This window comes from Rhinolophus sinicus, linkage group LG06 (genome assembly GCF_036562045.2).
Source record: "Rhinolophus sinicus isolate RSC01 linkage group LG06, ASM3656204v1, whole genome shotgun sequence".
NCBI classification, from domain to species: domain Eukaryota; kingdom Metazoa; phylum Chordata; class Mammalia; order Chiroptera; family Rhinolophidae; genus Rhinolophus; species Rhinolophus sinicus.
In genome coordinates this window covers 67,964,872-68,109,050 of record NC_133756.1, presented here as the reverse complement: position 1 = coordinate 68,109,050, position 144,179 = coordinate 67,964,872, and the positions used below count along the sequence as shown (strand labels likewise).

At 39.5% G+C, this 144,179-nt stretch overlaps 5 protein-coding genes and 1 pseudogene across 12 annotated transcripts; 3 read left to right on the top strand and 3 right to left on the bottom strand.

Moving 5' to 3' along the window:
• Positions 1-10,968: 10,968 nt before the first annotated feature.
• Positions 10,969-23,973, bottom strand: LG06H6orf52 (linkage group 06 C6orf52 homolog). 2 transcript variants are annotated; one of them, XM_074335238.1, is made up of 5 exons: positions 23,509-23,973; positions 19,238-19,320; positions 18,830-19,007; positions 14,983-15,028; positions 10,969-11,766 (listed from the first exon to the last, which is right to left on the bottom strand). In XM_074335238.1, exons 2-5 carry the CDS (start codon positions 19,306-19,308, stop codon positions 11,609-11,611), a joined length of 453 nt encoding a protein of 150 aa, XP_074191339.1. In that variant the 5' UTR covers positions 19,309-19,320; positions 23,509-23,973; the 3' UTR covers positions 10,969-11,608. The 2 variants fall into 2 exon arrangements, with proteins under 2 accessions (XP_074191339.1, XP_074191338.1); XM_074335237.1 differs by having other exon boundaries at positions 23,840-23,972.
• A 221-nt stretch (positions 23,974-24,194) lies between these two features.
• PAK1IP1 (PAK1 interacting protein 1) lies at positions 24,195-34,292 on the top strand. Of its 2 annotated transcripts, none has more exons than XM_019752345.2 (10): positions 24,195-24,359; positions 26,412-26,574; positions 28,853-28,973; positions 29,049-29,123; positions 29,653-29,705; positions 30,143-30,288; positions 30,385-30,482; positions 32,502-32,601; positions 33,497-33,617; positions 33,772-34,292. In XM_019752345.2, exons 1-10 carry the CDS (start codon positions 24,276-24,278, stop codon positions 33,990-33,992), a joined length of 1,182 nt encoding a protein of 393 aa, XP_019607904.2. In that variant the 5' UTR covers positions 24,195-24,275; the 3' UTR covers positions 33,993-34,292. The 2 variants fall into 2 exon arrangements, with proteins under 2 accessions (XP_019607904.2, XP_019607903.2); XM_019752344.2 differs by having other exon boundaries at positions 24,196-24,359; positions 26,409-26,574.
• An 8,128-nt stretch (positions 34,293-42,420) lies between these two features.
• Positions 42,421-49,412, top strand: TMEM14C (transmembrane protein 14C). Its single transcript, XM_074335236.1, has 6 exons — positions 42,421-42,554; positions 43,582-43,660; positions 43,995-44,071; positions 45,067-45,168; positions 47,830-47,917; positions 48,835-49,412. The coding sequence occupies exons 2-6, from the start codon at positions 43,638-43,640 to the stop codon at positions 48,890-48,892; spliced, it is 348 nt and encodes a 115-aa protein (XP_074191337.1). The 5' UTR covers positions 42,421-42,554; positions 43,582-43,637; the 3' UTR covers positions 48,893-49,412.
• Positions 49,413-54,063: 4,651 nt separating this feature from the next.
• On the bottom strand, positions 54,064-107,012 carry MAK (male germ cell associated kinase). Of its 6 annotated transcripts, none has more exons than XM_019752347.2 (15): positions 106,916-107,012; positions 100,395-100,713; positions 94,027-94,081; positions 93,235-93,356; positions 89,942-90,021; positions 87,174-87,306; positions 82,641-82,812; positions 80,604-80,771; positions 75,972-76,283; positions 71,643-71,815; positions 68,633-68,781; positions 63,985-64,116; positions 62,217-62,288; positions 59,295-59,414; positions 54,064-55,562 (listed from the first exon to the last, which is right to left on the bottom strand). In XM_019752347.2, exons 2-15 carry the CDS (start codon positions 100,493-100,495, stop codon positions 55,408-55,410), a joined length of 1,944 nt encoding a protein of 647 aa, XP_019607906.2. In that variant the 5' UTR covers positions 100,496-100,713; positions 106,916-107,012; the 3' UTR covers positions 54,064-55,407. The 6 variants fall into 6 exon arrangements, with proteins under 6 accessions (XP_019607906.2, XP_019607907.2, XP_019607908.2 ...); XM_019752348.2 differs by lacking the exon at positions 106,916-107,012 and adding an exon at positions 106,758-106,909; XM_019752349.2 differs by lacking the exon at positions 62,217-62,288.
• LOC109458553 (large ribosomal subunit protein uL18) lies at positions 104,200-105,007 on the top strand (annotated as a pseudogene).
• Positions 107,013-133,513: 26,501 nt separating the features above from the next.
• GCM2 (glial cells missing transcription factor 2) lies at positions 133,514-140,981 on the bottom strand. Its single transcript, XM_019752334.2, has 5 exons — positions 140,892-140,981; positions 137,020-137,272; positions 136,775-136,887; positions 135,408-135,533; positions 133,514-134,446 (listed from the first exon to the last, which is right to left on the bottom strand). The coding sequence occupies exons 1-5, from the start codon at positions 140,979-140,981 to the stop codon at positions 133,514-133,516; spliced, it is 1,515 nt and encodes a 504-aa protein (XP_019607893.2).
• Positions 140,982-144,179: the final 3,198 nt, after the last annotated feature.

The following is a 144,179-nucleotide window of genomic DNA, read 5'->3' as shown; positions in this document are numbered from 1 at the left end:
TGTCCTTTCAGTCTTACTTGTGGGGGGCGCAGCTCAGCTCCAGGTCCAGTTGCTGTTGCTAGTTGCAGGGGGCACAGCCCACCATCCCTTGTGGGAGTCAAACCGGCAACCTGGTGGTTGAGAGGACGCACTTCAACAAACTGAGCCATCCAGGAGCTCAATGGCAGCTCAGCTCAAGGTACCGTGTTCAATCTTAGTTGCAGGGGGTGCTGCCCACCATCCCTTGCGGGACTCGAGGAATTGAACCGGCAACCTTGTGGTTGAGAGCCCACTGGCCCACGTGGAAATTGAACCGGCAGCCTTCGGAGTTAGGAGCATGGAGCTCTAACCGCCTGAGCCACTGGGCCGGCCCCCAGAGATGTTTTTTTGTCATAGGTAGAAATTATGGCAGGAGGGAGAATATCTCTACCTCTACTCTGCAGGAAAATTTTTTCACTATTATGAGCCTCAAAGCAATGTAATCAACAACTATTTAGACTTAATTATGAGTTTAACTTATTTCTGTTTGCTATTTTTTCCCTTGTATTCCATTTCTCTTTTAGATTAATATTTTATTGAGTTGGAGTACACCTTTGAGTCATTATTTAATAAATGTTCTGAAAGCGGTATAAACTATTTGAGTCCTTGCATTTGATTTCACTCTTGAATGATAGGTTAATTTGATAGATAATTCTGTATTTAAAATAATTTCTCTTGAAACTTTGCTTGGACCACTTTCAAAGTCAAGTGTCACTTATGAGAAATCTGTTACCAAGAGCTTTTTCCTTTATAGGTAATCTGTTCTCTTTCTCTGTATAGAAATTTTTAAAGGTTTTATCTTTGATTTTAAAGACATGAAATTTCATCAAGGAGTGACTTAATTTTTTCAATAATGTGAGGTAGTGATCTGAATTCATTCTTTTCCATGCAGTCAATTATTCTAGTATCATTTGTTGAAAAGATCATTCTTTCCCCACAAAATTGTCATGGCAACCTTATTGAAAAATCAATTGACCATAATTATAAGGGTTTATTTCTGGACTGGTAATTCTTTTCTATTGATCCAAATGTCTAGCCTTGTGCTAGTACCAAACAATCTTTTTTTTAAGGCAAAATTCAATTTTAATTATTTTGGTAATACATAACACATGTACACAGTACAACACTCAAAGTTTCTAAAATAAAGGTTAGCAGTTTATCATCTGTGACACTTTCCACCCCACCTCCAGCCATTCAGTTTCCTTCCTCGATCCAAACAGTCTTGATTGCTGTCACTTTGTAGTAAATTTTCAAATCAGGAAGTGTGAGTCCTCTAGTTTTGTTCTTTTTAGAAGTTGTTTTGGCTATTCTGGAGTCATTAGCTTTTGAAACTTACTGTATTCTTTACTATTTTTTTCTTTCCTTATACTGAACATAACTGAAGAAGGCCTTTCTGTTTTCCTTCGAATTTCTGCAAGCTTTAGCTCATTCAGGACCTTAATGTCTTTCTTAATATTCACATGGGTTTACACAACTTATTTTTATTTATATCCCCTTCTATAGCTATCATTTTAGAACCAAGATTATCAAATAGCTCTTCTGCATAAGTTTCATGAGCTACTTCCCACTTTCTTGACTGAAATCACTTGTGACTATCGTCTGGTTCCTGTTCTTTAGAGCGTCCCATCCCCCTCCCCCCCTTTTTTTTTTTTAAAGATTTTATTGGGGAAGGGGAACAGGACTTTATTGGGGAACAGTGTGTACTTCCAGGACTTTTTTTTCCCCCAAGTCAAGTTGTTGTCCTTTCAATCTTAGTTGTGGAGGGTGCCATTCAGCTTCAAGTTGTTGTCCTTTCAGTCTTAGTTGTGGAGGGCGCAGCTCAGCTCCTGGTCCAGTTGCCGTTAATAGTTGCAGGGAGCAGAGCCCACATCCCTTGTGGGAGTCGAACCGGCAACCTTGTGGTTGAGAGGATGCGCTCCAACCAACTGAGCCATCTGGGAGCTCAGCGGCAGCTCAGCTCAAGGTACCGTGTTCAATCTTAGTTGCAGGGGGTGCAGCCCACCATCCCTTGCGGGAGTCGAGGAATCAAACTGGGAACCTTGTGGTTGAGAGCCCACTGGCCCATGTGGGAATCGAACCAGCAGCCTTCGGAGTTAGTAGCACGGAGCTCCAACCACCTGAGCCCCTGGGCCGGCCTGCGTCCCATCCCTTTTGAATCATCTTTTCTTTGAGATCTTCTGGTCATAAAATTAGATGTTTCTATTTTTTTTCCTGAACTTCCTAAAATTTTGTTTTCTAAAGTCATGCTCCAGGGTCCATCCTCATTGTTATGGGCAGTTGTTTGCTAAAAGGCTCCTGATTCTGCAAGTAACTGGTGGTGGTGGTGGTACCTGGGGAGAGGCATCAGGACCGCCAGCAGCAGCAGCAGCAGCAGCAGCAGCATTATCTAGGAAATTTTTAGAATTGAAAGTCTTCAGGTCCCACCCAGACCTATGTAGTCACTGAGGTTTCTAGTAACTCAGTGATTGCTCAGTCCTCTGACCAGCAATAAGACAACCATTTGTCAGCATAGCTTGGAGGGAGATAGGAGCAGAGGTAGGGAGTGCGGTAAGGAAAATTGCAGCTGCTCTGGAAGACAGGCTGCGGGTTTCTCCAAGGGCAGTAGCTGTGTATCTTGAGAGAAGTGGAGAAATCTGAGGTACATATATTGTGACATAAAGGTGACATATTGTGATTTGTATAATTCCATTGCTATGAAATGCCCAGAATAGGGAAATCCATAGAGACAGAAAGTGGAATGGTGGTTGCCAGAGGCTAGGAGGAGAGAGAAATGGGGAGTTACTGTTCAGTGGACACAAACTGTCAGTTTTGCAAGATGAAAAGAGTTCTGTGGATGGATGGTGGCAATGGTTGCACAACAATGTGAATGTACTTAATGTCACTGAACTGTACTCTTAAAGTGGTTAAGATAGTAAAATTTTATATTATATTATTTATTTTAGCACACGTACAATCTTTTTAAAACCCTGCTTTAAAACTGTTCTGCTCTGGGCATCTATGAGGGCAGCCAAAGCAAGAAAATAAGCCTCTGCCACCCCACCTGGGTGGGATCTTCGTTAGAGTGGGCGGGTGCTCCACCACCCTACAGCCTCCATACCCACCTTTCCCCAGAGTCAAAAGCAAAACTTACCCTCTAGTAACAGCAGTAAATTCATAAAGTTGTCCATCGCCTCGCTCTGAGATCCAAATCCCTCCATATTAAAGGCAGGGGTATCCACAAGTATTTACCATTGGGTGATAAGAATATGACATTTATTGACATAGATTAAAAAACACGAAGACCGATCCATTACAAATGTGGTAATATTGCAATTCCTACTTGATAGCCAAGATAATGAGTCAAGTAAGCAGTAGGACACACTTAATGTGGAGCTCCAAAGGCCTGTGCTGCAAAAATAAATGTGGGCTACTTGAACAGAATGCATAGAGAAGAATGGAATAGGAATGGACGAGCAAGCCCTAGGAAAAATGTAGATAGAAGAACATGCAGCCTAGGAGGGAATGAACTAGAGGAATGAAAATGAAGAACATCACCCAAGTATTTCTAACTTGTTCACATATATAAACATCTAACCACTATGCTGTACACCTGAAATTAATATAAAATAATATTGAATATCAACTGTAATTGAAAAATTTAAAAGGGGAGGGAGAAAGGTAAAGGGTTTAAATTTCCAGGTTTAAAACAAATAAGTCATGGGGATGTGTGGGGGCAGAGCCCCAGAAAGTAGTTTCCAGGCTCTCAGCCTCACTCAGGTAGTAAATGGCCATCAACTGTGATTGCATGGCCATCAGCTGTGGCTAGTTGACCGCCAGCTGTAACCAGTGAGCCATTGGCCACTAATATAACTGCTGTGGCTAGGCTAGAAGAAGAGAAGAATGGGGGCTAGCAAGAAGATGGTGGCTGGGCTAGAAAGAGCGGATTGCAGAAAGGCAGATGCCGCCAGCGAGAATATAGTGGTATGACTCCCCCATCTATGGCTCCGTGGGTGTTCCTTTTTGGCCTCACCATATGCTGCGTTCTTGTGTGGGGAGCGGGAGCAGAGACCCCGGAGGTCGCCCCGCATGACAGGATGTAATGTACAGCATAGGGAATATAGTCAATAATATTGTGATAGCATGGAATGCTATCAAATGGTTGCTGAACTTACCATGGTGATCACTTCTTTAGGTACATACCATAAATGTTGAATAACCACGGTGTACATCTGAAACTAATATGATGTTGTACGTTAGCTATACTTGAATAAAAATCTTAATAAAAAAGAAAATGGAGAACATCACCCAAGTTTTTCTAACTTGTTCACATAGGAAGGCCAAATGAAGAACTTGATTAAATTAGGACACTTTGGGTTCCAGTGAGGGAACTTGAACCCAAAAGGGAATTGGAAGCTTTGTGATTCCTAAAAAGAGCAAAGGTGCAGAAAATGAAACACTATAGCATAAAACACCACATGATTCTCTCCCTCTAGCATTTCTGTCTGCTTCTCTTTGTAAATTACTTCATCCGCCACAGTAGGAAACATTGGTGCAGCTGCTCCTGGGTCCCATGGCTCCCAGCTTCACCACCAGAGGACTGAGTTTCTTCAGAAATTCCAGGAAAGAACTGATAGATTCAGCTTCGGTCAGGAGATCTTTCCTACCAATCTGCTAAGGCAGATACTATGTCTTCACCTGGGTTGGAGCCCACCCCTCCACCAGTCATCAGCTGTGACCAGTGAGGATGGGTCAGTAAGGATAGGAAAGGCCTCATCAGAATCTCAAGATAAGAGGCAGAAAAGCATTTTCTAGAAAAGGTAGGCTGGACAGACGAAACCAAGTGTCCACTACACAACATCCAGACTCTGGAGGCAGAAGCCTGTTTATTGAAGGTACAGTGGATAAAGTGATGCCAGCCACACTCCCTTTAGATTCCTCTCCTTGTTTCCAAGACAGGTCACATCTCAATAACTATAGGACACCTGCTGGCCTGTGGACTGCTGCTGAAACCCGGACTGCAATTCATTTGGGGGAAGCTGAAGCATACCATTAAGTTTCAAAGCATCAGTGTAGGACAATCAGCATACACTACCACAGGCTCACCCGGGAGGAGGGGGGCGGTGAGGGTGGGGTTGGCATTTCCTCCCGCTTTCATCACAAGGAAAAGCCTAATCCTTCAGTCCCATGTCCCTGCAGTTTACTCAATCAGAAGAAAGGGCTCATTGACATTGGACCATCAATCCTAATTGCCTCACCAGAGGCTGGGGATTCCATTCCACTGGCCCCGTGGTTTTCTCTTTCTTAATACAGCACAAAGTAGCAGCGCCAGAAATTAAGACATTTTTCCAAGCAGCGGTCATCAGGCAGCGATGAGCACAAGGCCTTTCTTATCTCTCCAGCTCTCGGCTGCTCATCTCCATGGACGAGATCGTCACAAACAGAACTACCAAGTCCACTGGTGATTACCTATGACTCACACTGCTCCACAAAATAGGCCTCATGGGTTTTGATCACAATCAATTAGGTCACTTACTATTAACTGTTTGCAGAAGGACTGGAGTAGTCTAAGGACTCGGTGGGGCCTCAACTATCAGTGATTGATAATATTGCTGTTACCCTGAATGTTAGTTAGAGGCCTCTCCTTATCTGTACCAACCCACAATAATTACAAACAAAGTTAACATTGTGTAAACATTTGTGTTTTTGTTAACCTCTTTTTTAGAATCTTACAGCACCCAGCCCTTTTTGCAGCTGTAATTCATTCCAATTGGCTCTAACCAAGGCTTTGCATACTCAGTTTGCGGAGAGGGAGCTTCTCTGCTCACACTAGACTGTCGGTCCCTATCACTGCTAGCACAGAAAATTCTGAAAGAATCATCGTTCTCCAACAATCAGCGATACCAGGCATTCTTGCTCCCTCTGTCCCACGATCTAGCATTTGCCGTCTCTCAAGTTACCTCACCCCATGAGGTAATGGAGAATGTAAAGACAACCGTCATGCTTAAAAGCTGGATGTTAACCATTTCACAGGACTAATGGTGATAAGCAGAATGATACCAGAGGCAGTGTGGGCTATTCCAGCAAAAGAGTAGGAGACTTTAAAACATATGAATTCATGCTGTTGGCTTTCATTTTATCCTTCACTGAGTTATCTTACTCTAAATCTAGAACTTCTTAATGAAGCTTCATCAAATTTTGCATGTCATATATATTTCTCCACCAAACAGTTTCAATTACAATGCTGCCCTAAACTTTGAAACATGACCACTCACTTGCTAAAGTCTGGCTATTCATCCCAGTCACATTATGTGATACCACATTCCTTGCACATTTATAGAGCAATACACTGTATTTCATTGGATCCAAACACCATTGATTACAAGACCCATAATTATTTGTATCACTGAGAAATACAAACCATGCCAATTACACTATGACCGTGCTTTCTTATCATTTAAAATATTTACTTAAAACTATTTAAAGAAGTTCTTCTAGAACAGAGGTGGGCAAACCATGGTCCTTGGGCCAAATCTGGCCTGACCTTGTTCTTATAAGTAAAGTTTGATTGGAACACAGCCTGGTTCATTCATTTACTTACAGTCTGCGGCTGCTTTTACATTACAATGTAGGTGGGATAAAGACATACGTCCTACAAAGCCAAAAATATTTGTTATCCACCCCACCTGTGTTCTCGCTTCATTTAGACCCATTTTAAAAATCATATTTTCCTCTTTATTTATACACAAGAGCAACATAAATGAAATAGTTCCTTTATAACAAATATGCAAGAAAACATGTATTTGTGGTCATTTCTCTAACAAATATTTGCTTCACTGAATTCAAATTTTTGCCGTGCTGATTTGTCTGTGCCCTGTTCCTTTCACTGCCAAATCAAGCTGGACTGCCTTGGCAGCTCCCATGCAGGTCTCACCTGGGGTTATTCATGGGATCATAGTCATCAGGCAGTTGCAAGATGGCCTCACTCACACGTCTGCCAGGTGCTGCTGGCTTTCTACGGGGGGCACCCCAGTTCTCCTCCACACGGCCTCTCATCCTTCAGGCTTAAGTGGGCTTCTTCACATGATGGTGGAAATGTTCCAAAAGACCAAAACCCCAATGTGGAAGTGCTCATCAAAGCCACTGTTTGCACCACATTTGCTGAGGGTCGATTGGCTAAAGCAAGACAACATGGTCAAGTCCAGCATTCACGTGAGATGGAAGTGCACAGGACATAGCTACTCACTTGGGGACAGTAAGGGAACAGTCTACCATAAGAGCACTAGAAAAAACACATCCCATCCCTTCTTCAGGTAGGGCAAATAGAAACAGAAACCCCAGCAAGGGAGCTTAAGTATTATAAAAGCCTTATTGGGAAAAACAGAGCATGCAACTGGGACCTAATTCTTGGTACATCCACTGAGGTGTTTTTTTTTTCATTAATATTTAAAAAATCTTTGGGAGAGGGGTGGGGATGGGGAGAAGGTGAGAGGATTATAAAGCACAAATTGGTAACCACAATACTGCCACGGGGATATGAAAGACAGTTTGGGGAATATAATCAATAATGTAAAGATTTTGTAGGGGGTCAGATGGGCACTTGTCTTATTAGGGAGACAACTTCATGGATGATGTAGATGCCTGACCATGGCAGCGCACACCTGAAGCTGAAGATGAATAATACTGAATGTCAACTATAGTGTGTGTGTGTGTGTGTGTGTGTGTGTGTGTGTGTGTGTGTATGCATAATCACAGGATGTGGAGTACAGCATAAGGAATAGAATCAATGGAAATGGAACAGCTACATATGATGTCAGAGGGATAGCAGATTGGGGGATGGGGTTATCTCTTTGTGAGGGCTGTAAATGTCTAATTATTACATTGTTTTGTACACCTGAAACTAATAAAAAAATCTCCATCATTTTGGTACTTTGAATTTAAAGAATAAAGGCACAAAGCCCATCCTGCCACTTGTTCAATTTCTGCAGAAGTTCTTTCTTTAGTCTATTTCCTCCTATTAGAGGCTACTCTGGTTAAACAAAACATGCATATACCAACTTTCTTTCTCAGTAGGTCCACCAATACAAATATCTCAATAATGGTCCACATTTGGCTGAAGAGGCAGAAAGGGATAGATTCCTTACTCCTGCAGGCTTCAAGCAGGAGTGGAATCAAGAACACTGGTGGAGTAGATGCATCTCAAAAGGTTCAAGCAGTCCCTGCACAATGTCTAACAGGCATCTCATTTCTAACATGTCCATCACTGAAGTTTTTATAAACTACCACCTTCCTCTTCCCTCCCTACTGCTCTCCCAGTTTTCTCCATTTCAGTAATTGGAACCACTCTCTATGCAATTACTGAAGCCAAAATCTGAAGGCTAATTCTGGATTCCTTCCATCTCCCTCATTACTATCAACAAGAGCTGTCATTTCATCTCCAAAATGTACCACACGTTTCTCCACGTCTCTCCCGATACACAGCCTCTTCTCCAGGGCAGCTGCAAGTTTCCTTACTGCGCTCCCCATCTCTGCTCCTATCCCCCTCCAAGCTGTGCTCCATAAAGCAGCCCGAGTGATATGCTAAAGACAGAAATCAGACCTTGTGAGGCCCCTCCTTAAAATCCTGTAGTCACTTTCCAATAGTTTTAATAAAATCCAAATTCTTTGTGGTGACCTAAAATCCCTGCCTGAACTAATTCACGAGTAGCATGGTAACCCATGCATTCTCATTAGGGGAGAATATGGCACCCAAAGAGGTAAAAATTGGTTCTTGAGAATGGAGGAGGGGAATGAAACAAATCTTAATCTTTGCAATGAATAAAACACAGATATACAGTATATATAATATCTATGGAACTAAAATTTCATGGGGGGGATGATTAGGAAAAAAATGTCTAAAAGGTCTCCTGAAGGGACTGTAATGAAAAAATGGTTGAAAAACACTGCTCTAACCCCATGTGAGACCCCCTCACCCCCTTATCTAGTAGACCAGCATTATACAATAAAACTTGTGCAGTGATAGAAATGTTCTGTAACCTGCACTGCCGACTATAGTAACCCCCAGCCACACGTGACTACCGAATACTTGAAATGTGGTTACTGCAACAGAGGAACTGAATTTAATTTGCACTAGTTGGAATTTAAATTCCAATAGCCACATGGGGCTATTGTATTAGACAGTGCAACTCTGTCTTCTATTGTGGACAACCTGACTGGTCTTTTTTTTTTTTTTTAATTCTGAAGAGCTTTATTTTTTTTTTTTAAACTAAAATGTGTGCAAATGTCTATACTTTCATTATGAATATTGAAACATATTTCACCATTATTTATAACACAGTTGACCAATGCAGCTGGAAAGGTGTTTTTCTTCCTTCTAGAACTCTCTAGCCATCTTAAAACCTTTATACAAAAGTGAAACTACGAGACCCTGAAAAACCTGTATAGAAAGAAAAGTTTTATTTGGTGGCAAAAGTAGTTATCTTTGGCTTATTAGCATTTTTCTGTTTTCTTTCCCTTCAGAGCTAGTTCCTATGCTCACAAGCAATTTTAATTTCTTTTCTCAATTCACACAGAACTTTCCTTTTTTATCTCTCAGGAGTCTTAAACACTTTAGAAGAGCCCTGATGATCTCCTTTTGACTCAAGGACACCAGGCTGTTTGCACAAGCTAGCTGTATCTGTTAGAATGCTTTTGCTACAGTAACAAAAATTCAGAATGGATTAAAGAGGAAGAAAACATGTTATTGTAAATAATAAGTCCAGATGTACAGAGATTCCATGGTTGGCTAACTCAACAGCTCAATGCCACTGTCATGGATCCAGATTCTTCGCATCTTCTTTTCTGTCATTCCCTGTCAGCCCTGCCTTCAGGTGGTTACCCTAATGGTCACAAAATGGCTGCAACAGTGCCAGGCATCACACCTAAACTAATGCCCAGAGAAAGAGAAGGCATCTGTCTTTTCTTGTTTCCCCATTTAAGTGAGGAAAACTTCTCACATCTCATTAGCCAGAATTTTATCAGGTCTCTATTTAAACCAACTACTAACAGCAGGAATGGTACCACTACATATAGCTCAGGTCATGCAAGAATCATTCCCTGTGGCCAGACATGGGTCCCCAAAACACATGGCTTTAGGAGGAGAGTGGATACCTAAACAGGTGAGGGCTCTGTAGGAAAGTGGGGACTTGCCCACCTTTGTGTTGGGGTGGGGAAGATGAAAGGAGAACCTCACCCTCTTTCTTGGGTAGAACTAGACTGAATTAGTTAGGAATTTCCCAATGCCAGTGGTTCTCACAGTGTGGTACCTATGCCAGCAGCACCAGAATTCTCTAGGAACTTTTTAGAATTGAAAGTTTTCAGGTCCTACCCAGACCTGTGGAATCAAACTCTGCAGGTAGTAGCCAGGAATCAATGTTTTAACAAGCCTTCCAGGCAATTCTGATGCACCCTGAAGTTTAAGAACCACTGCCCTATTTCAGTGCTTCTCCACTGGGGGCAATTTTGTCCCAAGGAGACATCTGGCAACACCTGAAGACATTTTGGTTGTCACAACTGGAGTGTGGAGTGCTACTAGTATGTAGTGGTGGAGATCAGAAGAATGTACAGACAGCCCCCACAACAAAGAAGTGTCCTGCCCAAAATGTCACTAGTGCCAAGGTTGAGAAACGCTGGCCTAAGCTACGAGGTAGAGCAAGCTCCTTTCCTGTGGCTGCAGCCGACCTGGCTCTCCATGTTGGATTTGGCGGTTTGAGCCTGGTTGGGACAGGATTAACATGTCTTCTCCACTCTCAGAGCAGAAGAGACTGATGAGCTCTTCTAAGCAACAAGTTTTCAGGCCTTCAAGTCACCCGGCTCAGTCCCAGGGGTCTCACTTCAGTATCCATCTATGGCCAAGCAATAAACAGGACACAGTGTCTATCTTCAGGCCAAAAAAAGAACACATTTAAACACAAATAAACAGAACACAGTGTTTATCTTCAGGACAAAAAAAGAATGCATTTTTTAAGGGGCACAGTTGATATATGCATTGAAGTTTCAGAACTGGCTTTTATGGGAGCCCAATTCCTCTCTTAGAAGCCTGACAGGCAAAATTTTTCCATGCTTAGGAATTTTTCTGTTTAATTGAGAAGAGTCCCTCTCCCCTGTCTATACTGCCTAGCTCTCCCACAAGAGCCTGAGGGTCAGGAAATGGAGATCAAACATCTAGTTCCAATCTCCATTTCCTGTGCAAGATGTAGGTGAGAAACTGCATCTCTGTGGATAGGATTTCTCTCCATGAGAGTTTAACATTAGGGGCAATTCCTAATGTTACTGTAGCTAAGACCACAATCAGTTCAGGTCAGAACCATCTCATATTAAACCTATTTGCCAATGTCTTACGGTGCCGCTTGTTCTACCATGACCTCTTCTGGCACTCATCTAACATAACACACTTCTAGAAACAGATGTGCTGGTAAAGTTTATTTACATTATGCTCTGTCATATCAATCATATTTAAGTCCCGGAAATTTGTATTTACATGCAGAAGCCAGTACATTCCTGGGGGAAAAAATTTTTTTTGTTTTTGGAAAAGCAAAAACAAAACAGGATACAATTAACATGATAATCGGATAGCTTAATGAACATCTGGCTTCTGTGGGGTCTCATCTGGGATTTTAGAGTCAACTGTATCCAGAGGCTGCCAGTGGCAATTCATGAGAGAGTCATAGAGTTCTTCACTTTTCACCATAAACTCTTTGTTTAATTCCTCAGTATTCATACGAAGGTTTGGATCTGCAGAAACCAATAATGTGTATTGGATTAATAATGCAAAAAAAAAAAAAAAGGTTTGACAGGACATATATTACAAATGGCATACAGTTTTTTTTAAAAAAAACATTAGTAGGAAACATTGCAGACAATTAGTGTTAAAAAATTTAAATTGTGTCTTTCCTTTCAATAAAACTTGAAAATAGAAAGTAAAGATTTTAAAAAAAAAAGAAAGAAAGAAAGAAAGAGTAGTGCTACCAGACTCAGTCTCTGGCTGGTGAATGAGGAGAAAATAGATGGAATCAAGAGAGGTTTTGGAGATGAATGGACAATATTTGGAGATGGAGTCAACCTGGGGTAAGAGAGAAGGGGAGGGCTGAGCATGACTCCTGCCTGGGTTTCTGGCATCAGCACCTGGGTGTATATGGTGCCAAACCGTGAGCCGGGACCAAGTCCATGACAGGGCTTTGAAAAACTAACCATGCTGCTTTATCTGTTTAGTTAACAGATTGATGTAAGTGAATAAACTGTATATAGCAACTAATTCAGAAACAGAGAGGCACCTGGCCTTCCTTCTCTGAAACCTGGAATCCTGGGATGAGGAGGTGGTGTTATGTTATTAAGAAAGCATCAAACCTAGATATTCATTTTCTGTTGCCAGGTTTCCAAGGTCACCTACTTCTTAAATGTAGTCCATTTCTTTTCTCCCTATGCTGAATGTAACTGAAGCCGTTTCTGTTTTCCTTTATAAGTTTTGCAAGCCTTAGCTCATTTAGGGCCATAATTTGCTTCCTAATACTCACATGTGTTGACACTATTCACTGGCATTTTTATGCTTGTTGTAGACGCTTGGTACCCCTCCAAAATTCACATGTGGAAACTAACTTCCAGTGTGATGGTATTTGGAGACAGGGCCACTGGGAGATAGAGTGAGATGAGATCACGAGGGCAGGGCTGTATAGTCTGATGTGATTTCTGCCCTTATAAAAAGGACACGAGAGCTCAGGAGCTCTCTCCCCTCACCACGTGAGGGTATGAAAAGGTGGCCATCTGCAAGTCAGGAAAAGAGCCCTCACCAGAAACCAAGTCAGCTGGCATGGCACTTGCCTGATCTGGGACTTGCCAGTGTCCACAATTACGAGAAATAAATTTCTGTTGTTCGAGCCACCCAATCTGTATATTTTGCTATAGCAGCCTGAGTAATACAATGTCCTTCTGTATTTATCATTTTAGAACCAAGATGACCAAATAGCCCCTGACCATCATATGTTTCATGAGCTATACTTCTCATTTTCCTTCACTGGAGTCATTTGTGACTGTGGTCTGATTCTTGTTCTTTAGAGCTTCCCATCCCTTTTGAATCATCTTTCCTTTGAAAGCTTCTGGTCATAAAATTAGATGTTTGTATTTTTTTCCCTGGACTTCCTGAAATTTGCTTTCGTAAAGTCATGCCCCAGGGTGCTTTCCTTCCTTGCCATGGGCAGTTGTTTGCAAAAAGGCTCCTCCTGACTCTGCATGCTCCTGGTAAGGGGAGAGGTGTCAGGACCACATGCTATGAGTACTTTCTCTCTGTAACCTGTGGCCTAGAAAACAAACAGTGTGGTCAGCTAGGAACCCCAGGTGAATGATGCAGGCCCTTCCAGTGATGTTGGCTATAGGGGTAACAGAAGCCTATAAAAGACAAACTAATTCCATCGTCCCTAAATCTGTGGGCCCTCTGTACCTGTGCTGTCCGATACAGAAGCCACCAGGAACATGTGGCTTCTGAGCACTTGAAATGTGGCTAATCCCAGTTGAGATGTGATGTAAATATACACTGCATTTTGAAAACCTGGTATTAAAATTATTTTATCTCATTAAGTTTTTATATTGAATACATGTTGAAACAATATTTTGGATATATTAGGTTAAATTTAAAGTATTAAATTTAATTTCCCCTGTCTACTTTTATTTTTTTTTAATGTAGTTACTAGAAAATTTAAAACTACCTATGTGGGTGGATCTGTGTTTTGTATTACATCTCTACTGGACAGAGATGCTCCAGATAGATGATTAGCTAACACTTGAGTGGTTATTACGTGCCAGACCCTGTGAAAGCACTTAAGAATACTTTAGAGCTTCTGTCATCACACTTCCTAGGAGGTAGGTTTTAACATCCCATTTTATAGCTGGGGACGCCAATGCACTAGAGATTAATTTGTGTGGAATTACAGAGCTAGGAAGAGATGTGAATCCTGGCAGTCTGGACCCAGAAAGCGCATTTCTTATTGCACGTCTTTCTCTGTTATTTTTATAGACTGTCTGCGGAACTGATGAAAGCAGGGAGAACAGACTCACACTTTAACCAAAATGAAATACCCCTGAAAGCTGGAATGACCATCCTTTATTCACATTTCAATCAAAGTACTAAAAACTAGAATTGCCCTGTGGCATTTGAAGATTTCTTTTAAACATCAATTTCATTCCACTTAAACACTGAGCATCAACTACCATGCAGACTTTGCATCAGTCACAGGGACTACAAAGACAGAAGCTCCCATCTTTGATAAAATCACATAGGCAGTAGGCGGGTTTGTCTTACAGGGGTGGGGTGAGATTAGGGGAAGAGGCCAGGGGGACATGTGATAAGACAGACATGTGATAAGAAACAGGCAAAAGTGTTCTCTGCATTTCTCTTCTATTTCTCTTTCCCATAACTTAAATAAAAGAAGCCAAATGTTTTCCTCCCTTCCTCAAATAAGGCATATTCAGAAACAGGATTCTTCTCTGGGCAGACACATTTTGTTCTTTTCAAAACAGATGAAAAACGACGGGAAGCACCACATGACACTCCACAGGAGGCCTGCCAGGTCCTGCAGAACCAGTAACACTGAGGAAGGGAGGAAGCCAAGGGCACAGCGACTGCCTCATGTTTTTCTCCTTAAAGATAAAACAGAAGTAATCCCAGAGTCTAAACTTAGGGAGGAAACAGATCTTAACATCAGCTTATCGGCTTCTTACTGTTTGCAAACGTCCCCACTTCCCAGTCCTTCAGAAAGACCCAGAGAGGAGGCTCAGCTAAAGCTGTTCTCACAGAAGCAATTTCCCAAAATCAGAGGAACTGCTGAAGAGAATGGCTTAGGCAACCTACATTGGTATTTTCCAGTAGGATCTCTCAGTTTCTAGCCCGCTGAGTGAATGAGGAACCTGGAAATTGGGTTAGTTTTGTTTTCAACTACCACAACACAAGGTTTATATTACCTTCTAGTAGGTCTTTATCTTGGTTTTCAGCCAGAGCTGTGGTTTCCTACAATGGAAATCAGTATTTTAAGAAAAAATGGTTTATATCAACACATGCTTTCTTGGAAAAATCTTGTTCTCAAAAATAATTATCTAAAATACTAAACTCCCTTTAGATCAAATTTATTTTGAATTTTGATTAGAAGAATCTTTAAATGATATAGTATTACAATTATGAAATGTGTGAACTGAGTCAACAGAAGAAAAGTCACACAGGAGGAGCAGGCCTGACAGAGGCCTCTAGCATTTCTGAAGCTTCTGAGAACTAACTGGGGTCCTAGGACGTGGGCTAGAAACCAGACACCAGCGATCCTGGCATCCATCCAGACTCCACAGTCCCTGCACAAGATGCCCAACTTTCTACCTGGAGCTCTGCCCTTCCTTCCAGATGACAATCCGCAGTCACCACAATCACATCTCCCAGCCCCGTGGCTCAGCGAAGGACCAAGACAGTAGTGGGAGCTTAAGGAAATGCAGAGGCTACACAAAATCAAGCCGTCAGCCATCTTTTTACATAATGAAAGAAGTAAAGTCCAGAAGCACTCCCAAAATAAACCTTGGCAGGTTAATCGAGAGGCTGCTGGCTCTGTTGGGGCAGCATAAGTGTTCATGACTCCTCTTTATGGGCACCTGCTGGGAGCCTGTCTTTGCTAAGGATGTCCAGCTGTTCCAAGGAACCACCCCCTCCAGGAAGGGCTGAGCGAGCTCCTGGCACAGTGACCTTGATTAAGCCATTAGGCTTCCACTATTGATAAGAATGAGATTATATTGAAAGCCAAAGATCCACCACCTCTTTTCTTCAATCTATCTGAAAGTATGCCCCCCTTTCACTCTGAAATAGGCCCTGATTTGGAAAATAAATTATATGGTTACCATAAATGTAATGACACCATCTGTGTATTTTTTTCTATTTAGAAATGGCTAAGACAATCAGACTCTGTATATACAATGTGCTTATAATACAAGGTCCAAGGAACCTCACATTTCCTCCTTGCCAATGTGTGCTCCGGTAAATGTGCATCCTAACATACCAGGGCGTGGGGAGCAGACGTTGTCTGGGCAGTGTACGCTGCTGGTTGTCCTGAAAGAAGGGCACATCTGCAAACAGTCTTCTCTGCTACAGATAGTTTGGGAAAGGTGTGGTGTGGGACCCCAAAGAACCGAGAATCATTTTGCAGACATCCACTTCCTCTCACCTTAAGCAAGACACAATGTTAGAATAGGGAGGGCTCTCAGAAGCCTAACCCCTTAACTTGGGAGATACGGGCGATGGACACAGGTCTGCTACAGTGGAGGAAGTGGACAATAAAGCTGTGACATCTCACAGAGGACACAATTGATTAGGGGAGACTCAGGAGAGTATGTGAGTGAGAGAGACCCACTGCAGAGCCTTACCATCTTGAATTTGCTGACCAGCTGGGAACTGGGAACTCCCACCAGGTGAGCAGGCAGGTGGCACAAGTACGGTAACCAGAGATACCAAAGAGAACGTAATTGCGGTTTAAAAGATTAAAAATAATTGCCCAAACCGCAATTACCTTTGCACCAACCTAATATTTATAATTCTTGAAGGAAAAACTCTATGGTATAGTAATAATCTGACTAGAGAGTGAGATTAAAAAAAACAAAAACAAAAAAAAAATCCCAAATGTGCCAACAAAAATGGGGAGAAGAAAGGAGAGAAGGGGTGGCGGGGAGAGAAAAAAAGGACGTTAATTTCTTAGTTTTTTAATAAGTGGAGAGAGACGTTCATTTCTGGAGTTGATAATACACTCAAAACTATACTTCTCTAGGGCCGGCCCGGTGGCTCAGGTGTTTAAAGCTCCATGGTCCTAACTCCGAAGGCTGCCGGTCCAATTCCCACATGGGCCAGTGGGCTCTCAACTACAAGGTTGCTGGTTCAACTCCTCGAGGGCCGCAAGGGATGGTGGGCAGCGCCCCCTGCAACTAAGATTGAACACGGCACCTTGAGCTGAGCTGCCTCCCAGATGGCTCAGTTGGTTGGAGCGTGTCCTCTCAACCACAAGGTTGCCACCATTGCAAGGGATGGTGGGCTACGCCCCCTGCAACTAGAAAACGGCAACTGGACCAGAAGCTGAGCTGCGCCCTCCACAACTAAGACTGAAAGGACAACAACTTGAAGCTGAACGGCACCCTCCACAACTAAGATTGAAAGGACAACAACTTGACTTGGAAAAAAGGCCTGGAAGTACACACTGTTCCCCAATAAAGTCCTGTTCCCCTTCCCCAATAAAATCTTTAAAAAAAGGAAAAACTATAATTCTCTATTTAAATATGTAAAGATAACCACTAGAAGACAGACCATCTCCCAAAAGAGCAAAATAAAGAAAGGGGTAAAGAAAAGAGTTATGATAAAACCTCAGGCAATGTGTCAAAAGACTTTTTTTTTTTTTTTTTTAAGTGATGTAATATCAAGCATCTGCTGAAAGGGTAAAACCCAAATTGGGTTTAAAAGAAAAAGAAAAGCCGAGAAATCTAACAAAATATTTTCTCTAAGAGGTACACCTGAAATAGACTTGAAAAACTGAAAATGAAAGTTTGGGCACCAAAATACCAAGCAAATGCAAGTTTTAAAAACTGAGGGTTTAGATGTTAAATTCGACTTTGGCGTTAAGGACAGGGCCATCACACAAAGAGTGTCACTGTGCACAACTGGAAACACACTGGGAGTAAAATCTGTAACACTTTGACTGCAAAGTACTGATTTCCCTAATACGTAAATATCTCACACAGTCAAGAAAAAGGGGCAGAACTCTACATAAAAAAGGTAGACAAAGAACATCAACTAAGTTGCAGAACACAGATACCAATAAACATTTGAGAAGGCATTTGCCCTCAGTAGACAAATGCCTTCCTCACCTGTCGGATTGGCTAATCACACACAGAAAAATGTAGACAAGCAAGGTCACCTACAACGGCAGTGGAAAGCGGAAAGACTCAGGCAGGCTTTTCAGTAAGTTGCTGTTTAAAATTGTGTTATATCCTTGAATCCAGATCTCCCACTTCTAAGAATTTTTTTTTAAACAAAAACACTCAAATGCTTGAAGATAGGCAAAAGGAATTTAGTTAGAGCGCCAAAAACATTTACAATGTCAGACAATAAGGGATGAGCTAAAATCACAGCACAACCAAATGAGCAACTTTCAAAGAAAGCTGTCCTGATGCAACTACAAGCAGAGGGAAGGATCAAGCCAGTATATACTACAGTCTATTCTTGCCCAAAGCGTCCCCAACTCCCCAGAGATAGAGACCAATCACACCGATTTAGCAAGAGTACAAGGGAAGAATCTAGAGGACAAGACCCACTTGAGCAGTGTTTTCTTCTAAGTGAGGAGGGAAAAGGGAAGCGGGGGGAATGAGGGAGATGTCCCTCACTCCAATACATCTTTGTGTGGTTTCAGAAATAGATTAGTAACCAAAGAATTAAAATATCTTTGTAAAGTGTGTTAACCTTCACGGTTATATCAAGACAATAAAAAAAAAACTACTTCCTGTCCTATTTTAAGTGTTTAAGAGTAAAATCAATTGAAAGACAATAATCTAAAATTTAGTCGCAAGAATTTAGGCACAGACGTCATCAGTCTATTTATTTTTGGAAGACAATGAGGACCTAAATCATTTGCAAGTCAAAATTTTGTCGCAGGTCATCAGTTTTCACTCCTCATATTAAAATAGGGAGCAAAAGCTAAGAGAATATGAAAGACAGGATGAGGAGGTGTGAAGCTAGGAAAAGATGTTTCCATGTTGGGCATGTGAATGACACAGGATTCATTTTAGAAAGAGATACCTTAGGCCTAATGGAAGTTTTAGCTGGGTGTCCAGAGGTCCCACGCTCAGAAAGGTTGTGTCCATGTCTGCCCACTGCACAGTCACAGCTGTAGCCAGAAAGAGGACAACAGCTGGGCTGTTGCTCATACCAGCTGACGAAGGGGTAACCCTGGCGGGGCTGGAACTCCGGCTTCACTCTAATAGCAGAGGGGAGACAACGGGAATGACATCACCAACCAAGGTGGAATCATTCAAAACCCCAGGATTCTTTAGCTTCTTTCCCAGGAGTTACAAGTAAGGATGATTTCTGCTTTAACTGTTTAAAAATACCTATTTTCAAAGCAATAGTTTGTAAATTGCCAAAAAATTGTATGAGAAATAAAACACTAACAGCTTTCATTTTCAGAGTAAGAAAAGAACAGCTCACCTTTGCCAGCACCAGTAATAATTATTTTGTTGAGCTGTGTCAAAACCTGCAAAACTCTCCTGTCCAGCCATTTATCCAGAAACCTGATAAAATGAGACAAGGAATCCTCAGTTTTTGTTCCAGCATCAAAAATTCCAGCTCTGAGCTAAAAGCTTTCAACCCGACAAGTAAATCTCACAACCACCTCCGAGAGCTTAAGTAACTACATTTAGTGGCAATTCCTGCTGGGCAATTAACTGCTTGACTTTCAGGACAATGGGGTTCAGGGGTGGGTGGGCAGGAGTGCATTGAGGTCACCTGGGGGGCCTTGAGTTGTCAGGCCCTCTCCCAACTGTCAGGCCTGGGGAAGCTTTCCAGAACCCCAGCTGGAAGAAGGGAAAGTGTGTGATGGGCGACTGGGAAGAACAATGAAGTCGTCACCACACCTCCTACAATAATAGGCCAGAGTCACTTTTAATAATTAAAACCTTAAGACGAATGCCACAATTTGATGGTTCCCCCCTCAGTTCAGTTATCTGCAAATAATAACTATTAGAACCAGCATCTTAGTGGACTTGTTTTTAATCTCCTGCAGGTTGAAATCATACCAAACAACTGGTGGGAAGAAGTGGTATATCGCACACACACACCTTAATGGGAGTACAGAAAAATTTTAAAAATATATCTGTGGTTCAGCATTTTTTTAAAAAAGCATAACAAATCTTCCCAAACTTCAGTGCACTTTCATATAACCTGGGCAGGTTTAAAATGTAGGTTCTAATTCAGTGGATTTGGAGTGGAGCCTCAGATTTTGCCTTTCTAGCCAGCTCCCATGCACTTTAGTACCAAGTCTACATAAAGTGTCTGAATTTAAGAAAATAACTTTTGAGTCTAAATAGGAGCACTTAGGGTTTGGCCATTTCCCTGAAGCTTGTTAATAACTAACTATTCCACTCTTAATTAACTATTCCATTATTCAAGTGCTTGATGTATTCTATATGTACCTGTAATGTGAAAAACAATAGTCATGATGAATTTAAATCATTCACCCTATATTTCCTAAGCCTCTATACACACAAGGCAGGGTGATTGACACTTGGTGATGTCGTGGAGCTTACTACTGCAGTGGATGTCCCCGTCCTCAAGGGAGATGTCATTGGTTAGCCGCTGTGGCACACATTGCTAGGTGCCACCCGGTATTCAGTTTCCTTTTCTTCCTTAATAACAGAACCCTGATTTTATTTGAGGGCAGCAACAAGCCTCGCTCAGAATATACCTCCTAGCTTATCCCCTTGCAGGGAGATACGCCAGGTGGCCATAGTCTGCCTGATAAGACATAAATAGAACTATTACAAGGGGATTGAGCAAAGCTGTGTGGGCAAAGGGTGTTGCTTAGCTGGAACGCGTTTTTGTCCTCCACCCTTTCCCTAAGCCTAGTGCTGACATTACAGATCTGATGGCTGGAGCCAAAATAAGTCTGCACCTATCTTGGCCTATGAGGCAATAGCAAGGAGTTGGTCACGCACACAAATACAGGATCAGAAATAGAGACTGGGCCTGGGTCTCGATGACTATGGACTCTCTGTACCTACGCTTGACTGGCCAACCTCCAGATTTCTCTTAAGAAATAAATGTCTTGTTTAAGCCACTGTTGCTTTAAATTACATGGTTAAAGATAATTCTTAACTATTATAGCAGCTTAGACATCAAACATATCGGTTAAGAATTCCCTTTTTGTAAAAATTTTAATATTGGGTTTCTTTTTTCCTTCTCTTTCAGGATTTTTTTTTTTAAAAAAGAAAACCAGAATTTTGGCTATGAATGGGTGAGAGATGAAACTGTAGTTGGAAATGAGCGTGGGAGTTGAACATTAATAATAAGGAGGTGAGGAGGCCGAGGAAGGGAGAGGCCAATGTAGTATGAGTATGTTGACACCACCCAGGAAGATGGCAGGAGCTGGGGCACAGAGGACCGTAACCAAGGCTCCAGAGATGAAGACAGACCAGGGTTCACAAGTACGATTTTGTGCTCTAAAAGCTTCAAATGCAAACTTGTTGCATTTCACCTGGATTGTTCCCATGAAGCAGGTGAAGCAAATTTCTATCAGGGCAGAGCATTGGCCAGTGTCCAGGGGAAGGAGCCCAATCTCTGCTTCTCTTAGCTCTATGTGCAAAGGAGACCACAGCCCTCTGGGAATACAATCACATGCAACTTCTGGAGTTCTAAAATTTAACAAAGTTGCTACCTGTCACATTGAAAAAGGAGGATAACTGGGGAGGAATATTACAATCACATGATACTTTTCTCCACTGTATCCTGCTTTTAGCCCAGTATATTCATTTCCCCACCATCCCTACCCCCCCAAAAAAGAAAAACTGGTTGGTTTTTCTTTAGCAAATCAAAAAAAGCTAGACACTCAGTAAATATTTGTTGAAAGAATGAGTAAATCAATATGTGGCTCAACCATAAAAAGCTTTCAATTAGTAATTTAGAAGCAAAACTAAAAATCCTTTTGTGTTTTAGTGTTAATGAACAGCTGGTTGTTTCTTGGCAACTGCAGTTTTCACTAGATGAGATTAAATGGATTTTTTTTTATCCTGTGTTTGGAAAGAGAACAGGAGGTTTGGCAGGAAGTATGCTCAGTTTGAATCCAGTTTAACAGGTATATAATTTTGTATTGTGTTTTTCTTCAGACAATGAAAAGCCACTGTTCTTCTCTGTTAAAAAGAATGTTCAAGCCCAAGGAAACATAAAAAGCAGCAGCAGCACTGGGTCTACTGTTACCTAGCTGTGTGGTTTTAATAGAGTTCCTCTGTTAGACATATTTCAGCATTTATAACCTTAGAGGTTATAATGAGGCCCTCATCTTTTTGAAAATGTAATGAAATTTTATCAAAATTTGCTCTCCTCTAAAAATGTACATACACAATTTTGCACATAACTTCAGGGGATTCAAAGCCCCCTAAACTTATCCATGAACTCCCCCCCCCCCCCCCCCCCCCGATTAGGAGCACCTGAACTACATGCTCTCTAAGGTCACCTGAGCTCTGTAATTGGTGCCACTAATTTCTAACAGTATAAACAAAGAAAGAGTAAACCACTTTGAGTTATGTTCATGGTGCTTACACTATGGTTTTCATTCTAGAACCAACTATACTCTAAAAAATTCCTGGTTGGAGGGAAAGATTTTTCAAGCCACAAGATTCTTCTCTAAAATGTGACAAATGCTTAAGCAGGTAAAAGTGTGACAATCTGGTAATAGAAGCTGAATGTAGCAATTACCCTGTTTAGTGATATGTTCAAGTTAATTTCAAAAAAATATTGAGTACTAATTCTTCACAAACAGCAGTTGAGGTTTCCCTGGGGTAATGAAGCAGGACACCAGGGGCAATGCAGAAGCAACAGAATATATAAAGCACGTGATTTTGAAACAGTTTTATTCAAAAAAAATTTTTTTGATTGAGAGAATATTACTTCTGCATTAAACAGATATGTCATGGAGTAAAATACAAAAAGTGCTATTTTTAAAAATAAAATATGAGACGTTGAAGAAATGTCCTGCTTACTCATTCTTTGTCCCAGGCCCCGGGAACACCCACTCAAGCAACTCATTCTCTTCTGACCTTAGTGGTTCTCTGGTGGTAATAGCTAAGAAGCAGTAAATAGGAAATAATTTAAATAGTAAAATAACTTGTGACTCTTTGTAACATAATGAGGAAAATGAGCACAAAGCAATTACTATAAAAACAGTGAATGACTTTGCCTCCTAGAGACTGAGAATTAGTTTGATTACCAGCATTTCAGTGCCTGGGGAGTGTTTACCTGTGGAGTCACCAAAGGGCACATAAGACCAGGCCTTCCTTGAGTTGCAGTGACAACCAAAGCATCCGAAGCGAAATCATGTCTACCAGACCCAGCCTCAATTGAACCTGAGTTCAATCCGTACTGACAATTCAGAACACTAGAGAACAAATGTTCTTGGAAACAAAAGGGTCTAAGCGCTACAGGATTAGCACTAAATGGGGTCTGAAGAATTGACACTGACAAATGCATCCTGCTTGTCAAATCCACCTGTGATGTATGACGTTCATGATAGAATTATACGTTCCAAGATTTATTCTATTGGAAATTTGTGCGACGATGTGACGTCTAACACACCCCTGAATCTCTAACGCTTGTGAAAATCTCAAATGTAAATTAAGGCCATCTTGCTTTTATTTACGTTTGACTTTACACCTAACTGGGGAGGTGGTGAAACTCAAATAGATCAGATTTCCTTCTGGAACGCTCACCAAGAATGACTGCGCCTTTCTTCCTCAAACAAGGCTGTCTACACCCTTCAGGCAAAGCGTCCTTCTCTCTCCCCAGTATGTGCCGCAACACGGGCCAACTGGACCCCAGGGTTAGTCAAACGAACCAAGCGGGAAGGAAAGGTGTGCAGGGCGGGATTATCTGGCCTGGGCAGCGGGGGCCGCGCGAAGCGAACTTCCAGGGCCCGGACGTCGCCGCCTGCTGATAACCCGGAACCTAAATCCCACCCCGTCTTTGTCCCGCTCCGAGACACTGTGAGACAGAAAGGCTCATCCCACTGCTTCCCGCACGGAAAGGAAACCTAAGTCCTACCTCACCCGCACACAGCCCACACTAACAAGGAATCCACCCGATCAGCACCACACGGCCAGGAACCCCGCCCCGCCAGGGCTGGCACGCCCCTTCCTTAGACGTCACGGAAAGGCGGGGCTTTCGTCGAGGCTGTCCCGCCCACTCCCCTCAGCGCCCAGCTCATAGCTTCCTAGAATATGCCTGCTTGCCCCCAATTTTTTTCTCATAGCGATGAGAACCTCCTCGTGTGGAGTCCTTCATTAGTCTCCGCTTGGAAACTTTGCGTTATCTTCGAGCGCTGAAGCCGTTTCCACTGATGCAGGCGCTTAAAAGGCAGCCCTGAGGCCATGACGTCATTTGAGCGCCGACGGAGGAAGGGCCCTCTTCCTCTGGCGTCCCCTTTGGTGTGCGCTCCGGAGGCTGAGAGTGGCTCGCAGACAGGCACGTGCGCTGCTGAATGGAGCTGGTCGCTGGCTGCTACGAGCAGGTCCTTTTTGGGTTCGCTGTGCACCCGGAGTCCAAGGCGGGCGGCGATCGCGAGGTAAGTGCCGAGGGACCGCCGCAGGTGTGGGCGGACAAAGGTCTGGTGTGCTTTCCACAGGACCCAGGTAAACTGTATGAGCTCTTAGGGAGTAATTGGCGAATCAAGCTCAGGAGACTTTAAGTACAAGTTAGCTTTTTAAAACATGGAGTAGGCATTTCACAAAACGAGATAATGTCTGTTATCGGGGATATTTTTGACCACGGTGCACGAAGGAAGCTGGCATTTCTGCAAACGGGTAAATGAGTCGTCGAGTATGGATTTAAAGGTCGCTCCCATAAGTTGACAGCCAGTTTGGATGTTCAGGATTTAATGAGGAACAGTTCGCTTTTCCACTGAGTTTCTGTCCTGAGTTTTAAAAAATATTAAAACTGGATCAAGATAAATCCCTCGTTGATGAAGAAAATGACACGAATTCATTATTATTGGACCCTTACTTTGGGGCCATTATTTGCAGTGACGTTGTAAAGAAGCCAAAGGTATGGATCCTGCAACTAAAGATCTTCCCGACATAAGAGGGGAGAGAGGACTGGGAGACATACACGAAAGAAATTACAACAAAATATAAGCATTTTACAGGACGTGTGAATAAAAAATTCAGTAAATTACTATTAGTTAAACAGATAGTTAGGATATACCCAGAATTAGAAATAAGATCTTTTAGCCCAGGACAATTTTTACTGTTAAGCAATCCCAGGTATCGCTTCAAAACCTGTTTCACTGAGTCTTCTTTCTGGAGAAGTCAAGGTGCCAGTCTTGAATTAACCAGAAAATTGGAAGTATATGACTTGACTAATTGCTTTTGTTTATTTTGTTTTCTTCTCTGGTTATTAATGTGTCTTTGGCTGAAAGATGACATTTTTTGAATATTTAAAGCTGATGCTACTGATTCTATTCTCTTTGTAGCAGTGTTGCTTACTACAGACACAGGTAGTCCTCAACAATCCTCTGAGGCAGATACAGTTGGCCCCATTTTAAAATGAGGAACCTCAAGTTAACATAGGTTAAGTGACCCGCTCAAGGCCACACAGCTGGTATTTGGCAGACTTGGGACTCAAATGCCTAGGTGTCTCTGACACTTGAAGCTCCTAACCATTACCCAATATTTCTTCTAAACCTAGACAGATAGCCCAGATAGCCAACATTCCTTCTGTAAGATGCACAAGCAAGGGTTATTCTTTGATGTATGGTCATAGCAGCCCCTCGGGAATATTGTGCCTTTACTCAAAAGAGGCTCCCCTCGGTTTTCATTGATGGAAGAGCTATTTGTTGCGGTAGTTATTTAGGAATTAATTTGCAATAACACATCTTAAGTGTGTTCAAACAAATTTTGGTGGTTTTTTTCTTCCTTGGTTTGTTCTTTTTGCTAATAGTTCTTGATGCATCTCCTTCAATTTGAGAGGTGTGTGTGCACTCAATCACACTCATCCAACCCAAAAGTTACATGTCAGTCAGTGTAGAGTTCTTGAGGCTTCATTGGTCATGCTCTAGGGCTTATGTTCATACTAATGAAACATACTCTTAATCTGTTTATTTTTCTTTATAGGACTTGTCATTATACTTATATCTATGTAACATATTAATTTGTTTATTGTCTGTCTCTCCCACATGGATGGCAGCTCCATTAGAATAAGTTCACTGCTATATGTCAACTACCTAAAATGATACCAGGCACATAATAGTCATTTAGTATTTGAGTGAATAAATTCAGATCAAAATGTGAACATTTGAATGAATGAACAGTAGGTGAGTCTCACATATAAGTAAATATAATAAGGAGCTAAGGAGTTGGATGGGACCTTAACGTCTCTGTAGTCTGGTCTCCGTAATTGTTTTGGAGTCACCATACTTAGCGTTGCACTCCCATCTTCTTGCTTCAGCTTTCTTGTTCAGTTCTCGGGCTCTTTGTTTTCATCTAAATATCATTGCATGTTTTTTTTCTCCATTTGTAGGCTCCTTTGGTAGCCCTCATGGATCGTGGAACCACTTACCTGTTTCTAGAGAACTATGATAATGATTGTGACATTGATTGTGTGTTTCACTCCGCAGCAGAAATGGACTCCTGTGGCTGACTTTACTCACCATGCGCACACTGCCTCCTTGTCAGCAGTGGCTGTAAATAGTCGTTTTGTAGTCACTGGGAGCAAAGATGAAACAATTCACATTTATGACATGAAAAAGAAGATAGACCACGGGTCTCTAGTGCATCACAATGGTAAGAAAATGATACCCTGTTAGATAACAATGTTGAGGCATTATTCCTTTACAGATTGACTCTCGAGTTCATTAAGCACGTTCTGTGCTAGGAAATACAGAAATGAGAAACATGGGATTCTTTGTCCTTAAGTTGTTTACAGTCTGTATTGGGAGGTGCTTTACTCAGTTGGGGGGAAGGGGAAGAAATGAATTTTCACTAAAAACTTCCTTAAAATGACATCTGAATTACCTTAAAGAGAAATATCAGTTGTTAGCCAGCTGAAGTTTGCAAAGAGGGAGAAAGGGCATTCCAGGCAGAGCAGGCAGCATTTTGATAGCTAATTTTACTGAGGGTATCATGTACCAGCAGTGTGCCCAGAAGGTACCGCTATATCTTCAGTTCAGAGAAGAGAAAAATCTTGGTTCAAAGATGTTTCATGACTTGTCCAAGGTCACAGAACAATGGAAGTAGAACTTGAACCTACGTCTAGAGCCCATGTATTCTGGAAAGTGGAAAGGAAGAACTCAAAATAGTAGAATCAATTAGATATGTACTTAGTTTAGGGAAACGCAGCCAAAGAAGTTAGTTTCCTGCAATTAAAGGCAGATAAGATTGGTGACGTTTTTCCTACCCTGTCTTCATATGTTTCAGAAGTGCCACACCAAGCGTGGTTGTCTAGCAGTAAATTTGGAGTGATCAGTGTCTTTCTTTTATTAGGTGGTTCTTAGCTACTTTGACAAGTGTCTTGTTTTACACAGAAGCTAGGCTTTGAGTGATTTCAACATATGTTCCTTTTCCTCTCTGTCTTCTACTCCCAGTTCGTACAAGAAAAGCTCTCTTTCTAAGGCTTGGAAGAAATAATTTCAACAAAGCTGGTGTGTCCAAACCGTTATTGTATTCAACAATAAGAAAGGAACTTAGAAGGAGTTTGGATGGGGGACGAATGAAGTAGGGCCCACGATTTCCTTCCTTCCTTCCTTGTAGTAATCTTGGTTTTCTAACAGTTGGTAATCGATAAGCTCTTTTCCAGAGAACAGATGGAGTCATGGGCTGAAGGAGTAGATGTGGGAAAGCAAAATTCCAGGGTAGGAAATAAGATAACCGGGAAAGAGGAAAACACAGGCAGAGATAGCTAAAGCCTCCCACTTTGAGATGGTGGTATGTAAGCCCATATTGTCTTAGTGCATTTTTTGGGGGGTGCAAAATTATGCATCAGAGCTCTTTGGCTTTTTCAATATAAAGGGTAACGTAAAGAATTGACCAGGAGGTGTGCAGATGAACAATGATGACCCAGGTTTCACATTCTGTAAATGACAAAATAGTAAATACTGAGGCTTAGTGGCCATGTGGTCCCTGTTAGGATGACTGGCCTGTGCCGTGGTGCAAAGCAGCCATAGGCGTCTTGTAACTGAATGAGAGAGGCTGTGTTCCAGTAAAACTGCACTTACAAAAGCAAGCCGCTGGCCATATTTGTTCTGCAGACAGTTTTGCTCACCCCGAGCTGTAGGGCGGCTAAGCTGGCTGACAAGCTTCAAAATGGGGAATTTCACTTGAGGACAAATGAATAATGGCATGGACTGCTTTGGGGAGCTAGAGAAATGCGGGGCTCTTCCATCACTTCACCTCCCTTCAGCCTCTTAATATTTGAGGACAATGAACGTATCTCCCAGTCTCAAGAGCTGTAGGGGAAATTCATAGGCAATCCAGACTTCAGTTTACATGTAGGGGAGTGGAGTGTTTTGTGAAGAAATTGAAAAGATGTAGGAAAATTTGTTAAGTACAGGAAGGAGATTATAGAGGGCACAGTGGAAGAGTGTAACATTTTAAGTTCTTATGACTGAATCAGAACTATGGAAAAGTCGAATCAAAATCAGCTCTGGAGTAATAATTGGTTTACGGATGATTGGGTAGCTAACTATTTAGAAAGTCGAAGTCATGTGGCTGTACATCGCGGCTTGTTCCCCAGGTGAGCTGTTAGCTGCTTAGTTTTGATTGACTTCTGCTCAAACAACCCTTCCACCTCGCTCCTACATGTATGATTATGGAGATTTAGAGCATGAAAGTGGACTTATGAGCTTAAATCTATACCTAGGCATATGAAGAGAAACTGCTGAAAATATTTGTATAGGCTTGAAACTGTTATATTAAAAAAATTAATTTCCTCACTTAAGATATTAAGGTTTATTTCAGTAATACTTACATTGGATGTTTTACTTACCGCAGCATAGCCTTCAAACTAGAAATGGAATTTGCATTCAAAATGAACATCACTTTTGCCTATTTTGTTTCTCCACAGGCACAATAACTTGCCTGAAATTCCACGGCAACAGGCACTTAATCAGTGGGGCGGAGGACGGTGTCATTTGTGTCTGGGATGCAAAGAAATGGGAGTGCCTGAAGTCAATTAAAGCGCACAGGTGAGTCCTGCTCTTGCCCGTGGGTGGTCTCCAAGTGCCAGTTAAGTTGGGGGCTAACTGTTGGTTTCCTTTTAGAGGCCATGTGACCTTCCTTTCTATTCACCCATCTGGCAAGCTGGCCCTGTCTGTGGGTACAGATAAGACGTTAAGGTAAGTCATTAGTGCCCAAGAGCAACTTGACTAAGTGATGGTCTTTGTTCTCCAAGTACAACAGGAACCCACCGCCAGGGTATCTTTTACTACAGCGAGTAGATGCTGTTTCTGTATTGCCTCACACCTGTCAGCCATTTAAAAATACTGCGATACAAGGAAAGGTTGAAAGCTAGTGGAACTTTTCACACTGGGAGGAAAAAATGATAAGCTCTGTGTTCACATTACATTTCATTTCATATGTACATTACATTTCAGTCATTGTAAGCTTAGATGTAAAGAGGAGCATCGTCCTAGTAAATGTTTTACAAGGTGAAACCTTTGGAAAATAAAGGGATGTGGGAATACTCTTTTAATGAGTTAATCTTGCTTGATAATAAATATTACAGATGTTACTATAAGAAGATGGCAGTTCTTCTAAATAGCCATGTATCTAGTAAATTGTCATTTGAGTGTGTCTTCATTATGCTTACCTTTACACATAGTAGAAGTTAATGATCGTGCTATAAGTGAGCTTCTTGTTTTGCAGAACATGGAATCTTGTGGAAGGAAGATCGGCATTCATAAAAAATATAAAACAAAGTGGGTATTTTTGTTTGGAATGTATTTGATAATACCTTGGTGGAATATGAATACACACACACATACACACACACACACACACACACACACTCTTGTGTGTGTGCCTATACACATTTATGTACTTGCATGATGATGGTTACCTCTGAGAGCAAAAGCTTTCGGTTACTTTCTCTTCCCATTTTAGATTGGGGTTCCTGTGGCTCTGCCACCTACCAGCTCTGTCCTTTAAGGATTCTTTGAACCCAGTTTATTGTCTAAAATTTAACATGCAAAATGTATCATGAGTTTGTTGTGAGTATTCAGTAAGATAATGGCTATGAAAATATACAGAATAAATATTTGCTATTTTTAAAAATAAATATTTGCTATTTTTATTATTACTGATCATTTTATTTTTATTTATGAAATTAAAAAAGCTTTGTTTTTTAACTTAACAGATGCTCACATAGTGGAATGGTCCCCAAGAGGAGAGAAATATGTGGTTGTCATACTGAATCACATAGATGTCTATCGACTTGACACAGCATCTGTTAGTGGCATCATCACAAATGAAAAGCGAGTGTCTTCTGTTACGTTTGTTTCAGTAAGTGGTCAGAAATCAGTGATAGACGATTAGTGTGTACACGACGGTCAGAACTGTTGATGACATTCTGGATACTGTTCTTTTCCTCTCTCCTAGGAGTCTGTCCTTGCAGTGGCTGGAGATGAAGAAGTTGTAAGGTTTTTTGACACTGATTCCCTAACGTGCCTCTGTGAATTTAAAGCGCATGACAACAGGTTTTTGTTTTTTTTCAATTTCTGTGTATATGTGTAAAGTCCCAATAAGTGTTATATATGCAATAGTTTTATAAAGCAGGGTACATGTTTTTTATGAACAACTGCAGAGACAGACATACCTGCATATATATATATATATATGATACCTATGTGGAAATGTCTTCTTGGCTTTAGTGATGCAAAAGCGGTGACGTTGTCATCAGGACTAGTCATTTGCACAAGAGAATTTTCCAATAATTTCATTATACTTGGGGCCTGGAATCAACCATATTTGAATGGGGGAAAAAAATTAAACAATCTTGAACTTTGCCCCAACCGGTCCTCCCTTTTTGCTTAATTCCCTCTTTCACCTCCCTCCCTCCCCACTTTATACCCTATTTGTTTTTCCTGCAGGAGAAAGAAATGACATTACTGACTTCTGTTTTGTGGCAGTCTCTGTTGCCTCTTACTGTTCATTATTTCTAGGGGTAGACACTGAGTCTCAGAGTAAATAGGTGACTGGGCCAAGATTACCCCACTGTTAGGTGATGGAGCTGGGATCCAAACCCAGCTCGATCTGCCTGCTCCTGCATTTTCCCTATAATTTTGAAAAAAGGTGATAATGTATAGAGTTACACTTTAATGTGTTTGTTTTATTTGCATGTTCCCCTACATCTTAGTTCTTATTTTCTTTCTTTTTTTTTTTTTTTTTAAAGATTTTATTGGGGAAGGGGAACAGTGTGTACTTCCAGGCCTTTTTTTTTTCCCCCAAGTCAAGTTGTTGTCCTTTCAACCTTAGTTGTGGGGGGCGCAGCTCAGCTCCAGGTCCAGTTGCCATTTTCTAGTTGCCGTTTTCTAGTTGCAGGGGGCGGAGCCCACCATCCCTTGCGGGACTCAAGGAGTTGAACTGGCAACCTTGTGGTTGAGAGCCCACTGGCCCATGTGGGAATCAAACCCGCAGCCTTAGGAGTTAGAAGCTCTAACCGCCTGAGCCACCGGGCCGGCCCCAGTTCTTATTTTCTAAATACGTAATAGGTTTTGAGAAATCTCTCTTGGTAAATACTCAGATAAATACTTTGTAAATAATGCAATCAGTATACAGGCCGTAGTTAAGGTGATCAGGGAAGGGGAAGTGAGACCTTAGGGATAAAAAAGGAACTCTTTCTAGCAGGAGAGAACGGCAGGCGCACTGATCCTGAGGCAGGGAAGAGCTGGGTGTATTTCAGGAACAGATAGAAGATCTGTTAGATAGAAGACTAGACGAGATTGAGCCAAGTGGTGCACAGCCGTGTAGGCCGTTGTCATCAGGAGCTGAGATTTTACATTAAATGCCTTTGTAGATTTTGTTGTGTTTCTTATTATGGAAAAATTTAAAGGCAGATAGACCAGTTTAAGGAAGCAGCCCCTACAGACCCACCACCAGCTTCAGCAGTTGTCCTTTTATAGGCAGCCTTGCTTCATAAATATCCCTAGCCACTTCCTCCTGTCCCGTGGTACTCTAACACAGATCCTAGGTTTGTAGGATTTTAAGCTTGGGAGTAACATGATTTGATTGACATTTTTAAAAATTGTTACGGGGCAAAAGTGAAAGCAGAGACCAATTAGACTACTTTATCATTCAGAAGAAAAATGATAGTTACTTTCACTAGGGGTGGTGGCCCTGGAAGTGAGAGGAATGGATGTATAGGAGGAAGCCTTGATTCATCTCGTCTTACTTTTTTCTCTCTGTACTGAACTTGTAGTTTCTTGCGGTGAGGGGCTTTGTTTAAAATAGTATATTTCCTTTGCGATAACCTGATTATTTATAGTTATAGTCATCTTTACAACTTTTTCTTAAGATATGGTTAACAGTCAATTTTATCTTAGAATTTAGACGCTGAAAAATGACTCCCTGACTCATGGGATGTGAAGCGTAGTTATGTTTTAGCAACATTCATGGAGCAGTTTGGAAGCACTTGAAACATTGAAAAATCAAGACTGTGTGTACTATTGTACTACTTGAAGAAAGAATCTTTTGTGATGTTAATATTTCTATCCTAGGGTAAAAGACATGTTCAGTTTTGAAATTCCAGAGCATCATGTTATTGCTACAGCATCGAGTGATGGTTTCATCAAAATGTGGAAGCTTAAGCAGGATAAGGTCAGTGTCTGAGCACAATATAAATATACTCTAATGCAAGTCTCGTTATCAGTATTACTTTGAGTTAAGGGAGGTGCAATTTTTTTTTTAAGGGTCACAAGTCAGAGATCTTTAATAAGCTTTTTAAATCTCTTCCAGGCCTGATTGAGATTTCATGGTTTTAAAGTTAGGGTTCCACAGTGCTGTTCAGGGGTTGGAATGGGTGAGTCTGAGCTGACAGGATCTCAGAACTGCTGTTTCAATCAGGGAAATGCTACTTGCTTCCTTTTCATTTATTGAGGCTCTCTGTAAAAATTTGTTAGATAAAATTACTGCCATTAGTGTGGTGGCTGGTTAACTCAGTTGGTTAGAGTGCAGTGCTCTTAACGTTGCCGGTTTGATCCCCCCATGGGCCGCTGTGAGCTGCATCCTCCACAACTAGATAGAAACAGTTACTTGACTTGGAGCTGATGGGTCCTGGAAAAACACACTTAAAATAAATAAAAGTTAAAAAAAAAATACTGCCATTACTTAAAAAATTTTTGGAAATTCCTGATCAGTTATGGAACTAACAATAGTTTTGAATGAGATAATTGAAAAATTAAATTCCCTTCGATGGTCTCCCTCTCATACACTGTCTTGCTTTATCATGCTTAGTTCTCATAAACACATTCTGTGAATATGGTTTGTAAGTGCCTACTTTGTGCAAAGTTCTTTGTTGAAAGAACAAGAAATGAACAAGACAGTCCCTTTCCTTAGTGAACTTAAAATTTCTGAGTTCTCAGAAATTGGTTCTGAACGACGTAGTCAAACCAATCATGAATCAAGATAATACATGTCTTCTTCTAAATAGCCTATTTTATTCTCAGGAAAATTTTTAAATTCCCATGTTATGAATTTTTCTTTCTTGTTTTAGAAAGTTCCCCCATCTTTACTCTGTGAAGTAAACACCAAAGCCAGGCTGACGTGTCTCGGAGTGTGGCTAGACAGAGTGACAGACACGAAAGAAAGCCAGCTTCCAGCTGCAGAGCCTTCTGGTAAATGAATTTGATCATTTAAAAAAATGGAATGATCTGTTATCTTTTGAATTGTTGAAGTGAAGGAGATCCAGATAACTTCACTTTATTGTCAGCCTGTGTTTGTTTCAAAGGGAAAAAACGATCTTTAAATGCACTGTCTCTTATGTTTTAGTAAGTGAAGAAGAGCAGTCCAAAGGCAACAAAAAGGAATCTGGTGATACAGTGCAGGAAGAAGAAAGGCAGTCAAAGCTTAACACGAAGAAATGTGCTTTAACTGGTGTCAGCAATAAGCCAACAAAAGGAAGTAGCCAAGTGTTGACCAAGAAGAGGAAAATGGTAGAGACGTTGGAAAAAAAGAAAAGAAAAAAGGAGAAAATACGAATGATGCAGTGAATCCCAGATTTCTCCTAAGAGAAAAACTTTTTAGATGGAATCATTCTTTTCAAATGTAACTAAATTTTTTTTCCCTGAGTAAAAGGAAATGTACAGCTTTGGGAGAAAATGTACAGCTTTAAAATCACTATATCATTTTTAGATGGTTTGTTTTTTTTAAACGGTGGTAAAACTATTTTTGGTAGGCGACTATTTTATTAATTATGGTGATGTATAGTATGTTAATGTATAATATATAATTTTTACTGTTGTGTAAGGCAAATAAAGAACTTTCTCAAAGTAATGTAGTTTAAAAAAATACAAAATCTTGAACACATTCTTTACCAGAAGTAGATAAAAGTTATTTTTCAAATTTTTCTCCTAAATGGGGGAAGAATTAAAAAACAGCCTTACTTTAGCTTGTTCAAATGGTTCTAGTAATTTTAATGCAGATTTTGTTAACAAAAGGTATAAAAAGATTTTCATATTAGGATGTTGGGACAAACAAAATTATGGACATATAATATGTATGTATAAAGCATATATTTAATTTTAGAGCTGCATACATAAGAAGGTTATTAGAGAGGTTGCCAAACCTCGTTAAATTGTTTTTTTTCCAAGCAGTGGATGACATGGTAATTTAAGGGCAGGAAAAGGACATTTCCATTTTTTTCCCCATCCATTTCAGGCCATAAAAAATTAGCTAATATGACAAAGGTAGTCTTAAATTCAGCCAGTTGATTAATATTGTCATCTTCTTTCCTCAATAGATTACTGAATGTTTTGAAAAGACACATTAATAGGGGATTTTAGGTTTGAATTAGCTGGACAGATGTCAAGTACATGAAGCCACTAGAGGAATCCCTCCTGATTAGGCAAAATACGATACCTGACACTTGGAGACCGGAGTTGCCTCTCACTTCATAGGAGGAAATCATCTCGGGAATGAATCAAATTATGTGTCTGATGTTTTTGTCTACCTCTTTTTTAACTTATTTCAGGCCCATAAACAGAGAGGAGTGTAGATTTGGTTTTGTTTTGAGACTTTAGTTTTTTAAGAGCTGTTTAAGGTTTATAACAAAACTGAGACGAAGGTGCAGAGATTTCCTGATTCCCCTGCCCCCACACATGCATAGCGTCCCCCATTGTCAGTATTACGAGAATGGTACATTTTTTTTTTACCAAGGGTGAACCTATATTGACATAATAATCCAAAGCCCATAGTTTTCCTTGGGGATCACTCTCGGTAGTGTACATTCTATGGGTTTGGGCAAATGTATAACGATATACCCGTTAAAGTAATAGAGTATTTTCACTGCCCTCAAACAACTCCTGTGTTCTGCCTATTGATCTCTCCCTTATCCCCTACAATCACTGGTCTTTTTATATATTATCACCATAGTTTTGCCTTTTCCATAAGGTCATATAGTTAGAATCACACAGTATTGTAGCATTTTCAGATTGGCTTTCATTTAGTAATATGCATTTAAGCTTCCTCCATATCTTTTTATTGCTTGATAGCTCATTTTTTTAAGTGCTGAATAATAGTCTGTTGTCTTATATGTATCACAGTTTAACATTCCCCTACTGGAGGACATCTTGATTCCTTACAAGTTTTGGCAATTATGAGTAAAGTTTCTCTAAATATTCACGTGCAGGATTTTGGGTGGACACAGGTTTTCAGCTTCTTTGGGTGAAGACTAAGGAACGTGATTGCTGTACTGTATGGTAAAAGTATGTTCAGTTTTTGTAAGAAACTGCCAAACCCATTTCCAGAGAGGCTGTACCATTTGTCATTCCCACCAGTCATGTGTGAGAGTGGCTGTTGGTCCGCATCCTCACCATGTTAGGTGTTGTCAGTGTTCCAGATTTTGGACAATCTAATAGGTGTGTAGTGGTATCTCATTGTTTTAATTTGCATTTCCCTGATGACACATGATGTGGAACATCTTTTCATCTGCTTACTTGCCATCTGTATATCTTCTTTGGTGAGGTATCTGTAAAGGTCTTTGGTCCATTTTTAAAATCTGATTATTTTCTTACTGAGTTTTAAAAGTTCTTTGTATATTTAGGATAACAATCCTTTATCAGATGCACCTTGCAAGTATTTTCTCCCCATCTACGGCTTGTCTTCTCATTCTCTTGATATTATCTTGCAGAACAGAAGTTTTTAATGAAGTCCAGGTTATCAGTTATTTCTCTCATGGACCATATATTTATTTGGTGTGTCTAAAAAAGGCTCCACCATACCAAGATCATCTAGGTTTTCTCCTGTGTTACCTCCTAGGAGTTTTATAGTTTTGCATTTTACATTGAGATCTACAATCCATTTTGAGTTAATTTTTGTGGCAGCTGTAAGGTCTGTGTATAGATAACTTTTTTTTTTTTTTTGCATGTGTTTTGCACCATTTTTCAGAAAGACTAATCTGCTTCATTGTGTTGCTTTTGTGCCTTTGTCTAAGATCAATTAACTATATGGTGTACTCTTTATGGGCTCTCTGTTTTGTTCCATTGATCTATTTGTCTATTCTTTTGCCAAACTGTCTTGATTACTATAACTTTATAGTAAGTCTTGAAGTTAGGTTGTGTCAGTTCTCCAACTTTGTTCTTCTTCAATTTTGCCTCTCCATATGAACTTAAGAATCAGATTGTCGATATCCATAAAATAACTTGATGGGATTTTGATTGGGATTGCATTGAAACTAGATCAACTTGGGAAGAACTGACATCTTGACAATATTGAGTCTTTCTATCCATGAAAGTGGAATATCTCTCCATTTGTTTAGTTCTTTGATTTTATTTATCAGAGTTTTGTAGTTGTCCTTATACAGATCTTGACAATTTGTTAGGTTTAATCTTAAGTATTTTATTTTGGGGGGTGCAAATGTAAAGGGTGTTTATAATTTCAAATTCCACTTGTTCATTGTTGGTCTGCAGGAAGGCAATTGACTTTTGCATATTAATCTTGTATCTTGCAACCTTGCTGGAATCACTTAATTGTAGATTTTTTGTCGATTCTTTCAGATTTTCTACATAGATAATCATGTCATCTGTGAACAAAGAGTTTTATGTCTTCCTTCCCAACTTGTATACCTTTTATTTCCTTGCCTTGCCTTTTTGCACTAGCAAGAACTCCTTGAAAAGTAGTGGATTTTTTTTTTTAATTCACCTTTTTGAGATAATTGTAGATTCAATGAAGTTATAAGAAATAACACATAGAAATCCCATGTACCCTTTGCCGTTTCCCCCAATGGTAACATCTTGGAAACTATAGTAAAATATATCTGGGATGTAGAAAAATGATACAATCAAAATACGGAACACGTATCACAAGGATCCCTCATGCTGTCCTATGGCTTCTTCCATCCTGTACTTTTACACTCCACCCTCTCCTTAACCGTTGGCAGCTACTCATCTATTATTTGTCTCTAATATTTGACACAATTATAATAAGTGGAATTACACATTTTTGGAGGGATGGCCTTTCACTCAGCATAGTTCTAGAAGATTGATCCACATTATGAAATACTCGGTATTTATTAATGAGTGGTATGGTATGGATGTACCACAGTTTAACCATCTGTTGAAGGACATCTGGTTTCCAGTTTTCAGGTATGTATAAAGTCACTATAAATATTCCTGTACAGGTTTGGGAAAGCATTACTTCTGGGCAGAGGTGGGGAGCTTTGGATCCCTGTGGGGTCTCCAGTGACGCTGGAGAGGGGACTTGTATCAGCCAGTGTGGATGAAAGATCTTTTCTGACACCACCCATCGGGCGAGGGCACCTTATTACGGCCTCTTGAGGCTGAAAGCCGAGGCTCCCACTAAGACTTACCTGGCATGGATCAGAGTGGGGCCAGTTTTTTTCTGTGGTGTTTGGCTGGAGTAGAGTGGTTATTGTCTACACATTTTCTATCTTGCGAGGCTGTTGCTTTCCTGGTCCTTTAGAAAAAGCTGGATTTTGTTGGGGCTTTTTTTGTCTGCACTATTGGCATTTCTGGGCTGCCAATTTCTTCGCCTCCTAATCTGGAGTGTATGGGGGGAAACAATTTAGGGAGTTCACTACCACATTGTTCCTCTGGTCCTGAGTCCCTAGTTGGTTTGCCTTCTCTCCACCTTTGAGAATCTTATGTGTGATCAATACATGATAGCCGTGGTTTCTTTGTGTCTTTAGGAAGAATGGGAAATTATGTCTACTCCCTCTTCCTGGAAATTGACATTCCCTCAATAGAGTTTTCAGATTGAAAATGGATACAAATAATTCCCCTCATGCCATTCTCTCTAGAATAATGATGCGGGATCAGCTTATCATAAACAAGTTACTTGATGCAGTTTCCATATATTTAATTCCAGTGTCTAGGAAATGCATATGAAAACATTTCCATCAGCTGTTAATTAGGGCAGCATTTAACTGAAGGAATGAAATGACATTTTAGCCTCTTCAGCTCATTTCATTAAGCTTAAGGGTAAGACCTTAAAAACTTAGGTTGTATATTTTATGTTTGTGTTCTCAAAAAGTATAGGATCCTGAAGTCTTTTCCAAATATCATTACCTTTGCTTTTGCATAACATCATTTCACATGGTTGCTTGTGAGTAATTCTAGTTACCTTATTTAGCTCATCTCATCGAAAGTGAAGATACTTGATTAGGAGGACATAACTAGAAGGGTGACTGTTAAACTCTGCAAAATGCTCTTAATAAACCTAGGAAAGGGAGTTGTGTTTTAGCTCTGACTCTATCACCAAACTCCCTACTTAACCCTGAGCCCTTTATCCTTTCTGATCTCAGAATTTGACATGTATTCTGTGAAATTTTGTCTCACTGGTTGCCAGCAATCCCAGCATATTAGCCGGTTCCCATTTGTACGAGTATTTTACAACACCATCCATAAATGTGAGTCATTCAGTTTGACAAGTTGTTAATGAAACCAGTAGGTGTCAGTGTCAGTGCAGCAGCATCCCTTTAGGTTGATAGTGATCCAAACCCTGGTTATTAAACTATTCGCATAGAGTGTAGGGACTTTCATATTCTCGTTAACTAGCCTGTGTTTACTTGCTTCTTGATTTATATTTATAAAGTTGACTTCAACTTTCAAATTTCACTGAAGTATTTTGCCAGTGACTGACCTTTAAAAAATTTGACAGTTTCAAAATAGGTTAGAGAGTTGGGGATATTATTGGTGGGGGGTTTGTTTTGTTAAAAAAACCCTTGGAGAACTGAGGAGTTTTGCGGGCTTTGTTATTCCTATTCCCATGTCTAATCTCTGATACAAGACATGGGTTACAGAGAGAGTCACCTAGTGATTAAGGACGGGCCCTGGAGGTAAGTAGCCTGGGTTCAAACCTGGGCTCTTCCACTTATTTCTGTGTGCCTCAGTCTCCCCATCTGTATGACGACGACAATCTTTGCCTGCTTCATAGGTTTGTTATGAAGATCAAACATGTCAATATACTTAAAGCCTTTACAACAGTGCTTAGCATGTTGTCAGTACTCAGTAAAGGCCAGCCGTTACTACCATTATCATCTTAGTAGTAGGAACATATTCTGTCATTTGGTCAACAGATGTTAATAGATGTCACCTTGATGTCTGAGATCTCAAAGGAAGGGGAGCTTCAAAGGGTCGGGGTTGGGATCAGAAATAAAAAGGAGATAAAATCTATAGTAGAGTTTGGTATTGTTATAAAAGGTAAGCCTGACTTCGAGAGGTGTTACATACAAACTTGTCGGTTTTTAGGTATGTTAACATGTAAATTGGAATCCCTGTGGTGCCAACATTTTTGTAGTAATTCAGGATGGTAACTTCTATGTAGTTGCATTGCAGTTTGGAGCCTCGACCTCTTTCCTGGTGCAAAGAAGTGAGTTGCACCTTCCATCTGATACCAGTTTTTTTAGGAGCTCCTTTGGTTCCAGGTTTCCAAAATGTTGGTGCTCTTAGCCACCATCATACCCATGGTGGCAGAGGGGTGGTCTAACTTGAGATGAAGTGCTGGTACTAAAAGTGTATGAGGTTGGCCTACAAACAGGAGGGAATTCAAGACTCTGAAGGATGTGAAAGCCCAAAGAACAAGTCTCCTTCCCTTTCCTGTTTCACCTGCATTGATTGCTAATGTTGGACAAAGGAAAGTCGGGGAGAGACTAAGCATGGGGGTGAGGAGACAGTAAGAGGAGAGAAATGATCCCTTTAATACTGCACTCATTCCCTGGCCTTTCCTCACGTGCTTTGACTTGCAGCTTTTGGTTTGTGAGAGACCTCAGCACCCCTGTAGAGCTTTAAAGAATAAAGGTGCCTTTATGGATCAGAATCCTGGGCTGCCAGAGTTGGCAGGGCTTTCAAGTTCATCCAGTCTAGCTCTGTCTTTTCTTTTGGAATAATTTAAGGTTTACAGACAAATTGCAAAGATCACAGTCCCCATAAAACCCCTCACCCAGTCTCCTCTAATATTAACATCTTACATAACCATGGTATATTTGTCAAAACTAAGAAATTAACATTGCTACAATACTGTTAACTGTAGTCTGTTTAGATTTCACCAGTTACTACATTGATGGCTGTTTTCTGTTCCAGGATACATTGCATTTAGTTTTCATGTTTCTTTAGTCTCCTTCAATCTGTGACATTTTCTCAGTCTTTCCTTGTTTTCCATGAACTTGACAGTTTTTTAAAAAAAATGTGGTTGAGTCTATATAACATAAAATTTGCCATTTAAACCATTTTAAGTGTACAATTCAGTGGCATTATCAGTGTCGTGTGCCCATCATCAATATTTCCAAAACTTACTCATCACCCAGACAGAAGCTCTGTTCCCATTAAGCGACAATTCTCCATTTCCCTCTCCCCCCATCCCCTGGTAACTTCTACTTTCTGTTGCTATGGATTGCCTATTGTGAACATTTCATATAAATGAAACTGTAATCATGTCCTTTTGTATCTGGCTTAGTTAGCATAATGTTTTCAAGGTTCATCCATATTGTGGCATGTGTCAGAATTTTATCCCTTTTTATGGCTAAATAGTGTTCTGTTGTATGTATATAGAATATTTTGTTTATTCATCTGTTGATGGACACTTGGATTGTTTTCACCTTTTGGCTCTTGTGAATAATGTTGCTATGAATGTTGACATACAAGTCTCCTAGTCCGTTTTCAGTTCTTTTGGGTGTATACCTAGGTGTGGAATTGCTGAGTCACATGGTAATTGTATCTTTAACTTTTTGAGGAACTGCCAAACTGTTTTCCACAGTGGCTACACCACTTTACATTCCCATCAGCAAGGCACAAGGATTTCAGTTTCTCCACATCCTCACCAGCACTTGTTATTTTCTTCTAATAGTCATCCCAGTCGGTGTGAAGTACTATATCATTGTGCTTTTGATTTGCGTTGCCTAATAACTAACGGTGTTAAGGATCTTTTTATGTGCTTATTGGCCACCTGTATATCATCTTTGGAGATACACAGGTCCTCTGCCCATTTGAGCATATTTCGTGTCTGTTGTCTGACATCTGTATGAGGGTCTGGCAATTCCAGTAGGAATAGCTCCGAGTTCTTAGTCATTATCAGCTTTGGCTGTTTAAAGTCAGATGCAGTAAACGTCTCTAGAAGCAGGCGCTGTTGCAAGTGGAAAGTTTTTACTTTAGAGTGTGTATATGCTGCAATTTCCTTTTCACTCAAGATTGCATCGATAAGATTTATCCATGTTGATACTTGTGGGGGATGAAGAAGAGACGTCGAGGATGACGCCCAAATTTTGGTGTACAGCAACTGAGTGAATGGTGCAGGAAAGGCAGGGAAGAGAAGCAAATCTGGAGTGGGTGTTGACATAATGTCGTGTGGGCACCGGGACATCACAGAGGAAGTTGGAAATTATGTTTAACTTACCCTCTTTCCCTTTTAAGATGCTTCTCAAGTAGCCTCACTCCCTAAAACAAACACCTAGGTGAGCCAGTCACCTAGCCTGTGGTCATCATATTCTCCTGAAGGTAGAAAGTGGTCCTTTCCGTTGTAGGCAAACAACGTGATCGGGTAGTGACAATCCTCCCGGATGGCCTGCCTCTAGCTTACACCTAGTAATGTGCCCATTAATGGGATGCTTCAGAACAGCCTCTGACGTCCTCCTCCCTCCTCGGGGGCCTCCACTACCCTCCTGGTCCAACTCTTTGGCCTCTAGCAAAATCCGACTCGAACTCTGGGTTTTAGGCATTTGGCAGGCGGGCTTGCGGCTGGACGTGGCGCTGATGGGCCCTGTCCGCGCGCCCTGTCCCGGGATTCAGAGCTTGCAGGGCGACTCTCCGCTGCAAGCCCCGCCCCTGTCCCACCCCTCCCTGTGCCCCACCCCTCCCTATGCCCAGCCCCTATCCCTCCCCTCCCTTGCCCCGCCCCTATCCCGCCCCTCGCCCCGCCCCGACGCAGAGGACGCGCAGCGATTCCTCGCCTCAAGCCCCGCCTCCATGCTCAGCCCCGCCCCACGCCCCTCCCGGCCCCCCCCCCGGGCGCAGAGCGCGCTTTGCGACATTTCCGGCGCCGGGGTCCTAGCTTCACGGCTCGCGCCTCGTCGACCGGCAGAGCTCTTCGGGAAAGCGGTTCTGGTACTTGGAAATTATTATACACCTGTTTTGACTTTTATGGAATTATATAAGAGGTTTCGTTGCCGCCTGCTCTGTCCCCTAGATCCAGGCGGGGGCTTTAGGCTGCGTCATAGTTGCTTTTCTAGTAGCGCATTTTCTGCTTTCCTCAGAATAGGTTGGGAATCTTGCGGACACCTTGAGCTCTTGAGGCAAATGCTTACCGCAATAGTGTAGTGTTGTTTAGTTTCCTGGAGATGTTGTTGCTTCATCTCCTTAAAAATCTCGGTATCTCATTGCCACTTTGAATTAATGACTCTGGGTGGGATTCCAAGCCCCCCTTTTATAGACAATAGTTTAAACAAAACAAAAGGGGTATGTGTTGCTTTCAGTCTTGCATCCAGCGTCACTGGATGTCAGATGCATTTCTTTAAGAAATTAGGAGTTGCTTTGCCAAAGGTGTAATGTCCTAATTATTTTATTCTCCCTGGCTTGCCTCTACTCCCCACCCCTGCTCCCGTCCCCATCGCCCTCAAGCTAACAAGAATTAGGAGTTGGATGCAAAAGTAAATAGCTAAAAACTTTACAAACGTTAAGTATTGAAATAATTTGATTCCTTGGGCAGGGGCGAAAAGCAGTACCTTTCCCCTCCAAAGGAGACAATTAAAAGAGTTGAATTAAGGGCACAGGAGATACTTGTTTTCTGATTTACTAATACATAACTTAGTGAGCTGTTGAAAAGATTAACTCACCAGCTGTATGTACAGAGCTGGTCAGTGAATTTTGCTGTTTCCTGTGGGCCTGTGTTAATAGAATTGAGGTTATAAAATGGTGTCTGTTCAGTATTTACTATGTGCTGAGCAGTTTTACATATTGCCCCACGTAAGGCCCACACCAACCCCAGGAAATTTGTGCCGTTGGCCTCGTGGTACAGTGAAGGAAACTGAGGCTTAGAGAGGTCGGGTAGCTTGCCCATGACTTCTTAGCTACTAAGGGGTGGAGCTGGAACCTGACTGCTAGAGAACCGTGCTGTTAACCACCTCTGCTCCAGCCCCTCTGCAGGTGCAGGCCCCGCGTAACCTCCTGTCTGGACAGAGTGAAAGGACAATGCAGAAGGACTCGGGCCCACTGTAAGTGCACAGTGACTGGGAGTGGGATGGGCAGCACCGCCTCCAAACCAGAGTTTCTTCCTGGTCTGAAAAGGGCCCTAAGAGTAGACTGCTGGGGCAGCACAGGGTAGAGAGGAGGGCCAGGCAGGCCAGGGTCTGCGTGCCACTCTGCCACTGACTAGTTGTGTGGCTTTAGGCAAGTCATCTAACCTCTAGGCTTTCTTTTCATTTGTACAGCGATAGGCTTGTTCGGGAATGACTACCTTCTAGTCCCATCCTATGAGAGAGGTTTTTTGTTTTTTGTTTGTCTTTTGAACATGGTTGGTTGGCACTGATTTGCTACTCTTGTTTTCAGAGTGCCTTTACATTGGATTGGCTTTGGCTATGCCGCACTGGTTGCTTCTGGTGGGATCATTGGCTATGCAAAAGCAGGTACGGTTTGTAGTTACTTACCCTCCTAGGATCTGCACATTGCTCCTGGTGACGAGTGAGTCCCCAGGGTCCCCAAAGTGCAGTCTTGTTTGAGTCCAGTTTAGTTGAGTCTTAGTTAAGTCCACTCTAGCTTGAGTGCAGGCTTATTGTCAGTCCCGTAGCTCCTCCTGCAGTACCTCCTCCTGCACTTGACTTTCGGTTATCTGGTTGAGCTACGCCAGGCTTCTTATTGAATCACTTGTGTTTGCCTCTTTATCTAAAGATACTGGGTACGGATGGGAGAAGATTGTTACTATCATCAACTGCCATACATCAGCCTTGACCACAGGCTGCCATCTCTGTGCTCCTTAAATAGCAGGAAGCTTCTAGTATTCACCTGCTCATTTTTTGAAGTCTCCTCATTAAGCTAGGCAGGGGTGTGTCAGAAAATGTGCTCGTTTCTGTCCCCTTCCTTGCCTGCATCATGACCCCAAAACACATACACACATTCACACACCCCAGAATTCTTATTCTCCAAATCGTTTTTTTTTTTTTTTTTAACAAAAAAACAGTGGCCCATGTGGGGATCAAATCGGCAACCTTGGTGGTATTAGCACCATGCTCTAACCAACTGAGCTAACCGGCCACCCCTCCAAATCTTTTTCTAAGTTACCCTATTTCCCTCTCCTTTTGGGATTTGCCCAAAGTCCTGCCTATGGATAGTTCTAGTCCTTGACAGGTTATAAGGCCTGCTTAGAGACCCTTCTTCATAGGTGGAAGTACTCCCCGTTTAGGAAAGGGGGATGGTGTGGTATGACCCCGACTTCACTGGTAATTTTACCAGAGCTATTTAGCAAACTCCACAAAACATATTTGTGCTTGAGAACTTCTTGGTTGTGAACTGTGTTGAGAGTTCTCTTTGCTATTTTCCTCTGTAGGGAAGGGAAGTCTGGTGGATTCTGTTAATGAAATGAGTGTCGGGCATTAAATGCGGGCGTGTGTTTGCTTTCCTCCAGGTAGTGTCCCATCCTTGGCTGCTGGGCTCCTCTTCGGTGGGTTAGCAGGTCTGGGTGCCTATCAGCTGTCTCAGGATCCGAAGAACATTTGGGTTTTCCTAGGTATGTCAGCTTCACTGGCTCCCCAGTGCCCCTTTGTCTACAGAATACTCCGCCAGGGGCCCTGGTTTGTTGGGGTGTGGCACGTTCTTCACATTAAGACAGGTTCACTACTTCTGCTAAGTCCTGGGGAAGTTTTAAAATGGAGGAGGGGGCGGTTGTGCTGGTTCTGCTTGTCTTTTATGTACAGAATATAGACAGGTTTTCATACCTCATGGATTTAGATTTATCCACTGAAACTAGTATTACACGTGTATAAGGCAAGTATATGTCTCGTACCATTGAGATTGCCCACTGAGCATTGTCTGCTTGAGCATCACTAATGGATCACCCGCCTGGGTTGTTTTCACCGATATTAAAATTTTCCCATTTTGAAATCATCAGCACTTGAGCAATAAGCTAACCGTGTGAGACAGGCCTTGCCTTCAAGGAGTCTGTACCTTAGTTGGGACATAACAAGTGACTGGGGCTGCTGACGTGCCTTGCGAGCTGCGCAGACAGCGAGGAGTGCAGGCAAGGGAAGATTACTTCTATCAGGACGGCTTTTGGTGTGTTTGCATTGAGCTCCACCCATGTGTCAGACACTGCTAGGAGGGCGGGCTCCTCACTGGCTCTGCAAACCCACAGTAAGATAACATGCTGTTCTGGCCCTTACAGGTGTGGAGGGGAGAACAAGCTTATTAACAGAGAGGTTTGCACGAGTCAGCGTGGGCTGGGAAGGGAAATCAGCGCTGGCTGATTTTGGGGTTGTTGGGGAAGGAGGAGGCGGCCAGCTCTCAGCTCTGCCTAACAGCTCCGGAATGACTTTCAGACTCTTTTCTTTCCCATTTGTGTTTCCGCTTCTCTACTCTAGCAAATCACCCTCACGCCCTACTTAAAGAAAAAATAGCAGCCGTCACATGGGGACTCCCTTCATGCCGTTGACCTCTAAGCCTTCCCTTGTCCTGTTTCTCTCCTCTCCAGGACCAGTCAGTCCCTCTACCCCGGCTTTGGGTCTCTTCCCCCACTCTTTCTCGGACCTTTACACTGTCAGTGATGCCATCTCTTACTTGTATTCCACCTTTGGGATGGATCCCTCTTATTAATGTTCAAATGTGCTCATTTCACCCATTTTAAAAAAAAGAACGTCTCGTGACCCCACTTCCTTCTCCACTTGCTTCCCTTCTTCTTCCCCTTCAGAAACTTCTGTAAAAGAATCTGTTACATTCCCTATCTTCATTTCCTTACCTCAGACATTCTCAGCCCTTTGCAATCTCCACTTGGGTCCCCTTTGTCCATGGAAAAACATAGTACTTTTCAAAGTGCAATGTATATTTATTAGTCCTTGTTTCATTCGGCTGGTTAGCTGTACTCAGCACAGTACAGAAATCCATTTTTCACTCTTCTGCTTTTCCTTTTTATTTTCTCATTCTCTTTTTTTGTCCCATCATTTTGGTGGGGGGGCATTAAATATTTAAAGTTCCTAAGCCTTGCTCTTTTTATCTTCTTTATACTTGCTCGCTTGACAGTGTCATTGAAGCCCACGCCTTAAATTACCACTGATACATAAATGACTCACAAATTTATCTCTCTCCAAGCTTTACTCATATATACAGTTGTCTGCTTGAGATCTTTTAGATGTCTCAAGGCCTGACTTCATGTCCTCACACACGTTGGGTCTTCTGGTGTTCTCCATCCATTCAGGGCTTGATTGTACTCTTCCCCTCCATCTTTATGTCTAATCCATCAGCAAGTCCTACCAACACTACTTCTAGCACATATCCTAAGTTATCTCCTCCACTATCTCTCCACAGCCACTGCCTTCATCCCTGTCATCCCTCTCTCTTCCCTGCGTAACTTCCTTTCACGGCTTCTCGTTGCTCTTAGGATGAAGACCACAATCCCTAATTCGGCCTTCAAGGCTCTGTATGGTCTGGCCCCTTTTCCTCACTAGCCGTGTCTTTATTTCTGCGCCATACTGGTCTCTGAGCACAAGGCCTCTTGCCACCAGGCTCCGTGTGTATTATTCCCTCTGCTTGGAATGTGCTTTCCTCCCCCGTTAGCTCTTTAACTGTGACTACGGAGATCTGTGCTCTGTTGCTTCTTGGCCTTTGGCTGAGATTAAGTGTGGAGATCTCAGCTCAGTCTTCATTTCCTCAGCACATCCTTTCATGGTCATCTCCCATTTATTATGTTATTTGTGTTGCATTAATTGTACCTGTAGCGCAAATTATGCTTTTAAGTTTTTGACTTGTGTGATTCTTTCAAGTCTGTCCCATCAAACTTGAAACACTGTTAGGGCAGAGACCTTTTTGCTGACAGTTCTCTCCGACATCTATTGCAGTGGATATTTTAACATGTGGAGTGGGAAGAACATACAGGGTAAATAGGATTGGCAAAGAATAGGGGGGAAAGAAAACCTAGAGCGGTTGTGGACAAAATTAAGAAATTTATATCTAAATACTGGTAGGAGATGAGTCTGGAAAGGCAGACTGGGCCCAGACTGAGGGCCTTTTATTCCAGTATCTACTCAGTCCCATAGGATCTGGGCGGCCATTGAGCTCTCCCAGCTTGGGAGGTATGAGATGGGCAATGGTCCTTGAAGGATAGGTGGGACTTTGGTAACTTTTGGTTTTCCCAATGTAAGATGGAACGATCTTTGACTCTCTTTATTTTTCCCATCAGTTACATCTGGAACCTTGGCTGGCATTATGGGAATGAGATTCTACCACTCTGGGAAATTTATGCCTGCGGGCTTGATTGCTGGTGCCAGGTACTCTCTGTTCTGTTGCTGTTCTTCACCAGTACGGAGTTTGCTTTAATGCTCTAAATACTTTGTACATCCACAGATTTACTTGTTTAAATATACCTGATGCTGGGCATCAACTGAAATGATTTAATTTACACACAAATAGGAAAGACTGCAAAAATAGTAGGTGATTTAATGTCAAAGTGAAATAAGCCTATTTATTCACTGTGGAAGTAATTGCTCTTACATTTGCTCTCTGGTCCATCGTGGCTCCTCCCTACAGTGGAAGAAGCTTCAGTGCAAAGCCAAGACTGCAGCTCTTGTGTGACTTGCAGCCTGGGTTCCATGTTTCTTAGTTGTGTGGGTGCCCTTTATTATTAAAATATTGCTAGAAGGGAGTTTTGATTGATTCCTGTTTTCTTATTAACTTTGACTATAAAATGCAAACCAGATTGTTTTTAAAAAATGCAGTCCTTAAGCATAATAAAGAGACCCTGAAGATGTGGGAATTTTTAAAAGTCTGTTTTGGAAAAAGTTAACTCCCCCACCACTGATGATATTTATCATGCTGTCAAGCAAAATGTTTTATAGTCAGTGTAGACCGAGGTCAAGAGCAGTAAGCGGGGCCGCTGCAGGCCTGCCATCCTTTTGCCAGCTCTGTGACCTGGGATGGTCGTGGTCTCTCCAGCCTTCAGTGTTCTCTCTGAATTATTGGCCGATTAGAAATCCCAACTCACGTGGTGTACTGTTCCAAGGCCTCAGCTCAGCACTGCCCCCTGGTGTGGGTTTCCTTTGGTGCCTCCAGGGACAGGAGTTCTGTCTCTGCCTTGGTACCTGCTCGCCATGCAGTGAGTGACCTGCAGAGTCCTAGTCCCTTCAAAAGACAGTCAAGTGCCTGTTCTGTACCTGACGTTTTTGTTTATGTGTTTTTTTCCTAACAGTTTGCTGATGGTCGCCAAACTTGGAATTAGTGTGCTCAATGGACCCCATCAGTCATAGTCATTTCCCAACTTGGACTCATGAAGAATTTGAAAACTTGCACTATTTTTAGTGTATTAAGAGAAGTGCTGTGAGGGGTGCAAATGTCTAATCATTATGTTGTTTTGTACGCCTGAAACTAATAAAAAGAGAAACAAGTGTAGCATTTTTACATATTCTGACATTTTACTTCAAAATAAAACAAAAAAAGGTACTGAACTTTGCAGAGAAAAAAATCAGTCATTATTACAACCCTTAAGAAGTGGGAGTTTATTAACCCTCGTATAGTTTGATTCTTATATGTTGACATTATCTCTTCTTTCTGTATTTTTACATAAAGTCTCAAGGGGTAAAATGTTAGGTGTCAACATTGGGGGCCCTGAAACCCCACACCCTACTTAGAGGAACAGTGTGGGAAAAAATCCCTTATGAGATTTAGGATATCCTTTTTTTTCTGTTCTTTGGCTCATCTTTGAGCACAGACCTACTTTGAAATTATGTTAAATGAAATAATCAATGAAAATAAAGCTTACTATAAATATTTTCTGTGTTGACTTTGTTGCCAGAGCTGTTTAGAACATAGAGTGAGATGTGAATGGCAGGAAGATTTGGGACCATGAAAGTGTGTTTTAAATATTTTATTTAGGAATTACCCATTTTGAATAAGTGAAGGACCAAGGGAAGTTATTTGATTACACATTGCGTTGAAGTATGTTTTAAAAATGATCTGTCGTGAGGATTTCTAAGGTTAGGACTGTGTAACCAAAAGAAAAAATAAAATTTTGGTTAACTAGTTAATCTGTCAATGTGAAACTAAAAGACATGTCTGGAACTTGAATTACTTAGGTTGGTCTCTGCTTCGGATACGTGAACTGGATACTGATACATTTTTGCTTTGGTTTTTTTCAGCATTGGGAATTAACACAGTCTGGTATCCTTGCTTTAGTTTCTTCCTCTTAAAAAAGGAAGGGATATTTGCTGCTTATTTCCACCCTCACTGGTATTGATTGGATTTAGAGTAATTTGATTTTATGTACGCATATTTGCTTAAGCTCCTTGGAAGAAGTCCTAGAATTTTCTCATCCTTGTTTTATATGACATGGCCCATTTGTAAAGCATAATGCTCAGTGCTCTACACAAGGGGGTGTGACGAGAGCACAGTATTCTAGACCATGCATTTCTCTTAATGCGACCAGGATCCAAGTAAGAGTTGTGGACAGCCCCATCACAGCAAAGATTCATTAAGGTTTTGGTCTACTGAGACCCGGTCTTTTTTTCAAGTACCGCTGTTAATGGTTACTCATAGATGGTGAAAAGGTTAGTGCTTAATGTCACATGCTTGCAAATATGTAGACTGAAAAGTTATTCCATAGTTCCTGGCATAGTCAGTGATTGCCTTTTATCATATAATTATACCAAATTCATGATTTAAATAATAAAGCCAGGTAACGTTTACAAACAGTTCATAGATATGTGGTATGATTTCATGCCCTGGTGAATTGCATTATCGTGATCTCAACATTAGTCCTGTACAGTCTAAAGGAAGATGGACAAAGAAAATCAAGTGGGAATAACATTTCATTACTGTTTTTATTTATTTTATCTATTTTTAAACTTTATTTTAAGTGTTTTTTTCAGGACCCATCAGCTCCAAGTCAAGTACTGTGTTTCTCCGAAAATAAGGCCGCATCTTATATTAATTTTTTGCTCCAAAAGACGCTTTAGGGCTTATATTCAGGGTATGTCATCATGAAAAATCATGCTAGGGTTTATTTTCCGGTTAGGTCTTATTTTCGGGGAAACATGATAGTTGTTTCAATCTAGTTGTGGAGGGTGCAGCTCACTGGCCCATGTGTAAATTGAACCGGCGACCTTGTTAAGAGCACCACGCTCTAACCAACTGAGCTAACCAGCCGCCCTGTTTGTTTTTTTTTTCTTTTTTTCCCCCTTCGTCCACCTCCCCCCGCCCCCACTCTGGTTCAAGCCGTTGTTTCTCAGTCTAGTTGTGTAGGACACAGCTCCCTGGCCCATGCTGGTGTTATGAGCCTTGTGCTCCCCCCGGCTGAGGCAGTCGGTCACCAGTCGTTGGTTGGCTGCTCGCAGCAGCTCCCGGCAGCTCTCCCCAGCTGCCGGCCGCTCACGCTGGCCACTGACCCGCCCTGTTTTTATATTTTAAAAATCGCTTTTTATGAAAAGGTGTTTGGGAGAAAAGAAACAAGTGGTTGTAGTTAAGTGTTGCAAAAGTCGGAACACCCACAGGTGGCTTGGGTGTCCTTTTAGGCAGTGAAGAGCTGTCTGTGTGTTGTGTATGTTTACAAGCTTCCCTTCATCATCGTGCTTATTTCCCGAAACCCTGGTGCTCTGAGGGCCAGGTAGAAGTGAACATCAGTTGTGACTTGGTATTCCCCAGATGTTTGAATCATGAATTGTAAGGGCCAAGGCACAGGAAAAGGTTAAATAGACAATACTCAGTGTATATTAATTCATCAGAAAGATGCATCTTGGGTTCTAAGCCAGCCCTTGGGTGGTTGTCATGATAAATAGCTACTTAAAATATTACGGTTAAATGTATTTAATAATCCTTGTCAATAGTTTCCATCCTCCAGACACAGCCACCCACGCACGTGTGCATGTGATGTGTGTGCACTGGCGCGACACGCTAATACTTGGCCGTTGACAATGGCATTTCCGTTGTGATGGTGTAGGTGTCGGAAGGCCGTAGACCGTCTAAAGCTGCCATCCACCCAAGCTTCCATTGATAGGATTTTGAATCACCATGTGGGCCCAGGTTTTTCATCTGTCTGCAGTGTTTCCAGAGGACATCAAGCTTGGCCTTCAGTTCTAGGGGAGGGGGCCCTAGCATCAGACTGGCAAGTTTCCCTGAACGTGGGGATTAGTGTAGGTCTAACGTGGGTCACCAGTAGTCAGCTCTGAAAATTCTAAGGCTACCCACAGACTGGTGGATTGGGGGGAGTGGTTTGTTGCCAGGCAGCCCTGACAGTTCCCTTGCCAAGCTCCCTTCCCCAGGAAAGATTCCTGAGTAACTACTGTCCTGAGATTGTGCTGGGTCCTAGGATGGAAAGAACAAACAATAGCTTGCCCTTATGGAGTCTAGTAGAGAAGACTGATGTCTAAACAAAGGCAATATAGAAATAAATGCATAATAGAGGTAGATACCACCGGAGCACACAAAAGGGAGTGGTCAGTTCTGTTTAGGGAATCTAGGAGGGCTTCACAGAGGAGGTGATGATTGAGGTGAGCGTTGTTGAAGAAGGAGGAATTCATAGACAAGGATGGACAAATGTTGCAGGTGGAGAAGGAGTAATATGTGCAGAGCCTCAGGCGTGACGCTGGCACGGTTGGTAACTACAGATTGTTTGGTGTAACTAGAGGATGTGAGGTTGGCTACAGCAGGAGATGAAACTGAAAGGCAAGATCAAATCTAGATGGCTTTGGTATCCCAGCCTAAAGAGTTTGAACTTAATCCATTTCCCCCTCATTTTTGTTGTTTCTTGTTGATGTGTGGGAGCTTTGTGTATATGATGAGTACCCTCTGTTGTATACTGCATTTTCTCCCATTGCATGTCTTTCAACTGTATGAGGTCTACATTTTTGGATAGTGAGGTCTGTTACCTTGCTTTATAAAGTCCTTTCTCACTCCAAAATTGTTTAAAAAACCCTAGTTAACAAGTTTGTTTAAAATTAAGACAAAATAGTCTTGTCTTATTAAGGATGCACACAGGATAGAGGATGTACAGTAAAATTAAATCTCCTTCCCATTACAGACTCTTAATCTCTCAACTTAAGAGGTAACATTATTTACCTTATTTATAAGCCCAGAAGTTTCCTGAGAATATATAGTACCATGTTTCCCCGAAAATAAGACCTAGCCGGACAATCAGCTCTGATGCGTCTTTTTGGAGCAAAAATTAATATTAGACCGGGTATTATATTATTTTATATTATAATTATATTATATTATAGACCCAGTCTTATAGTAAAATAGGCCGGGTCTTATATTTTTGCTCCAAAAGATGCATTAGAGATGATGGTCCCTCTAGGTCTTATTTTCGGGGGAACAGTATATAAACATATCCTTTCTGGTTATAGTTAACATTAAATGAGGGCACAGGATAAACACTGTAATACACTTTGCTACACTGTGCTATACTTAACACCTTTTCCTTATCTGGACATAGAGACCTACCTCATTCTTTTTAATGGCTTTTTCATTATGTGATGTTAGTGTCTAGTTCACCATTCCCCTACTGTTAGAAAAGTACCTTGTTTAAAGCCTTTTGCTATTACAGAGAAAGCTGTACCAAGGAACGTCGCTATTGAAATGCTGGTGCACATGTGTAAATGAATCTTGAGGTTATATTTCTAAAAGCCGAGTCAAAGCAGATGAGCATTTAAAATTTTAATTGTCCTCAAAAGAATTGCACTGATTTACACTCCCACTGGTAGTAGTTGAGAGATTTTCTTTCTCCACCTTTGTTGACATTGTGTATTATCAGACTTTTTATATTTGACAAATTAAGCTAGGAGTCTGTAAATTTTTTCTGTAAATGGCCAGACAGTAAATATTTTAGGCTTGGCGGGCCATATTGTCTCTGTCCAGCTTTTGTAGAGCAAAAATCTCTGTAGACAATACAAATGAGTGACAATGGCTATGTTCCAACAAAACTGTTTATGGACCCTAAAATTTGAATTTCAGGTTGTTTTCACTTATTACATAATAGTAATCTTATTTTGAGTTTTTAAAAACCATGTTATTTTGATTTTAAAAAACCCCAAACATTCTTAGTCTGCCAGTTGCACAAAAACAGGCAACGGACTGGGTTTGGTTCACTGACCATAGCAAGCCAACCTTGATCTAAGCAAAAGATACTAATTGTTTTAATTATTTAGTTATGAGTTACTAAGCATTTCTTCATATATTTATTGACCAGTGATATATTTTCTGTGAACTGTTTATATCTTTTGTCCACATTTTTTGTTTTTGTTTTTCTAATTGGTCTGTGATTATATGGCAATTACTTTTGCACCAACCTAATAGATCGAATTCTGTACTTTCCAATCAGTTTTTCTATAAATCTGAAACCGCTAAAAAAAAAAAATAAATAAGCTAACTAAAACAACAACTAGGCCTCACAGAGTATAAAGTTTAAAAATGTAAAGAAAACAGTGGGTAAACATATTATTTTTAATATTTAGAATTTAAAAGTCCCAGCAACATAAATGCATTTTTAAGCTTTGAGACAGTAATTAAAACTGTACAAACATATATAACCATTACCCCCAACATAAATTACTCTTTAGATTTTAACATTTTTCACAAGGTGAGCTGAATCTTCTATACAAGAACACCATATTATTATTATAATGTGCCTTTGAATAATGGTTACAAGACGACACCAATTACATTAGAATTTGTTACAGTCATAAAATACAGTATCAGTAGTTGATAACATTACTCTTTAAAAAGAATGTGCGGTACTAATGCCCAGTCCATAAAATGGCAGGTTTATATAGTCGTGTAAGTTCAAAATGTCAATTTTAAATACCAATTTAGAAATAAAATTAAGACAAAAAATGTACTAAGTGAAATCACTGTTACAGCAGCTGAGTGGATTTGCTCTTCAGAGCAAGTGAGCAGGTCAGAGCTGGGTGAGTGGTCTGCAGCAGCAAGAGTCTGCTCTGGGGAGCTGGCTGACACACCCACCCTTATGTCTGGTAGGAACACGGAAACAAATGGATTTTGAAAGTCTGATGGACACACATTACATTTTCAAGAACGTTGTTGATGTGAAGACTGAGAGAACCATGAATTGGCTCATTGGGGGTCATCACGCCATTGGGTTTGACAGTTACTATGAATTCACAGCAGTTGTACTGGTTCAAATAAACACCAGACTCTTCCCACTAAAATCAGGTGGTGTAATTTTGAAATCTCTGTTAATGATAAATTTCTAAGACATCCTGCTAAAGATCGGCATTACTATTGCTTCCGTAATTTCAAAGTAGAAAAATAATAAATTACCATTTTTCTGCCATTGCCAAAGTGGTAGAGCCGTGGCCACATAAGAAGTATAACTGACAGCCCACAAACATCTGTGGTCTACCTAATTGCTGTAAAAAACCAAAACAGAACACACCTCTGAGGCCCAATGAGGAAATATCAAGTAGTTTAGGTAAATATACAGCAAATGAAAACTAAAACACTCTATAAACACTTTCTGGAGGCAATTTTTATAAAAAGCTTCTTCTTCTACTTAGTAGCTATTAATTTGTATATTAAATACTGGATACTTTGGCAAATAGTTTATTCAATACTTTGTAAAGTCCTACCCATCTACCAGCACTGTGGGCAACGATGCTAAGAACATGTATTTCTAGGAAAGAAAATAGGAGATGATTTTGCTCTTCAAAGTGCCCACCATTGCATAGTTTTTCCAGAACTCAGTAGAAGCGGACGTCTGTAGACACTTCCCAGGTCGGGATTCTGGAGCAGTGCGACGGGGCTTCCCGGACTCCTACCGGTGGCCTCCATACTTGGCCACCCAGTCTGTTCTCCCGTGCACAGAGGGAACTGGCTGTGCCCGGGGCACAATCTTTAGATTCTTGGCTGTAGGCGTGTAAGTAGGTCCAGAAACCTGCCCCCGACCAATTTTTGTGTTCCAGGTATATTCTGAAAGAAACCAGAGTCAGAACTTGAATTTTATTCATTTGATAATTAAATTCAAAATAAAGCAATTCATCCTCTCATGGGGAAATTTTGAATTTATCTTTAAAAGGTTAATTCAGTAGTCTCAAGGTTTTTTTCTTTTAATATTAAAACTAAAAGTTCTAATGTAGTATTTTGTTAACACCAATTAGAATTTTCAGTAGCTTCAGAGCCGTTATTTCTGGTTTACAGTTCTCCCACTGCTCTTCTTTCTTATTTGGGTTCACTGAACTCCCATAACATTTAGATAGGCAACACCCAACTAGGGTGACCAAGTTCAGGTTCAACGGGCAATACCCACAGTGTTAGTGACTTTATAAAATTACACTGTGGTTACATCTAAATAACACTCAAACACAATATAACTACAGAAAACGTATTGAAAATTGTGAATCCTGTAAAGCTCTGGCTTCATGGCGCTACATAATAGATTTCTTTTTAAACATTAAAATGTGGTTTTCAGAGTCAAGAAATTTTTTATTGGGAAAAGGATGGATGATAACAGAATCCCTCTAAAAGGTGAGCCATCCCTAGAATGCCAAACCTTTCATCACAAGGTTTGTTTTATTCATACATTTGGCTGATTAAAATTTTGTGAAAATTTTCATTGTTATATCTGAATAATTTATGTTAAAGTTGCTTGAATATCTCAAGTGACAAAGTAGTAAATCATTTACAGAGAACTATAACATCTTTAGTCCCTCCTCTCTTCATACTGAGAACGAGGGGTCTGTCTGAGGAGGGATGTTTGATCTTTACCGTCAGGATAAATGTCTTTTCAAGCTGTCATTCTTGGTCTCAACTCTGAGTCAATTTTGAAATGAGTGTGACCATCCTGTATACCTAACATAAGCCACTTGTGTGGTTTCCCTGGTTTTGCTTTATACTTTTCACTGTAAAATTGGGAGTGGAAGAGGAAATTATGGGTCCTGATGTGCTGCTAACCTCAGCGTAAAGGGACCAGAGCTTTAAGTGAGAAACCACCCTGGTGGCAGTCACCATGTCTGCTGTGTAATTTGGTTGGACAGGAACGCCAAGAGCTGTCCCCGTGGTGGTTTGACAGGTCATTTCGTCCCACCCATACTGGTTTTAAATTCTCAACGGTGAAGCCAGCGAAAAGCTACCTAAGAAAGGCAGGGATAGAGTAACCAGAAGGGCCAGTTAAGTGCATTGTGTTTTCCAGGAACCATCCTTTAGTTCAGACCCACTGGACACAGACAGGCCTCAGTCTGTTCCATTAGTGAGCTCACACATGAGGTGCGCAGGTCAAAATGGTACCACGGGCAGAAGAGAGAGCCCTGTGAGGGGATGGGAGTGGAGGAGGGAGAAATAGGCAATAAGCCTGGCGGATTCAGGGAGGGGAAAGCGAACACGTTCTTCAGCTACCACTGGCTGGGAAGCGAGGGGCTTGAGGAGAAAAAAACAGAAGCTTTATCCCAGGTCGTGACATAAGTCTGAGTTGGGTCCTCCATGCATTTGAATGAAACTGTCCAGAACAAAATTTGTAAAACCTTCAAATAAGGAATCATTTTGCCAAGAAGGCAGTAATGTTGACATTTAGGATTCCTTTCTGAGAAATAATAGTTTCAGGACTCAAGCACCCTCGGTCAAGACCGTAGTCGCTGATAGAGGAGCCCAGATCTCATGGCAGGAAGTGCGTTTGTGCCTTAGCTGTACCGAGCACTGCACCTCGCCACTCCCGGCAGCGGGCAGGCAGCCCCGTAATACTGGCTGTGCATTCACTATAAAAACTGCATGTGTCCTATCAAGGGCATTTAACTTCCCGTAGAAAATGTTTTCTAAAGGAAAAGGTGTTTGCCTCTAGTTAAAAATGTAATCAGTGCCACTGCTGTATAACTTTTACGAGATTAAAAAAAAACAACTCTGTAAAACGGAGATCATAATAGTAGAGACATTGGGAGGGCTGAATAAGTTAAGGTCTGTAGAGCTCTTAGAAAAGGGCCCCCAAAGGGCGGCTGTGTATGAAAGAAGTCCTTTCTCAGAGCCCTTGTTACGGTCCAAGCGGGATGAGGAGGTACTAGACAATTTGGGATGAGAGGTTACATGGGGTGGGGAGAAGACATGAGTCTGACTTTGCTTCTCAAAATTTGAGGGTGAGGAAGAAAAACAGCAGAGAGTGAGACAATGAGAGCAGGGGAAATAGTTCAGTAAATATGGTAACGACCTGGTTTTATTTTCCTGTGGGAAACTCACACAAGTGGGAGGACTGGAAGACACATCGCTTACAGAACAGTGTTTTCCTAAGGATTTGCACTGACCATTTGAGAATGATTAATATTTACTTCTTTTTTTACCTTTCCTCCTATCGCAATCTGTAGGGAAATCTGATAAGCAGAGTAAATGAGATGAAAAGTTATGAGAAAGCACTTACTTTAAAAATGAAAACAGGAATATGCATGCTAATCTGAAGGTTAATTACTATAAAAAGGTCTTCAATATTTTATAAAACTATGTTTTAAAATACCCACTTTCACCTTGTCAGAGCGGGTACTCAGATAAACAAATAATTTGAAACATTATGGTTTTCTGCTTTTATATTAAATACTGCTACTAAGCCATGGCTAACAACGCATTGTAAAGCTGGCTTAAAATATTTGAGGCTTTATAAAAATGATTGCTGTATGTAAAATGTTTATATATTTTGTTTCAGCAGAGATAAGGAAGCAGTTTTCTTTTTCCACAGATAAGGTAACTGAGTACTGCTTACGCAGCTCTACTGCGGTAAGAAATAGAGAATTACAGAAGTCCGGTGCTTTTACAATTTCAGCTCCACTAATGTGAATTTTAAAGATTTGCAACCCTAATTAGGAGTTTTAATATAAGTTCCTGGTTAGGATAGGCTGTGAGAATTCTTTTGGAGTCAACTTTTAAATTAAACTACAACTAGCTACCTTATCAAACTTCTGATTATCTACGTTAATGTTTATTTTAGGTGCTTTAATACGATTACAGTAATTTAGAGAACATTCATAGTCACATCTGGTTAGCTCAAGTACGGAATCACCACTCTCAATTTCAAGAGCTTATCCCTGAATGTGGCTGTCACGTGCCACGCCAGTGCATAACTTTGGAGGGTGGAGGGTAAGCCCTTTCCCCACCTAACACCAGCAAAGCCAAGCCAGTGAAAGTTCTGCCCCAGTTCAGTTCTATACTCTAAAACGGAGCCATAGCGGAACTACCTGCTAATGGATACAGAACAGTCTCAGCACTTATTAAGCTTTCACTCTGTGCCACGTACTGGGTGGGAAGCTCTGAAAAATGCATCTTCTCACATCTTGTGATACAGCACATACTCACTCTTTGGGATTAGACAAACTGAGTTTCAGCCCCGGCTCCACCATTTACTAGCTGTGTGACCTCAGGTAAATTACTTCGTGTCAGTTCCCTCATCTGTAAAAGAGATCTACCTCCTCGGGTCGCTGTGAGGGTCAGCTGGCACAATCCGTGTAGCTGGCAGAGAGTAAACACTTAATTAGAGGTAGCTCTTCTGATAATTCATTATTGGACTCTCAAACCACAGCTTTGGAAGAAAACCAGGACATTTTGCCAAAACAATTAGAACTATTGTTAATAAGGTGAGACTAATTTAAAAGTCTTCACTCGGGAAAAGTGACTGTGGAAACTGAAAAGTTCCTTTCTGATCAGAATTCTCAAAACCTTTAAAGCTGTTCTTACCTGAAGCTGTTGGACCGAGAGATGCTAAGTGTATCCTCTGGCCAGCTGAGCCCACTTCTTTTTTGAGAAAGGAAGGAATATATCCTGACGGCTCATAAGTAGCATAACTTCCAAGATTTCCTAGAGACGTGTGATAAAGTCTCATTGTCAGAAGACGAATGTTTTAAAGCACCAGAGAGTAAAGTAATTTTGAATACTACCCCTACTGATTCTAAAGTCTATTTTTTTAGCATCTACTATATAGTTCAGGTGCAGCACTATGGTTTTATAGCTATTCCTCTTCAGTCCATATAACAGCCCTCTTAGATGCATGTTATTCCCCACACCTGTGGCTCTTAGGACTTGCCTAAGTTCTCACAGTTAGTAAGTGACTCAGCTAGAACTGGAACCCAAGGCCTAGTTCACCCTGAATATACCAGATGTTTATGACTCCAATTCTTAACACAAGAGTGTATTTCCTGCCAGGAAGCCCCACCCCTGCAGTGCTCTCTGCTCATCTTCATTTTGTAAAATCACTGTACCAAGTGCACCTGTTCTCACGGGGTTGTTGTAGGGACTGAATGAGATACATGCAAAGCGCTTGGCGTAGCATCTGGTGCTCAGCAAATGTCAGCTGCCATCATCATCCTCATTACTGTCAGTGGACGGTCAGTCTAGGGGCAATGCAGGGATGGGCTGAAGGGGGGATCTAAAGGCAGGAGCCCCGTCAGGAGGTCACTGCGAGAGGGGTTTGAGCTAAGACAGTCACAGAAGGCGTGGAGCAGAAGAGAACCGGGTGGGTATACGGAGAGGGAAGGGTAAGCAAAGAGGACTATAATCCCTAAGTTTGGAGCTGAGGCGACTGAGGACAGCAGCAGAGGAGGCTTGGGGGAAGATGCAGTGCCTGTGGGATACTCAGGTCACAGAGGTGGAGCAGGCCTGGAGGTCTGGGATTATCAGGCTGTGGCGGTTACCGGGCGTGGAGGGGTCGTCTCAGAGGGATGCAAGGTGTGCGAAGACCCAGAAGAGAGCCCCGGGGAACGCCAGCATTAGGGAACAAGAAAGGACCCAGTGGAGGGGAGAGAATAGAAAGGTAGATGGTAGGAAGAGCAGGGTCTGAAACGTGTGACGAAAGAAGGAAGAGCAAACGAGGCAGGGAGGCCTGGTGGGGTTAGCACTGCCCATTGGATCCGGCCACTAGGATAATGTCAGGAGCTGTTTCAGTGGCCTGAGGATAAGCTATCGTGCATAAGGAGCAGCCTGGACACATGAGGAAAAGTGAATAGAACTGCTCTTTCAAGGAGGCTGGCTATGCCAGGAAGGAGACAGGTTTGTCAGCAAGAAGGTGAAACAATGCTCTGATCACCTGGGTGGCCTCAAAGAACTGTTCACTTGGTAGTTGCAATTAGGGTTTCCAGGCGGGAGTTCCCACCCGTTCTCAGGAATTTGTTTCTCTTTCCCATTCCCGAATCCTGAGAAAAGTTGGTCGGGAAATCAGGAAAATTGGCTCCTTGAACCCAGTAATACCCACATGGGAAATAAACGTACTACTCACAATGTATCTCTTAGACATTTTTCCTACTTAGAGCTGGGGTTCTCAGGAATTTTTTCGCTTTTCCGTTTCCGAATCCCAAGAAAAGTTGCTTGGGAAATCGGGAAAATCGGCTCCTTGAACCCAGGTGGTTGGTAGTATCAACCATCACTTTGTGGAAATGATTCATCATGGAGAACAGAAAACAGTTTATATCTCGGGATTCGGGAACGGGAAAGCAAAAAAAATTTCTGAGAATGGGAGGGAATTCCCGCCTGGAAACCCTACCTGCAATTGAAGCATTTTTTACACGGTGTTATTTGTTCACAAGCTGTGATTCCTGATCATGGTGCTATGCAGAGTAGGCTTCAATAAGTGTTTGCTCTTGAACCCACAAATGTCAAACAGCAATAGTATTTATCAGACCCTAAAGGGTTAAACACGTTACCAGTTTATACAATTTTTTAACACTACTGAGTTTTGCATAAGCACAGCTACCTAATTTGACAATTTACTTCCAGTACTCACTGTAAATCACTAACCAGCCCTTTACTTCAAACAACTCTGAAAGGAAGTTCAAGGCAGTGATCACATTCAGTAGCAACTTCAGAACGTCTCTTGCTCTTGACCTCATCATCAGAGCAAACACTTATTAAATGCTTACACTGTGAGAGAAATCCTGGGTATGGTTATGTAGTAACACCCAGGTAAATGTTATTTCCTCAATTTACAGATGGGGAAACTGACTTAGGGAGACGAAGTAACTCGTCCCAAACCACAAGGCTAGTGAGTGACAGAATGGGGTTATGTCGGACTCCAAAAGCCATGCACTGAACAGTTCTGTGAGGTTTCTTCCTATTGGAAGAAGAAGTTGCTAAGGAAAAATGCACAGAAAATGAAGTCTTATTAAATTATTTTGCCTTATCATTTGAAGTACCTCGTGCTGCAAATTTTAGGTTGGAGCCAATAGTCAGTCAGCACTGTTTAAACCAGCAACATCAACCCTCTAGGTAATCTACCATCTCTATTAACCCAGTCAACTTTTCCTTTAAAATGACTGTTAACACTTAAGAATTAAGTTTCAGAACTAAAAAAAATTTCAGGAATACTGATTATAAAATTATAAAATATCCTTTTGAGAAGATTTACTTGATTTGTATAAATTGTCATAATGAAAGAAGATGAACATAGTGCTTTTCGAGAGCAAATTTATCTTAGAATCCCAACTACTGAAGAAAGATGTTCTTGATGATGTGGAATGCGTCTCTTTCTCCTAGACCTGATCTGACTCCTAAAAGCAGGTCACCTTGGACTTCATAGTGGCCTTTTATGACAAAGGTAATGATGAGAGAAAATATTTAACAGAAGATTCAGAGAACAAGTTGTACTCATCTATAATGCCCAGAAATTACCTTGTGGGTCCTCTAATTTTTCAGGGAAACTTTCATTGCATGATAGTTTTTCAATTGGTTTAATTATGCTTTCTTCTCAAGAGAATGCAGATGGGAAGAAAGAAAGAATAATAAGGAGAATGTTTTAAGAAACATAGAGAAAAAATGGGTTAGATACGTAATGAAAAGACCCAGAAAGAGCCCTTAATATATATAAAAAAAAATCTTCTCATGTTGTCACAGCTTTCATTTCATGCCAATCTTTTATTCCCCTGAGACTCAAAGTTGTAATGCTGTCATTTAATGATTTGTATTTAACCGCTTGGTTCAGTGATATTATTTTAAAATAACTGAGAAAAAATAAATTACATGCTATAGTGTTTGACATCTCAGAATTATTAAATGGATAATTGAGTCTTCGAAGTGTCTGGAAAACTTGTAAAATGCCCAAAGTGTGTTGATGTCACATCAGAATACCCCAGTAGACTACTCACTAACTACACAGTGATTCTCAAACTTTTTTGATCCAAAACCACCTACATTTTTTTTTTTTAAAAGAACTCTTCTTTACATACTTTAAGCTGTGGGTGATAGCTAAAATTTTTTATCATAAGTTTCAAAGTTCCAAAGATGTAATTTTTGGCATATTATAATTACAGACATTTAAAAATAAAACTATTAAATCTCTTCTTTAAATATAACCAATGGAATTTAAATACTATAATGATTTTATGCCCATCAATATTGACTTAAGAAATACATAACAGGTTTTATTTTTAACAGATGGAAATTTTACAATAATCCTTTTTCTCTCTCAAATTTTACTTTAATTCATAAGTTAACTCCCAAATTTTATCCAAATAATTTTAGGCTTAAAAGTCTTTAAATTTATCAACACACTCAAATGTACATAAATTGAAACCTTTAAAAAATTTTCTCGCAACCATAAGCATATTAAAATACTCTTCTGAATTCCGTTAGTTATAATTACAATGATTCATTGTATATAATTAATAAAAAAGATGAATATTTAAATTTTGGTTACTAAACATGAAAAGTAATTTTGGGGGAAATTAATCTATTAACAAGAAAGATGGGACCTTTTTCAAGTAGTTCATGTATCCACAAACGAGTATTACTTATTGCTAAAATTAGACAGGTTCAACATCAATTCTATTCTCCCTCCCCCCGCCCCATTTTTGGAGATGGAAGCACTGAGAAACCTTGTTAATATAAACAAATAGTTGGGAATGAAAGCTGTTTTGTTACAGCTTTGTCACTATAGTCTGAACTCATCATATAGTAATCTCATAAAAAGTGATTTTTAATTATCAGCTAATAACTCAATTAGGTTGTGCTTCAATTTTTAGAACGTTAAGAACTGGAACCACTTGACTTAAAAGGATTTGTTCCCCAATCACTTTCTTAACACTAACACCAACATATCAAACTATCCCTCTCAGTGGCACCCCAGATATTTTTATTTGCACTTTGGGGAAATACGAAACACGCCATGGTAAACAGTGAAAAGTCATTTCTTTTGTAAAGTAGGGGAATAGAGACAGTTGCTCAGGAAGATCGGTGTTAGGAAAGAATCCATATGGAAGCTGAGATGGATCTGGCAAATGACTCCCATATTAAAACTATCTGTTTTCCATACCAGTTGGAAAACCTTTATTGTACCTCCACGGGTATCTGTTGGAAGAAGACAGCTGCAATATATATAAAAGTAAAAGTCTGCAGAAAGAAAACAATGTAAATTTATACTTCAAATGTATTCTTGCTTTACCTGCGTTACTCCTTTTGAAAGCAAGTTCTGCCCCAATGGGTCTCAAAGACTTAGGAAATAACTGATTACTCCACGTATATGGGTTTATATCCTTCCCACTGGCTATCAAGGACACAGTCTTAGGATTTACACCTTAGAAGAACAAAACAAAGGTTAGAGTGTGACAATAAACTTGACAGAAAAAACACACATTCAGTCAAAGGTTAGAAATGGGGGGAGGAGAATGGAAATAAATTTAGGTTACAGTGTACCAAATATTTGCTTTTGGATGAACCCTAACATGATCCTAAGCCCTAAGCCCAAGAACCTGGAATCCTCAGTGTATTTTATAAACATATTTTCTAAAGCCCAAGTAATAATTAAATATTGGACACTTCTTGCAAAATGCCTGGTCAAAACAGAGGTGGTACAAAAGTTTTCTTCAGAAAGCTTATTTCCAGGTCATTCTGAGTGTCTTCTGGCCAGACCCTGAGGCCCTCTTTGTGTAGCGGTGAAAACAGACGTGTGACCAAGAACTCAGGGAGCCTGATAAGTTTGGAAGTAGATGTGTATAAGATCTATCTGGGAAGCTTATTTGTATATTAGACGTAGTAAAATCTGAACAGTTACATTACTTATGATTTTCTGAAATCTGTGAAATGTGGAGTCAACCTTGGCCTTGGGTACTAGTGGTCAAAGGGTGTTGTTTTAATCCATTTTTAAGAGATTTGAAAATTTCCTGACTTGCTTTCTTTTTACTGACAATTAACTTGGATTCAACTTATGAGACACTAGAGACATAACACAGTCTAAGCCTCTGGATCATACATAGTGTTTTCTGTAGCTACTATAGAAAAAATCCTCACTGTGGACTACCAGCAACGTAGGAAGTTAGCATCTGCTTTCAGGCAGTATGAGCTTTGGCTTTTCACAAAGGGAACACCTTAGCAAGATTTCACATGTATGAGACATATAACAATGTCTTTGTTTTGATGCCAGAAACAAGCCTGGTGGTTCTGTACCGAGCCTCAAGGTTACCTGTCATTAATTCCCTAAGGAAACACTCCACCAGGTAAATAATTTCCCTTTCTTACAGGATATAGCTCCTTATGGATTTTGCTTCCTAATATAACACCTACAAATAGAACTATAATAGGTTATTACCTGACAATAAAGAAGATGCAATAGATAGGAATTATGCATATTAAAAACATCTTTACCATAATAAAGAAATACCCAAAAAGGAAGTGTGAGGTAGGGGAAAAGATTAAAGATCTCTTTAAGTGGATGGTTTTCATAAATACAATTCAACAAAGAATGGACCCTGAATATTTAAATTGTTTTCTTAATCCAGTTAGCCTTGGGAGAGCTCTAGTTTTTTTTTTTTTTTTTTAAGTAAATATATACACTATCGAATATAATTGCTTTAATTTTGTTTTTTTAAAGACTCCATTGTTTTTTATTTTTGGAAACAGACAATCTAGAATTTTAAATAATTTACGTATTAGTTTATAAGCTTTTATTGGGCACCTATATACCAAACATTGTTAGAGAGAAGTAGAAATTAACATAATAGCATTCCTCACCTCAAAGGTGATTAAAAAGTCAGGTAGCAAATATTTACTGAGCACCTACCACATGCCAGGCAGTGTGTGTGGCACTAGAGAAAAAGTGGTGAGCAAAATAGACAAGTTTCTATGCTTTTGGTTCTTAAAATCTACTTTAATGAGAAAGGAGACATTCATAGTCAAAAATAAATTAGGTAAATAATTAGCAGTGTATAAGAAATAACAGAAGCAACTAAGCCAGATTTTCTTCAGACAAAGTAATGTAAGCTAAAATGTGTATCATGATTAGAATTCGGTAGGGGGTAGGGAGTGTGTTCCCAGGGGAGCAACAGTGCAGCCAGGGTGCCAACCTGAGATGGGAAAGAACTCAGACACTCAACATGGATGGAGCAAACACCGGGAGTGGCACAAAATGAGGCCGTGGAGGGGAGCAGGGGTCAGAGCACGTAGGAATTTGTGTGTCTTGTGAAGAAACTTTAATACAGTAGGAGTGGCAAGGATAGAAAGGATACAGGACAATGAATACACTGGCTGGAGGAGAGGAGGTTAAGTGACAAATGGGACTCAAGCAAATCCACAGACCAGGCTTTCAACGTGCTACAGAGTGAGCTACTCTTCCTGCCGGCTTGTGGCATCGATTCAAGCTGGAGTCCTAGTGTGGGACAGGGAGTGAGGCCAGAGGGCACTGCTGGAGAGAAGTCAGTGCTGCCACTGCATGCTCTATTCGCAACTACCTTGTGGTAATGAAGTACCTAAGGCTTACAGGGTGAGCTGATGACAGCAGTCGCATTGTAAGTAACAGAAAAACAGAATCTCAAAGTCCCGTCCCAGCACACAGCCGGTCAGCAGCAGGTCAGTAACTAGGACTCTTGGCGTCCTTGTCCCTGAAGGCCAGTGTCACACATCTGCCAATCCTTGTAGTACAATGCCATGCTGCCCTGAAATTATATGGTACGTTTCTAGAGCTCCTGTTATCCTGAAGGTTGATACTTAATAAGACATTTTATACTTGGTTTTACAGTAAAAAAGAGGGCCCCCGAAGTGATGACTTTTTTTTTTTTATCCCTGAAGATACTCAATTATAAAAATAACGTTGGATCACAAATGTCAAGAATCACTTCTCATTTGAGTTTCTATCCTCTACAGTTGCTGGTTCACAATAGGTGCTCAGTAAATATTTGTCTAAGTGACCAAACTCAATTCTATTTCCAAATCTCACCCAGCTCTAGAGAGGCTATCTTTAAGTCAAAAAATGCCAATAGGGTAACTGCAAGCCTCCAGTTTAGATTTCAAACAATTCTTTCTTATTTTGAATCTATTAGTAATTCTTAAATCTCAGTTACAGGCCATACATTTGACCCAAAGTAATTTTCAGAATTTTTAAGATCTGTCTGGCTAAAAGGAAAACAATCAGATGGGTCTCAGATACCCTGAAATATGTTTCTGAAAACCACATTAGGGAGCAAACTACGAAAATAGGGTTCTTTAGATCCATTTATCCCCTGACAAAAATTTACAGTAGCCTTTCTCACCACCAGAGGGCTCTCTTCTATAGGTATAATTACTGAGTTGCCACATTTCAATCAGTGAAATGTACTCAAAAAAATAAAAAATAAACAAAAAACCAAAAATAAAAACACAACAGGCAAAAGTGGCCCCTATGAATCTGCATTCTGCTAACTTTCTTATAACCCTGCTTTTGCAGTTAAATCAGAACTCCCTCAGGATTTCAACACCAAAATTTACAAACCTACTGGTATCAAAATAGAGATAACAACGCAAGTACCTTTGCTTCTTTCACAGGTATGCGGCCTCTCTTCTGGTCTTAACTCCAACTCTTACCTTCCTAAGCCTGTCAGTCCCTCATTCATTCCCCTCCTCTTCTGCATGACCAACTCTGGAAACGATCATGCCCATCCATACGCAAATCTGCTCCAAAAGTCCAGAGTCACCACTGTGGAGGTGCCTCCCCATCCCGAACCCCAAACCCCACTCTGGTACGGCTCCATTTCTCAGCTCCTTTTCACAGCCAAATGCCACCAAAGAGTTGTCTGCATTTTCAGTTGCTAATTTCTTATCTCTCAACACTTTCCACCCACACCAGCCTAGATCTCCCTTCCCCATTCCAGACTGAAACTGCTCATCAAAGTCACCAGGGACCTCTCCGCTGTCAAATGTAATCAGACATGTCTTGTTCTTTTTCTTTTTTTTTGAGAGGAGCAATGATTTTTATTGAAACGAAAGTACAGCTCTCTTGCAAGAGGGAGTACCCGAAATCGGAATGCCCCCAGACATTTCTATCCACTCCTATCCAACTGCTCAGTAGCAAACAACTTTTTCGGGCAAACTTTCCCTTCTTGACCTCTGGAAACCACCTTTTTATGGTTTCCGCTCATCTGACCAGCTGCTTCCTTCCCCTTTCCTAGCTCCTCCTCCTCCCCTGCACCCCTTCTGCTCGCAGTCTCTCCACAGGTGATCTCAGATAAGCCAGTGTCGTTCCCACCTCTGCCTGAAACACCTTCTCAGCTCTTTACATAACTGCCTCCTTCTCATCATTCTGGTATCAGCTCAACTGTTAGACAATGAGGAGTGCGTTCTCCCCGCCCCCAGCAGCCATACTCTAGTTCATCTCCCCGTTTTCACAATAGCACTTACCACTACCTGCTCGTGTTTTTCTCTCTCCACTAGTACACAAGCTCCTAGAGAGCCCCCAGCATGCTCTACCCAGCAGTGGAAATGATCCCTCCAAAACATAGATCAGATCATTTAGGAAACAGCATAAAAGTCTACATTTTTATAAAAAGTTGTATGGGGGTAGAGAATTGTTTCAGTAGAATTTAGCATTTCCTAAAGGCATAGCTTTGGGGATGGAGGATGGTATTTTTTGAAGCATAGCTTCATCTTGACATTTGGCTGCTCGGCATTTCTTGAGCAGACGTCACAGAGGCAGGAGGCCCAGAAAAGTCCTTGGTGACAAGTACAGCAAAGAGCACTATGATTATACATTTTGTTTCACGGGTGCCTTTTCTGCAATTCCAAAATACATGAGCTTGACTTATCTGTACTCTAGTTAGCAGTAACATTTTATTTTCTCTACTTACCTGGAAGGTATCTTGATTGTTTCAAGTAGTACTGTTTAGCTGTTGAAGTGGTTGACAATTCAGAATCAGATTTTAGGGAGATAGCAGCAGGTAATCTCTTGTTTTCTCCTGCTGAGTGGTTGGTGCCTGACGGTACTGATTCTGGAAGCCTTGAAAGTCAACATAAGGTAGCATTCAGTGTGAAAAACGAGAAGATGACAGCTACTGGTGGGTGTTCTCACCCAGCCTCTGCATATCTTTACAGTCCGGTCACGGTGACCTCACTTACACGGTTTCCATCAGAGTCCTTTTGCTGACAGAAACACTAAATGACAATGTTTCCCTCAATGAACATTAGGCAGCGCATAGAATCATTTCTAATACTAGACATTATGTGACAGAAAGCTTTATAACTGAGCAGCAAATAGATAACGTGTTTCTATCTTTCCTACAACTGCTGCAGTTGCGGATTTACAATGTGGGAAGACGGTATGTGGAAAGGGAAGACCATCAAAGCCATTGTCACTGTCTACTATGTAATGTATAACCAGGAAGGTTGTTAGGACCCCCGTGGAGGCTGACACTGACTCGGTTGGCCCTTTGTTCTGCTGGCTACCCCAGCTCTAGACACAGGTAGGTCCCCTTCATTAGAAACAGCCCCACCCATTTCTGGCTTCTTTCTCTTCCCCTTAGCCCACTGATTACACCAACTGCTGAAATTCTACCCATTTTCAAAACTGCTTACTCTGAAAAAGACTTTCCTCTCCTCCTCAAAGTAGCCTTCCCATAAACACACGTCTTACAGCTCCTTCACTAGTGGTACTTAATACACACTCTATCTCGTGTCATAGTTATCAAAGACCTGATTTCTGCTGCTAAACACTGATGGCTAGAAGACAGACTATACTATGTTCATATCTTTGCTTAATACCAACTAGGTATTTAGTAAATGTCTATTGTGTGTAAATACAAGTATAAACATAAATGTCTTGCTTTTCACTTAAAAAAAGACAACCATTAAGTAAAGGTTTTACACTTCAGTACTTGGTACTTTGTGTTCTTTATGGGAAGACCAGGCTGCCTACAAAACTGATCGGAGGACAGTGGAGTCTATTCTGTTCCCCAAGTATTGGAGCTCCTGTTGCTAAGAGGTAGGGTAGTGCAGGGGAGAGAGGGGTCTGGATTGGAAGTAAGCCTCGTCTGACCTCGGGCAACCTGTTTATTTAACCGACCTGAGACTCAGTGTCCTATTCTGTGGATATTTTTACTGGAGTATGAAAATGATAAATCAGATTTAGACAGGTTTTTAAGTGGTGGTATATTAATCATTATTATTATATGTTTAAAGTGTATAAGGCCATTTAAAGTTACCAAAAAATAAAAATGGAAGAAATACCTACATTAAAAATTCATTGTCATATAGTTTTTCTTTTTTTAAAGAATTTCAAGAGAAAAGGAATACATGATGTTGAGGAAATTTGCCAGTTGTTCCCTTGCAAGAGTCAAGTATAGAGACTGCAAACTTGATCTTAACTATAGGTTTTGATTCAAACCTCTTCCACCCCTAAAAATATATGATGAAGTTCAGCTGGAATTAGAATGAAATTATTTTAAAAAATGGGTTTCAAGGCATCTGTATACCGCACCAGTGGTCTTCAGACTCTCTTGCTCCCAGACGCAAAGAATTTTTTTAAAACAATTATGTAGTTTCCTGCATACCTTCAAGTTGACATCTATAAGTTTTCATAATAATTTTATTCATTGTTTCTTGTTAATATCAGAGAAAACAGTAAACATTTTATAAGATGAAATATGAAGATTGATTATAATTAAGAGTATTTCATGGTACAGCTCGATAAAATAAGTTTCAATTACTTTATTCCATAAAACAGTCAGAATCTTCAAAAAATTCTGTACAATTTATATCCATAGGTTTTGAAACATCAGATGATTTCACAGTACATTTAAAAGACTAAGCATCACTGGGCTCTGGTGCTTCAGTGGTTCCGAATCTCCATGCTTTCTAACACAGAACAAAATACCCTATTTCTAATGCATGGTTTTCCCCTTAAGAGAAACTTGTACAGGACAGGGGATGACAGAAAGCCTTTTAAGTCGAAGGTGGCAGTCTTCTGATCTCTCCCTTTGTTCAGCACCTCATAAGTCATTACACCCTCACACCATGCCAGATTTGAAATGCTGAGAGGTGTGACTTTCTGGCAAAGTAGGAGGGGGATTTAGCACATTTGTTCTCAAGTTCATGTATTGTAGGGAAGAATACCTATGAAACTTGAGGATCTGGAAATCAATTATCCAAGAATTATCCAAGCATATGTCCCCCTTAGAGAGCCTTCATGTACCTTCAGACCTTCAGAGGTATGTATACCCCAAAGTAAAGACTTCTGCACAACAGCTTAGTAGTAATGCCAAACAGCTTAGTAGATAAATTCCCCAAATCATGCCACATCTTTTTGCCCTAATCCCCCTCTGTTCAAAGAGGAAAAAAGAAAATATTTTTCCAAAATGTTCACCAAAATTTAACCCACCTTACTTCAAAGTTGAATAATGATTCAACTAATGATTCAACTTATAGAAAGAAAAAGGACTGCTAGAGATATTGAAATTCTAGAAAAAGTTCAAGGAATGATCAAAAAAGTTTAGAACAGCAAGAAAACAAATAGTTGAATCTGGACACCGTTACCCTTGTAGATTGTACTTTCCTTTCTGCAGGTAGGTATGTGAATTTCAAATGGGGGAAACGGTGATCATAGTTCAATAGGGCACACTAAAAATTTAACAAGAACCTCTCCCTCCACATACACACAACACTCAGCCATTAATACTGAGAATTATTACTGTGAGAAATCAAGAATCTTTCCTTATCAGACACAGGCACAGAGTTTTAGGTTTTATAGAAGAAAACATTAAGCTACTTATTGTCTTTCAATATCTACATTCATTTATATTTAATGAGTAAAATAAAGTTGATGCATGATAAAAATATACTTTTGGGAGGAATTTGAAATCTTACCGAAAGGGAGAATCTTTTCTCCTCTTTTCTTTGAAAATTCCCATGCTTGGCTTCTTGGAATCGGAGGCTCCGAAATCACAGTCCTCAAACTCTTCCCAATTATCTCCAGACTTGAACACTGTCTGCCCCCAACGCCTCCTAGCGCCTTTATGCCCCAGCATGCCATTGGGATTCTGTGGTGGAAAGCCAGTCATCACCATCCTTAATCATTTGCTGAATGCCTTTTATACACAAGCTAGTATATATGATACTAAGAGTCTCCATTCTCAATAAGCCTCCCCTATAGTTAAGGAGATAACATATATATACATTTAAAAGTATTAACAAAAATAAGTAGCACATGCTAAAAATACAATAGGAATTGAGAGGGTGGAGAGATCTCTGTGAACTTGGTTTGGCAGGAGACTTGGATACTTAGGATCAGAACTGACTCTTCATTGATGTGTAATTTGGAAAACTGCCATGTGCGACTGTGTCTCTTTGGGCAAGTGACTTAACTTTTCAAAGCCTTGGTTTCCTCCTCCTAAAATGGAGACATACAGAATTTATCTAACTTAGTGTTTTGAATTTAATAGTAAAATACATCAAAAGTCCTTAGGATATAATAAGCACATAATAAGTTACTAAAGGTTAGGTATTATTATTGTTGTTGTTATTGTTGTTGTTGTTTGGAAGAGGAAATGTGTCAAGTATGGCTTTTAATAGGAAAGTGCCAGCGTTTGTTCCAGGAAGAAAGGGTAAACTACGTTTACTGAAGCAGATGGTTTGTGCTGGGAGTAGTAGGAGACAAGCTTGCAAAGACAGACTGATACTACATTATGAAGGGCCTTCAGTGTCTGCCTGAGAAACTGCAGCTAGACTACGGGCAATGGAGAACACTAGATGTTTCTGAGCTAGAAAAGTGATGTGATAAAGGTAACATTCTACAAGGTCAGGCTCTGCAAATAGGAGGGCTTTGCAGACAGTGGCACACAGTGACCAGGATAACAGATTCACGGTGGTTGGAATGCTCAGGAAAGAACAAAGTTGCCATTAACAATGAACAGAAGGTCTGGACTTTGTGTCTATCTGAACAGATGTCAAAGGAGAGTGTGGCAGACACTGCTAGTCGCCCACCCAATAGCCATGTTCCCCTTCTTCCTTACTAATATTTTGTTCAGGGCAGCAATATGCCCATTTAAAATACCTGAAATCTCCGCCTCCCTTGCAGCTATGTAGCCATGTCACACGATCTAGCCAGTGAATTGTAAGTACAAGTCTATTGGGAGGTACTTCCAGGATAGCCATTTTTGGACTCTGCTAGAATGTGACAGTGTCTTTCACTCTTCCCCCTTCTAGAAGGCAGGTGGAGCCCCACAGGGGCAGCAGCCATCTGGTCCACAGGAATGAAAACTGCCCGCAAAAGGTGGGAGAACAGGAAGACAGAAGCAGTCCAGTTCCTTGTACAAGCAGCTCCAACCCTGGCTTGGCCACCAACTTCTTGTTTATGAGAGAAAAACAAACCGCTATTGTTTAAGCCACAGTAGCCAGGTTTCTGTCATAAGTCACTAAATGTAATCCTAACGGACACAGAGAGACATGTAAACTGAAAAATCCAAAAGGCAATTGAAAATTAGGACATGTGGAAGCAAGGTCAGCAAATACAGCTATGTTTGGAGCAAGAAGATGCTTAAAGAGTGGATATGCTATTGTTTGAAGCTGTGGGTGTCTTGGTGATGGATGATGACAAAAAGTGTTATTTGCCAACCTCTATTACACTATTGTTTTCTTTGTCAGGGATAATGAGCTCCAAACTAAGGAGAATAAAAAGGTCTAAAGCTCCAGATGAGCAGAGTTAATCAAAGATTATACTTAGCTGAGTTCAAGACTCTTATTTCAGTTGAATTGTATTTCAGGGAGCTGATGCTGTGTGCTGCTAAACAATGTCAGTAATATCAAGTAATATTGTATGTATGAGAAAACAGGAAAGGGGCAAATATAAATAATTTTTATAAAACAAAAGGTGGATTTTTACAAACTCCATATTAATAAGTTTGATACAGGATGAGGGCAAAGATTCTAAAATTAGTTATTAAAAGGAAAGTTCTTGAGCACTGAGTAAAAAAAGTGGTAGAGCAGACAGGCCACCATTTTTCATAAGAAGCAAACAATGAATACACGTAGTCAGCAAAATAGGTGACAGGGTCTTTCATTCTATCAGTGAAATGAAGTAATGAAAGGACAACTAAAGTGGATGTTTAAGTCCCCCACCAAATTTATATGTTCCCGCCCAAATTTAAATCTCCAACTCCAATGTGATGGTATTTGGAGATGGGGCCTTTGGGAAGTAATTGGGGATTAGATGAGGGTGATGCCCTCATGATGGGATTAGTGTCTTTATAAGAGGAGACTAGAGAGCTTGCTTTCTCTCTCTGCCATGTAAGGGCAAAGTGAGAAGGGGCTGTCTGCACACCAGCAGGAGGGCCCTCTCCAGGAAATAAATGGGCTAGTACCATGATCTTCGACTTCCCAGTCTCCAGCACTGTGAGAAAGTAAATGTCTACTGTGTAAGCCACCCAGTCTATGGTATTTTGTTATGGCAGCCCTAGCAGACTAAGACAAGTACATAATTCAATAATCTGACCGAGAGTACTGATTAATGGATCAGGATCAATCTAGAAGAAGGTTCTAGTGGCCCGCCCAAAGACTCATTGCTATTCTGTTCATCATGGAGGTTAACAGGAGAAAGAAAAATAAATGAGCAGCTAAACAAATCCATAGCTGTCAACAAGTTTGGCAGATGGTTAAACTGAGAAGACAAAATAAAAGATCAAAAATATTTATTAGAAATTTGAGAGTTAAAAGTAAGGTCTTGTTACAATTTTTTGCATTCTAGAGATCAAATACACAAAGAAAGGTATAGAATATGTGATTTAGCAGAATAGGCCTAGGAATTTTAGTTGACAGAATGCTCAATCCCAACTGTGGAAGCTATTAGCTATTAAAAAATGTAGGGCTAGGTTATTGGGTACTTGAACTTAGCAAATGCATACAGGGGGCCTAGCATAGTACGTGGCACTCAGTAGCTACTCAATAAATATTACTTCCTCTCTTTCCCTCTCAGTATGAGTCAATATTTGATGTGTGTTCCAAGAAAAGAAATGTAATCTGTGGTGGCACAAGTGAACATATGGTTCTGGAATGTTGGAGGTGATTCATTCTGCTTTACACTCCCTGCCTGCTGTCTGCCTCTGGCTATGGCAGCCTCATGCTAAGTGGAAGCAGGATGGTGAGGGGACTGAAATGCTCCTTCATGCATGGGAACCGAGGGTTACTCAGTCATTGGTGGATGATGTTATATATGGAGCATGTGAAGGAACTGGGGATGCTTCTCCTAGAGAAAAGGGCAGATACTATATGGGCCATTTTCAAATACCTAAAAGGCAGCCTTCCTAGCAGAGTGATGAACTTTTGTTAAAAGTTGCAGAAAACCAGATTTTAGCTCAGTATAAGAAGAACTTTCTAATAGTCAGAATTGCCCCAAAGATGATGTAGATTCATCAGGACCCTGGAAGTGCCTCAAAAATAGTGTGAACAATCATTCATTCATTTATTCATTCATTCAACAGATACTTGTTGAGAATTTACCATGTGCCAGGCCCTGTTCTGAGTTCTGGGTCTGTATTCAAAAACAAAACAAACATCCCTGACCTCGTGGAGTTTACACTCTAGTAGAAAGAGCCAGATAATAAACAATACACGTAAGAAACAATAATTAATAGTATGTTAGAATGTGATTAGTGCCATTGGCAGGCAGGACTGGGTAAGGAATTACACAGTGTCCTTTAAGATCTCTTTCAGTTCTAAAATGCCCACATGCTGATGCATTTGGGAGTATACATCCTGAGGAAACAGCTAAAATATAAGGCACCAGACGAGCTCCCTGAACTGCACAAAAGAAGTGGGAAGAGGAAGTTTTACACTATGCCTGACACTTTAAAAACCCATTCTGTTCATGTTCATCAACGTTTAAAAACAGTATAAAATGACTATTAAAATCCCTAAGATTTAGGATCAGCTCTCAGATTCTTTTCAGTTCTTCCTTTGAGTCCTTTAGCATCTAAGTAACTTAACTGTTAAAGAAAGTCTATAGCATGCAAATTTTATTACGATCATCCTTACAGTTTTGGACTTTTAAGTTATTGCATGCCAAGCTCTTGCCACAGGAAGCAAAGGCTTTAACATAGAATAATCTTTTATATCTCCTCTGACATTTTCAGGACTGCCTAGAAACAAAATCCTAATTGAACCAGTCAAGCTGTTGCATCTAATGCGTCATGGGCTACTTACGGTTGGCATGTTTTTGACGATACTTGGAAATAGTGTTTGTGGCTGTTTCTGTTGACTCTGCTGCTTTGGCTCTTGCTGGACACTCATGTCCTGTGGTGGCTGGATGGGCTGCAGTGGCTGGTGGCTGTATTTCGGCGGGGGCTGGCCGGCAGTCTGATTGTTTACGTCTGGCAGAGGCCTAGGCTCTAGGTCAACTAAAGATGGCTTTGATTCTAGTGGTTGCACCTGCTTATTTAAAGACTTTTTCGATTCCAGATGATGTGAGGAAGGGCCTAAGACTTGACCAACTTGAAAATATGAATGTTTTAATGCCTACAAAGCATAGAAACAACAAATGGAAAACAGTTTCACCTAAAATTATTGCACATAAACTATTGTTTGGCACTGGGCTAGGCGTGTATCACTACTCTAGGTAAGCTTCAAAGATTTAGAGAGCATCCAGCTTCCCCCATGTGGTGGCTTTAAAGAAATAACCTGGAAAAAAAATGACTAGAGAAATAAATTTCTCAAGAGAAATAAAGTACAAGTTGGTAAGAAGAATGTAAAACTCACTTGTAATTTTCACATCCAGGCAAAGCATCTGTTCTATTTATTTTAAGATTTTGTATGAAAACAAAATCTAGCTTATAAGCACTGGCTAAATTTCATGTGATTAATTCAAACTAAAAATGCTAGATACTGATAACGATTTAGATTTCATCAAAAGGCATTAAGACATGAGTTAAGAAAACCTCCATTTTATTTAAAATGATTATAATGTTATGTAAAATTAAAATTCAGTGCTACTCTTAGCCTAAGCATAACAACATCCTTACTAGCAATAAAAAATTCTAAGAAAGAAATTGTACAGGCATATGTGTTAAAGCGTATTTATCAATATGCTAGCAAAGAGAAGATACTTATGGGGGAAAAATATAAAAATACTAATAAAAATGGTCACTGTTTTGGGTGTTAACGAGATCAGTCATAACAATTGCTGCCAGTGCTTGGGTTTTGGGGGTGCTGATGACTTACTGGCTGACATAGTCTAGGGCAGTGATAATCAACTGGAGATGATTTTGCCCTTTGGCAGACATGTGGCAATGTCTGAAGATATTTTTTGTTGTCATACTTGGGGGTGGGAAATGCTCCTGGCACCGCGGCATGCCGCCAGGAATGTTGCTGAACATCCTACAGTGAGCGGCAGCGTCCCCAACAAAGAATTATCTGGGCAAAACCGTCAGTAGTGCCGAGGCTGATGAAACTTCAGAGAATGTCTGAAGGCTTTTGTGCAGCTGAGCAGTGGATACTGATCTTGTCAGTGTCCTATGCCTGGATAGAGGAGGGAAGGTCCCAGCTCTGCTGAGGTTGTTTGTGTGGGGGAGGGGGTGCTTCATAAGACAGCTCAGCCGTTTTCCTGCACCTCCTACCCTGTATGAGCAGCACCCTGACCCACAGTTAACTTCTTCTCAGGTGTGTAAGGGGCAGAGGCAACTCTGTACGTGGTCCCTGTATCCTATACCTTAACTTTCCCCTTCCACTAAAAAGCAGGGCTATGAAATAGGAAGAAAGAGGTTAAGGGCAGGGAGGTATCCTTCGGCAGAGGTGAAAAGAGTTGTCATTCTAAGATGTCTCCTACCACAACTGATGTATTTGTTAATTACACTGACACTTACTAAGTGGAACTCAACAAATATAGACAATTTAAATACATCAGTGCCTGAGGCACAGAGGCACTCAAATTCTGAATTGAGTCGCATTCATTAGTATGTCAACACTTCTACAATAATAATGCATATTTTGGAGCTACAACGTTTATGAACATTTTGTAATTTCAACGTTTCATCTCTAACAACTTTTCCCCTTTAAGATACCAGCTACCATCCTTCAGGAAGAGAATCTTTAAAAAAATAATTATTTTTTCCTGTTTATTAAGGGAATATTTGACATTAGATAGAATAAGGAATGTATAGAAAGTTCTCAAGAAGAAATTAAAAGTCTCTAACGCCAACACCAAGAGGAAACTACTGCTCACATTTTGATGGTTTTCTTTTCAGTATTTCTTTCTAGTTACATAACATTTGTATATATTTTCAAATAAAATCATATTATGTGTATAATATTATAGCTTACTTTTATACTTTGCATTTGAGCTTTAGAATTTTCTGAAATGGTTTATATTCAAAATTTCATTTTTAATGGTGGCATAATAATATTAAGGATATACATACTTTAAATGTTCCCCTGCAAGCACTTAGGTTTATACTTCCAATGGGCAGATTTTAACTAGCTTTGAACATCTTTCAGCATAAATCTTTTCTCAGCTTTGATTGTTTTTAAGGTTTCTTTTTTAAATTAAATATATTGGAGTGACATTAGTAAAATTATATAGGTTTCAAGTGTAATTTCTATAATACATCATCTATATATTGCATTGTGTGCTCACCACCCAGAGTCAGTCCTCTTTCTGTCACCATATAGTTGACCCCCTTTACCCTCATCTACCACCACCCTTCCCTCCTACCCTCTGGTAACCACTGAACCGTTATCTGTGTCTATGAGTTTTTGTTTATTAGTTTGTCTTGTTCCTTTGTTGCTTTCAGTTTTATATCCCACATATGAGTGAAGTCATTTGGTTCTTGACTTTTTCTGTCTGACTTATTTCGCTTAGCATGATAATCTCAAGATCCATCCATGTTGTCTCAAATGGTACTATTTCATCTTTTCTTATGGCTGAGTAATATTCCTTCGTATATATATACCACATCTTCTTTATCCAATTATCTAGCAAAGGACATTTTGGTTGTTTCCATCATCTCACACCTGTTAGAATGAGTATCATCAATGAGACAAATAATAACAAATGTTGGAGAAGCTGTGGAGAAAAAGGAAACCTCATACACTGCTGGTGGGAATGCAGACTGGTGCAGCCGCTATGGAAAACAGTATGGAGGTTCCTCAAAAAATTAAGAATAGAATTAACATATGACCCAGCAATCCCTCTCCTGGGTGTCTACCAAAAAAAATCTGAAACAATTTATCCGTAAAGATATATGTACCCTAATGTTCATTGCAGCACTATTCACTGTGCCCAAGACATGAAAATAACCAAAGTGTCCTTTAAGGTTCTTTATGTACATTGCAAAATTGCTTCCCATTAGTATTTAGAGAAATAGCCTTTAAACTATTTTGTTGTTGTTAATTTGATGGATAAAAAACAGTATTTCATTTTTATTTGCATTTTATGATAGTGAACAAGGGTTGAACATTAAAATTTTTTTTTTTTTTTTTGTAATTTTTTTTCTGGCATTTTTTTCATGTCTCATGCCCATATTTCTTTCTTTTTTAGGTAAATTTTAAAGACATATTTTTATTACAAAAGTAATAAATGTTTAGAAACATTAGAAAATGCACTGCCATGTTGGTTAAAAATTATTCTCACTGTTTGTCTTCCAATTTTAAGATTTTTATACAGGAAAAAAATTTCAATTTTTATGATCAAATCTGAGTTTTCCCTTCGTGGTTTCTTCTGTTACTTTTAAATCCATCTTTTCCTTTCCTTGAGATAAAAAATTCACCTATATTTTCTTTAGTTCTTGGACAGTTTAGTTACCCCCTCCCCCCATTATTTAAACCTTCCATGATTTATTTGTAAAGTATAGTGAGAAGTAAGAACCTAAACTTACTTTTCCTCTAAGAGTTAACTAATTGTCCCAGTAACAGTCACTGAACAGTCCCCTCCTGCCACTTTGTGATGCCATGTTACCTTATACTGATTTAGCTTCTGCAGCTGTGAGCTCTTGGTCATTCTTATGCTAGTACCTTCACTGTTGTCATTACTATCACTTTACAGATTATTTTAATATTTGACAGGGCAAGCTGTCTGCCTCTACCACCATCTTTCAATTACTTATTTTTGCTCAAACCTGTTTTGACTCTTCTTTCCCAAGTTTTCTTCCAGATGACCTTTAGGAAACATTTTCTCAAGTTAAATTTTTAAAAAGCCAAATAATTTTTTTGTCATTTTAATACTGAATTTATATTTAAATATTAAGAAGACTATAATAAATCTTATTATGGCTTTTTAATTTAAGCCCTTTTTAATTAAAGCCCATGTTTTTCCTTTGAAACCATGGTGTTTTGAAGACCATGAGACTTGAGATGCGATGTAAGATTTGTCACCAAGGAGCCCAGCATGAGTGCCACATGCTGCCCCCTTGTGGAAGCCTGAGAGTGAACAAAAATCCACCTCAAACCATAAGGAGGAAAGCATCAGAAAATCTACTACATGCATTGTACTAGTGGACAGATGCCTTTTTCCTACCTGACAAGTTTCTTCCTGACTAACCTGTCACATGCCTGGATTTTTATCATTAGAGATTTATTCCTTTCAGCCTCAACTTCATAGGGTTGCTCATTCGATCCACAAAACACAGAAAATCACTGGAGTGGCTATTTTTGCAATTTTCCCAAGGATCTTAGATGCCTAGAAATTAATTCATTACATACACTGGGTGCCTTAAGGTTTTAGGGCTTAACTGTCTTGGTAAAACCCTGGTTGAGAATAGACTTATCTTTGCAAATGTAAATATCCCTGATACTGTAAATCCTCAAAACTTAAAAAAAAAAGTATACCAGGAAGATTTATTTTACCTGGCTTGCTGTTGGTCGTTTTTTTGGATCCCAATTTAACATTTCTGTCATAAGTTGAATAGCTTCATTACTGGCATTAGGAATTAGAGTTTTTAAGTTTATAGGAACACATTGGGGAAAGCGGAAATTCATCAAGGATGCAAGCTGATACCCTTCTGGCCAGTCACTCTGTTTAAGCAACATGTAAGTGTGGGGGGTGGGGGTGGGGGAGAGCAAAAAGAAAATTAGTAACCAATTTAAAAACATTGTAATAATATAAAAATCACTCACATGTGAAAATTTTAATTTTGATTCATATAAATAAATGTGAGAATGAAATACCAGACCACATACACAATTCAGTTTTACAAACAGTATAGAAACAACACTGAACTGAGTTAGGAAAAATGCGAAAGCACTTTTGTAACTTTCAAAATATTAAACTCTGGTATTTGGATTATGATGAAGAAGAAGATGATGATGATGAGATCCAGGTGACTTTGAATAAATAAGAGGCAGGTTATTACAAAGATCCTCATTATATGTTACACATTGCATCCAATGTTAAAATTGTACATAGCTGGGAAATGACAATAATGTTAAAGCTTTAATAGCTATATTTACTTGTCTACTGTTAACTATAAGGCACATAACTAATTTAATTAGGATGTAATTTTATATATATATACATACACACACACACACGAGGTCTGACAATTAAGTTCGCGAACTTGTTGCAATTATGTCGCTAAACTTTTTTGCTATCAGAGGGATTATTCATTATGAATTTGTACCAACTGGACGAACATTAACCAAGCTGACTACCGTTTCCCCCCGAAAATAAGACCTAGCCAGACAAGCAGTTCTAATGCGTCTTTTGGAGCAAAAATTAATGTAAGACCTGGCATACATTATATTATATATATTATATTATATTATATTATATTATATTATATTATATTATATTAACCCGGTCTTATATAAGACTGGGTCTTATATTATAGTAAAATAAGACTGGGTCTTATATTAAATTTTGCTCCAAAAGATGCATTAGAGCTGATTGTCTGGCAAGGTCTTATTTTCGGGGAAACACAGTATTTGGAAGTGCTGAAAAGGCTGTGTGAAAAAGTTAGATGAAAACAACCTGAACTTTTCTGCAACAATTCATGGCTCTTGCATCACGACAATGCACCAGCTCACACGGCACTGTCTGTGAGGGAGTTTTTAGCCAGTAAACAAATAACTGTACTGGAACACCCTCCCTACTCACCTGATCTGGCCCCCAATGACTTCTTTCTTTACCCAAAGATGAAGGAAATATTGAAAGGAAATTTTGATGACATTCAGGACATCAAGGGTAATACAATGACAGCTCTGAGGGCCATTCCAGAAAAAGAGTTCCAAAATTGCTTTGAAGGGTGGACTAGGCGCTGGCGTTGGTGCATAGTTCCCCAAGGGGAGTGCTTTGAGGGTGACCGTAGTGATATTCAGCAATGAGGTGTGTAGCACTTTTTCTAGGATGAGTTTGCTAACTTAATTGTCAGGCCTCGTATACCTAAACTTATTAAGTATATACCAGAAAGTAAGTTCTGGCTCAAAGCAGTAGGTAATTGAAAAGGTCTCAGTTCAAGAAATCAAATGTCCATGGCAGAGGTATATAAAAGGAAAGAAGAAAAGGTTAAGCAAAAATAAGATGCAAGATGCCTAGGGTTAATGAGGTGATGCCAATAGATATTCACCGAGCAAGCAGGAAAGAGTCTAAGGAAGGATGTCTGTGTTCTTGTCAGCTGTTCACCAACCCAAAGTTAAATACATAGAATTATAAATATAGAGCAGTTTTTTTTAGGTTCTTGAAGAAAGGCAAGCACCTTTCTTCTTCAGTCTGGTGGGATTCTGACTTCTTGTAATCCCCATTCTGCCCCAGTAAAAAAAAAGTTAAGGATTATAAGAAAATTAACCAATAAATCATAAGCCTGTTTGAAAATTAAATTGTCAGATAGCTAGGCAAAAGTTATCAGTAATCAAATCAAAAGCTTTAACAAGGACAAGAGTACTTACTTTTTTCGGAGTCCCTAAAACTTGGCAAATTTTAAAGATTTCATCGACCTCACTTGTCCCTGGGAAAAGGGGTCTTAATGTATATAGTTCCCCCATTATACTCCCAACAGCCCACACGTCAATGGGAGAGCTATAAACCGAAGATCTTAATAAAACCTCAGGAGCACGATACCTATGAAAACAGAAAACAAAGCAAAATGAAATAGATTATTTTGATAGTAGTTTCAAAGATGAAGTGGCAGTAGGATGCTGTTCTGTTTGTCATGCATTTCAATCAAGGAACAGGTAATAATAACTACCTCCTGTGCATCAGGCATTTGCACAACGTGCTGGGGTTAAACTGGACATAAAATACTTTCCCTGACCACAGACAGTAGGGCTGGAGACTAATATAAATGATATGTCCAAAAGCCTTAGGAACTGAAATAAATATGGAAATGAGTGCTATCTGATACGCTAAGAAAAAGAAGGGGTGCTCTGAATGGAAGCAGATATATTCCAAATGGCAACAACTGTATAATTTTTACAAAGCATTATATCCATGATATATTCATATGAAGGACAGAAAACAAAAGATTATCCGAGTACTGGGGTTTTTTTCTTTCTTTTTGCTTATCAGCTTGAAAGTGCTGATTCCCTCAAATGACTCAATTTCTTCAACGAATAATATTTCTGAGAAAAATACTCTATTTACAAGAGCAAAGGTATCTGGTGGAGGATAGTTTCAATTCTAACTCTTTTTTCCACATTGAAATGTGTAAATATTTCAGCCCAATGTTTTGCAGTATTGTCTTTTTTTGTTTCATTCAGAGTATCTTTGACAGCTTTATTGAGACTCACATAATATACAATTCCACTGCTTAAAAGTGTATGATTCAATGGCTTTAAGTATATTCCCAGAGTTGTGCATCCATCACCACAATCAACTTTAGAACAATTTCATTAATCCCAAAAGAAACCCCATACCTCCCCAGTATCCTCTGTGCTGCCAGCACTAATTTACTTTCTACCTCTATAAACTTACCTACTATGGACATTTCATATCAGTGGAACCATATACTAGTTCATCCTTTATTTTTTGAAAATAAATCACTTTGTTTTTCATATCCGCATAAGAAAACTTGTAAATAAAAGAGTGAAATTGGGGACAGCTGGATGGCTCAGATGGTTAGAGCACTAACTCTCAACAACAAGGTTGCTGGTTCAATTCCCACATGGGATGGTGGGCTGCACCATCCACAACTAGATTGAAGGATAATGACTTAGAGCTGATGGGTCCTGGAGAAATACACTGTTCCCCAACATACCCCAATAAAATTTATATATATTAAAAAAGTCAAATTAATTTAGAATATTCATTTCCTGTAAATGAAAAACCGTGCCTCTCAGAGTGACACTTATTTTCTAACGCTGCCCTTGCTAATGGCTGTCTCTGGCTGTCTTCTTAAAATATGTAACTTTTTAAATAGACGCTGGAGCTGCTTCAGCAGATTTATGTGTTCTGGTTTTCACCAGGTAAGTGACTTAGGGTTCCTGTCGTGGATGTCATATGCCAACAAACATTTCATGTAAGTTCATCAGCAACTTTTCTTGAGAAACAGAAAAATATTTAATTTTTCACTAAGTATGCACTTTTGATTTTTGGAGTCATTGTTGATAAAAGAGTTCACTGCAAGATACTTTTTTAAAAAAAGCATCACCACATGCATTAGCTTCCTAGGGCTGCTATAACAGAGTGTCACAAACTAGACGGTTTAAACCAACAGAAGCTTATTCTCTCACAGTTTTGCAGGCTGGAGCAAGGCGTCGGCAGGGCCCTGCTCTCTCTGACACCGCTAGGGGAGAATCTGTCCCGTGCCTTTCTCCTGCTGCTGGCGGCGCCGGCAGTCTTTGTTCCTTGGCTTGCATATTCCAGTCTCGGCCTCCATCATCACATGGCCTCCTCCCTGTGTGTCTTCACATGTCTTCCTTGGGTGTGTGTCTGTCTCTTCTCTTCTTATAAGGACACCAGTCATATTGGATTAGACCCACCCTAATGACCTCATCCTAACTTGATTACATCTGCAAAGAAGCTATTTCCCGATCAAGTCACACACATAGGTAACAAGGACTAGGACTTCAACATATCTTTTTGGGGGACACAATTCAACCCCTGACACCAAACAGCAAAATAGCTGTGGATTTGTACTATGTAATAATCACTACAAAATGAACATTCAGACCACTTTCTGTACGTCCTACAGGTACCCTATTGAGTGTTGATTTCCCCCACATAGTTCCCTGTAATTTCCTGTGCTTCCCATGACCCCACCAACTGGCACCTCAGAGGTTATGGCAAAGGCCACCGCCAAGTGGCCTGTCTGCATGTGCTTGGCAGGGGCAATAGTATCAGTGCTACTCCTGTTAGCACCCACGATGAGTGAGCTGGCTGAGGACACTCCTGTCTAAGCACATTTTGTTACATCGCTTCAGGAAAGGTTCAGGTAATGAGACAGGAAATCTCCAAATTAGCCACACGTGAAGGCACGAACTTGTTTCATGGTTCAGCGTGCACGTCTCTCACATTCCCAGGTAAGACCATGGAGGAAGCAGGAAGCATACATGGGAGGTCGCCCAACCTGTCCCACCTCGTTTTAATGAAACTGTTGATAACAAGCATCGGCCGAGACTGTCCTAGGCAAACGGGGCATATGGTCACTGTCTAGACTCAGTCCTCAGACCTCTTCTCTGACTACAGACACTCCCTTAGTGACCTTATCTAACCTTGTGATGTTTATCATCAAGGTCTCCTCAATCTACATTTTCAGCCCAGCCCTCTCCCCTGAACTCCAGTTCACAGATCCAGCTTCCTACTGACGTCTCCCCTTGGTTGTTTCCTAGGCATTCACTCATGCCGAGACAAAACTCTTCTCCAAGAGCTCCATGGCATTCCCCATCTCAATCAGTGCTGACTTCATCCTTCCAGGGCTCAAGGGAAAAACTTGGGGAGTCTTGACTTCCTTATATCCCACATTTGATTCATTGGGAACTCATATTTGCTCTACTGGAAAAGCACACTCAGCATCCTACACCTCTCACCACCTCCACAGTCAACCAGATCCAAGTCACTATCATTTCCTGCCCGAATTACTGGAATAGCTCCCTACTTGGTCTCCCTGCTTTTGCCCTTGCTCCTCTAAAATCTGTTTTCAATACAACAGCCAGACGGATACTTTTAAAACAAGTCAGATCACATCACGCCTCTTCTCAAAACCCCCCAGTCGCTTAGGTTAAAAAACTACTGCAGTCCTTTCAATGACCTATGAGATCTGGCCACCCCCACACATTCTGACCTCATTTCCTATCTCTGCTCTCCTTACTCATTCTTCACTCTGTGGAATCTACATGTGGCGCTGCTGTGTCAAGGCCTTTACCCCCGGCATCTTCTCTGCCAGAAAATCTCTGCTTCCCCAGCATGTCCTCCCCGGCATTTCTCACCCGAGACCCTCTATTGAAAATAGCAACATTCCTCTTTCTTCCCTTCTCTCTCCTAACTCTCTGACCCTTTCCATATTTTATGTTTCTCCATAATAATGTATCACCATCTGATATGCAAACATTCTTAACTTGTTTTTACTGGAGTATAATATACATACAGAAAAATGCACATACTGGAAGCGTACAGCCTGATGATTTTCACCACAGAACACACCCACGGACCCAGCACCCATGGAGAAACCGCCTGTTATCAGCATCCCAGAGGCCCCTCCCACACTCTTCCAGTTTCTACACCCCCGACCACCCTCACCATGAAGCTGCTGACTTTTAACAGCATAGATTAGTTTTCTCTGTTTTTGCATCTTACTTAAATGGAATCATACAGTATGTGCTCTTTTTCTGTTTGGCCTCCTTATCTCAACATTATATCTGGGAGATTCATCCACATCGTAGCACGTAGTTATAGACCTTTCATTTTCATTGCTGTAAAGCATCCTATTGGGTCGTATATCATGCCGCTGGTGATAGACATCTGGGTAGTTGCAGTTTGGGACTATTACATGTTTTTTGATGAACAGGTGTTATGCTTTTTCTGTTCATAATTCATGACATGTGTAACTTGTTTATTTGTGCATTGGTTGTCATGTAAGCAGTATAAGGCAGAGGTTTTTTTTTCTCTGTTTAGTTCATTTTTGTGCTTCCAGTGCCTAAGATAGTATCTGGGCATTAAAAATAACGTGTATTTCTATTTGTGAATCCAGTAAGTTCAGGAATTATGATTATCTCCATTACTTTGCACAAAAACTTTGAGGAGGTATTAAGACAGTAAGTGTTCAATAAATATTTGTTGAATGAATAAATGAAATCCTTTTTCCTTCTTTTTTCAGAAATTAATGTAGTCTGAACCAGTCTTTCTCTTTCTCCAAAGAATACAAAATTCATTTCCATACTTTGTTTTAAATACTCAGTATGGAACTTCCAGAAAGATATATAATGATCAATTGTAGAAAGACTTCAACACAACATGCCTTTGGAGAGTTGCATAAACCCACTCACCATCTGGTAGACACATAATCAGTATATGGTGGCTGTGACCTTAATTCTCTGGCAAGTCCAAAATCAGCAATTTTCACAAGTTCTGGACCCATACAAAGCAAGTTTTCTGGTTTCATATCCCTATGAAAAAAACCTAGTAATACAGAGAGGAAAAACAATAATATATCATGATATTGAAACATATTTGACTTATAAACAAAATATAACTGAGCCTCTCTCTTATAATTAAGGATGTGAACATAAAATAAACCATATTTATTGTCTAAAAAGTGATGGGAGGTGAGGACTCTGCTTTCAAAATAATTTGGCAAGAAAGTTCACACAACATATAAGGTCATTAAAAATAACGTGTATTTCTATTTGTGAATCCAGTAAGTTCAGGAATTATGATTATCTCCATTACTTTGCACAAAAACTTTGAGGAGGTATTATGATCACTCTTTTGTAACAGATGGGGAGGTTGAGCCCCAGAAAGAAATAGCCTAATAAACCCTGTGGAGGGCTCTGGAATCAGGCTTAAGTCAATGCAGCTGGTCTTTTACTTACTGTTATCACGTTGTAATTTAACACAACACTCCTTGACTATAATCACTGATTTGCAAAGTCCATTAAACAAAAATGGAATTCCACACATTTTAATCAATTTCTTCATTTAAAATTATTTTATTTAACAGCTCAGTTCTTTCCTGCTTTATTGAAAAACCCAACAATTACAATGCTTGTTTCCCAATCAATATATAAAATAAACGCTTAGTTATAGAAGCTAAAAGGCAGCCCAATGAAAATGAGGCAGAAAACCCAGGAAGAAGAACATGAAAGCCCTCCGTGCAAATTTCTGTGGGAGATCTAAAGCACACTGCTTGTACACAGATGGCTGTATTCCAATGACCTTGCAGGTGGGAGAATAGAGAACAGGCCTGGTCCTCATGAGAGGGTTTTCACACAGCTTTGGGCTGGGAAGGCTGTCGAAGCCTAAACTCTTAATTCCTTCAAAACCAGTGTGGGCTCTGTGTGACCTCTACAGAAATTCTGAACTCAGTTTATCTGGAACTTCTTACTTAAAATAGCTGTTAGGATCCATTTCAGTAACTTCCAAGAGAAATACACTGTACTTTAGTAACATGAAGACAGGAATGGAAACACGTGATGGTAAAGTGACATTAATCCATAAAAATCTTAGAATTAAACCAATTACATATTTGCACAGTTGAGATTTTCCCCATCCTAACTAATATAAATATATTGGAAACTTGGTCCTATTTTAACTAAAATATTAGTTTCATTTTCAACAGCCACTATTTTAAAAATATTTTCTCATAATATTACATCTCAGATTCTTATCAACTATAGTAAAAATAATAAGTTTTGTAGAAATGTCTATTGTTAGAGTCTGGTTTCCCAAACCACTATGTGGTCAGTTATGTAGCCAACTCTCAATTATTCATGTTATTTACGTTCAGCAGCAATTTTTAAATCCCAAGATAACTTCTTTCAATCCCTTATGCTCTGAAGTTGCTGATAGTTGATATATATCCAAGGAATATAAACCAATTTCATTACTAGCCTAAAAAATATCAATAAAACACAAAGCTCTTTCCAAAAATCAAACAATCCATGAGGTTTTTGATTTTCCACATCACACTTGCCATCATTAGCATAAATTAACTCAGGCAAATATTAAGAATTACCGTGCTGACCAGAGTTTAAGTGGCATGATATACTCACCCATTTCTATATTTTGGGCTGAAGATCAGGAATCTACTATGAACAATTAAAATAGCATACATTTTTCACTTCCATGTAATTAATAAATGACTGACTTTTACCAGTGGGCTGTAGTATGTTATCATGGGTTTTGGACTTTTAAAGACCTTAATAGTTTATATAAGACAAAAAAACTGGGGATTCAGGAATATTCTTACAATGCTTACATGGAATTCTGCATAACATTTTTAGAAAGCAAATTATTTCCTAAAAAAAAAAAGGAGAAAGGAGAAAAGAAAACACAAAATATAGGATGAAACATGAAGAGGCTAATGATGGTGATTTTTGAAAGCCTATGTTCAGAATGCAGCAATGGTATAGCAGAAACTTTTCTAAAGTAATTATCTAAACATCCAGTGACTCTAAACAAACATTCACTAAAATTTTTCATGATAACCATACTGACATTTTGGACTAATTATTTTGGTTTGATACGCAAAAAGCTATGTAAATGACGATTACATAAATAAGAAATTTATAAAAATAAGAACAAACACTTGCTTTAATTTCACCCAACGAATAGAAACAACTAAATGTAAATACTAAGGAAAACTATTAAGTAACATAGCATGGGTGATTTAAACTACTTAAATGTTAATAATTGGTCTTGGGAGATCAAAGCATTCCAATCTTTTCCAAAAGAGGGGCCAAAAGTATATATTATATAAATATTATATATAGATATATATTTTTCCCCCCTCATTTCCATGGTAAAATTAGGAGGAATTTGGTTGCAGAATGGGTTTGATGACTGAGACTAAAGGCTGATGATCAAACTTAAAAAATTCTGCTACAGAGGAAGATAATTATAGATTATAGAAATTTTATTTTATATAGAAAGACAGAAATTCTAAATTAAAAAAAAAAGTCAGTGTATGTAGGGACATACTCCAAACTTGTAGTTACCCAAACATAACATTATTTAACAGTTTATATACAATTCCTGTACATGACCTTGACAACAATCTAAAGAGGCAGGGAAGTAAAACTTAAAAGAAACCTACCATGTTTATGGATAAATGCCAGCCCTTGCAATATCTGATACATAATATTTCTGATGACTGACTCAGGGAACAACTTGTTTCTGTGAAGAAATGAACAAACACACAGTCATGTAATTCCGCTAACCAACCAGCTAACCAAAACAAATAAGAAGGTTCCTTTTCCCTTGGAGCCTCTGTTGGCCTCATGATACTGGCCAAAGGTATGATTTATAGTTTCATAGTGTTAAAGGTCATAAATTTAAAACCTGAAAATTAGAATTGTTTTGGTTTTGATGTATGGTAGAAACTGAAATCCAGTACTGAATGTATTGCACAAATATTCAATAGCTGCATTCTAAACTGTCCCAAGAGGGGTGAAGTAAATTGGAAAACTGATAACTATCAGATAAGCCAAGTGTGCAAATCTGTATTATATAGGTGTTAAGAGTTTTAGGGCATAACTGCTTTAATTCTGCAGTGTGCACTGGTACTGACCAATAAAAATATAGTAAGTATCACAAATAAAAACCACTTATGTGTTTAACAATATGTTCTATTTAACCCAACATATACCAAATACGTATTATTTTAACATGCAATCAATATAAAACATTACTAATGAATTTACATTTTTTTGGACCAAGTTTTCAAAATCTGCTGTGTAATTTATTTTACATTTACAGCACGGCTTAATCCAGACTAGCCACACTTCAAAACAGCCACTAGTGACTAGTAGCTACTACATTGAACAGTGCAGCTTTATATGGTATTTACATAAAGACTAAAGTAAGACCAAATAAGGGCTAAATTAAGGCTGAAAAATAATAATCGATAGCATGCCACAAACGAATGTGATTAACATTAATTCTTTGACCCTGAATTAATTCTTCTTTGACCTTAAAGCCATGCTATGTTTTGGAAGTGATTATTTTAATCTTTTCAACTTTATCATAATTTTAGCATTTTCTAACACTTTACTTCAGTATGATTGATTGCATTAGAGTGTTTATTCAAATGTTCTCAACACGTGGAAAATGGCCTATTTTTTTAAACATCAAATTGTTAACTATAGTATGTGTTTACATAATATTCCAAAATGTCCTAGAAACACACAATCTATATAAAAAGATAAACACTGGTCTTCTATCAAATTTTAAAATAGTACTGAAATACTTTTAAAAACTCACTTTCATAAACTCCACATTTTAAAAGAAACAAAATATTTTTATCCTGCCAACAATTTAAATTTGGAAAAAGAATGTTATATGCTGAAGGTACAGTTTATAGTATCAGACCAAAGGTTTAGGTATATTGGTCTTCAATTGAACTGTAATAAAAGTTTACTAAATAAAAAAGGCTTTTAAATTAGTCTTGATCATCAAAACAATGTTTCAGGAAGTTAAGCTACCAAAAACAAAGTGTAAAAATACCACTTAACCTCAAACAGGCCTTTACCATATACAATTGTTAATGGTTAAATTTATACCTTTGACATAGAATAATTTTCTAAACAATATCACTTTTATTTTCATTTAATTTAGAAATCCAGAATTGAATCATGAAATTCCAAAGTTGATTCTTTTTATTGTTCATTTGCAATTGCATTAACCACTTCGACTGACATATACATATTTAAAATCAGATGAAAGTATATTTCATGTATTTATATGTATTTATTTCTGTTTCTTCAACAACTATATCTTAATATATCATGCATGTTTGTCATTTCATATATTTTGAACAGCATAAATTACTATTAGAAGCCAAAAAGTTAGATTACCCATAATCTCACCACCTGATTAAGAAACTATTTTGATTTTTTAATATTCTAATCCAATTCTAATCCATTTGCATGTATAATTTTTAGATTAGGTATCAATGTTGTATATGTACAATTTTGTTTTCTGTTTTTTATCCACTTATAAGCATTTTCATAATCTTTATAATTATCACTTTTAATGGCTATAAAACAATTTTATCCATATTATGCACTATAATTTTCAACCTATTCTCCCATTGATAGTTATTTCTTTTAAAATAGTTCAAAAAGCTAAGTGAAGCTTGGTATAGTCATTTAATAGAACATAGTAACTATGGTAATTATGAAGATTATATATCAGCATAAAAAAATGCCTGTAAGTGAATGAATCAAATAAAAAAAAATATCGCCACTAAAATTACAACTATGTAAAAAGCATGTATGCCTATATACAAGAGCTAGAAAGAACTGTAGAAAAAATAAACACCTATTTGAGAGGTAGAAATAGTCTTTACTTTTAACTGCTATTAATGTTATAATGAGCCTGGAACATAACAGACATTCAATAAGTATTTTTTGAAAGAAGGAAAATATGATTAAAGAAAAATTCACTCACCATCCTTAGGCCGTGAGTGTGTATGTGTGTGTGTGAAAGAAATATGAGAGAAATCAACATCATTCCACTGGGAAATTTATTTCTAAAGTATTTTGGAATCTTCTGTTGAACAACTCTGGCTTTGAAAGCACGTACACTTTTGGACATTAATCTCTCATTTGTGACCAATGGCTACCACCAAAATATTATCCTCCCCAAGCTCATGGCAGATGACTGAAGCTCTCCTGGTTTAGATTCTGTTCATAGATTTAAAAATTACAATGAGAATTTCCTTGGGAAACACATTAAGGTTTACCATTCACTTAAGCATTGTAATGAATGAGTTTACTAGATCCTTTTTTGAAAGCTACTTCATTCCTTCTTCAATCTTTCATTAACCTTTCAATCACGAGGTGCTTGGGAGAGCAATGAAGATAATTTTCTCAGTTTTGCCCAAGGCCAGCTTAATAAAGTAATAACTGAGTATTAAATTATAGAATTTTGTTTCAAAAAGTATAGATAGATAATATGTATGTTTATATGAAATATTTATCTTGACTTTTGAGAGATTACAGCAGAAAAATGTCATAGTTACTTCTTCAATGTTAGATATTATCCTTTGATAAAGATAACAACTAATTAAGTTAAATCCATCTCTTCGAGAGAGAAATCTGTAAATCGTAAATATGACATATTGAAAGGATCCAAGGAAGGGGGTGGGAGGTGGGAGATGAGGGTAAGGGGGATCAAATATATGGTGATGGAAGGAGAACTGACTCTGGGTGGTGAACACACAATGGGATTTATAGATGATGTAATACAGAATTGTACACTTGCAATCTATGTAATTTCACTAACAATTGTCACCCCAATAAATTGGGAAAAAAAAAGAAAGGATCCAAGGAACTCATGAAGGAGATAATAGGGGAAAAATACAATTTTCATAAAATACAGATATACCTGTCTTTCATTAATTGATAGAGGTTTTCTTTCATATATTCAAATATAAAATAAAGATGGTCATTTTCTCTGATAACTTCTTTCAGTTTAATCACGTTGGCATGATTAAGTTTCTTCAGGGACTGCAACACAGCAAATAAGCTTTAAAATTCTTACAGAAAAGTTACAGAAATTGGCAAAATCTCATCAATGCTAAGCATGATAATTACCTTAAATAATTTTCCATTTCTTCTGAATTCATTAATGAATTAAGTTTTAATATCTATAATATTTTAAAGGTCTAAAAACATGTTAGAACACCTATTTAAAGTAAGCAGTGACTGTTTTAAGCAATTAATGTAAGTACAAAAATAAACCAAGTCAACAATAGCCACCAAACATTTCAATCTGTCACTTTTTTTTCTTACTCTATTAAACAGGTCTAACATTTTTCTGACTTAACCATGCAAAATTCCATGCAAAAGTCTCCAAAATTTTATCCAAGTCATACAGCATAAAATATAAAGAAATGGTATGTAATAATTTAAAAAATTGTCTTTTCTTTGATAATATAAATTAAAATGCTCTTTCAAGAGTGAGCATGTACTTTCAAATATGAGGGTGTAGTTATTTTCTGTTTTCCACTGACATGAGAAATTATTTTAGGAAGATAAAGGAAAAACATAAATATAATCATCTTTGGATTGCCTCCCACAGAGAAAAGAATAATCTCCTTAACTACCATCCTCAGAAATGACAGACACGAGGTAGAGTTAAGGCTTTTTCCGGTTCTTTTCAACTGTAAAATTTTACCTTAACTTCTCTCAAGTTCATACATTCATCCCAAGAATAGAACTTTCTCTTCATCCTGAAATTTAAAAAGATAAGTTTAGTGTATGGGGGACTAAGGATTTGAAAACACAAATTACACCATTGGCTTTCTTACTCTGTTATCAGTTAGTTCACTTTGGGCAAACTATGGTATCTCTCTTCCCTCCTCCTTAAAAGCAAATCACCTCCATTCTATATGTGTCAAGGCTATCGGTACAAGTTCACAACTATGTCATATCTGAAATTCTGCTTTAATACGAAGGTGAAAGAATTACCATTAATCTTCCTTTCTGGGTGAGTTCTTACATTTCTCTAAATCAGTTTAATTGTGCTTTTTAAAAAGAATTCCTTCCAAATTCCTCTCTAGGTCTTAAAAGATAAATATGAAATACTATAATTAGGTGAAGTGGGGAAAGAAATTACAAATTTTGGTACCAAATTTAGTAGAATGATTTGATCTGACAACTTCTACGTCATTACCTCAGCTTTAAACAAGAGGCCCATAAATTTACGTGATTTAAATCAGTAAAAATCACAAATAACGAACTTTAGAAATAGCTTTCTTGAATTTTGTTCTTTACTTTCCCTCTTCTATCTTAATGTTGGTTACCATCAGAGATAAATATATCAAAAGAGAATTTAGAGTAATAAAGTAATTCTATTATATACTCCATAGATAGAGATTATGTTACTTATAATGAATGGATTTTTAGTCACCATACAAAATGGGACACAAGAAAAAATGGGATTCGTGTTCTAAAAAATATTTCTTAAGGTATAGAAATTACAAGGCTGGATTATGAAAAATAAAAACGCTACATGTCCTCCTGCTTTCATTAGTATTATAATCTCCTGCTGAGATGTTCTACAAGATTCTCGGGAAGCTTAAAGTTATTCTTATTAACTAATTTCTATAGGAATTATTCTGAGCCTCTACAAGAGTGTAATACACAGGGGTAAAGAAATAAGGAAAGGAAAGGCAGCTTAAAGAACTGACAACACACCATGCTAGTCAAGAATATAGCTATGGAATTGCACTGCCTGGATTCAAATCCTCACTCAGAAGCTCACTGATTAAATGACCTTGGATGAATTACTTAATGACCTCTCTGTGCCTCAAATTCCTTAGCTATAAAATGGAAACCACTGCATAAGAAAAGCTCATTGTAAACTGCTTAGTTCAGCACTCAATAAATACTAGATGTACCAAAATTTATGATTGTCTACAATAAGGCATGAAGGGCATTACTGCTATTATTTCTAAAATATCCTTGGTGAATCAGAATTTCATTTATACTCATCCAGATACTACAAATTTATGAAAAGGAGCTTGAAGAAATCGAGGGCTTACTGATTTACCAAAAGTAACTTTTCAGTGCTATAGAGATTTATTTACAAATGTGTTGCTAAAATGATAAAGGTAAATCTAGGACAATGATCAATTTAAAACAAAATAGAAGTCAATTCCAATGTAGCTATAAAAGTTTAATAAAGTGATCAAATCCATCTAAAAACTGCACATAAAATCTGCTATGATTCTTAAAAAGTAATTACAAAATTTTTTAAATTCAATTTTTTCAAGGCTAGATAATACAGTATTTAAGTTCTTTTTCACAATTTAGTACAAATTAAAACTTTTATTCTACTTGAAAATCTGTAGTAGTTGCATCCACATATACCATTCATTATGTTACTTTCTTTCCAGCAATTACTACTTCTCATCAATACCACCCCTAGGCAATGCATGTATCTTATTACCATCCTCTAGAATTAATTGTTACAGCTTTTCTAAAACAGCATTAGATAACAAGGTTTCTTACCAGTGATCTAAATTAAAACTTCCCAAAGGAAATTTTCAAGAAGATTCTTTTTATATTGTTCTGGACAGTGTTCTCCCAACTTCTAACCACTCACCTTCCATCTCATCCTAACCAGTTTTGATTGCATTTCTAGACTGCATACAAGCCTTGTCCACTGCTTACCGAATTAAGTACAAACTTTCCTCTCTATGTTCACATTCTCAAATTATACCACCATGTCCATCACCTACCAACTGCCACGCCCACTCTACTTTTTCCTGGCCATCTCTGTGCTGTGCTAGGGATCACTTTCTTCTCTACATCAGTCCCCATCACGGTTCTTAATTGGGCATGTCTAATTCCGATAGCCCCCCCAACCCCAACACCCAACTCCTGGTTCTGTTTAAAAGGCTTTCAGAATGAAAAATACCTTCTTCCAGGTAATCAATTTCCCTTCAAGGGGACATGATTATTGCCCATTTTGAAAATTCAAGACAGTCAGCTCTTTTATCTGCTTCACAAAATATATTCAACACGGAATTTATTTTTAATCAAACATGGATGGATTTAAAACGTTATTCAAAGTATCAGACTATTTATCGCCTAAATTCACAGTTCCTAAAATTTTACATGACCAAGCATAAGAAGATGGTCCTGATTGGATATTATAGAACATAGGTTGTTTTGGTAACAAATAAGGATAAATTGAGAATGGAGATGAAGGGGTCTACTAGCTGTAATTTTCAGGTAAAGTTTATTCCTTTCCATCAGGTTTGAGAGAACTGGCAGAGCCTTGTGTCTGACTCTTGTAGGCAACACAAGATCAAAAACTATCCTAAGATTCTGTCTCGTCCAGAACCTCAAAAAGTAATGGCTAGAGTGAACACTCATAGTAATAATCCTGCCAGTAGCCTGGTTTCACAGTTCTTACCTTCAAAGAGATGTTCACCTCTCTCCCACCAGTCACTCATAAACACCTCGTTATCATGAGGAGTGGATCTACTCTCTAAAATCTCAACCTTTAAAACTACAGACTCTGACCATGAGCTCCTAACGTTTTATCATCCTTACATCTACTGTTTACATCTACTTGTTCAACCCTTGGCTTTTCTTGCATGGTCCTCCAGCGTGGATCCCACAATCAGCCTTTCCACCACTATCTCCTCAAGAGCACATACGTAATCTGAATGTTCCCCTCTCCCAACATCCCACCACTCCTGTCTTGCCATCCTCTAGTCTCTGCTCTCAGCACAGATTAGTGAAGGCAGGAAGGAAAATCATTTAAATGCTCTCACTAGCTCTACTTTTGCATTCATGCCATGTAATCTCAGGGGACACCTACTGATGCTTGGCAATCCTGTGACTTTCTTAGCAGCTCAGTAACCTGTCCTCCAAAACTATTCACAGCTCAATGCTTGACTGCCCAACCTTTTACTACTTCTTGCCCACATGCAATCTGGCTTATCTCCTCTTCTATTCCACTGGCACAAGTCTCACTGCAGCCACTAATTATGTCCTACTCCCCAAATCCAAGAAATACCATAGCAGATAATATTGTTTGGATACCAGAAGTCCATTTCTAGCCTCCCTTGGACATAAGAGAGACCACGTGATCCAGTTCTAGCCAATAAGGTATTAGGGGAAGTTAGTACTTGGGGGCTTCTGGTAAAGAAATTTTACTTCCTGATAAAATTTGAGAGACGTGTTTGCTCATATTATTCTCTCTTCCTCCCACCTTGAACATGGATGTAATGCCTAGAAGTGAAGTAATCATAATGTGGCCATTAAGTGACACATCTGAGGACAAACAAATGCCAGCAACTCAGTGTGAAGAAAGTAGAAAAGGCCTGAATTCAGTACATATTTGAGCCATTGAAAGAGCCCTCAAATCATCAAACTCCAGATTTCTTGATATGTAAGAAAAACTTCTTATTTAAGTCATTGGTTCTGTACTTGCTATTAGTTAATTTATTTGCTACTTGCAGCAAGAAACATTCCTAACAAACCCAGATGTTTTTCAGCATTATATATTACATATCTTCCAGCTGAGCACTTTTTCTTTCAATCTTTCCTTTGGGTTGAGATATTTTCTACACTGTCCTGGTTTTCTCTGGTGCCTCCTTCTGTCTTCTCTGTAAGACCCTATTCTAGGGCCCATCCTTTATATGCTGGGGTTACTTAGTGTATGAAGACCTCATTTCTTTTCCTTCTCTGTAGCTTCAATTACCATCTATAAACTAACAATTCCCAAATCACCAGCCCAGACCTCTGTTTTTGACCTTTAAATGCAAATATTCAATTGCCTATGGGCACCTCAAAGTCATTAGGTACAAAATTTTAATCAGCTTTACCCCTAAACCTGTGATTTTGCCCCTTTTTGTCATGGCAAATGGCACCACCACTACCCATTTAAGCCAGAATCCCAAAAGTTAGCCTGGACTCTTCCCCATTCTTTACTCCTCCCCCCAGTTCCTATAGAGCCTGCTTCCTAAGTGTCCCCTGAATGCTTCCGTTTATGTCTAAACCTAATGCTATTTTCCTAGATCAGGCCTCCACCACCTCTAACCAAGATGGCTGACCAATCTCCTAACTGTCACTTTGCATCTAGTCTTGACCTCTTTCATCAAGTCTTCACTCTTGTGCTAAAGGGACTTCTAAATCAACATTTGATCACATTAATTCTCCTGCTTAAAATCCTTCATCACCTTCTAGTCCTCAAGACGTACAGCTTCCTTAATCTGGCTTTATGACGTCACCCTTTCACCTCATGTCCCTTCTCTCACCCAATCACAGTCTACACTCCAGCCTCCTCACTTCTTTCCATTACTCAGCCCCAGCCAAGCCTTCACATTCTCTCTCGCCTCCACACCTTCGTACATGTGCCTATTGCCCTAGAACATTCTTCCCTCTCCTCTTTTTCTTGATAATTTTTTCTCATTCTTGAGATCTCATTTTTCTGTGGGAAGCCTTCCAAGATATTTCTCCAGCATTGCTTCTTTATGCTCCCATAGGATCCAGTATTCCCCCATTGTAGAACTGAACATATTTGATGTTGTGACTTGTCTAATTTGTTGGCCTTCCTCACTGCATTGTAACTCATCTGTTTCATCCCCATTTTGTCCTGAATGCCCAGTGTAACAGGAGCTTAACAGTTCTGTGCTGAGTGAGTATTTTGGTTTTCTTCAAGCCTTCCATGTTCCAGCTTCTCTTCTCATTCATTTTTCCTCTGTCCTTACTTAAGTTAGGGACAGTCTGGCACGTAGTGGATACTGAATGTGTGAGTTGGCAATGCAAAGGCCACTCTTCCCCTTCACTGACATAACTCGGCGTTTATACAGGATACAATATGCCCAGCTGAGTCCTCGGTTACCCAGTCTACCTTATAGATAGACGGGCCATGTGACACACACTGGCCAATGAGAAGTAACCAGAAGTCTGGATAGGGGTGTGGGAAAGCTTCTGCTTCCCCAATTAGAAAACAGTGCAGTAACTGACTGCCTCAGCTTTTCCCCATGTGTTCTTGCTTGGAACTCAGACTTAATGTCTGGAGGTGTGGCTGCTATTTTTTTGAAGACAGAAGAGCCTAGGTCTGTGATAACAGCATTGAGACAAGGTACCAGCCTTGGGCTGCTTTATTATGAGAGAAAAATAAATCTCTATTAAGTTACTTTTGGTTAGTTTTCCTTACTTCATATACCAAAGCATTCCTAAATTATATGCTGATGGCCTCTTCTCACAGCCCTCAGAAGGAACCAACCCTGCTGACACATTTTAGACTTCTAGCCTCCAGAATTGTACATCAATAAGTTTCTGTTGTTTAAGCCACAGGGTCTGTGGCTTAAACTTTGTTACAACATCCTGTTGTGGGCCAAATTGTGCCCACCCCCCCACCTCCGTATGTTAATAACCCCCAGTACCTCAGAGTGTGAATGTATTTGGAGATAGACCTTAACAAGGTGATTAAGGTTAAATGAGGTCTTTGGGGTAGGTCCTAAAAGAAGTATGACTGGTGTCCTTATAAGAGGAGGAAATCAGGACACAGACATACACAGAGGAAAGATCATGTGAAGACACAGGATATAATATATCATATATATAATATTATATATATGTAATATATAATATAATATAATATAATGTACTGTGTCTTATATTAATTTTTGCTCCAAAGGATGCATTAGGACCAATTGTCTGGCTAGGTCTTATTTTTGGTGAAACATGGTGTTTGTTCTTATTTTAGCTTTGGGATAATTTTTTTACATATAATATTAATAGATAATAAATACAGTATATTGAAAATAAATAAATTAATAATAATTAATTCTATTTAACTGGTAAGCTTAGTCAAATACCATTTGCCATCAGAACTCAAATTGATATTATGAATACCACCTGATTTTGAGGCCTATTGTTTTAATGAAATAATAAGCTCTACTATGCACTCAACTTTAAACTCTGAAAAAATCCCATACAGTACCTTCAGTTTCTCAAGCAAGCAAAGGAAAGGAAAGACCAGCTTCAAACGTAAACTTTGCAGGCTGAACACAGTACCTTTTGATGGCCACCAGCTCCCCAGATTCGTTACTCTTGCCCATCAGCACACTCCCATAGGTGCCGTCCCCCAGTTGTCTCATGGTTGTGTACCGTTTCATCTCTGAAAGATAAGGCAGCAGAAGTTGCTGATTGCAATGGCTTCTTTGCTGAATATGAATGTCAATGCTTCTTTTTTTAAAGTTTGTTTTTGCCCTTAGACTGTTGTTGCTACACTGGTGGTAGATTTGTCATCATTTCACATAGGCTCTTCCCCAAGAATCTGAAGGTTCATGAGCTACAGCGGCAAGGAAACAGTGCTTCCATCCTTATGAACACTCTACAAAAAATGAGAATAAAGGGAATTTTCATTAAAGAATCTCTACAAAAAATTTTACCGCTAACTTACTACACAGGGAAAAGTTATAAGTAACATAAATACCAATGTGTTAAACATTTGTCAATAAATCATTTGTGCTGTGTGGAATGCAGTTCACATATAACCAACTGATAATACTCATTTGGTGAATGCTTCGTTTACATGGTACTGTACCATTTATTCCATGAATGTTCAATAAATGTTGGCTTAATGATTTGTATGATTTCTTTTTATTGACTATAATCTATATTATTCCAGACCAGACCTTGGAAAATCATTCAATTATACTCAGTACATCCATTTTCTGAAGCAATTTCTGCATCAGATTTTATTTGGCCCACAATCCCTTATGTGAAATTTGTGGGCCAGATGTGTTTGGAATCAGGAATTTTCATATTTGAGGAAAGTAATATAGAGCACATACCTTATGTTATGTAATGCTTTGCATTAGCCTCTTAATGTACCACAGAAACATGTATGAAAAATATACTAAGTAAAATAAATAAAGACTATAAATGGCCTCACATCATTTGGGTCATGTTTTGTTGCAAAACAGTTTTGCACAAATTTATTTTTAAAATTTCATCTTTCAGTGCTTTGTGGATTTTAAAACTACAGATAAGGGATTATGGATCTGTATATATTTGAAGGGCACAGGTTTCAATAGGTTCTGATTATATTACTACAACTAAAGAAAAACAAAGCACTAGCCTTAGTGCCTACCTCATTACAACAATATTCAAGTTTCCTCCCATTGTTCTGTCTTAGTTCCACATTTCAAGGAACTATTTCTCAGTTCACACCTATTTATCATTCTTAATTTGCTTTGAAGAATCTCCATCATTTTGTTATAAGGTTTTATGCTTAGTTGCAGATGGTAATAAAATGTTTGGCATCATTAAAATACTTTGTTTTAAAATGCCTTTTATACTTTGGCACTTCATTCACAGATCATTTTTCTTTTACTGTATACCACTGCTGCATTTCCACAAAATATTTCCATAAAATAAAATCATAGAAACAGCTTCTCTATTTTATGCATAAATTTAGGACCTACAAGGATGTGATGTAGTTGTCAAAGTATCTAAGACTTCTAAAAACAGGCTTTCTGGAGAAAGAATAAACAAGTGTAGAGAACTACAGTAAAACTATGTTGTTTCCTATACAGAGAATGTATTTGTCCACAGGAGACTTTGGAAGAACCCAGTGGGGCTTTTCAATAACAGAGAGTGTATATTATAATAACTTATCATTTATTTTACTTCATACAGAAAATAACCCCTTCGAAGGCACATGTGAAATAACGTAGGCTATGCTAACTCTGGCCAAGATCTTGAAAGAGATCACGATAGTAGATTCCAGTTCTAAGCAGGGATTCATTCATTTCTTTCAGCTTAAGTCTGAGCAAATGATCTTATCAAATGCCAGCAAATGGTTCACACTTTGCCTAAAAATGCATTTTTTTTTGCAAATGGTCTTTACATTATACATAGACACAGAGTTTAAATATTAAGGTATTAATATAGAGAAAGGCAACATCCCTCTGCAGAGCTCCTGACCAAAACATGTATTTGCTTTTCTTAATTTTTCCTTTATTTGTATAAGGAAATATAATTTTGAAAGATCTTTTGGGTTGTTTTATACTATGTGCTATGTATGGGCTGAAATGTATTATGGGCTGAAATATATTATGTATTTCTGATCACTTAGAATTTTATTAAAGCAGTATTTTGCAACTCACTATCAACATGTTAAACTGCTTGACATTCTTTTCTACCTACCCTATTTAAGGTGACACACACCTATCTCTTTTAAGGAAATGGTGCTCTCTATAGGTTTATTGCATAAGTAACAATATAGAGAACATATTTGTCCAAAGGCTATGATGTTCATTATTCCAGTAAAATTGTAAAATAAAACACAGAAGGATTAAATGACCTATTTATGATCATTCAGAGAATCAAAGATGGAGTCCATTAACCAGGAGCTGTGTTGTTGTTTTTTTTGTTGTTGTTTTTTTAGTGTAGTCCTTAACTTCTAAAGAACCCATTATTGGCTTTTACAATCATTAATGGAACTGATTGTAAGGAACCACCTCTCTTTGCTCCAAAAACATGTAGAATCTATCACACAACAATAGTTGCCTGCCCCTCCCCCCTCCCGGCCCCCCCCCTCCATCTTTCTAGCCCAACTCCCAACCTTAAAACACCAAGATGCTACTGACTAACTGGAAAATGCAAATGGTGCTTCCTACCTAACAAAACCTTAGGGCTACATCTAGCTTATCCTATAACTGAAGGACACTGTAAAAACAATAGGCCCAAAACAGTGAAGGGAAAGGAAGTCTAAGGGAGAAGGGAGTTGGAGCTCCCATCATGAAAATTATTTTTTTAACCTCACCCAGGAAATTATTTAATTAAGAAATTTAATGGGATAATAGCACCATCTTTCCTTTGCAATTTTTTTGCATATTCAACAATTATTTTCAAGTTAACACCTAACTGAGGACAAGCATTAAGGGTCTGAGAGGTAGAAAGTAATATAGGCAATTCTGTAAAAGAACACATTGCTTGAGAAGGGAATGAAAGATGGAGGTGCCCAGGTGGGAACAGAAGTCCAGAGGTAAGAGGGTGCCAGAAAGAGTAGTCAAAACTGTACCTTGCAGTGACTTAATCTGCAAAAGTGGAATCCATTGTCTCTTTCTCTTCCATTATTAAGACCACCAAGCATCACCAACACCAGTACGATTAGCACAACAATTATTCAGTCATTGATGACTTTTCTGTGTTTGGCATGGAAGCCCAACCAGGTTTAGAGTAGCTATTGGAAACTTAATTCCAAGCCAAACCAACCAACCTTCAAATATACACTGAACACAAATGTATTTTAAAGTGAGGATGGCTATACCGTATGGTGTACTTATATTCAGAGAAGAATAAACAAGGGACATGGTCATTTCCCAGCTTCTCTCGTTTGGGAGGTGGTCGTGAAGATTAAGGATATGGCATAGATTTCAAAAAGGCAGATTTGTGGCTCTGAGAGAATCTGTCTAGTTTAAATCCTACCTGACCTTTAGGTAAAACAAATTTATATACTATGCTCCCAAATAACTTTAGAAAGGCCTCTTTTGAATCATATTAATTACAGATTAAATAGCTCTCCAGGGTGAGAAGCAAGCCACTTTCGCTGTCCCCTCATCTCTCTGAAAATACAAGGATAACGGCCTAATGTAAAGAGGCATAGATACAAAGGTAAAGGTTTTTTTAAAAAAATCATATTCCTATGTACCCACTGACGGATAACACATAAACACCTATTTTTTTTTTTTATCAGTATAACATAGCAAGGTCCTAAACTGATTACTAGTCAAAAAAAGCAGCACATGTAACTTAAGAAACAGAATGCAGGTCTGTGGGGAGCGGTGGACGCGGGTCTCTGTTCCACAGGATGGGGTTTGTTAAAGTTGTAAAGAATAAGCCCAACTTCAAGAGACACCAAGTGAAATTTACAAGACGGCAAAAGTGTAAAACTGATTACTATGCCCGGAAACGCTTGGTAATTCAGTATAAATATAAGTACAACACACCCAAATATAGGACGATAGTTCATATAACCAACAGAGATATCATTTGTCTAACTGCTTATGCCTATATAAAAGGAGATATGATAGTCTGTGCAGCGTATGCCCATGAACTCCTGAAGTATTGCGTGAAGGGTGGCCTGACAAATTATGCTGCAGTATATTGTACTGGCCTGCTGCTGGCCCGCAGGCTTCTCAATAGGTTTGGCATGGACAAGATCTATGAAGGTCAAGTGGAGGTGACTGGAGATGAATACAATGTGGAAAGCATTGATGGTCAACCTGGTGCCTTCACCTATTTGGATGCAAGGCTTGCCAGAACTACTACTGGAAATAGAGTTTGGGGGCCCTGAAGGGAGCTGCGGATGCGTTATCTAATGGAAGAAGATGAAGACGCTTACAAGAAACAATTCTCTCAATACATAAAGAACAACGTAACTCCAGGCATGGAGGAGATGTATAAGAAAGCTAACGCTGCTATATGACAGAATCCAGTCTATGAGAAGAAGCCTAAGAAAGAAGTTAAAAAGAAGAGGTGAACCATCCCAAAATGTCTCTTGCCCAGAAGAAAGATCGGGTAGAGCAGAAGAAGGCAAAAGCTTCCTCAGAGCTCAGGAACAGGCTGCTAAGTTAATAAACCAAACAATAATTTTCTATGAAGATTTTTCATATTAAGACAAAAATAAACTTATTAAGCAGCTAAAAAAAAGAAAAGAAAAAAAGAAACACAGACTGCCTATGGGTCCCCAGTTCACACACAATAATATTTCTCTACAAGTTACATATTCTTCTCTGTTGACCTATAGAAAGCTAATTCTGCAAAATTTGCAAGCATTAACAAGATTTCTTATGTACATGTATGTATATATATACATATATATGTATATCAAGGCAAAACACTAGTACATGTTATAGAACTATGATCCTCAATTAATTTAACAGAACTTGGAATTTTCTACAATCAAGCTACAATATTTACTTACTTTCCTATGTATTAAACAAAACTTATATTCTGATTTAAAGAAAAAGACATTTACTTAGAGGCTTAGTATAGACCTACATTAAATAAATACCCATATAATTTCTCTCCCATTCTAGTTTTCTTATTTATCTAAGAGTACAATTGCTGCTTATCTAAGTGTACAATGACTGTAAACTTGAGCTTCATTCTCCACAGCTTCTGCCAGTTAATAAGGGATTTAGATAGGAGTAAAGAAGATTAACATAGAGGTCAAAGGGAGGGTGAAATTTGTGTCTGCCAATCACTGAACAGATGTCATTTGGATGTCTTCAACTTGCTTTGTAGAACCTACTGTAATCACTCCTAGGCTTGCATTAACGTTTAAGAAAAAAGTAGTGTCTTAAGAATCACTTAATTGTTTAAAAAGCAAAACAGGAAAAAGATGTCAAACTAACCAAGTCATATGTTTACAGAAATTAAAAGGGGAGCTTTTACAATGGGAAAACAAAGATTCTGTGTTAAAATATAAAAGCATTAGTGCTTTGTGGTAATATTCACAAATCATTTTAAAACTAAACAAGAACAAAAAAAAAAAAAAAAAAAAGAAAAAGAAAAAAACACACGTATCCCAACGAAGAGATAAAACACCCTTTCCAAGACCACCCTCGCGTAGGTAGCAAGTGGCCGCTTTCAGAGGAATATCTCCTGTCCCCATCACTCAGCGGTCAACCGGAGGATGGGAAAGATAAAGGCCAAAAGGCTGAAAAGTAACTTTTGCCTCCACCACTATATTGACTCAATGTGTTGTTTTTCTGATTAAAATAAGTCCGATAACTGCTCCATGAGAATTCCGTTATCACTAGAACAAATATCTGCTGATTTAAAAAGATTATCGAAACACAAATACATAAATCTCTTTCCTTTTAGAATAGAGATTACAAACCACTGAAAATCAGTTTTATTGGTTTACTTTCCCACCCGTCTTATTTGCAGTAAAAGAAAGTTTTCATTACACGGACGCTCTGATTCTTTTTCTGCAAACCGGAGCCCTTAAAAGACTCCTAAAAAGACTTCTGCCTTTTTTATTTTGTAGCACTTCAGAACTCAATTCGCTCTTTCCGAGACCCGACCACGCCCCTCACTCCTAAAAGTAGTTTCCCCTTAAGCAGTAGAGGGAGCGGAGGAGGTGTAGTGTGTGTGTGTGTGTGTGTGTGTGTGTGTGTGTGTGCGCGTGTGTGTGGCGGGAGGCGGGGGGACCCTGGGGAAGAGGTTCGGGGGCAGGGTCCCTCAGATTGACAGATGTCCCGTCGTCATCCCCCACCGGGGACCGACCCCCGCCGTCTAGGAGCGCAGGAAAAGTGGTAGAGGGGGCCTTAGACAGCATCCACTGCAGCAGCCGCAGGCCGACCCCTCCCGCCCGCTCCGCCTCTCCCGGGATCTCCTCCCTCCCGTCCCTTCCCCTACCAGTGTCTAGGCCCCTTCTCCGCAGAGGTTGGCCCTGGTGGGACAGAGCGCCGCGGGGACATGCCCGGCCAGCGTCACAGGACAAGCTCGGGCTGGGTGGACGTAGGATGGCAGCCCCGCAGCCGGCTCGGGATTACCGGCCCCAGCCAGCCGCTTACCTCGTTCGCTCCCTCGTGAAGCTCTGGCGTCTTGTGTGTTTCATCTCCTAGGAAACGGCAGGGGAACGCCAGCTCCGGCGCGGCTCGACGCTTACACCGGCCCATAGGGGGCGTGGTCGAGCAGGACTAGCCTTCCCCCTCCTGCATGCCCCGCCTTCTTAGGACGGGGTTTCCGGGAATACCTAGGCATCTATCGAGACCTTTCAGATTTCTGCCGTTTAGATTTGGGGTTTCGGAGATTCCTTTTCAGTTCTTTATAGAAAGTTGGTTGGTTTGCCCTTTATTTTGCTTGGTTTTGCTCTGATTCATTCTACAAAGTTTGATTCACTAAATCTGGTTCCCAGACTCGGGAAGGGAAAGAGAAAGGCATAGGTTTGCCTTATATTTGTATTTGTTTATGCAAATACCGCCTGGAGAAAAACTGTTCTTGTATTACAATTCCTTACATTGGTTAATTCCTCGGGTATGTGTTATCCCCTAGGCCAAACTTCTAAGTTCATTTTCATTTATTCATTCAGAGCACCTACTCTGCACCATTCACAGTTTTAGATTGTAGTAATTACAAGATAAATGAATGAATGTTTGAATAAATTAGTAAATAGTAGCTAGCCTAGAGTTGTGAGAGTTGGGTACACTTGTGTTACTGCAAAAAAAAAGTTCAGATTGACTAGCGTAAAGAGTTTCTAATACATGAGGCAGTGATGTATCCATTTAGTAATTATCTATTAGGTGTCAGGCTCTGGGCTTGGCACTGAGATTAATGCCAAGGTAGCAAGACAGGCATGCTCATGGCCCTCTTACAGTTTAAAGTGAAATAGGCAGACAAAATAAAAAGCATAGGTTAGATCATGAAGGTCTTGTATGCACTGTTATGAAACCTAAGCCATATGATGCAGTGATAGGGGACCACTGAAGAATTTTCCACAGAGGAGTGACATGTTCACGTTTGCATTTTAGGAAGATCACAAGAGCAGCAGTGGGTAGGTGGATTTGAGCAGTGAGTATGGAGACAAGAGAAAGAAACAGAGACTATTGTAATTTATCAGGAAGAAATGACAATCCAACTATATCAGTGATGATGGAAATAAGACAGAAAGGGATGGATTTCAAGGAATATTTGTAGTTAAATTTCATAGGACCATATGGCTTAGATGAGTGATAGATAGTGGTATCCACAAATAAGTTGGAAAATATTGGAAGAGGAGCAGATTTGAGGAGAGAGGGTGGGGGAGATTATAGGGCCAGTTTTGAAAATTTTGAGTTTGAGGAAAATTCAAATGGAGGTCACAAGAAGACAACTTGAAATGTAGATTTGTAACTTTGGGTTATGTTAGAGCTGGAAATACAGAAATATTGGAATACTGTGAATGAAGTCATGGGTGTAGACGAGATAAACTAAAAAGAAACAAGGGCTGAGATTCTGGAAAACTCCATCTTCTAAAGAGTGGGGAGAGAAAAATGGAGGTGATGGAGAAAAAAAACTAATGAAGAGAATTCAGAGAACCAGGAGGAGATCTCAAAATAATATTTCAGACTGAGAAAAGGTAGGTTAAAAAAAAAAAAAAAAACCCAAGAAACAAAGAGGAAGACAAAAAGAGGACAGCATGACTGACTAGATCCTCTGAAGAACCCTTCTGCTTGGAAACAACTAGATCATGTGTAAAGCATACTTTTTATTGCACTGTTGAAATAGGAAGAATGGAGAATCTCCAAGCATTCCCATACATTGTACTCGAGTAGGAGAGTAAACAAATGGGAAAGGCAAAGCTGGGCCAAAGGCAAATCCTGCTTGAGCACAACAAGGAGACTAGGCCTGGACCAGTGGCAATGGGACTAAGCTGACCAGAGACTAGAAAATTAATCAGGGAACTAGGGAAGGGGCCAAAGTGGTACCAGGCCAGTAGAATCATCTGAATCCCAGAGGAAACAGACACAGATCATCTTCAGAGAAGCATCCTCAATTTAGGACTACAGATTTTTTCATAAAATGTGAGCTCTTGACCACATGACAAATGAACCCTCTCAAGTGAGAATTAGCAGAAAAAGCAACAACATATTCAGACTTTTGAGAATTTCAGAAATTGGAAATATTAACTTGGATATAAAATAAGTATGTATGAAAAGCATACAAAAAAGCATACAGAATCACACAAATGAACCAAAGTCGACCAAGAATATTAGAAATAATTAAATAAACTGCTAAAATGAATATAATAATTATTAACATTTTTTTAAATGAATGAGTTAAATCATGTATTAGAACCAAAGAAAGAATTAGGGGATTGGCACCAAATTTGAAGAAATCACCTAGAACATAGCATAAACAGACAAGAAGATAGAAAATATTAATGAGAGATTAAGAGGTATTATGGAAGAAGTAGTCTAATATATATCGAAATAGAGTCTAAGAAGTAGAGAATAGAGAGATTAGAGGACAGCGAAGTTTTGCAAAATTGTGGCTGAATGTTTTCTGCAACTAACTGAAGACATGACTCCACAGATAAAGGAAGTACAAAGAATGCCAAGCTGGGCAAGTAAACAGATGTTCACATCTCGACACAAGTAGTAAAACTGCAGAATGCCAAAGACAAAGCAAATTTAAAAGCAGCTAGGGAAAAAAGAGAGATGACCTGTAAAGGTAGAGCAATTAGACTGACAGTGAAATTCTTAATAGTAAAACTGGAAGCCAGGAGACTAAATGAAAATTTCCCCTCAAGTGCAAATGAAAATAATGAAACCTTTTCCTCAAAGTACTGCCAAGAAATAACTGTCAACCAGAATTGTAGCCGAGAAAACGATGTTTCAAGAACAAGGGCAAACAAAATCAAAACCACAATGAGATATCACCTCACCCCAGTCAGAATGGCTATCATCAACAAGACAAATAGTAACAAATGTTGGAGAGGCTGTGGAGAAAAAGGAACCCTCATACACTGTTGGTGGGAATGCAGACTGGTGCAGTCATTATGGAAGGCAGTGTGGAGATTCCTCAAAAAATTACGAATAGAATTGCCATATGACCCAGCAATCCCTCTTCTGGGTATCTACCCAAAAAATCTGAAAACATTTAGAGATAAAGACACGTGTGCTCCAATGTTCATTGCAGCTTTGTTTACAGTGGCCAAGACATGGAAACAACCAAAATGTCCTTCGATAGATGAATGGATAAAGAAGTTGTGGTATATATACACAATGGAATACTATTCGGCGGTAAGAAAAGATGATATAGGAACATTTGTGACAACATGGATGGATCTTGAGAGAGTAATGCTGAGCAAAATAAGTCAAACAGAAAAAGCAGAGAACCATGTGATTTCACTGATATGTGGTATATAAACCAAAAACATCAAAAGAACAAGACAAACAAATGAGAAACAGAAACTCATAGACACAGACAGTGGTTTGGTGGTTGCCAGAGGGTAAGGGGTGTGGGGTGTGGGGGGTGGGAGATGAGGGTAAGGGGGATCGAATATATGGTGATGGAAGGAGAACTGACTCTGGGTGATGAACACACAATGGGATTTATAGATGATGTAATACAGAAGTGTACACCTGAAATCTATGTAATTTTACTAACAATTGTCACCCCAATAAATTTAATAAAATAAAATTTTTTAAAAAAAGGTAAAAAAAAAAAAAAAAGAACAAGGGCAAACAGAGACAATTTCAGATTTAAAAAACAAAACCAAGATATTTTACAACCAACAGACTTACTCTAAAGGAACTTCCAAAGACTGGACTTTAGAAAGAAGGAATATAATCCCAGGAGGAAGGTCTGAGGTGCCAAAAAATAAGGTGAGCATGTATAAATGCATACATGTATAAATGCATAAATATTCTCAGTGTAAAATTGCAATAGTCTAATTTGTGGCATTAAAAGTATGAACCAAAATATTAGGGTTAATCAGAATGAAAGAATTGTAAGATCCTTGCAGTGGTCAGTGATCTGTCAAGATAGAAATTCCAGCCTTTGTTCACATTCAGTATATTCTTATGGCAGTCAAGTGGATCCTGTTAAAACACAAGACAGATTTTGTCACTTTGTTTAAAACCCTGAAATAGGCTTCCTTCCCCCTCCCAAGGTCTTTACCATGACCTACAAACCTCTCAAGATCATCTGGCCACCTTTTATCTATGTGACCTCATCCTGCTAGTCTCCTTTAGTTGCTCTGCTTCGACCTTTTCACTGTTGCTTGAAATGCTCCTGTTTCTGGCTTTCCTTCTACTTGGAATTTTCGTCCCCCAGATATCTGCATGGCTCAGTCCCTCACTCCTTTTTGGTCATGATTGAGAAAATTGCTTTTTCAGTGACACCTTCTCTGGCTGCCCTGACTACCCCACTGCTAGCACTGCATGCACATCCCAATGCTTTATGTTTTGCTTTTTAGAGCTTATCACCATTTGACATCTCATATATTTTACCAATATGTGTTGTTTATTTTCTGCCTCCGCCACTGGAACGGAAGGTCCCTGAAGATGGGGATTTATGTGTTTGGTCACCAACGTACCTGTCCCTTAAACAGTACCTGGCACACACCAGGAGCTCAATAAATATAGGAGTGTTTGGAGAAGGGCAAGTGGGAAGTTAGGAGACTAGTTAGGAGATGTTTGCAGTTGCAGGGTTAAGATATGATGGTGGAATGGAGAAGTGTGACACAGTGGAGCTGCATTGAAGCGTTGCAGTGTCCAGTCACAAATGAATTGATTCAGTTGATTGATTGAAACCTTAGAAAACTTGGAAATGTAAGTCTTTGATGGAACCTCCTATGACAGAATTTACTGCCTCTTCTAATCTCAACTTGGGATGGTTCTGATGGTTTAAATTGCACTTTTTATTGAATGGTAACAGGTTACTTTGCAGTTCTTGACCGTTACGCTAAATTTTACTCTGCATGATCTGCAGGACCTCTTGTTTTTGCTTATCCAGCATTTACTACTCCCTTTGAGGTATTCCCTCAATTTTCCTTTGGTGAGACACCCCTGACCCATTTGTCTTTGGTTCAGCTTCAGGGGTGTCCACGTGAGCCACTCAGAGTCTCAGTGGTGAGCTTCCATAGGTGGGCACATGCTTCTGAGATACTGGGAAAAAGATGTTCCCTTTCTTTTAGGGAAACTTAAGAAAATGACGATCCAGAGCAACTGGGCTCCATCTTTGCTGCATATCTTTGCTGAGAATGAACACAGAAGGATGCAGGGTTGAGAAGAAATGAGATCATTTCCAGATGACAGCATTTGAGCAGCTGCATTGAGCCATGTCTGAAAGTATTACTGATCTTTTCAACTGGAAGAGCCAGAAAAATCCTCTTTTTGCTTTGTCATTTGATTTTCCTTTCTACTTAAATTGAAAGTGTCCCTGATTTATACAGGACCATTAAGAAGACATATTTTTCTCTCACATGTTACCCCTTCCAGTATTTGAAGTTAGCTGCCCTGTATCTCCATGCCTTCCCCTGGCAACTGAGAATTGCAAGGTGAAGGGTCATCCAGTCAGCCCAGCCCTGCATTAACTTCCTACCTCAGTCTCAATGCCAAGTGTGGGAACCTGACCTTCAGTGAATGACTAAGGAATCAGAACATTCCTGGTTCAGTACATTCTTCTAACTATGCCATTCTCTTTACTTTTTCCTCAATTCCCAACTCTGATCCAGCTAGCCTCAAATGATGTTTTTGTGGGTTATCCCCTGACCTTAGGATTTAAATTAAACTATTTTCTAAAGAAGTGTATCAACTATATAAGATCATGATCAAATTTTAACTCTAAAGAAATTCTACATGGTCATAATTTTAAGAATGACCCCCCTTGTATTATTTTTCTTCATAACACTTACCACCTTTTAATATACTATACAGTTAATTATTTGTTTTGTGCATTATTTGTTTTCCTCTCCATCCCTGCTAGATTATAATTTTCACAGGGCAGGCATTTCATGTGATTTGTTCATTGTGGTTTCTACAACATGTAGAAGAGTGCCTGGCACATAGTAGGTGCTCAGTAAACATTTGTTGAATGAATGATACAGACTCTGCCCTCTAGCAACTCATGTTCTAGAACAGGAATTTGCATTTTGCTAGAGGAATGTATAGTCTGGTAGGGGCTATGTCTTCGAGGTTTGATTCACTTTCACTTTTATAGAGATAGTCTCGTCAAATTGGTTCCTGGATTTCTTTTATCTGAGCAACTGCTTTGCATTAGAAGCACGTAAAATTTTATTTTAAAAAATAGAACATTTATTTTGACTTTTTCAAATATAAATTAATTGGAAAAAAATCAGAAAACACAGGCAAGTTTAAAAGGAGAAAATAAATATTATCTTCCTCTGTTTACTGTTTAATATTTTGCTGTATTTTGTCCCACTTTATTTTAAACCAAAAACTTTATTATAAAAATGAAAGCTGGAATCACTGATGAAGCCAGTGTCCTACACAAATAAACAAACAAACAATTTCCTCTCTAAATGAAAAAAACCACTTCATATCATGCAAATAGATTTTCCACTAAAACGAGCATATGTGTGGAGGGGTTGCGTTTTTACCAGTGTTCACAGCTTGTAGCTTTTTACCAGAGCAAGGATGTTGGTGCCATTCAATGACACACAACAGTATCATGGCTAAATGCCATTCCAATACTGGAAGCCTCTACATGTACCTCAGAAAGGTCCGAAGCTACAGGCAGAAGCCAGGGAGGGCCCCTATCTAGGAGATCAAAAGGCACTTGATTGGAACTTCAGGCACAAAACATCCCAATGGATGACCGTGACCATCTTGAAAGGACAGGGTTGGGAACCTGAGATCTGGCTTATCTGTCAAGAAGCAACTACTTCACTGCATTATGTTTAAACAGACTATTCAGTTCACTTCATTCCTGTCACAAATAAGTCTAGAGCCTGTCCTGCTTAGGAGGAAGTAATAAATTATATCACCTCAGGTATGTTTGTTTCTGTCAAACGAATTTGTGGAACTGATCTTTATCAATATGTTTCTAGGTCCAGCAACTTTGTTTATATATTTTATTCACTGACTTAGAAGATTTTACTGTAATATTATATATCATCAAGTTCCTGTCCAAAAGAAGCTCAAAAGCTCTGAGGTGGAAAATTTAAAAACACTAGAAAGACATCACAAAGACAAGTAACTATTGAAATTACAATTTTCATTCCCATCTTTTTTGACTTCTTAAAATGCACGCTTCTTGAGTGGGGTCACAACGGAACACTTGGAAGAGGTTATGTACAAAAACTCGGGATATCAGTGTAGCTTTTTTAAGCACAACAGGTATGTGTAAGCTTCACATTTTTAAAACACTACACAAGCTTTTGTAAGTGTGGTTTTAAATCAGCTTCATATGGAGATTTTAGAGATATTTATTTAGATGTGATTTTATTTAAATGTCAAGGTTTGTGGTTTTTGCATAGCAAAGAGTTTGTTGTGTTAAGTTTGTTCTGTTATAAATTAATAATTAGACTTCACCCAGTCCACTAGATATTATAACAACACTCATGCTCATTTTTGCTTTACTAATGAATAGTCTCACAAACCCTAAATTTTGGGTGCATTAGGAAAAGTGAAGTATTTTTTCCTGAGGATAAATGATCATCCTTTCAAAATAAAAACGTAACTGCAAAGACCAAATGGCAAAGGAGAAGGAAGCTGATTCATACTGGAGTTGCACTATTGGATGTTTCAAGGGTCCTCAGAAAGCGGCTGGAGTGGGGCCAATGAAAAGAGGGTTGGCTGAAAGTCTGTAAAAGGAGCAGTTAGACCCTCAGATCTTATCCTCTAGCCCACCCAACCAGGGGCTACTGCCCCTACCTAGGATAGCAGAAGTCTGAATAAGGCACCAGCTAAAAATAGGAAGGTTAAGTGAGCTACTGCATTTTGGATGGTGAGCCCTGAGGCCACTTTCTCTGCTTCCAGAAAGATGGCAACTGGCTTATGACATAGGTGATAGATTAGAACATTACCCTCTGGGAAAGTGGATTAGAACAAAAAACTCTGTGGCTACTGATGGTTGAGTTCCCCAGTTGATAAGCCCCAAACAAATAAGGAATCTGATACACAGGAGGAAACTCTGTGACTCAAAGGAAACAAAAGCAATGCAGGAAATATTTAAAAAAAAAAAAGCAAAACAAGCCCAAATTATAATTAATATTCTTCAAGACATAAAGAGAAAATATTTGTATCAATGAAACAGGAAGATGATTCTATAAAAGGAAGTAATATTCAAGAGGTAAATAATTCTTAGGAAATAAAACTAGGATGGCAGAAATCTAAAATAAATTAATAGAATAGTTTAAGGTAAACAGGAAATTTGAACAATGCAACATATAGTTTTTAAAAACAAACAGAAGAGAAAAGATTAGGAAATAAAAGAATCAAGTCTAAGTAATGAATGTGCAGAAGAGAAAAAAAGAAACAGGATCAAAAATCAAAGAAATAATGCAAGGATAATAGAGAATTGAAGGATACTTGTTTTCAGATTGAAAGAGCCCACTAAATGCCCAGTAAAAGAACAGGGAGGGAAAAAAACCACGAAGACACATCACAGTGAAATTTTAGAAAACTAGTGATAAATAGAAGATTCTATGAAAAAAACAGGTCACACACATATGATTAGGAATCACCATGGAAGCTGATGCTGAAAACCAGGAAAATATCCAAACAAACAAAATACAGATCAATGCCTTCAAAATCTGAGGAAAAATCATTTCCACCTTGAATTTGACACTCAAGCTATCCCTCAAGTTTGAGATGTGTACTGTTCTTCTGTGAACCCTCCCATGCATCCTTTCTCAGGATGTTTCTGGAAAATGTTACCCACCAAAAGGAGAGATAAATCAAGAATGAAGACATAGGATCCTGGATAAAGAGGATCTAACACAGGAAAGAGATAAAAAGGAAAAGAAAAAAAAAAGAAATCCCAGGATAAGGGTAGAAAGAAGAAATAGCAGTCTAAACTTGTGGTTTAGAAATATGGAGGTAAACATCGAAAGAAATGTTCAAAGGATTTGAAAGTGGTTGCCTCAGGCTAGTGAAAATCAGATTAGGAAACAGTAGCCCGTTATTATACTGTGTGTGTGTGTGTGTGTGTGTGTGTGTGTGTATACAGACAAAATAAGAGGTAATTTTAGACAAAAGATTAGCGTGTAATGGCTCCCTGATCGTATGTATTGCCTACTGTAATGAAGATTCTGTTATGTCAAAATACTGATTCTAAGGAATTCTTTATGTTGTCTGGCTTTTTAGTGAATCATTTTAGAGTCAATGGAAATATGCTTAGAATGTGAATATGGTAAATATCCGCAGCTAAGTCAAGCCTAAACTACTTCTGCTAGCTAAAGATGATCATACAATAAAGCAAAACTGGCCCATAAACAATTACTTCTGAAAAATGACAGTTCTGGGAATTTGTTGCTGTTGTTTTTATTAGAAATTAAGAGGCTAGAAAATTCAACAGCTCCCCATTTCCTCACCTCAACAAACACAGTTCCAGATTTTTAACTTTGGAGCAACTGAATTATCAGAGGTCTGACAATTAAGTGCGCGAACTGCCACCGTGCACTTACATTGGCAGCACTGTACAAACAGCTCAGTAAGGTTTCATAACCTTGGTATATCAGTGTCTCACAGCTGTTTTTGTGTCGATGTGTGGTGGTGTCTTGCTGAGTGGTGTTCATTATTTTTGTTGCGTGTTTTTGTGTGCCATACGAGAATGCCTGAGCTTGAATTAAAGCAATGAACAAACATTAAATTTCTTGTTAAACTTGGCAAGAGTAGAAGTGAAATAAGGGACACGATAATCCAAGTTTATGGGGATAACGCCAAGAAGAAAACGGCCATGTACAAATGGATTAAACATTTTTCTGAGGGGAGAAAAATGTGTCATTGATGAAGAGAGGTCAGGGTGGCCAGTAACTGACGAAAACATTGCAAAAATTCATTGAATTGTGCGTCAAAATTATTGGCTGACTGTGAGAAGCATAGCAGACCAAGTAAACATTAATAGAGAAACAGGAAAATCTTAGCTGAAAATCTTGGCATGAGAAAGGTGTGTGCAAAAATGGTCCCAAAGGAGCTCTTGCATCACGACAATGCACCAGTTCACACAGCACTCTCTGTGAGGGAGTTTTTAGCCAGTAAACAAATAACTGTATTGGAACACCCTCCCTACTCACCTGATCTGGCCCCCAATGACTTCTTTATTTACCTTAGAATAAAGGAAATATTGAAAGGAAGACATTTTGATGACATTCAGGACATCAAGGGTAATATGATGACAGCTCTTATGGCCATTCCAGAAAAAGAGTTCCAAAATTGCTTTGAAGGGTGGACTAGGTGCTGGCGTCAGTGCATAGCTTCCCAAGGGGAGTACTTTGAAGGTGACTGTAGTGATATTCAGCAATGAGGTAGGTATGTAGCACTTTTTCTAGGAAGAGTTCGCGAACTTAATTGTCAGACCTCATTGGCTCATCATTTTCAGACAGCTGAAAAAATAAAAATAAAGAGAAAAATCTTAAAATCTTCAGATAAATGAGGAAAAATGATACAAATCACTTCTAACTTCTCATTAGAAATAATGGAGGACAGAATAGTATCTTAAAAGTTCTGAAAGAAAAAGAAAACATGTCAATCCAGAATTCTATCTCCAGCAGAAATGTTTTTCAAAAATGAAGGTATAATGAAGACACATCTTAAAGGCATCAAAAGGATAAAGAAATATGTATCATGAACAACTGAAACACAGTAAATTAGACAACTGAGATGAAATGAGAAAATTCCTTGGAAAAAACATCAAAATTGACACAAAATAAAATAAAAGTTATCCATAATTTGATTATTAAAGAAGATGAATTTGTAATTTAAAACTTTCCTGCAAAGAAAACTCTAAGTCTAGATGATTTTACCATGAATTGCTACCAAACCTTTGACTAGGAATAATATCAGTCTACCCAAATTTTTTTAGGAAATAAAAGAGGAGGGAACACTTCCTGGCTGTTTTCATGAGTTCAGCACAGCCCCAAAATGATAATTTGACAAAACACTATAAGAAAAATAATTTTCAGATCAATATCCCTAATACGAAGGTGACCATAGTGATATTCAGCAATGAGGTATTGTATAGAGCATATAAAATGTATTATATATGTTGGATTGATGTTTGCAAAACAAGTTGTTTACTAGTAGGGACAGGACTGTGGCCACACATGTGTGAGACTAAGAGTAAAGTGAAAGTAAACATATTTGTGTTTAGAGCATATACATGAAAGTAAACATGTTTATGTTTTTGTGTGAAATTGAGCATAACAAAATTGAGTGATATACATGTCCACCTAAGAGGTAAATAACTCCTGGCAAACAACTTCTAGTTATCACCTAAGAAGTAAACAAGTCCAAGGAACAAAGGATAAACGCAGAACTCCAGAAAAATGCCATGGGAAGTCTGACTGGGCACTCCAGCTAAGATCCTCTACGAGGTGCAAGCCGTGATACTCCAGGACTCTCTGAAGTTCTTCCTTGCAAGACCAGCTTGCCTCAGACCTGTCATGGGCCCCATCATCTCTCCCAGACCAGGGACCTTCTCCACCTCAACTGACTCTGGGACTTGGTTCGTTATTAAATTCTATTCTATTCTGTATAACCTTCTGTGCTTACCAGAGCATTGGCCTCTGGAGGGATATTGGCTCCCAAATAAAGCTGTGTTACTCTATCTGAACCTGCGTGCTGGGACTTAGTTCCCCACTCGTGTCATGAGTACCCCACAGGGAAGTAGGATCCTGCGGAGGGGTTATTGTCCCCTTGACTTTCAGGAATAAACTGAAGTGTGGCAACTGCCTTACAGGCGCTTGCAATAGGTATGTACTGTGTTTCCCCAGAAATAAGACCTAGCTGGACCATCAGCTCTAATGAGTCTTTTGGAGCAAAAATTAATATAAGACCCGGTCTTATTTTAATATCATATAAGACTGGGTCTTATCTAATATAATATAAGACCAGGTCTTACATAAATTTTTGCTCCAAAAGGCGCCGATGGTCCTGCTAGGTCTTATTTTTTGGGAAACAGAATAGTAGCACTTTTTCCAGGATGAGTTCACGAGCTTAATTGTCCAGCCTCATAGGTATGATTCTTTCTGTAGTTCTCATTTTGAGATGCAACAAGCATTTTAAATCTGTCTGTTGATATTTTTCACCTGTTTTTGGAAATTTAAGTGTTGGTTTTTCAGTAGTCAATTACCAATTAATTACCTGGACCTTAAAGATGCTTGCTATTACTCGTTTAAAGATGTTTGTTTTAGTTTTGCATTAGTTCTGGTGTAAATTCTTTTAGACCAAAGATACAATCTTTACTCCCTATGGCCCTTTTAGGGTTTTGATGGAAAGCGACATTGCCAACCAGACACTTCCAACTTGGTGAGACACCAACTCCAAATGCAGTCTCCCTTACAGTGGGCAACACAGGAGACGGTGGCTCTGCTTTTGCAGCTTTCCATCTGCTGCTTTACTTTGGTCTTCCTGGAGTTTCGTCTATGCAAGCAGAGTTCACGGATCAGGAAAGAATTTAAAGTGAATTTATACACAAACTTTGGGCTTCCTCTCTACAGCTCCCTCTTTTCTAAGACTCTCCACTACTCCCCTTCAGTTTCCAGCTGATTTGGCAGCCCCAGACTCCATCATCTGACAAGCCACTACAGCATTATGCTCTCGTTCTGGCTGCTCTATGCCATGTGGGCCGGGGCGTGCTCTCAGGAGACATGCTGTATAAACATGAACTACAGTCAGTGTGGTTCCCTTCTCTCAAAAGACAAACACCATCCAATGTCTACCTAACTTTAGTGATTTTTCCAGGGCCTTCAAATAGCTAAACTTTATATTTACCCAAAGTTTACTATTGTTACCTGAAGGAGAGTTAGTTTACTATAAGCCACTCTACTATTTCCAGTACCACATATTCAAGAATTTACTTTTAAGTATTGATACTCCAAATATTTCAGAGCAATATTGTACTTTATGACCCCAAATATTTCTATTTGTATGTTTTGGACTGACATGCAGATATTAACAGCAAAATGGCAAAACATGTGTTCTGATCCTCAACATAATACCAAGATTTGCAGCAGTTTAATATAATCATTATTCTTGGGATTCCTTCTTATACACCTTCATCCTTGTATTTTCCACAAATTGTTCCATCTGCAAATAATCAGGTTTTCAATGGTTAATATTATAGTAGGTTTTTTCTCCTGATGAGAGAGAGTGTTCAAAAGTGCGTATATTTTTAAACTACCAGCATATTTCTTACCAAAGATCGGCAGCATGTCCTTCAGTACATGATTGCTATCAAGACGATGGCTGACGTAGCAGCTTCATGCTTCTTTAAGACTGTGATTTTCATATTCAAGCTTTTCTGTTCCTGGGAAGATAAGCATTCTTGACAAAGATGGCATTACATAGCCTTCTCAGAACTTCCAATTGATAATACTTTGCAAGCCTAAAATCAATTGAGAACCTTTGAACTTCTTAATATTTAAAACCAGCAATAAAATAGTTCAGTAGAACCAAAAAGTTAGCATTTATGTATGTCCTATTTTCCAAAACACAATTGTGTTCTATTAAAAGTATCTTTTAAAAAGTATCTTTGGTGTTTCAAACAGAGGGGTTAGTGAGCCAGTGATTACACTGTGTTATATTCATGAGTAATTGCTAGGTAACAATACTTTATATTTGAATAACGTTTTACAATTTACAAATGCCAATTAAGTTCTCAAACTTGCCACCGTGCACTTACGTTGGCAGCACTGTACAAGCAGCTCGCTAAGGTTTCACAACCTTGATATATCAGTGTCTCACAGTTGTGTTCGTGTCAATGTGTGGCGGTGTCTTGCTGAGTGGCGTTCATTATTGTTGCGTGGTTTTGCGTGCCATTGTGAGAATGTCTGAATTTGAATTAGAGCAACAAATAAACATTAAATTTCTTGTTAAATTTGGCAAGAGTAGATGTGAAATCAGGGACATCTTAGTCCAAGTTTATGGGGAATGCCATGAAGAAAATGGCAGTGTACAAATGGATTAAATGTTTTTCTGAGGGGAGAGAATGTGTCACTTACTACTAAGTACTTGTCTATGCTGGACAGAGTAAAGGGCCTGTGGGATTAAAAATATTTATGTAGTGATATGCCATATTATAAGTTTTCTTATTGAGATCTTGTGTGTTGTCAACTTCTAGAATGTAACTAGAATGTAAATTCAATGAGAGCAGGGATTTGAGTCGGTTGTTCTAGACTCCATCTCCAGTGCCTAGACAGTGTCTAGCACACAGCAGAAGCTCCAAACATATTTGCTGAATGAATAATACAAAGCACTTTCATACATATCGCCACATCTGAGCCTTCCAACAATTCTATCTCCATCTACTAATGAGGAAAATACATTCAGTGTGACTTCACTTAAGGCACATAGTCAATTTCAAAGATAATAATCATATATAAGATTTCTGATTCTGGAATTTCAGGGATCGTTCCACCCCAAAGTCGACTAGTGTGGCTCATGAATTATCTGAACCCAAAGAGTAAATGCAAATGTTGTTTTTTATAAACCAGCAAGAGAAGGATTTTTAGGTGTCACTATTTCTGTATTATTATAATACTTCCTCTGAACTAACACACATTTTTTAAAATTGAGGTGAGATTTACATAATGTAAATTTAACCATTTTAAAGTAAACAATTCAGTGGCTTTTAATACATTCACAATATTGTGCAATCACCACCTTTAACAATACAGAATTTTAATTGTAGGGTTTCCTTCCTTTCTCCTTCTCTCCTTCCCTCCCTCCGTTCCTTCTTTCTCGCTTTCTCTTTCTTTTTTGTTTTCTTCAGATTGTGCTATGACAAATATAGAGAACAGAATCAGAAGAAAACTTAGAGAACTCAAATTCTTTTCTGAGTCAGTTCCTTCTTTTCTAAACACTGATATTTTTCTACTACGTTCCTTGGACTATTAGTAGGCTTTAGAATTTTGGAAATACTCATCGGGCATTGGAAGAAAAATACCTTATAAATAGCACTGTGGTATACGCATTTTTGATGTGTGGTTATTTATTGCTACTCATAGCATATTCTTGAGACTTACATGAGAATTATCCACAAAATGTAGTTCATGTTATCTGGTGTCTGCTAAGCGCTCTCCTTGATCTGTAGGCTTTTTCGTAAAACTCTAATTTTATATTCACAAAATCTATTTATTATTATTTATTATTAATTATATATTATATAACATAGTATTTTATATGAATACCATTCTTTTGAGATTGTCTCAAGGACATACCATACTCTGTTTTGTCTTGTATCTTCTCAGGGGTTCACTTTCCCCGAATGCCATCTCTGTTCTCCATCTACCAAATTCTCTCCATGCCCCAAGGCCTACTTCTGTGAAGTTCTCACAAGTAACTCAGAGTATCGCTGATTTTCTTCCCTCTGAATTTCCTTTACTGCTCTTACTGTCTGCGCCACTGGTTGACCACTTGATTACATTCTATTCTGTCTTATTCATTATCATTTCATCACCAGCTATCCTGGGGCCCCACTGCATTTTCCATAAACTGAAAAGATGAGATTAGATGCCCTTTAAATTTTCTTCCCACTCTGACAGATACATAAAATTTTTTAAACCGACAAGGCACTCTACTCTGTCCAGCACAGACAAGTGCTTAGTAAGTGACTAGCTACTCCAAACATACACATTTATGTGTGTTTAGGAGTGTGATACAACTCCTAGAAATGATAATGATCTGTTAGGTCAAATTAATAAACTTCTAGTGTGCAGGTTTTGGAAGTGGCAGTCTTGCTACTTGCACTGCTGACAACACACCCAGAATAACATATTCTATGTTGACAGGTTCACATGAAGATAGAGATATTTCATTTGGAAACCATAATATAGAAGGCATTTAGCCTAGCAAAGGAATGATTAATAGGAGATAAGGGCACTGTATTCAAATGTTTACAGATATAGAATGAAAAACAGAATTATTTTGGGTGATCTAGAAGATAAATCTAGGACAAATGGATGACTTTTCACACAGAGGTGATTTCAGCTTAGCATAAGCAACAACATTTTCATAAATTTCTCATAATTCGAGCTATTTAATAATAGATTAAGCTACTGACTCGCTGGGTCTATAAGTGCGTGAATATTTATTAAATGCCTACTATATGCCAGACACAATTTTTGGTGTGAACAAGTAATGACTGATATCGTCATGGACCTGCTGTAATAGAACTTACATTCTAGTGGGGCAGAGAAACAATAAGCAACATGTATGAGTATATAATTTCCACAAAGTAAATAAAATTTCCATGATGAAAATAAAAGAGAGCATATAATAGAGAGAAATGGGGTGGAAAGGTTTGCTGGGCAAGACTAGATGAAGGGTCCGCGAAAGCCCCTGTGAAGATAACATTTGAGCTGATACCTAAATGACCAGAAGAGCTAACCATGTCACCTTCCAGGGAAAGGCAGTCAGTACAGCAAGGGTAGGTGTTGGGCACTTGGCCAGTGACCCTGAGAGGGTTCAAATTTTTGTGTCCACTGGACTAGGCTCTGATGCCCAGTTGTTTGGTCAAATACTAACCTGGAAGTGCTGTACAGGTATTTTGTAGATGTGATTAACATTTATAATCTGTTGACTTTAAGTAAAAGAGATTGTCCTCCAAAATGTAGGTGGGACTCATCCAATCAGTTGAAGGCCTTAAGAGGAAAAACCGAAGTTTCCCAGGGAAAAAGGAATTTTGCTTCAAGACTACAGCATCAAATTCTGCTGAGTGTCCAGCCTGCCAGCCTGCTCTGCATATTTTAGATTTACCAGTCCCTAGAATCACGAGCGGCAGTTCCTTAAAACAAATCTCTTTATGTGTGTGTGTTTATATATGCTATACATATATAAACACAAATATATACATCTATACACACATATATGCATTTATGTGTGTGTGTGTGTTTGCGTGCACGTGTTTCTCTTCTTGGTTCTATGTCTCTGGAGAACTCTGACTGATACAGATCCATTCCTGGGAATTTCTTCACTACCTGACGTGAAGTCTCTATGATTCCACAGCCAATTTAGTGGATGTGGAGAGTAAATGCCAATGAGTTATGACCCCAGAATTATTTAAGGACCAAAAAAGCTGTGGGTGACATTTTTAGAAAGGATTCCTACTTCACAAATATTTCTGCTGTCTACTGAATCCTGCAATGTAGTGGGGGTAGCCTATCATTGCAAATGTTTAATAAAAAATGGAGAATTCATCCCTTACTCCATTTCTACATTTTAAAATTGATTTCTTACTTAATTGTGAATTTCCCTTGGAGAACATTTAAAGAGTTAAGATGTAATTGTGGGAGTTCAAATCAGATCTGTCCATTATTTGCTGGATTATTTTCAGTAGACATACCTATATTTTTGAAAGCAACTTTTATATTTACAGTCCTGGGAACACTCTAGATGTTCAAGGTGGAATGTTACTAGCTAGCAGCCATTTTTGATTTATGATCTATTACAAATACCTGAGAAATCACCTTGAAATTATTTTTCTGGCATTTGCACAACTGATTCAGGTCACTGATAACATTTGTTATTCTGTCATCACTTGCTATTCACTTCAAATTCAGCAAATGCCTGGTATAACATTTCACAGACTCAAGGCGACCTGTCCTCATCAGAGAATTGAATCTGCAAAGCCTCATGGCCATAGCTGACAATCATGGATGTATCTTCAATATTTTCCACCAGCAGTGCAAAGTGTCATTAGTTACCAAGTAGCTAGTATCAGAGTAAGAATTACAGATTACTATGGTAAATTTACCATGTTGATGAGTAGACAGAAAGTCTTACGTACAGTAACTTTGCATATTATTAGTTCTCTTTTCTTCTCCACGTAAAAAACATTTTATTTTTTAAATGCATGTTACTTGTCTAATCTTAAATTGTGGTAATTAAATTTTGCCAAAATAAACCAAGCCTTCAAAGTGTCAGTATTCTAAGCTATGTTTCATAGATAGACAGTCTGTAAGTATCACTTGAACTCTTGTCCTGAGCAAATCATGAAAGAATACAAAACAGGAAATGTGTGATGAAAATCGATATTTGAAATGTTGGAGTGTCACCATGTATCTTCCTTCTAAGGATGAATTGAGTCCCATTTTTCAGAGCACTTAGCTTGATTCATGGATTCCAAGGTCCAGGGAAAGTGTTCTATGATAACAAAATGCTTTTGCTTTACCAGATTCATTTTTCTCCAGTCTTTTCTTCCATACCTTAAATAGGTTGATTTTAAGCAAACTTTTACACCCCATCCTGGCTTCTGGCTCACCTTTGCTCTTAATTCTTTCAGATCTTAAAGCACATATTTTCCATGTTCTCATATAAATATTCCAAGTAATTTAGAACCCGAAAATTTTTCATTCTCTCAACCTCCTCCTTATTATTTTCTGAATATGTTCCAGGTTACTGATACCTCACCTAATATACTCAAGGTGAGATAAGTACAAGGTAGAGCAATGTTATTCCCATCTTATCCTAGCCCCAGTAGAACTTAGTGCTTAAGAACAAAGACTTGTATATATAGAGAGACAGATTTAAGACCCCATGTTACAATTTTGTGACTTCAACAAGTTACTTAATTCAATCTCAGTTTCTTTAAACCTCTAGATGAGGACAATAATAGTAACTGCATCATAGTATTTTGTGAGAAAAAGATCCTCTACTCCAAGGAAAGAATTAGCTCTTTGGCTTTAGCAACAAGTAATCACCAGAAACAGGTTTAAATCCACCCAGATTGATCAGATTAATCAATGACAACTTGCCACAGTAACCAGTAAACCAATCAATGACAGCTCACACTTAAAAACAGTCAGTTAGCAACAGCCTCACTGTATGACCATACCTCTGAAAGGTCAGCTTATCAACAACTCTCTTACTTGAATAACCATCTTTCTAGAGTTAAACATCAACCCGTCCCTAATATCTCCACTTCTGAAAATGCATGAGTCCCTCAACTCCATGTTTGCCTAAACCCTGTATAAGCGCAGCAATCTGCTCTGCTCAGAGACACTAGCTTGGAAGCATAGCTCTCCCTTGATTAGCAATAACTGCAGCTTTTCTTTCAGGCATTCAGTGGTGGCCACATCTTTTGAGTGAGAATCAAATTAGATCATATATGAAAAATATTTAGCATAATGCCTGGCATAGAATAATCATTCAATAAATATTAGCTGCTATCTTAATATGTAATTCTATTCATGTCCTCATGTCCTCAAAAGCTGTCAGCCTAGGAACGAGGTTGAGGTGGACACCCACACACAAAATGGGTATATTTGGGCCATGAAGCCAACATCAAACTAGACCTGGAGGTGACTAGGGAGAGGAATGGCCAACCGGGAAGGGTGATCATGACAGTAGTGGTTCCCTGGGAATGCTTGTGACCACAGCCACGTCTTGTCTAGCCATGCTTGTGTCTGCTTCATGAGCTGCCATCTGAGAGTAACTCTGTTACCTGGCAGAATCACAATGTCAGCTAAATCCCAGAGTTCTTTCCACAGGGGCTGCTGATGACCCATCAATCCCAAACTGCATTTGTTTGTTTGTTGGACCCCAAATTAACAGGATAGGACCTTTATTCCATTAAATTTAATCTTGCTGAATTAGGTTCAATGCACCGCTATGATTAAGATCTGATAAAAATGCTGTCAAAGACATGGTGAAACAGGATACAATAAGGTTTTAGACACATAGATAAGGATATTTTTGTCCTTTTAGTGAAAGGCTCTGCTCTCTCATTCCTTTGTGTGTGGGATTCTGCTGACAAAGATGGGGCCCACTAAGGTAGGATATTTATTTTGTACTTTAAATAGACTTTACTTTTAGAACAAGTGTAGATTTACAAAATAACTGAGAAGATAGTACAGAGTTCACCTATGTCCCACACCCCGTTCCCCTATTATCATCTTAATAATGTGTGGTGCGTTTGTATTTGATATATTATTAACTAAAGTTCGTATTTCATTCTGACTTCCTTAGTATTTGCCTAGTGTCCCTTTCCTTTTCCAGGATTCCACCGAGGATACCATATGACGTTTAGTTGTCAGGTAGGTCTCGTTAGGGTCCTGTACACTGTGAGCTTCTCAGGCTTTCCTTGTGTTGATGACCTTGACAGTTTTGAGGAGTACTGGTTAGGTATTTTGTAGAATGTCACTCAACTGGGATTTATCTGTTGTCTTTCTCATGGTTAGATTGGGATTTGGTTTTGGGTGGAAGGAAAACCACAGAGGTGAAGTGCCATTTTCATCACATGATATCAAGGCTATATACTATCAATATGACATCACTACCGATGTTGACCTTGATCACCTAGCAGAGGTAGTGTTTGTCAGATTTTCCACTATGAAGTTACTCCTTTTTCCTCTTCCATTCAGAATTCTTTGGAAGGAAGTCATTATGCGTGGCCTACCACTTACAGAGTGGGGAATTACATTCCATCTCCTTGAAGGTTGGGTATCCACATCAATTATTTGGAATTATTCTGCACAGATCATTTGATCTTTTCTTAGAACTGATCACTTGATCAGTTCTTCCCATTTGCTTGTTTGTTTAATCATTTATTTATATCAGGATGGACTCATGGATTTTTTTCTATACTTTGGGTTATAATCCAACACTTTTTTTTTTTAAATTAAGTTGTTCCAGCTTTGGCCATTGGGGGCTCTTTCAGATAACTTCTGTGTCCTTTTGACAGGACCCCTGTCATTGTAGGGTTTTTTGGTTGTTGTTGGGTTTGTTTGTTTGCTTGTTTAGTACTTCCTTATGTTCTAGTGCTACCAGATGTTCTGGGCTCACCCTGTTCAATTGGAAATAGAGCTGTTTTACTATATCTGTGTAAGGTATTGGCGCAGGCTGATATCCCTTCTGACCAAGTCTAACGCAGGAGGCCTTCCTCTACTTCCAAAGTGAACACTGGCAGCCTTAAGTGTTCTCTCCCTTTTCTCCCCTTCTTCTGTTTGCAACACAGTTCTCAGGTCTCTCAGTTTCAAAAGGGGGTGGTGGTAACCAGCTGACATGTGGTGACCAGTGGATGTCCAGTACAAAACTGCAAGATGATAAGGAGTGAATTCCTTTGTGAAAGACATTTATTGGAAGCCAATTTCCTAAATGGATATTTCTCTGAGTTTGTTTTTTTAAAAAATAATAATTTATAAAGTTTATGACAATTATTGTTGGATGGGATGGGGTTCTTCTTCTAAGTTTTAAGGACTTCCCAAAAACTTTGGTATGCTAGTTTTCATTTTCTGGTCACAACAGCATCTGGAGGAATATTTAGTTTGTCTCTGCCTCAAATGTCTCCTGCTGTGTCAGAGAGAGTTGGGTAGAAAGGAGACTTTGCTGGTGGAAAGACAAGGATCACTGACCAGGAGAGACGGGGAAAATGAGCGTATTGCATTATAGTCTTCACTAATATTTCTTATAGGAATATACATAACATTTCCCTCTTGATTGAGAACGTGTTTTTCACAAAGAATATAAGCTCCATGGGAGCAAGGACCAGGCCTGGTCTCCCCCACATTGTCTTCAGGATCTAGAACAGCGCCTAGCACGTGTTAGGTGCTTGAATATTTGTTTAAATAAATAATCATAAATACGTTCGTTATGAATATGAACAATAGATAATGTCTACTTAGATTCTTTAAAAATAGGAACAATGTCATATTCATTCTTTTAAGTATATTCTTATTAATCTATGAAATATTTGTAATCAAGAATATATTAATGAATATAACCATTGAATGTATTCATATCATGAAGAATGCTTCCATAAAGAATATTTCATGAGAAAATGATTTTTGAGTTAATTTGAAGAATATGCACATGATGAGTTGTTTTTTTTAAAGATTTTATTGGGGAAGGGGAACAGGACTTCATTGGGGAACAGTGTGTACTTCCAAGATTTTTTCCAAGTCAAGTTGTCTTTTTAATCATGGTTGTGGAGGGCGCAGCTCAGCTCCAGGTCCAGTTGCCGTTGTTAGTGGCAGGGGCGCAGCTCATCATCTCTTGCGGGAGTCAAAATGGCAACCTTGTGGTTGAGAGCCCACTGGCCCATGTGGGAATGGAATCGGCAATCTTCAGCGTTAGGAGCAAGGAGCTCCAACCGCCTGGGCCAACAGGCCGGCCCTGAAAGAAGAACATTTTAACAAGAAAATCCTAGGGAGGAAAATCTTTTCATAAGAAAAGATTAATGATGAAGAAAATATTCCTGAGAATGTGGCTCATCTTCGCCCTCCCTGCCTCTTCTGACTTCCCCTTCCCTTCATCCTTTCTTTGGCACCAGGTTCCTCTGCCCAGCTCCTCCACCTGCAGAGACAAATTCACCATTCACAGCTTTAATGTTTTCAACCACTCTAAAATTAGAAAGGAAAGAGTCTTAGAAACACTTTAAAAAATATTATAATGCTTATGATAATGTAGCCTTATCTGCTATTTAACATGTTATTTCACATGTCTTATTTCTCTCACTTACTAGAAATTTCTTGAAGGCAGAGATCCCATATTATGCTTCTCTATAATTCCTATTGTGAGCACTTCGCACACAGCTGGTGAATGAATATATTCTGTTGAACACGTCATAATTCTTTTCAGTCATTTTTGCAGACACTATCTGAGGTAAACTTGGATTTTTTTTTTAATTCACAAAACCAAAACATCAAGTTTTACAAGCCCCTGTTCAAGTTCTATGATGACTGTAATATTCTGGGAATAAGGATAATAACATCCAAAGCAGATATGGATGGGCCTGTAGGACCACTCGAGCCTGCAGACAGAGACAAGAATAAATGATTTCTGCACATCCCTTTCTGGTGTTGCAATTCTGAATGCACTTAAATAGATGGGCTTTATTGCTACATCTTGGCAATAGCCAGAAAATGTCTTTAAAAGCATAGTGCTTAGGATGGTTAGAAGAAGGAATTCAGGTGGTTTATGGAAACCTGAATCAGTAATATAGTTTATTAAATAGGCTAACTCTAGGCAGAAGCCTTATTCAATTGGATATTTTTAAAAGCTCACCCTTAAGAAGCATTAGAAAAGAGAATGTTTATTTTCCACAGGCAGAGGCCTCCATAGGCAGCCAGGTGGCATTTTTACCCAGTTGCGCCCTTCTAGTACTTGAGTCTGGGAAGCCACAGGTGGCTGAGGTCAGAGAGTGGCTTCTTCAACCTCTTCTCCCCGCATCCCAGCCTGAGAATGCCTCATCTTTAAAAAGATTCATCTGACAAACTGTAAAACACAATGCTATGTGGGTAACTCAGCTGTCTGAGAGAGGATCAGAAGACTAATTAATGGAAAATCCATTACTGATACATGCTGTAAAGAACACTCTTCTGCTTTACCAAGTGGTATAGAAATATGAATAAACAAGGTGACTATCAGCTGTAAAGGTTAGTGTTAGGAAATCTGGTTGACTGTTCAATGTGGTTTGTAAATAGTAAAGGTAAAGGGTGATTTTTGGCTTTTAAAAAATCTTTATTAAGTTATCTATGATGTTTATACTTTAAAGGATGATAAAAATATAAAGGATGATAAAAATATAATCTCTCCCATTAAATAGACTACACAGTTAAAATAAATATTATTTCCTTGTAAAAGATCAGCAAATTGTTTTATGAAAAGATATTTTTAGACTCTTCGTTCATCAAATGTCATTTACCATGTTGTGAACAAGAATGAAATTAAATTATACTATTTTTACAAATAGTGCTAGATAAAATACTGGACACTCAGTTAAATTTGAATTTCAGATAAACAATGAATAATTTTTGTATGTCCATGTAATATTTGGGATATACTTATACTCAGAAGTTGCTTGCTATTTATTTGAATTCTAATTTAACAGGACTCCCTGTTTATTTGCTAATTCTGACATCCCTATCACCAAGGCAGATATCACCTCACACCTGTACGAATGGCTATTATCAAAAAGACAAGAAATAACATGCTGGTGAGGATGTGAAGTAAAGGGAACACTTGTGCACTGCTGGTGGGAATGTAAATTGGTAAAACCACTGTGGAAACAGTATGGAGGTTCCTCAAAAAATGGAAAATAGAACTACCATATGACACAGCAATTCTACCTCAGGGTATTTATCTGAAGAGAATGAAAACACTAATTTGAGAAGATATATGCACCCCCATGTTCATTGCAGCATTACTTATAATAGCCAAGCCATGGAAACAGCCTAATCATTCGCTGATGGGTAAATGTGTTGCTGAAGAATGGGGGTTCTTGGTAAATGTCACGGGAAGGAATTAAGCCATGCAGCCAAAGCCAAGTAAGCCAAGCAAGGTGAATTTATGGAAAGAGAGAGCACTCCCAGAGTGGTGGGGGTGGGCACACTGGGAGAAAAGCCACTGCACCAAAGAGGGTTATGGCTTGGAATTTATTATTTTCTAAATGAGGATGCAAAATATTCAAGTCTTAGGTGGTGGCATTATAGATGTCCCCAGACAGGTCTTTGTTGACCACTCCTTCCCGTTGGGAGGAGGTATATGTTTGTCCTTATTTGACCCTTGTCAGAACGGTCACGGTGACACAGTGGGGTGGAGATTTTCCCTCCCTGTAATGCTAATAATATTATAATCCACTACAATCAGCCACAGTGAGGGTCAAGATGGCATTCTAGATCGGCTATCCGACACTAAAATCGAGTTCTGGCTGGTCTGGTAGCTGGACCTTTTCTTAAGAATAATCTCATCTCCTCTCTCCTTTGTTTTCCAGGCACTTCCTTCTTCCCTTCCTGCCCCTTTTCTCCCCGTGGCCCTGTTCTTTTTGGCTACGGTAACAAATGGATACAAATGTGATATATATATTCATATATATAATGTGATAAAGAAAATGTGATATGTATAATAGAATTTTATTCAGCCATATAAAAGAATGAAACCTTCCTACTTGTGACAACATAGATGGACCTTAGGGGCTTTATGCTAAGTGAACTAAGTCAGACAGAGAAAGACAAATACCTTATCATCTCACTTACATGTGCAAACTTAAAAACAAAAAAAATACAGACTTGATCTCATATATACAAAGAACAGATTGGTAGTTGCCAAAGGCGGGGGAGGAGAGGTGATGGGTAAAATGGGTGAAGGGGATGTCAACTAAAATTAAATTTAGATTGTAATAAAGAATAAAAAGCATTTATTTGAGCAAAAGGAGAGGCAGCTGGGGAGACATAGATTCAGGTATCAACCTAAATTGTGCTCCAGAGAGAACAAAGAAAGGCAGGGTTTATAAAGGCAAAAACTGCAAAATATAATTCTCTCATGCAAATGAAGGATTGCTGGTTAGGTTAACAGGGATGGTTAGTTCCAATATGCAAACAAGGGAAGCAAAAACTGCAGCAGGGAGGAGATAAAGTCCAAATGTGTCCATTCAGCGGCTTTTGCTCCAGGAAGTTTATGGCTCAGCCTGGAACTGAGTTTAGCAACATGTTTATCAAGTTAATAGCAGCTCTGAGAACTGAGGCACAAGATGTGCACAGGCCCCTCTTCCCTAATAGACTCCTGACTCTAAACTACTGTCTTAGCAACGCTTATTCCACTTTAATTTTTCTCTTAGTAGGAGTCAAAAGGTATAAACCAATCAATCAATCAACCAACCAATCAACAAATCAATCTATTAATTAATTAAACTACAAAACTGTTAAGCAAGCCAATATGTTTTAATATGACAACTGTTTCTCAGGTCATAATACGAACAATTTTTTTTCCTATTTCTCTTTTGAAATAACTTAAGCATCAGCTACATTACTTTAAAACTTCTTTATTACATTCAATGGAACAACATTATCAGTTACATTTATAAGTCACAAAGGAACATTAAAGCTATATTTGAATACAACATCTCAATTCTAATTTTGAAACCTAATCAGAAAAAATATATTTTAGTACAATAATAATCCATTAAATACACATCATCATTAGTTAGGCGGCCTCTGTTATGAAGACATTCATCAATGTTAAGAAAAGGTATTCAGCTAACACTGGAAAACAAATTTCTCTTAAAAACAATTGCATTTTACCATTGCAATAGCGTAGATTTTTTTTTAAAAAGCTGTAGCTATATACTTTGGAGATGAAATGACCAAAATTACTTTCTGAAGCTACGTTAACAGGTTGTAAATGTTAAATAAAAATCTTATGAAATGACTCAGGAGATAAGATCATAAAGATTTCTTCCTGAAGCGATTTGACAACCTCTAAGGGCCAAATAAAGATTTGTGAAATTCCCGAATATGGTCTAATGGTAAAAGGCTTAGCATGATCACCATGATTCTCGACTTCCACTCCAGCTAATCAGCTATGTGAACTTGGTTTATTAATCTTCATGGTCTCCAGTTTGCTTATTCATTCATTTGGGAGAGTCACATTTCAGGCCTAATTCTGTGTAGTGAAGTGCTTAAAATGCTGTACTTGATAAATGTCCCAACTCAACTAGAGATAGTTGCCATTTCCTGTTTCATCGCCTGCATGGACACCACCACTCTGTTTGCCCAAGTTTGTTGTTTAAAAGTCCTCATTGTCATAGCTAAAGAATGGACTAACTTGGTCTGAGTAACTGATTGCAGACCCCAGTCCCGATGCACACACATCCCAGGTCTCTGCTCTGTCTGTCCTGGAGGGAACTGACTCTTGAGGAAAAGCCAAAGTGGTTCTGATGGGCCTGCCATCTCCTAGAATTTTCAAAGGAAGTGACCCTGTTGGAGAGGCTGCCCTGGTGACTGCACCTGGAAGGTCCAAGGCTTCCAGATAGACAGACATTGGGGTGTTTTCAGAAGTGTAGTTACAGCCCGAAAGGTTTTTAGCTTCCCGCACACTGTCACAGTATTTCAGAGCAGGGGGTTGGTAGGCCTGGTAGGACACTTTGGTGGTGGTGGTGATCACGGTCTGTAGGGCTGGAGCACCTGGGGGGGGAGTCGTGAGGTACCTGCAGGGAAGCTCTGGGTTATAACAAGGGTGAGTGGCCTGGAACTGTCCAGGGTCAGTCCTCTCCCCAAGGCCAGGTTTTCCAAGAGCTGGTTTCCAGCCATGTTGTTTACAGGCGAGATCACAGCTTCTCTCGAAGCTGCAGTATGAGTTGACGTTATATTGTAGTGCATTCAGACGAACCCAGTCTGTGTCATTAGGGTTACTGCTGGCATCTTTATAAAGGGTAGGATATGGGTTCAAATTTGTGTAACCAGGACCTGCCAATTCATAGGTGCAAGGTGGCCTAGGCAAACAGATTCTTGAGTTTGAATATTTCTGAAAGGGTGGCATTATGTCTCCTTGAAAGGTGGCTAGGTCACAGGTAGCCTTGCAAGCATCAGAATTTAGGAAAGCAAAGCAAGGCTGCGCTGGAATAGGGAAGCCAGTGTCAGTTATTATATCCAACTCTTCTGGATTTTCTGGGGGAGGTATGTTGTTGAAATGTCCACTGTTGTCTTGATCCTCTCCTGCCTAAAAAATAATATCAATTTTTATTTGTAAATAAAACACAAATTGCATGGACAACCTCACCTGTTAACAGTAGCCAACCAACCAAATAAAAATAAACTTCCAATTGGTGGGTTCTGTGTTGTGAGTACTCTGCTGCTCAGGTATATGATTTGGTACATGGTCCAGGGGTTGCATAGCTTGAGCTTGCCAGGCATGATACCTCACTGCTGAAGGAGGTGGGTCCTCAGTAACCAGGTGGGGTGGGTTTGAGTGGCAGATGGTCTTGTTCCCCACATCTCTCCCCCCGACCCCCTACCATACTATGTTCATAATAGCTGAGACTCAGGAGCTTGACACAGATTTGGGTTCAAATCCTGTTGTGTCCCTCATTAATCGAAAAAGTACTTAACCTCTCTGAGCCTCAGAGTCCTAATTTTTAAAGTGGGGCTCAATAATAGTAACTTAAGTCTTTTGTGACTATTTCATATGTGAAACTCTTAGCCCCTATGTGCCTGGCACATAGGAAGTGTTCAAACAATGTCTCTCTTATCCTCAGACTAACACTCTGCCTGCTTGGCATGCTTTGATTGACAAGACAGATTGGATCAAGTTGCCCAAATAAATGTTATCTGTTCCATGTAAATAACATAAAGGATCCTCTTAAGGATACATGTTAATTCATTGTTGGTATGCACATATGTCTTTATTACCATTGGATAATTGCCCTTGAATCACAATGTCAGTCCACCTTCTCACTATATCATTGACTGTGGAGATAGTTTGCTTTTTTGAAGAAGATGATGATGAAGTTAGACACACTATCTAAAATGCTGATTCAATGACATTTTGTTAGAGATATATAATGTTCACACATAATCAAACCTTTCTATTTAATGTATGGCATTAATATTTCACATAATTACCAGTGTTTTTTGTGATTAAAATAAACACAGACCACAGTGTAATGTCAGTTCCCCATTACCTCTGGTTCTAGAATTCTCTTTTTCTGGGGTTGGTACAAAGAGGCCATTTGTCTCTTGTTGGAACTTCTTCTAGCTTCCGTCTCCGATTTACTCTCTGGTCTTGGGTGATCATGAACTCCCTTGGCCTGCATTAGAAAGGAAACGAATCATAGATTGTTCCTCTGAAGGAAGCTAGCAATGTTGGTCAAAAATCATGTCTTCTCCCAATCCAAAACACTAATTTGAAAAGATACATGCATCCTTATGTTCACTGCAGCATTGTTTATAACAGTCAAGATATGAAAGCACCCTTAATGTCCATCAATAGACGAGAGGATAAAGAAGGTGTTGTACATACTGGTGGTGCCAAAAAACTGTATACACATTTTAAAAGATGTTATCTATATATTTCTTTTTGAAATTGAATTGAATTACATAGCAATGTGTAGTATGACGTTTGCTCAAAAGATGGCATTAATCAAATGAATGCTAGTGTCATTCATTGTATTACAGTTTTAATGCAGCTTTTTCCTTTCTTACAATGCATATACATTTTTATGGCAACCTTTGTATATACAATGGAATATTACTTGGCCATAAAAAAGAATGAAATCTTACCATTTGCGACAACATGGATGGACCTAGAGAGTATCATGCTAAGTGAGATAAGTCAGATAGAGAAAGACAAATATATGATTTCACTTACATGTGGAATCTAAAAAAACCCAAAATAAACAAACAGACAAAATGGAGACATAGATACAGAGAACAAATTGATGGTTGCCAGACGGGAGGGGTTTGGGTGGTTGGGTGAAGAAGGTGAAGGGATTAAGAAGTGCAAATTGGTAGTTACAAAATAAACACAAGAATGTAAGGCACAGCATAGAGAATATAGTCGATAATATTTGTAGTAATTATGTATGGTGCCAGGTGGGTAACTAGACTTTTTGGGATGATCACTTTATAAGTTATGTAAATGTCTAATCACTATCCTGTATACCTAAAAGTAATATAATATTGCATGTCAACTATAATCGAAAAAAAATAAAAATGAAAAACAAATGATGTCTTCCTCAAGATCCCAAGTTGTTGTTGTTTTCAAACTGCAGGGAAAAAAATTCTTGAACTAAGAAAACAGCATCAATAATAGACATCTTAAAAGGTTATATAACAGTCCTTTCACTATATTAAATCAACTATAACTATAACGTGGTTCACTAACTGATGCCCTTACAGAGCACACAGTAGGTGGTCTAATGCCTTGGAGCCTGGTAAGGCCCTGGGAGCCCCGCACCTATTCCTGGCCACCGGAGCTGCACTTGGTTCGCTCCAGAGTTCAAAATCCATCACAAACGGTGGGTCCCCCTCCCTCCAACAACAGGCCTACCTGAAAAAATATGGCATTGCCATCAAGCCGCCAGAAGTTGGTTACAGGGTATCCGCTGTGCCCTCGACAGGGAATCAATTCCAAAGCAGAATGACAGTTGGGGCATGCTTTCTCTGCAAAGCCAGAGGGGAGAAGCTTTAATAACAGCATTGGCCCCAGGCCCTTTTGAAGGAAGAAAGGGGACATTAGTTGCGAGGCAGGAACTCAGGACTGCAGGGCCACCCCACCCAGGCCGGTGGCCTCACTCTGCTGCTTCAGCCGAGCCTTGTCACAGATGGCAGGCCGCAGCTGCAGGCGGGAGCCGTCGGGCAGGGCGCAGGCCCTCGCACACACCACCACGCCCAGGCACGACTTCTTGAGGATGTGGCCGTTGTGGTTGTTGGTGTTGCGCATGGCCCAGCCACTCAGGTGGCGCTGCGCCTTCTTCTCGTCGCTGCGATAGATGAAGCGCACATAGCCATCCGGCCACTCGCAGAAGCAGTCGAAGTGGGCTGGCTCCTGGGCAGGTGCACAAAAGGATGGGCAGTCAAGTTTATTCAGCCCAAACTCGACATATCGCGCTTTTAATTTTTCCAAGCACTTTACAATAAAAATTGGTTCCTTTTAGCTTCAGACATGTTGTAAAACTCAGAAACCATGACATCACAAAATGCTACTCATGCTGTCTGTGATGCCTTTCTGACAATTGGCTAATTGATGTTTATATAGTGCTTATCTTCTTAATGCTGTACCTGTATCAATTCATCTATACTTCGTAAGACACACAGACAATAGGTAATATCATTATCCCTGTTGTATTGAAGAAGAAATGGAGGCCAGAAAGGTTAATTGACTTACCCAAGGTCACACAGCTAGTAAGACCTAACTCCAGGATTTGAGCCCTAGCAATTTGATTCCAGAGCCTGTTCTCCTTACTACAATGTTACACAATTTCTTGTGTGTTTAAATGTTGAAAACATTTTCAAATTAAGTATCAAAGTGCCAGGGCAAAAAGTGATTGGAATGCTCTCTCTCTGACATTCAATTGAGCCTGTACTTCAATCCAGCACTTTTTCTTCAAAGCTCTTGGCTTTATCTTGAACCTGTCAGTCACACCCAGAGCATCATCAGAAAGGCAAGAACAGCTTTCCTTACTCCTCCCCACTTAACTCTCCAAGTTTACAAAGACATTGTGATGAAGGGCATAACCGTCAAGGTAAACCCTGCTGAGCACTGAACCTCTGTCCCCAGAGCAACATGGATAGTTAATCTCTACAAAGACCCAATGACTGCAATAGTAAGTTACGTCCAAAATACTGAGCACTGCTTTACTATTTCAGGTTTGGTGGTCTTTGTCCATGTTGTGCATTATTTACACTACAATGTCGTTCTTATATATACGTCTATTATAAAATTATCCTTTAATTAGCACTTACTATTTACCAGGTATTCTTTAGGGAAGAGGTTGGTAAACTATGGATTGTGGGCAAATCCAGCCTGCCACTTGTTTTAGTATGGCCCACAAGCTAAGAATAATTTTTATATTTTTTAATAGTTGGGAAAAATATAGTTATATTTTGTCACATAAAAATTATAGGAAATTCAAATTTCAGTATCTGTAAATGAAGTTGTATTGGAATATGGCCATGTCCATCCGTCTTTGTATTGTCTATGGCTATTTTCACACTACAATGCAAAACTGAGTATTTGGGACAGAGACAGCCTGGCTCATCAAGCCACATTACGCAGTATGTACAACCCTCACAGCAACCTTGCATGGGCATCATTACTCTTATTTAATAGATAAGGAGGTAGAAGTTAGAGAGAGAACTTTTTACAGTGGCATAGCTGGGATTTATACACAAGATCTGTGGCAGCCAGATCCTACTGGCTTTACCGGTATGACAGAGGCTCAGAAGAGTATTATCACAGTAATAAGACATTTGCACCTTCTCTCCCTTCTGTCCCCCAGGAAAACTACATCCAACGTTTGCAAAGCAAAAGTATTCTCAATTGGATAATTCAGACTTGCATACATCATGAGTATTGTACATTCTGACAGTAATAGGTAAATGGGCAATTTTGCTTCCAAAACCACAGAGATATTGTTGAAATCATTATTATTACTAATAGGCATTATCTTTTCTTGGAAATATTAGAATTGACATAAATTAATAGATTGACTTAAAGTCAGTCAGAAAGGAAATATAAGTTCATACTAAATGCTAATATCCTTGTTGTTAAAGTGAACATTTCAATTTAAGGACCTTAGTAACAAATTGACAATTTTCCAGAAGAGAGTATTACTTTAGCACTGCCTGTAAGGGTACAGACTAGGCCCCTAGGTCTCATGCCAGCTACCAAAGTAGTGACACTGAAAATGAAGCCACAGAGACTGTATTTTAAAATCAAAACAAGAGTGGAAGACTCCAGGGTTGGGTTTCATTTGTCCTAATGTGTTGGCACATGTGAGTGTGCACACCCCCCCCACGCCCCCTACACACCCACACCACACACACACACACACACACACACCCCCACACCCCCACCCCCCCACACCCCCACACACACACCCCCCCACACACACCCACCCCCCCACCCCACACCCCACCCCCCCACACCCCACACCCCCACACACACCCCCACACACACACACACACACACACCCCACACCCCCCACACCCCACACACACACACCCCATACACACACAGACAAGCAAGCACACACTGAACAAGACAGTAGACTAGATTGTTAACTAGTTCCACTACTTGATGACAGGTGAGTGGCCTGAGACTAAGGCAAATTCAGGAGCAACCTCAAGGCCACACAGCTAGTTTAGCTCTTCCTCCCTCAGTTAGCCAAAGCAAGGCTAGAAGCCAAAGTTTCTCCAGTTCTCCTTTTATCGTTCAATGTGCCTGTCTCTTTTGAGATGCTGCGCATGTTCCTTGCTTAAGAGTCAGTCTCCAAAAGGAAAAATAATCCACACTTACATAGGAAGTCGAGAAAAATGCTTGAGAGAGAAGCCATCTTTCCATTAGTTAGATGTGTCTCTTTTCTAAAATGCAAGATTCGATTTTTTTTCCCCATGAAGATTTATGTGGACCAAAGTCAGTGAGAAAGAGATGTCCTTGCTGTAGGGAGGTCCAGTTTCACAAAATGCTACAGTGTGACTCTAAAGTAGACAGACTTTAAAACAAATATGCACATCCAAAAGAAAGCTCTGATCTCTGAGAGGCTGCACACCCTTGCTAATGAATGGCTATCCATCTGAACTCCCATATGACACATAGATGCTGAATAACGGCCAAGTCTCTTATTCCTGCGCCACAACATTGCTGCAAGTCTATCTTTGCAAACGCTCAGGAGGCCACTCTGACTCTCCCTCCACATACACACATTTTGAAGTCACTCCTCAGTGTTTGCCCCAAACCAGTGTGATCAAGCCTAACTATCCAGTTCATTCCCTGGACTTGTCTCCAAACCACTTTGTTCCATTAAAACAAAACAAAAGAAAATAAATTCACCTAAGGTGATTTCCTTGTCATTGGAAAGTTCAGAAGTTACTTCCAAAATCCAGATTCCGGAGGCTCCCTGGGAACCCACGCCTGGTTAGCATGTCTATGGAGCTGTCTATGAGCTGTGCTTCAGCCAGGAAGCCTACCTAGGGTGTCTGAATTGCCCAAGTGGTGCTATTTGTTTCAGATTCCGGTCACCACAATTTACAGGCGCATCTCACAGTTTTACTGCGGGAGAAGCAGTGCACCTACATTTGATGAGATTCTCCTCTACCTTTCACATGGATTTCAAAGAATGGATAAGGAGAGAATCACCTGATTTCTACCTTCGTTCAAGGAAAGTTAGGGACCAGGAGTCCTGTTCCCACCAGAAAACTGGGAATGTGGAGCCTGCTACTTTTGGTATGTTTTTAGACAAACGCAAGGAAAGAGCTGAGGGAAGACATATCTCTAACCCCAATTGTCCGTGTGTGTGTGTGTGTGTGTGTGTGTGTGTGTGTGTGTGTGTGTGTGTGTTGGTGGGCTGGGGATGAGGTCTGTCCACAGTCTCTGCAAGGACTTGTATGCCATCCCTCCTTCTTTGGATGAACAATGCCACATTATCCAAAGACGCCTCACGCACCTGAGGCATCTGCGGATCGTTGATGTCCCAACTGAGCTTCATCCCGTAGGAGCGCGCACAGTCCGCCGTGTGCCCCGCTTCCGCCGGCATCTGCCCACCTCGCTAGCGGTCTCCTGCAAAGACCCTGAAAGATAGAGGAAGAAAACAAACCTAGAGATGTGCAAGGTGATTTTTTCTCTCTCTCTTTAGAAAGACAGGAGAGAGAGAGAGAGAGAGAGAGAGAGAGAGAGAGAGAGAGAGAGAGAGAGAGAGAGAGAGAGAGAGAGAGAGAGATTTGGAAATGCAGAGGCGGCGGAAGCGGGGTAAGGACCGGGGCAGAGCTGTGTTCTCGGCCGCGGTGCTGAAGGTCTGCCCTCCGTCAGCAGCATCAGCGCCAGACCGCTGCCTGCAAGTTTATAAAGACACACCTGACCCTGCTCCGCCTTTCCTCTCTCTGTCCAGCTCCCACGCTCCAGGCAGCAGTAAGGCGGGTCGCCCCCTCTAGGACAGAACTAGGAACAGAGCGGCAGGATGACCTGAGCCCTTGGGGTAGCAAAACACTGAGACTAGATGTCAAGAGGTGTGGGTGGGGGTGTGGAGGTTGGAATGTCTCATTCAAGTTGAACTTCATTTTTTTTCTAACCTCGCCCCTCCTCTGGGGTTTTGGATTGGGCTTCGCTGGAAGCATACGAGACACTTGCTTTTGAGCGAAGTCCCCTGAGAGCCAATACTCAATTCCCAGGCAGCGCGGAAACGGTCGGCCCTGAAGTCTGAGGACCCACGCCCACCGGGTCGGGGCAGGCCCTCTTTGGGCCTCTACTACGGGCTTTTGCGGTAGCTGTCGTGGGTGTCCGGGAGTCTGTGCTCTTTTGTTTATTTGTTTTGGGGTGAAGGGTGATCGAGGGAGTGCTCGCGGGCGTGCACCCAAGGTCCCGGGAGCCGCGGAGGGACCCCGCCTAGTGGGAAGAGAGTCCTGGAAAGTGAACCTGCAGAAGGTGGGGGAAGATAAGCTAAGAGGTAGGTGGAGGAGGCGGGAGGAGGTGAGCTCTGCGGCCCCGGGCGCAGGAGCAACCGCAGAACACAGCGCTCTCTCTCGCCTCCTCTCCCTCTGAGCCTCAGTTTCCTTATTTGCTTGAACGAAGGGTTGGGGCTCGGTAGGTTCTCAGTCGCCATCCACCTGACACGACCCTTTAAAAATCGGCTGTATTGGTATTGTGGAAATACCACGACAAAATCGTATTTACCCTCATTCCATCTGGGGAGGCTTTCTAAAGACTGCAGGAGCTAGGTGAGTGGCAACAGGACTCGGTGGGCTCCCCAGGGCCGAGACCAAGCCTTCTTCACCTGTCTATCCACCTTACTAGAGTGATTCCAGGACTTAGAGCGGCTAATAAAAAATTCGATTGAAGTGACTTAAGTCGCTGATTGCCACGCTGAGCGGCGAGAGAAGATGGGTTTCCGGAATTTATTCCCGGTTTTTTGTTTTGCAGGAGGCACGCTTGGGTTCCCAGCTCTAGTCAGGGAGGAGCTGCTCCCGCAAGGCCGATCACTGTTGGGGCCGCATTCTCTGAACCTACGTACTTCCAAACCCCGAGACTGGGGCGCCCTAGACCTTGGCGTCGCCCAGCGCGCGCGGGTCGCACGGACAGATGCCGCGCGGGACCCGGCGGGGAGGGCGCCTAGGCTAGCACCTCTTGCAGGATTAATCTTTTCCTTTGGCGACAGGCGGAAAAAGCTGATGAGATGTAAACCCACAACCTGTGCTGAACAACGGTCCACGCCCCGGGTACTCTTACCTCCCTTACCTGACTGGTCAAGGGCACAGTCAGGCTTGTCGGAAAAGTTGCCAGATGGGGGGAGGTTGAGGAGCTGGGTGGAAAAGGTGAAAGGATTAAGAAGTACAAACTGGTAGTTATAAAACAGACACTGGGAATATAAAGTACAGCATAGGGGACATAGTCAATAATGTAATACCTATGTACGGTGCCAGGTGGGGACTTACGGGCGATCACTTTGTAAATTATATACAAGTCTAACTACTATGCTGTACACCTGAAACTAATATAAAATAATATTGAATGTCAACTGTAATTGAAAAATAAAAATTAATGTAAAAAAGTCCATCTAATAATGAAGTGCTCTTCAGAGCCGCCAGCCATTCATTGGCAGCAGGTCAGCGGAGAACTCCCGTGAGGGGATATAGCAGCTTTGGGCAGTTCCACAAATTTTCTTCTTTCTCTAGTTTCATTCTGGGATTCTCCTCCCAAGCAGAAGCGAAATGTCCAAGCAGAAGAAAGTGACATGTTCATCCCCCAGCCTCCTCTGCCTCAAAGTTCTCATCTCCTGAAAGGTCGTGTCGGTCAGGGTTTCCGATTAAAATCATTCTCGTAGTCACCACGAAGGTCTGGGAGTAAACGAATGACTGTCCAGTCTTCACCCACTAGTTTCATCTACAGATTTTCATCGTATTAACTGACTGCGGTAGGTTCCTGGAACTTCAGTCATTCAGTAGCTTTTTGTTAATATATGGTTTGTTTTGTCTTTCAAACGTTTAAATAATTGACACGTCATGTTTTTTTTTAACAAATCGATATGTCGTTAATTGTGATAGTTTAACATAATATGTACATCAAAATATTTTTTATATGTCGTTGATTGTGATAATTTAACAATGTATACATTAAAAGCTTTTGTGTGTGTGTGTGTGTGTGTGTGTTTAAAGGAGGGCGCAGCTCACAGCCGGGATGGAACTGGCAACCTTGGTGGTACCAGCACCACACTCTAATCAACTGAGCTAACCTGCCACCCCTAAAATGTTTTAAATATAACTTTAAAAATAATTTAAAATCACCTCTGAGAATGCATAGAAATTAATTTCTGGTCTTCTTGTAAACACTGTTAGAATATTTCTTGTCTATAATTTTGGGATGTTCCTAGGGAGTCCTTATCCTTCAAAAACACAAATAAATGCAATTTATAATGTTAAACCCAAATAAATTAGTCATATACTTTTCTCTAAATGGATTATGGTGTCCAAAGAAATGTAATAGAGTCTGCACTATATTTAGTTTGAGAAGAATTTATATATGTATTCCAAATTGCCCTAAAAATTTGCTGGACAAAACATGTTAGTAAAAGAAACGAATCAAAGTGAAAATATAACAAAATGAAAATAAATGGTGGTGTTGTCTATTATATTATCTTTAATTTCTCCTGAAAATTTGAATGCATTAACAACCATATAGCTTGGAAGGATATATTTTCCCCAAACGTCTGAAAATAATGGATTATAAAGTTTTACAATTTAAT

Excerpts from the sequence above, each read along its gene's own strand:
- TMEM14C (XM_074335236.1), top strand. The coding sequence starts at position 43,638 with ATGCAGAAGGACTCGGGCCCACT. Across the intron at positions 43,661-43,994 it reads CAGAAGGACTCGGGCCCACT|AGTGCCTTTACATTGGATTG; the intron begins GTAAGTGCACAG and ends TCTTGTTTTCAG. Across the intron at positions 44,072-45,066 it reads CATTGGCTATGCAAAAGCAG|GTAGTGTCCCATCCTTGGCT; the intron begins GTACGGTTTGTA and ends GCTTTCCTCCAG.
- LG06H6orf52 (XM_074335238.1), bottom strand. The coding sequence starts at position 19,308 with ATGGCTGGACAGGAGAGTTTTGCAGGTTTTGACACAGCTCAACAAAAT. Across the intron at positions 19,008-19,237 it reads TATTACTGGTGCTGGCAAAG|AGTGAAGCCGGAGTTCCAGC; the intron begins GTGAGCTGTTCT and ends CTCTGCTATTAG. Across the intron at positions 15,029-18,829 it reads AAACTTCCATTAGGCCTAAG|GAAACCACAGCTCTGGCTGA; the intron begins GTATCTCTTTCT and ends TTTCCATTGTAG.
- GCM2 (XM_019752334.2), bottom strand. The coding sequence starts at position 140,981 with ATGCCGGCGGAAGCGGGGCACACGGCGGACTGTGCGCGCTCCTACGGG. Across the intron at positions 135,534-136,774 it reads GCAATGCCATATTTTTTCAG|GCCAAGGGAGTTCATGATCA; the intron begins GTAGGCCTGTTG and ends TTTCTAATGCAG. Across the intron at positions 134,447-135,407 it reads AGAGAATTCTAGAACCAGAG|GCAGGAGAGGATCAAGACAA; the intron begins GTAATGGGGAAC and ends ATTATTTTTTAG.
- PAK1IP1 (XM_019752344.2), top strand. The coding sequence starts at position 24,276 with ATGGAGCTGGTCGCTGGCTGCTACGAGCAGGTCCTTTTTGGGTTCGCT. Across the intron at positions 29,706-30,142 it reads CATAAAAAATATAAAACAAA|ATGCTCACATAGTGGAATGG; the intron begins GTGGGTATTTTT and ends TTAACTTAACAG. Across the intron at positions 30,289-30,384 it reads CTTCTGTTACGTTTGTTTCA|GAGTCTGTCCTTGCAGTGGC; the intron begins GTAAGTGGTCAG and ends CCTCTCTCCTAG.
- MAK (XM_019752347.2), bottom strand. The coding sequence starts at position 100,495 with ATGAAACGGTACACAACCATGAGACAACTGGGGGACGGCACCTATGGG. Across the intron at positions 90,022-93,234 it reads TATCAATTAATGAAAGACAG|AAACAAGTTGTTCCCTGAGT; the intron begins GTATATCTGTAT and ends ATTTCTTCACAG. Across the intron at positions 76,284-80,603 it reads AACGACCAACAGCAAGCCAG|GCATTAAAACATTCATATTT; the intron begins GTAAAATAAATC and ends TATGCTTTGTAG.